Source organism: Geotrypetes seraphini, chromosome 5, assembly GCF_902459505.1.
Source record: "Geotrypetes seraphini chromosome 5, aGeoSer1.1, whole genome shotgun sequence".
Lineage (NCBI taxonomy): Eukaryota > Metazoa > Chordata > Amphibia > Gymnophiona > Dermophiidae > Geotrypetes > Geotrypetes seraphini.
The window spans coordinates 6,847,309-6,991,487 of record NC_047088.1 but is presented as its reverse complement, the minus strand read 5'-3'; the positions used below and the strand labels follow the sequence as shown (position 1 = coordinate 6,991,487).

General features: G+C 43.7%; 1 protein-coding gene across 1 annotated transcript; it reads left to right on the top strand.

Moving 5' to 3' along the window:
• The first annotated feature begins 23,373 nt into the window (after positions 1–23,373).
• LOC117361042 (transmembrane protein FAM155B-like) lies at positions 23,374–129,899 on the top strand. Its single transcript, XM_033945829.1, has 2 exons — positions 23,374–24,030; positions 129,837–129,899. Exons 1-2 carry the CDS (start codon positions 23,374–23,376, stop codon positions 129,897–129,899), a joined length of 720 nt encoding a protein of 239 aa, XP_033801720.1.
• Positions 129,900–144,179: the final 14,280 nt, after the last annotated feature.

Sequence of the window (144,179 nt, the reverse complement as noted above, 5' to 3'; positions counted from 1 at the left end):
CGGCCCTGTATTTCATTAGCTATACTGTATAGCGCCCTGATTCCAATGAGGAAATGTCAAGCCAAGTTATCTCCTAGATCATTAAGCTGGTCTTCCTCATGTGCTCGATTACCAGTTCATGCAAAAAGGCGCCTGATCTGAGACACCCAGTTATAGAAATACCCTTCACATGTCTAATCCAGCATTTTTACAGGATTGTTTTGGGAATGGTGATGTTCAGATGATCATGATTGAGCCTAGCTACCAAAATCTCAGGCCTAGGGCTCTGAAAATGTATTGAAGGGAGAATTCAAGGCTTAAGGCTGCATGGTGTGCATACTAGCCTTGTAATGACCCTGCAATCTGTACTACCATAAAAGAACAATAGTGACTGCTCTGCACTGGGAGGGCTTGAACATGTCATCGTTATATATCCCGTCCTCCCCAACGAGCTCAGAAGTTGACATATATAATGCATAGACAGATGAGTTATAAATTTATATGTGTACAATATAGATTGATCTTAGATTGACATACGGAGAGTCAAGTTCAAACAATAAACTCACTTGCTAACAAGATGACCAAATTGTATTCTAAAGTTCTCATACACAGCGTTTTATCAGCTTAAGCTCATATACATGGAGTTGATTTAGTTCAGTATACATATAATTGGAGAGGAGTGACTGAATAGGCGATTAGATTGAAGGAGGTGGACGGTAGATGTGATGGTCCATTGGCCCATCACAATGATGAGGACTAGAGGTCCTGGGGTAATGTATTGAACTTAGGTGTTCGAAGAGGATTCTAAGCGAAGGGATTTCTGGGAAAAGGTAAGTCTTTCTTGCTTTCCTAAAGCTCTGAAGTCCTTTGAGGGATCTGATATGAGGAGGCAGTTGATTCCAGTAGCTCGATAGGAAATGGGAATAGGATCAGCGTCTGGTGAGGGGTATTTGCAGACATGTTTCCTCCTGCTGAGGTTATCCTACCACCCAAAGCATCTGATAAAACATCCCAAGAATGTCACCAAAGACCCCCCTCTAAGAATATGGAAGATAAAAAAGCTCTTCTCAGTCCTGGAGGCCTATTAACCCATGGGAGCTGATCAGTACCTCTGCCAATGGCAGGAATCAGTTTTATACAGCAGGGCAATCTGGTAATACAGTATAATAAAAGTTGAAAGGGCACAGATTCAAAACAAATGCTAGGAAGTTTTTCTTCATCCAACGTGGGTTGGACACCTGGAATGCGCTTCCAGTGGACATGATAGGTATTGGGGTTCAAGAAGGAATTGGACAATTTTCTGTTGGAAAAGAGGATAGAGGGGTATGTAGAGAGGATTACTACACAGGTCCTGGACCTGTTGGGCCGCCACATGAGCAGACTGCTGGGCACGATGGACCTCGGGTCTGACCCAGTGGAGACACTGCTTATGTTCTTATACTGCTCTCGATATCTTTCAGTTCAGTACAGATACCATCAATAGAACTAGCCATCATTAGGAGATATAGTTATTTATTGATTCAATTTTCTATACGATTCTCCCGGGGGAGCTCAGAATGGTTTACATAATTTTTTTCCTTGTATGTCCTGGTGGACTCACAATTTATCTAATGTACCTGGGGCAATGGGGGGATCAAGTGACCTCTGCAGGGTCACAAGGAGCAGCATGGGTTTGGACCCAGAACCTCAGGGTGCTGAGGCTGTAGCTTTAACCACTGCACCACACTTTCTAAGCTATAATTTTATCAATAAAATGTTTTAACTGTCAATGAAAAGACATCATTTTTCTCAAAATTTTAATCAAAGCAGAATTGGTAAAGTTTGTCCAAATATCTTTAATCTTTCACTTTTTACAAACAGCAAAATTGAGTTTATACAGACTGCAGGTTTTGTATGGGGAGGATGAATTTTAAGAAAATGCTGAAAACTCAGTTATTTGCCAATGCCTTCTTATGCTAAGGTACATTTTAGTTGATAATTGCCTTCTAGAAATTTTCTGACATCAATGTATGATTTAAAGCTTGTTTGTACTTCTGAATTGATTGAATTTGCACTCTATCCCATGTCTATGTTATTTGTGGTACTCGTAGAGAAATAAGATTTTAAGTATGTGGTATGTTGTATATGGTATATAAATTTTTAAATAAATACATAAAATCCTATGACTAACCAACAATGAGGGTAACATTTGAAGCCTATAAGCTGATGACTTTGCATATAAAAGTTTGGAAACTTTAGTCATAATTTAAAAATCACACATTTTGCATTGGGACCAAGGTAGAGGCTCAGTCACAATACGAAGCCAAGGGGATTGTGGACGGACAGCCTGGCTTCTTGGAAACCTGTAGACAGAGGTGGGTGGTGAGGATACACGCTGGCTTCTTGTCATAATGGACACAGATAGTCAGTGTAATTGCTAAATTCAATCCTAAGTGTCTGTGACAGAGCAGAAATGAGGACAGCGTTCAGTCATTCTGTAGCTACAGAGGATAACTGGATGGGCGTCTAGAGACACAAGAGATGTACCGAAAATGAAAGACATGAAGAACCACTGGCTCATTCTGCTACCTTGCTGGCTGTGGACACTAGGCCCGGCACCACATACACACTAGATCCTTCAATTATGTGCTCACAAAATTCTCCAAAATGGCTGCGGGGTCAGGGATGCTCTCCCATAGAAATAGTGCTGACATCATTTCCTTCTCTAGCCTCACTTCTTGTGGGTTTCTTCTCAGTAAAAGTTGTTTGCAACAGTTCAAACAGTGTTATTAGGCCTTGACTTTCTGAAAAAGAGCTAATCTGCCCTGAAAGTATTTGGCGCTATAAGAGAAACGCTGGCCACTGTCAGTGATGCCTTATAGTGATTACATATGGAAAAGGAATCGGAAGATTAGCGTAATTTTTGAAGCTAGAATTCATGGAAGGTTTATTTAGCCAGTGATTTGACTGTTTTTTAAGTCAGAGAGATACCTCTGTCGACCCAGGGCCTCAGGCTTTTCTCGTCCTTTTTGGGGGGTTTATAAAAAGTCAAGCATGGAGTCCGTATTTGGCTGTTGTGTTATGCCTGGAAATTCAATGCTAGGCCTTGCTCAGGCTTTGGAATTGAACTTCTCAGGTTGTGAAGCCGGCTAAAGCATAGTGATTTAAATCACTTTGAATATCGACCCAGGGGCTATTAAAATTTTCAGTCTAAACTGCTTTGATAGATTGCTCTTTGTCGGATATATCCTCTGTAAAATTCTGTCACTGTGTTCTGGCTTACGTTTTTGGGACACCATCCTTCCTCTGGATAACTCTGCAGTGATTTTGAGGTCAACAGAGCTTATCTGGAGGTGTCAGGCTGAGTGAGTTTTAACTTTAGCTAATTGCTGATCCATTTTCTGGCTAAGGAGTATTTGCAGATTGGAGGTTTGTATCGCTCTATGGTGTGGCTATACCTCGAAAACTGCGTGCAAATCTGGTTCCGTATCTCAAAAAAGGGCAATCCTTATGTTGTTATGGCATACTGCCTATCAATATAGGCTATCTGAGCGACTTCAATGTGGAACCTCCAAAACTTGGTTTCTTGCTTTCTCTAAGCCAAATGGAAGGAGCAGGCCCAGCCCCGTGTCTCTGCTGTTGGAGTAACAGAAATGTGAATAAAGGAGATAGTTTCCTGCCTAAGAAACAGGCACAGGGCGGGCTGAGTAAACAAATGCAAGCTCTGATTAGTGAACATGTGTAAAGTCTTGTTATTTTTGGAATGAGTGCTAGAGAAGACTGCCACCAGCTGCCTGCTGATTCGATAAGGATAGATTTCCACACAGAGCATAGCTCTGCACCCTGGAAACAGACCACACACTATTTACTCAGTGCTCAATGCAGGCTTCCTGCAAAAACCTCCAACTGGCTCTCATCAGGGAGTCATCGCATATGCATTTCTTTCCATCTAGCTCTCATCAGGAAACCACTTTGCCTTTACTCCTTAGTTCTCTGCTAAGAGCCAGATATATTCTTGCAGAGGGTCTCACATATCTTTTTAGTGCATTTAGGGGCCTTTTTACTAATGCGTGATAACCGATTTAGCTTCCGCTAAATGATAACGTGTCCATAAAATATAACGGGCACATTAGCATTTAGCACACCTTAGTAAAAGACCCCCTTATGTCTAATCATCTTTCTGTGACAATGATATCTTTGGTGAGGGAGGGGAGAGAACAGGAAAACATGCATGCAGGAGCAGCTGACGAAGTAGGGGCGGGCGCAGGAGCTCTGCCAGTGTCTAGTAGTGTTGCCCAATACAGGGAAACACTTTGCAATTCGATTTGGCCTAGTGAATTGATTTTTCGATTCAATTCGATTCACTTTCCCTGCCCAATCAGGTGTTGTTGTTTTTTCAAACAGCCTGGCGGGTTTATTTTTATAGCCTCTTCACCCACCCCACCCCCTTTGCCCTCTCCAACCCCACGCTGGTGCTGTGGTGTAAACAAAATAAAAAAGACTTTTCCTCTCCCTGTTAGGTCCTAGCTCACACTCACCATCTAACACCAGCTCTGGCAAGATACACATTTCAAATCTGACAAACTATAATCACAAAACAGAAAATAAAATTATTTTTTCTATCTTTTGTTGTCTGGTCATTTTATTATTCAAATCATGTTGGTTCCAGGCTCTGTTTTCTGTTTGTCTTCTGTTAACTCGCTCACCAGGGTCTCCTGCCCATTTTACATTTTCTTCTTTCTCCGTGCTCACCATCCATCTTCCATCTCTGTACCTTCCCTTCCACTGCCATATCCAACATTTCTGTTTCTTTCCCACTGTCTACATTCTCTCTCTCCCTGCCGTGTGTCCTAGGACAACCCTCTCTATTCCTTTCCATGCAGCATCTCCCCTTTCTTCCCCTCCATTATCATGTGCAACACTTCTTTCTCTCTCTACCCATGCAACATCTCTCCCTCTCTCTTCTCCATGCATGTCTCCCTCCCCTCCACCATTTGCAAGATTTCTCCCTCTCACCCCTTTCTACCTTTTTTGTTGCATCTCTCCCTTCATCTCCTCCACCCCATGTCCAACAGTTCTTCTTTTCTCCTCTCTCCCCCTATGTGCAGCAGTTTTCATCCCTCTGTGCAGCACTTCCTGATCAACACCCCCCACCCCATCGTGAAACCTCAACTTTCAGGCTTCCTAAAGCAGCAGCAGTGGTGAACAGGCTGCCCACAGCCTGACCACCAGGGCTTCCATCTGCTGCATCATCAGTGATGTCATCAGGGATACAGCAGAGAGAAGGCCCTGGCAAGGCAGGCCAGCAGTAGCCTGTTGACCACCTGCCTCCACCACCGCTGCTGTTTCTGCAGGAGTCCCAGATGTGTTTCAGGACTCACTGAATTGGTGCATCTGATTTTTTAAGGAAACAAATTGATTCGAATCGGGTAATACTACTAGGCACACCCCATGATAACACATCCAGCTTCTTTACACAGAAACTCTACATTCATACCTGTCCACCACCTATATATCCATATCTCAAAATTGCCATCACACCTAGCCACAAATACCCCCAAATCTACTAAACCTCTCCCCACTCAGTCCCAAAAGGCCCATTTAGTCCAGTATCCTGTTTCCAGCAGTGGCCACTTCAGGACAGGTCACAAGTACCTGACAGAGTCCCAAAACGCAGCAAGATTTAGGAATCCCAAAGAATATCAAGATTCCATGTTACCTACTCAAGGAATAATTTGTGGTGGATTTTCCCAACTGTATCTTATTAATAATGGTTTATGGGCTTTTCTTTCAGGCTCTTGTCCAATCCTGTTTTAAAACCAACTACACTAACTGCTTTGCCCACATCCTCTGGCAAACACATTCCAAAGCTTGACTCCGCGTTGGGTGTGATTTGTATTACATAGAAACATGACAGCAGATAAAAGCCAAATGGCCCATCTGCTCTCTGAGAGATCCCACGTGCCTATCCCAGGCCCTCGTTCTGGCGGAAAAATACGGAATTACAAAAATGGAAAATTGCTGGACTAAATGTATAGACCAGGGGTAGGGAACTCCGGTCCTCGAGAGCTGTATTCCAGTCGGGTTTTCAGGATTTCCCCAATGAATATGCATTGAAAGCAGTGCATGCAAATAGATCTCATGCATATTCATTGGGGAAATCCTGAAAACCCGACTGGAATACGGCTCTCGAGGACCAGAGTTCCCTACTCCTGGTATAGACCATGATGGAGAGTGACCCAACATTGTAGGTTGGGTTGAGAACTTTTCAGCAGCCCCTCGTATTTTATGAAACTTTTAAGAACACAATGATATAACTAAAAACAGAACAAAACCATCATAAACAATTGCAGAGTCGTATCAATCCATAAGTTAGTTAATATTCAAATCTGCAAAAGACAGTCAAGTTTTCTACTTCTTAGATTAGGACATTCACCAACGGCTCTTTCATATTTTGAACTTACACAAATTAATTCCATCAATTCTTCAAATAGTAAGATAGTAAATAACAGCCTGGGTGGTTCATCCAGTCTGTCCAACAGCCAAGATAGGTAAGACCCGTACTCAGACAATTAGTACTTGTCATTGCTCTTGAGCCTTCTTGCTGTATATGGGATGGACATCGTAGAAGTCTGTCGGCATCGGTTGCACTGCCCCACACAGTCACAGCTAACTCCACCCCCCCACCCCACTCCCAATCCGTAGAAGTCCATCCAGCACAGGAGTCTCAAAGTCCCTTCTTGAGGGCCACAATCCAGTCGGGGTTTCAGGATTTCCCCAATGAATCTGCATGAGATCTATGTGCATGCACTGCTTTCAATGCATATTCATTGGGGAAATCCCGAAAACCCGACTGGATTGTGGCCCTCAAGGAGGGACTTTGAGATCCCTGATCCAGCATCATCTTCCTTCCCCACTGCTGGACTTCTGTTTACGCACCATTCCCGTGCTTCATAAATGAAGATACAATTTTTGATCTGTCAAATTTTGTGTCAAAACTCTCCTCTTTCCATTTAGGGATCCTTTGTGCTTATTCTATGCATTTTTGAACTCCGTCACTGGTTTTGCCTCCACCACCTCCAGAGGGAGGGAATTCCAGGCATCCACCACCCTCTCTGTGAAGAAGTATTTCCTGACATTACTCCTAAGTCTACCACCCCGCAACCTCGTCTTATGGCCTCCAGGTTTACCACTTCTTCATCTCTGAAATAGATTTGCTTGTAGATTAATACCCTTCAAGGATTTAAACATCTGTCTCATATCTCCTCTATCCCTTCTTGCCTCCAGAGTGTATTCAAGCCTCTTCTCATACGTCTCGTGGCGCACTCCCGATACCAATTTTGTCGCCTTCCTTTGGACCGCTTCAAGTCTTCTTATATCCTTAGCAAGGTACGGGCTCCAGAACTGAACGCAGTATTCCAGTGACTCGTACAGGGGCTTCAACACTTCTCTTTTTCTAGCATCCTTCTGGCTACAGCCACTGTCTTATTTATTTATTTAAAAGGTTATATACGGCCTAAGTACCAGGCGCTTTACAAGATTAGAACATACACAATTTTTGGAAAAGCTGCGGCTTGTGGGGTTTTTGGTAAAAAGAAGTGTCTCTTATTTCAAAAGGCACGTATAATAGGACATAAATGTATTATGCAATTTTGGTTATCAAAAGAAGCTCCTAGTTTTTGGCATTGGAGGAATCAATTTCATCGTCTATTGTTATTTGAGACTTGGGAAGTTAGGCGTTCGGCTAGGAAAATTCATATGTTTATGGAAATTTGGGATCCGTATATTCAGAATCTTTCAACTAAGGCAAGAAATTTAATTCTTAATGATTTACATTGAAGCTATGATTATTTATCTAAAATTCCAGTTCTTTGCTTTTATTATTCTTTATTTTTGTCAACTTTCATTGGGTTGGGGGGGATTTAGTATGATTCTTTCAATAAAAAAGTTAAAAACTATATTTTGGGGAGGATGGGGGGGAGAGGTCAATAGGAAAAGGGAAGGGAGGTAGGAATTAGGGGGAGGGTATTGAGAGATGTAATAGGTATTTTGGAAATATATTTTTAAGAAATGAAAGATATTTGATGGAAATTAATATGATGAATTTTAATTTATTGACTATTTTATTGTATTATAATATTGTATATTTACTGATTTCTTCAATAAAAATGTTATAAATTAGAACATACACAAAATCAACATGACAAAATTAAAATCTACACCAAAATCATCCAAGTACATCACAGGAAAGCCTTGAGAGCCTCAGACACTGTCACAACCAAGGTCCCTCTCCCTGTCTGGGCATATCAGCTTCTCAGCCCCAAACATATACAGCTCCTTCCACTTTTGATGTTGTGCTAAAGGGATCTGAGCTCCTAATTGCCTTCTAATAGCACTCTTGCATGTCAATGGCTCAATAATTTCTATGATCTCACATAAATATGCCAAACAGGTTAAATTAGGACAATAAGACAATATGTGGGACAAAATACCAATCTGAGTTTGACAAGACTAGCAAAAATCGTTTGTGGTCTACCTAACTTAGGGCCCCTTTTGCAAAGCCAGGGTGGCGATGCTGCCACGGTGCTCATAGGAATTCAATGGGTTTTGGCGCATTTACCGCAGCGTCGCTACCATGGTTCACTACAGAAATCTCGGACCTCGTTAAGAAAAAGAAAAAAGCATTTGTTTCCTACAAACATTCAGGAAGAGGAGCAGCAAAAGAAGACTATCTGGCCAAGTCCAAAGCTGTCAAAACGGCAGTCAGAGAGGCCAAGCTTCAGATAGAAGAGAATCTAGCAAAGGACATTAAGAAAAGGGATAAATCCTTTTTCAGGTACATCAATGATAGGAAAAGAAACACAAATGGGATAGTACGCCTTAGGAAAGCAGACGGGACTTATGCAGAATCAGATTCCGATAAAGCCGAACTACTAAACGAATACTTCTGCTCAGTCTTTACCTGCGAGGCGCCAGGGTCCGGTCCACAGTTGCAAGCAAGGCATAGCTCAGATGACCCGTTCTGGAATTTCGAGTTTACACCCAGCAGCGTCTACTGCGAACTATCAAGACTCAAAGTGAACAAAGCCATGGGACCGGACAATCTACACCCCAGGGTGCTTAGAGAGCTGTGTGATGTCCTGGCAGAGCCATTGTCTGTGATCTTCAATCTTTCCTTGAAGGCGGGAAAAGTCCCCTTGGACTGGAAAACAGCCAATGTAATCCCACTCCACAAAAAGGGCTGCAGGACAGAGGCTGAGAATTACAGACCGGTGAGTCTCACATCCATAGTGAGTAAACTCATGGAAACACTAATTAAGCATAAATTAGATACAATCCTAGACGAGAAGAATCTACGGGATCCCCGCCAACATGGATTTACCAGAGGCAGGTCCTGCCAATCCAATCTGATTAGTTTCTTTGACTGGATAACAAGGAAACTGGATGTGGGTGAGTCCCTGGACGTCGTTTACTTGGACTTTAGTAAAGCTTTTGATAGCGTTCCGCACCGCAGACTATTGAACAAGATGAAATCAATGGGACTGGGAGAGACGTTAACTACATGGGTCGGCGATTGGCTAAACAGTAGACTTCAGAGAGTGGTGGTAAATGGTGCCCCTTCAAAAACGTCGGAGGTGATCAGTGGAGTGCCTCAGGGCTCGGTCTTGGGCCCGATCCTCTTCAACATATTTGTGGGAGATCTGACTCAGGGGCTTCAGGGTAAAATCACATTATTCGCCGATGACGCCAAACTATGCAACATAGTAAGTGAGAACACTTTACCAGACAGTATGACGCAGGACCTACTTCTATTGGAACATTGGTCCTCGACTTGGCAGCTAAACTTCAATGCTAAAAAATGTAAGGTCATGCACCTCGGCAGCAGGAATCCATGCAAAACTTACACACTAAATGGTGAAACCTTAGTTAGGACCAAGGCGGAATGTGATTTGGGGGTGATCATTAGCGAAGACATGAAGACTGCCAATCAAGTGGAGAAGGCTTCATCAAAGGCAAGACAAATGATGGGATGCATCCGAAGAAGTTTTATCAGCCGGAAGCCCGAAGTTATAATGCCATTGTACAGATCCATGGTGAGGCCTCATCTGGAGTATTGTGTACAATTCTGGAGGCCACATTACCAAAAGGATGTGCTGAGAGTTGAGTCGGTTCAAAGAATGGCCACCAAAATGGTCTCGGGACTCAAAGACCTCCCGTATGAAGAAAGGCTGAATAAATTGCAGCTATATTCACTTGAAGAACGTAGAGAGAGAGGAGACATGATAGAGACGTTTAAATATATCACCGGCCGTATTGAGGTGGAGGATGATATCTTCTTTTTTAAAGGCCCCTCTGCCACAAGAGGCCATTCGCTGAAAATCAGGGGTGGGAAATTTCATGGCGACACCAGGAAGTTCTTCTTCACCGAAAGGGTGGTCGATCGTTGGAATGAACTTCCACCTCAGGTGATTCAGGCCAGCAGCGTGAAGGATTTTAAAAGGAAATGGGATACACATGTGGGATCTCTAGGGGGGTAAATTCAAGGGGGTAGGGTTGTTGGAGTGGGCAGACTTGATGGGCTGTGGCCCTTTTCTGCCGTCATCTTCTATGTTTCTATGTTTCTATGTTTCTATGGCTCTGTAAATGGGGCCCTTAGACAGCTTGACCAGTGTCCAAAGGGCTCTGTGTAAAGCGAAGAGACACGATCATTTCACTCCTCTTTTTATTCAGCTGCATTGACTCCCAGTTAAATATCGCGTATGATTTAACATTTTGGTGCCGTGGCGATTGGATGGCAATCCTGCCACGGTGTCATTTATAGAACCGTGGTTACATCCCAGGGATATCAAGGCCTACATTTCCGGTGCCTATCTCTGATAAGCTTTGCAACTGCGGAGGTTCCTACCAATGCCTAAGGGTACATCCATCGTTAACCAGGTGAGTCAGGTTATTTCAGCCTATGGTCAAAATTGGGGGGAGGGGGGAAGATCTGAAAAAAATCTATTTTTGAAGGTTCCTGCCACATCCTCTATGACCCCTATCTCTGAAATCCTGTTTTCTGAGTTTTTTACTTTTATTTAAGACATTTTTGAGCCATTCTTTTGCGCCAAAATGCTGCCATGGTGGCCATCTTGTATTTTCTGAATTTTTAAAAAGTTCTTCAGATCATTCAAATCAACTTATTTTGCCTCAAAACAGGCAGGGATGGAGTCTTCAGGCTCTTTTACTCCTAATTCATGCCAGTTTTGTGCTGGGGATGCTGGAAGAGTACCCTTGTGCCACATGTGGTACATGAAGGGGAGTTAGGAGCATTGGGCTTCACCTCCCGTTTGGTTAACCACTTTGTTATAGGTGGTCTAGAAATTTTAGAAATAAATAAATAATCTTTCAGGGGTCTGTCTACTGAGATATAATCTTTTCCATGGCCCCAGAATAGCAGCATACCTCTTCAAAATTGTAGCCCTTCCCCCTTTCACTGCATCTTGGGATGCACTGGGAGAGGACTAATGCCCTGATTGGCTCAGGGACTTTGGCCACTCCCAGAGCCTTAGACCACTCCCAGTGCATCCCAAGGCCTAAGATGCACTGGAAGGGGGAGGGCCACCATTTTGAAGAGGCAGCCCTATCAGCAGGAAGGAGTGGGTATCTGTCTTGCTGATTTTTCATCCAAAGGTACAGGGGTGAGTGGAGATGTCAAGGAATGGGGGGGGGGCGGCACTGGGAGGGACATAATGCCCTGAGCCAATCAGGGCCATAGGTCCCTCCCAGTGTATGCCAAGATGTAAGGTACAGGGGGATGTGGAGATATCAGGGTGTGTGTGAAGGGGTATCAGGCTTGGTGGGAGGGGCTTCTTTTTGGAGGGGGGCTAGGGGAGATCAGAGGGCGGGAAGAAGGGAAAGAGAAATTGGGGATCTCCCTGCTGGTTCAGCTGATCAGGTATTCCCCTGCCGTGATGGCAAGGCATGGACTATTTAGATTTTTAATTTTGACATCAATTGTCATTGAGCGCTCTGCCAGAGCTGCAATTCTCTCCCCGATATTTTATCTGATTGACATGTGTTCGGCCACCGACATCGGCCCTAATTTCTTTTTTCTGCTTGCCATTTGGTACTGATTAACTCCTCCTTTTACCAAGCTGCGTTAGGCTTTTTTTTTTATCACTGGTCATGGCAGTAATAGCTGTGAAGTTCAAAGAATTCCTCTGAGCGTCGGCGCTAATGTTGACAGAAAGATGATAAACTTTATTTTGTTTATTTCTGTTCTTGTTTTATTTTGTCATGGCTTTGACTGAATAACTCTCTTCTAGCCTATGAAAAATGGACATCTTTTCTACTTGCTTTTTTGATAATTGTCAACCACTATTTAGTAATTCTGGTATTTTAATAACATAAACAAAAGAAATGGAAGTGGCTTTTCTATTCCCCCTGGGAGGCCCATTTCCTGGCTAAATACTCCAAAGGCCAGTGAATTATAGGGTTGAGTTGAATAGGGTTGTTTAGGTTTCTGACCATTAACGTGAAGTCATTAGCACGCAAAACACTTACTAAAGTGTGCTAGCATTTTTAGCGCAAGCAGATAAGTGTGCGCTAAGCCCGCCCTACAGGGCTAGAACGAACGCCAGCTCAATGCTGGCGTTAGCGTCTAGCGCGCACGGCATTGTAGCGTGCGCTATTCCACGCGTTAAAGGCCTAACACAGCTTACTAAAAGGAGCCCTTAGTGCCTCCTATTTTGTAGGCAGTAAGGGTCACACGCTAATCCTGCGCTAATCAAAACATGGCAATGCCCATGCACTGATTAGCATGACCATAGAAACATAGAAGATGACGGCAGAAAAGGGCTACAGCCCATCAAGTCTGCCCACTCTGCTTACCCACCCCCTGTCTATGCCCTAATGACCCAATTTCCTTATCTTGACCCTCGTAGGGATCCCACATGGGCATCCCATTTATTCTTAAAGTCTGGCACGCTGTCTGCCTCGATCACCTGCACTGGAAGCTTGTTCCAATGATCAACCACTCTCTCTGTGAAGAAATACTTTCTGGTGTCGCCATGAAATTTTCCGCCCCTGAGTTTGAGCGGGTGCCCTCTTGTGGCCGAGGGTCCCTTGAGAAAGAAAATATCATCTTCCACTTCGACACGTCCCGTGAGGTACTTAATGTTTCGATCATGTCTCCCCTCTTCCTACGTTCCTCAAGAGTGTAAAGCTGCAATTTGTTCAGTCTCTCTTCGTACGAGAGACCCTTGAGCCCCGAGATCATCCTGGTGGCCGTCCATTGAACCGATTCAATTCTGCGCACATCTTTACTGTAATGTGGCCTCCAGAATTGCACACAGTACTCCAGATGAGGTCTCACCATGGCCCTGTACAACGGCATTATGACTTCAGGCTTTCGGCTGACGAAACTTCTATTGATACAACCCAATATCTGCCTTGCCTTAGATGAAGCCTTCTCCACTTGATTGGCAGTTTTCATATCTGCACTGATGATTACTCCTAAATCTCGTTCTGCTGAAGTCCTAGTTAAAGTTTCTCCGTTCAAGAAGTACGTCCTGCATGGATTTCCGCTTCCGAGGTGCATGACCTTACATTTCTTAGCATTGAAGCCTAGCTGCCAGGTTGAGGACCAACTTTCCAATGTAAGCAGGTCCTGCGCCATATAATTCTGTAAACTGCATTCACTTACTATATTACATAGTTTGGCGTCATCGGCGAATAGTGTTATTTTACCTTGAAGCCCTTGAGTCAGATCCCCTATGAATATGTTGAAAAGGAGTGGACCCAGGACCGAGCCCTGCGGCACTCCACTGGTCACCTCCGATGTTTTAGAGAGGGTACCATTAACCACCACCCTCTGAAGTCTGCCACTCAGCCAATCATTGACCCATGCAGTTAGTGTCTCTCCTAACCCCATCGATTCCATCTTGCTTAGCAGCCTGCGGTGTGGGACACTGTCAAAAGCTTTCCTGAAGTCCAGGTACACGACGTCCAAAGACTCTCCCAAGTCCAACTTTCTTGTTACCCAGTCAAAGAAGCTGATGAGATTGGATTGGCAGGACCTACCCTTGGTGAATCCATGCTGACTGGGATCCTGAAAATTCCCTTCATTCAAGATCGTGTCCAATTTGCTTTTAATTAGTGTTTCCATGAGTTTGCACACTATTGATGTGAGACTCACCGGTCTATAATTTGCAGCCTCTGCCCTGCAACCCTTTTTATGCAGACCATGTCCACTCTCAGTGGCACGGTAAGAGGGGAGGGTGGTCCTCCCCGGGCATGGTCTTCCTATCCACCCCCCCCCCCGCCCACTCCTCGCTTCTCTCCTTGCCACGCGCGCACACCCCTTGCCTAGTCTATACCTTTCCCTGGTGTGAGGATTCTGCCCGCGTTGGCATCGGCGCTCTCTCTGACATCACTTCTGGGACCCGCGCCTAGCAAGTGACGTCAGAGGGCGAGCCGACACAGAGGAGCTAAAAAGGTACTGGGAAAGGGAAGGGGCAGGTGTACGCTTGGCAGGGGAGGGGCGCCACTGCCCACTCTTCGCCCCCAAACACACCCACTGTATTATTGTATTTCGATGATTGTCCAGCTCTTTTTAGTGTAAACGGCCTAGAACTTTTGGTTATGGCGGTATAAAAGAATAAAGTTATTATTACGTTATTATTATTATTGTTTTTTTTAGCAAAACTTACTCTGGGACAGCTGACTAGGCCGTTTGAAGAAGTGGTAAGCAGAGGTTAATGCTTAGCACAGCTTAGTAACGTCCAAGTTCTTTTCGCCGACTACGAGGACCAATGGGAGAAAGCACTGCGTAATCCCCATTCAGAATTCATGAAAACTTAACACGGAGAAGGCATTAGGATATTCTCTGAGCATTTCTTAATTATTCCTAGCATTCGATTTGCTTTCTCGACTGAGCAAAGGATTTCAATATACTGTTTGCAATGATGCCGCCCCAGATCGTCTTCCCGGGTGCTGACTTCCAACATGGATCCCAGCGTCACGCAGCTAGACAGACTTTCAATCATTGCTCCCGACATGAATCACTTTCCACTTGTCCACATTCAATTTCATCTGCCATCTGGATGCCCCGACACCTTCTCACAATCCATTTGTGATTTAACTTACTCACTGTTCCCATTTCAAGATCATTTATAAATATGTTAAAAAGTGCTGGACCCAGTACAGATCCCTGGAGCCCACCACTGTTCATGTTTCTGTGACAGAAAATTGACCAATTAGCCCTACCAGCGCTCTGTTTTCTATCTTTTAACCGCTTCCCAATTTACTCTAGGGGAGGGGAGAGTGTGACCCAGTGGTTTAAGCTACAGCCTCAGCCCCCTGAGGTTGTGGGTTCAAACCCACACTGCTCCTTGTGACCCTGGGCAAGTCACTTAATCCCCCCATTGCCCCAGGTACGTTAGATAGATTGTGAGAGGGAAAAATGCTTGAATACCTCAATAAATTCATGTAAAACCATTCTGAGCTCCCCTGGATTACAGTATAGAAAATGGAATAAATAAATAGTAAAAGTTTCAGCCTCTGTGATAACCAGAGCTGTTATTGTGATGTCATAATGCCTCATTCCACCAATAAGAGCCAACCTCATCAGTGATGTCACAATGGCTGGATTGTCCTAGAGTAACACAGTGGTTAAAGCTACAGCCTCAGCACCCCGAGGTTGTGGGTTCAAACCCACGCTGCTCCTTGTGACCCTGGCCAAGTCACTTAATCCCCCCATTGCCCCAAGTACATTAGATAGATTCTCAGGACAGACAGGGGAAAATGCTGTAAAACTATTCTGAGCTCTCCTGGGAGAACAGTATAGAAAACAGAGTAAATAAATATTTCCTCCTATCCTATGTTCTTTCTCATTTTTCCCAGGAGTCTCTCATGAGAAAATGTCTTCTGAAATGACAAATAACAGTGGCTCACTGTTAGCCACATGCAGTGATGTAGTAAGACAGTGGCACTCCCTGCCCCCCTCCACTCTCCCCCCTCCCCCCATTCCACACTTACGCTCTCCCCCCCTCCCCCATACCTCTATTAGGCTCACTGGTCCAGCTCCTGTCTGCTTTCTTTTCCTTTGAACCCCTAGGGCAGGATACCCTGTGGGAATTCCTAATTAATGAAATCAGACTTGTATGCAGTTCGCTACCCCTGTCTGCAGAGTGTGACTGTGTGTTGGCTTTATATAACCTTCATTTAATTGTACCACCTGCAGAGCAAGGTATTAGGGACAGACAGGAGGGAAAAGCACTGACAACAGGCAAGCTCTTGATGAGTTTGCTCCTTTCTCCCTCGTACACACCTTTCACAACCTTTGAAATGATTTAAACGCTTGTGCATAATGCGGCTAAGAATGACCAAGGAAGGCCCAGCACTGTGGACTGCCTATGGTCGTCTAAGCAAATACGGTAAGTAATCCATGCAATACAGTGTCTTGGAATCTCTGTGATTCACAATAAGATGTAGATCAAGGATTGGAAGTTCGAGTTCAAGGTTCGATTTTCTTTATTTTTCATATACTATTTATCAGTCAAGTGGAGTAGAACGGGTACAAGTGGATTGATTTTTCACTCCATCAAAAATGACAAAGCCTAGGAGATACTCGATGAAGTTATAGGGAAATACTTTTAAGACCAATAGGAGGAATTTTTTTTTCACTCAGAGAATAGTTAAGTTCTGGAACGTGTTAACAACATAAGAAGTTGCCTCCACTGGGGCAGACCAGAGGTCCATCCTGCCCAGCGGTCCGCTCCCACGGCGGCCCATCAGGCCTAAACAGTGTCCATGACTAATTTTGTAACTGCTTCTAATCCTCTAATTCTATCCCTATTACCTACCTCTACTCCTATCTGTACCCCTCAATCCCTTTGTCCTCCAGGTACCTGTCCAGACCCTCTTTGAAGCCCTGTAGTGTGCTTCTGCTTATCACATCCTCCGGTAGCGCGTTCCATGTATCCACCACCCTCTGAGTGAAAAAGAACTTCCTGGCGTTTGTTCTAAACCTTTCCCCTTTCAGTTTCTCGGAGTGCCCTCTTGTGCTTGTGGTTCCCCGTAATTTGAAAAATCAGTCTATGTCCACTCTTTCTATGCCCTTCATGATCTTGAAGGTTTCTATCATGTCTCCTCTAAGTCTCCGCTTTTCCAGGGAGAAAAGCCTCAACTTCTTCAGTCTGTCAGTATATGAGAGGTCTTCCATACCCTTTATTAGCTTAGTTGCTCTTCTCTGGACTCTCTCAAGTACCGCCATGTCCTTCTTGAGGTACGGCGACCAGCACTGGACACAGTACTCCAGAGGATGTGGTAAGAGTGGATAGTGTAGCTGGTTTTAAGAAAGGTTTGGACAAGTTCCTGGAGGAAAAGTCCATAGTCTCTTATTGAGAAAGACATAGGGGAAGCCACTGCTTGCCCTGGATCGGTAGCATAGAATGTTGCAACTCTTTGGGATTCCAGAATCTTGCGATTCCTTTGGATTCTGAATGGAATGTGGCTACTCTTTGGGTTTTGGCCAGGTACTAGGGACCTGGATTGGCCACCGTGAGAGCGGGCTACTGGACTTGATGGACCATTGGTCTGACCCAGTAAGGCTATTCTTATGTTCTTATCTAAGAATCTAAACCAGGGGTGTCCAACCTTTTGGCTTCCCTGGGCCGCATTGGCCGAAAAAAATGTTTCTGGGGCCGCGCAAACACTGCAGCAAGACAGAGGAGGGAGCCGGCAAGACGGTAAACACCCGGGGGCAGCAGAAGAAAACACTGCATTACCCTTGACCGGGGCTGCACAAAATACTTCACAGGGCCACATGCGGCCCTCGGGCCGAAGGTTGGACACTCCTGATCTAAACGGTTTACAATGAAATGAAATTTAAAATATAAGAATTTTAAAATATATCATATCTAAAGTTAAAATAAATGAAATGAAAACGGGAGCATAAACAGACTAAGGAGGGGGAGGAGAAAAAAGGTAAGTTAATAAATACATTGAGTTAAAAGGAAAATAAAAGGGAGCTAAGTGGAAGGGGGAGATACATTAGGGTAGAGCTCACTTCAAAAGAAGCACTTTGATTTTTCCAAAATACTTCAATGAATTTTATGAGGATTACTAGAGAGATTTTATGGGATTAGAGATTGTAGGCATCTTTAAAAAGAAACGTCTTGAGTTTAGATTTAAATTTTTCTAGAGTTTTCTAGTCAGGGATCCAATGGGAGGGCATTCTACAGAGACCGAGAAAATGGATTTGCGAGTAGTATCATAGAAAAGTTCACGTATCGATGGAATGGTGAATAGGTTTGGATTGTTGGATCGGAGTATCCTGGAAGAAGCGTATGAGATCAGAAGTTTGCCGATGAAGGCTGGTTGATTGGAGTTTTTTGTTTTGAAGGTTAATAGGAGTATTTTATAGGACAGATGATGAGTGATGGGGAACCAGTGTGCTTTGCGAAGAAGGGGAGTGACATGATCATATTTTTTTGCATGGTAAATTAATTTAATGGCCGTATTTTGCAATAGTTGTAGACGATGGATTTCTTTCTGAGTTATGCCCTGATAAAGGGCATTACAGTAATCAATGTTCGAAATTACAAGGGAATGAATCAAAATGTTGATAGAGGGGGGATCGAGAAGAGATGGAACGAATGAGTCTTATTATATGAAAACATTTCTCTGTTACTGCGCTAATTTGTTGATGGAAACTGAGGTCCCTATCGAGGATAACTCACAGAGTTTGATTTTGGTATCTAGTGGTTTGAATGAGAGGTGGTTGTTAGGAAGAAGGGTGGAGAATAAGAAAGTAGCTATAGGGAGAAGAGGTATGTCTTACATCAAGATAGGTGGTGAGTTGTCTTAGGTGTGTTGGCAATTTGTTCCAAATGAGGGGACCTTGGTACTCAAAGCTAGCCTCAAACATCTTCTTCCACCATACTTGTTGAGGTGATGGGAAGGGTAGTTTGAAACATTGCAATGCACGTGAATTAAAGAAGGAAGGTGGGACTTTTAATATGAGAAGTTAGTCCCTCCAGGTTTTCTCCATAGATTGGTTTGTGGACCATGTAGGCTGTCTTGAACTGGATTCTCTTTTTCATCGGCAGCCAGTTCAGTCGCCCTCTCATATTGATTCCTTTTGAGAATTGCAGCTGTGTTTTGTAGCAATCTCTTGTGTTCTTTTTCTGTTATACCACAGGATAGTGAGTTGCAATAGTCCAGGTAAGGTATTAGGACAGACTATGCTGCTATCTTGAAACTGGTCTCAGTCAGGACTGGTCTAATTATGCTCGGTTGTCACTAGAGAGATGATATGTGTTTTAAAGGTTAAGTTTGAGTCGTGTGGACTGTTGTAGTTCTGTGCTTGGTAGTGGGAAAAGCATGACGTGCATGGCTCATCTAATTCTTTCTAATCCACAGATAAATTCACAATACAGTCCCACTGGAAACAGGTCTTGCTGTTCTTCTCCACTCATGGCAACCAACAATCAACTAGATGGTTCAGCCACTAGAAGTGGGGTCCACTTAGGCGTCTTCCAGATTCTGTTATGGAATACCAGCATGTACAGAGGCCTGGCATAACTGCAGTAAATGAGGCAGAGATACCATATTCGGGAAGGGATGTGAGTACGGAGAGACACGTCTGTCCCACCCCTCCTGCTTTGCTCCCTTCTATTCCATTTATGGGCAGCATTCAGAGCTGAGCTGGCACTTTCTGCGTGTACGCATTGTAATTTGGTTCTTCCAACTCATAAGAAATTACGTTCCGATGTGCTCTGATTTTTTTAATACACCCCCACTAACAGTTCACATTCACTTCCTGACTTTACTACAAAATGGTAGTTCAGTCACCTTAAGAAATGTGTGAGGGGTCATTTTGTAACTGTGTCGATATCTAAGTGCATAAAAGGAGTCTGTAGATACCAGTTTTCCTTAAAGTGTAACCAAAATATGGTTTATGGTTTAGTTATATTTCATATATCATCCTTACTTTAAAAATACAGAGCGGTTTACAAAATTACAATTAGAAGGAAAAGGAAAAAGAACAGGATGAAAAGAGGAAAAAATTTATGTCCTGCAAATTGCTTCGTTAGCGAACCCTCCCAAGACCAGGGTCACCTAACTCTCAAAGAGAAAAGACTTCTAAACGTACGATATTTGGAAGAAAATTTCAGAGGGGAAAAAGCTCTTTCTCTAGTTAATTCATAATGAACTGTGTGAACAGAAGGAATTGAAACACACTGATCATTCAAAAAAATGCAAAGTCTTGATGGACAAGAAGAAACTAATAAGAGAAGAAAGAGAAGCTGGACTAGTAGTATAATGAATTGTTTTACATGTTAAAACAAGAATTTTAAATTGAATACGGAAAGGAATTGGAAGCCAGAGAGAAGACAAAGAGCTGCATTTTGAATCATTTCCAATCTATGAATCTGACTCTTAGGAAGACATGCAGAACTATTATTACAATAATCCAATTTTGATCAAATAAGAGAATAAATAATGATCTTTTGTGAATCTAAATCAGGGGTGTCCAACCTGCGGCTCAAGGGCCACACGTGGCCCTGTGAAGTATTTTCTGCGGCTCCGGTCGAGAGCGATGCAGTGTTTTCCTTTGCTGCCCCTGGGTGTTTACCGTCCTGCTGGCTCCCTCCTCTGTCTAGCTGCAGCGTTTGCGCAGCCCCAGAAACTTTTTTGCAGCCAATGCGGCCCAGGGAAGCCAAAAGGTTGGACACCCCTGATCTAAACCAAGAAAAGAAAAGACACAAATTACACACCTGAGAGTCCCATCTGTTCACCCACCGGTCAAATACATGTCTGTATTCTAAACCTTTGCATGCAAATACTGTAGAATTACCCCTCTCTCTGGAGTCTGTATGTATGAATATCCCAAATAAATAAATGAGGAGAGCCACAGCCTCAGCACCCTGAATTTGTGGGTTCAAACCCACACAGCTCCTCATAACCCTGGGCAAGTCACCCAATCCCCCACTGCCCCAGGTACATTAGATAGGTGGTGAGCCCACCAGGATGGACAGGAAAAATGCTTGACCACTTGAATACATTCATATAAACTGTTCTGAGTTCTCCTGGAAAAACAGTATAGAAAATTGAATGAATAAATAGTGTGAAAAGTTTCAGCTTCTGTTAACCAGAGCTGGTATTGTGATGTCACAATGCCTCATTCCACCAATAAGAGCCAACCTCACCAGTGATGTCACAATGGCTGGATTGTCCTAGACTTGGCTCCCTTTCACTACATTTCGATTTCTAGAGTAACACAATGGTTAAAGCTACAACCTCAGCACCCTGGGGTTGTGGGTTCAAGTCACTTAATCCCCTATTGCCCCAGGTCCATTAGATAGATAGACAGGGAAAAATGCTTCAGTACCAGAATAAATTCATGTAAACCATTCTGAGCGCCCCCTGGGAGAACAGCATAGACAACTGAATCAATAAATCTTGTTTGGTGTCTTATCTGTGTCAATTTTTCAGGAAATGTCTGGGAAGTGGAGGGATGAAGTCTCTGGCTGGGGTGGGGGGTGTACCAGCAACTGCACATCCCAGCCAGCAGGACCCCCAAAGTGCTGGGTCGAATGTCATGTTCTAGATGTCTTAGGGCAGAAAGAGAAATTTGAGGTCTCTGCCATTGCAAGAAACTTTTGGGTTGGTTTTCGCTTCACGGGTGCTGTGCTAGAAGGAAGGCGCTCGAGCCGCCAAACCGCAGCCCTGCTCTCTGGAGTCAGGATTATCTGGGCAAGTAGCAGAGTGAGAAGGAAGAAAGGGTGTGCCATTAGATCCAAGAAGCCAGCCACATCGTAGACTGGTTTTCCACTGTCTTCTTCCTTCGCTCCTATGCCGCTAGACCTCTAATGCTGGCCAGCACACATTACTAGAATAATTTCCCTTACTTTGAGTTATACTGATTAGCCGATCAGATCTGTCCGTATCTTAAAATCCCACATTTTCAGGGGGAAGTGGTGGTGGCTGCTGGAGCTCCTCAGTCACCTGATGTCATGTTCCTGCAGTCCAGGTTACAAATTAAAGACAAATGCAAAGGTTGGTGCAACATTTAGATACACAAAGAAAGAAAAGCATCTGGGCATCCTGCAGATCGCTTCTTCCCAATCCTAACCTAGCTTCCAGGCGTGTTTCTTTCAACCCCTGACAACTGGGGATTTTCTAAACATCACAACAGCTATTTACTGTGAAAATGCATAGGTGAAATAAATATACAACTGGGAATCGTCACATAATTCAAGGAAAGCACACCTGGGAAGCAGTGAATCAGGTCTTAGAAATCTCCTGGGACATGGATGTGAGCTTAAGTCTCTTAGGCGTATAGGCCAAGGCCTGGACCCACAGCTGGAAGCAGACTCCGAGCTAGGGCTACTACTGCAGTGAGGCAGTGCTTGGCTACTAGCCTACGTTCAGAGGAATTCGCTTCCAGATGTGACATTGCCACTAGACAGCTGCCCCGCAACGCTGGAGCTGTCTTTTCAGCACCACGGGGCAGCCCTGTAGCCTCGGCACCTGCGAGTCCCGCAAGCTCCAGGTCACATCAGGCTCCCTCCAGCCAAGCACCGGAACGTAGAGCAGCAGAGGCGACCCCCCACCCCACCCCCATCAAGAATCGCCCCCAGGGCTGCACAGCAGAAGCACGGGAGGCAGAAAGGAAGCCCCCCGCAATCCTTTATTCTTGCTGCATGGAGGGAGATGGTGGTACCGAGACCGGGGGGCGGGGGAGATGATTTCCCCCGAATAAATGCTGCCGGTGACATCCCAGAAATAGCTGCGGGCCGGGGACGGAAGCCTGTAAAAGAGTAGGAAGGGGAGGGGGGCAATAACCTGGGAGAGGGAGAGGGGCTGCGGGTGAGGGGAGGGATGACTGCAGATGAGATCGGATGAATGGAAAGAGAGGAGAGGAGGGGGGGGCGCGTTAGGACCACCAATTGCAGGGCTCTAGCTGCGGGCTCGGGGAGGAGGGAGCGCGGCCCCGCCGGCGGGCACGCGCAGCCGGGCGCGCGCCCCTTCTCCCCGTCTCTCTCCCTTCGGATTAGTTTTTCAAGGTGTTCTCTGCACAGCTGAAGATGGCGACAGATTGAGGGGGGGGAGGGTCGGAGGAGGGAGGGAGGGGGATGGAAAAGAGGAGACACCGATCCAGGATGATCAGGAACGGGCAAACTAGTGCCCACCAAAAGAGAAAGCGAAAACAATAAAGGGAGGGAGGGAGGGGAGGGAAGGGAAGGGAAGGGAAGGCGACGATGCCGGGAGCTGATGGGGTTCGGGGCCTGAATCTGCCTTCTCTCGCAGGCAGCATGCCAAAGGCTGGCTAGCAGGAGCTGGCGAGGGAGGGCACTCGCTATCCATGCCCAGCACAAGCAGGTGACCCCGAGAAAGGAGCCGCTCTCCCCCAGCCCCTGAAATATGATCAGGGGGGCTTGGATGTATCCAAGGGAAGACGACGCCGTGCTGAAAATCTGTTGTGCACCGAGACAAAACGACAAACCCTGCGCCGATTCGGAGAGGGCACAGAAATGGCGACTCTCGCTGGCATCGCTCTTATTTTTCACCGTCCTGCTGTCTGATCATCTCTGGCTCTGTGCTGGGGCCAAGCTGTCCAAGGCCTTAAGCGGGGCCCAGGAGAGCCAGAGCTGTGACACTTTTCGAAGCAATCTGACCAAATCTGCTGCTCCCCTTCCACTTTGCCCCGGGGCCCAGGAGTCTCCCCGCCTGGACTCAGCTTGCGGCAAACTGCAGAGCTTGCAAAGGCTCTCCGCAGCCTTTGCTGCCTCCTCCCGGAGGAACTTCTTAAAGGCTTATTTTCGCAATTTCAGCCTGGCCTTTTGTGACACTTATACCATGGCGGACCTGCTGCTGGGCACGGCCAGCCCGGAGAGCCTGAACTGCAGCCTGGAGAAGGAGTGGGGGCCCTCGGAAGAGGAGCTGTGTAGCAGCTGTGTCCAGGCTTACCAGACTCTGGACCAACACGCTCAGGAAAAATACGAGGAGTTTGACTCAGTGCTGGAGAAATTCTTGCAAGCAGAGGACTACTCAGTCAGATCGTGCATGGGAGACTGCAAGGTAGGGGGCAGGGGAGGGGGGAGGGAGCTGATGCTTTCATGAGTTCTGGGCTAGGCCCTGCTTTCAGGCACATTTTCAGTTGCAAACCATCTCAAATGACTAAGCTTTCATTCATAGACAGCTAATAAATCATATGGAAGGCCTTTCCCCTGGGATTTGCAGCCAAGATCTCTCTCCGGGAGTAGGGAAGACACTTTCAGGATTATTGGGAAGAACCAGTGCTCCTGAGAATCCCCTCCCCCCCCCCCTTTCCCATTCAGGGCTTTTATGTTGATGACAAAAAAGTACAAGAAAAGTGCAAAGAAGGTTACAGGTCAAACTCAGGAACAGGACCTGAATAGACCATGTGTACCGTCATCATATTTCAGAACAGAACAACTAAATTCCTCCTCCCCTTCTGCAACTAGCCATACTTGACTGAGAACTGGCCAAGGCCCTGGTTCCTGAGAGACCTCAACCAGAAAAGAGGGGAGAAGAATTGTGCTTTTTGGGAAGGGAGGGAGGGGGGGTAAGACCTTAGGGATGGAGTCTGAGCTCCCTTCAAACAAACAACCAAAGAGAAAAGGCAAACTGAGTTTCTCCTGCCAAAACTTGATAGTATTTTCTTGTAAAAATAGTGTTGGATTCCAGGTATTGCATGCAGCATTTTAGGAGCCCAACTGTTTGAAACTTTTCCTGAAAAGATATTCACTTCCGCTCTACTCTTCCCCAAACCTCGCACCTCCCACCAGAATACACAAATCCTTCATCTCCATCCAGCTTCCTCCCTACTCACTCACACACACACAGAGGAAACACTGCACCGCCCCCAACCCCCTCCCCCCCCACACACACTGCACTTCCCCTCCCCCTTCATCTCCCCAAGCCTCCATACACATCCCAAACAGAGCTTCATCGCCTCCCCCAGGGGAAGGAAGTGGGCAGCAGTTTCCCCCAGCACTGGTTCTTGTGGCCTGGGCAAGTCACTTATTCCTCTATTCCCCCAACCCGGTCCTGGAGGACCACTAGGCCAATCAGGTTTTTAGGCTAGCCCTAATGAATATGCGTGAGATAGATTTGCATAGAATGGAAGTGACAGACATGCAAATCTGAAAACCCATTTGGCCTGGTGGTCCTTCAGGACAGGGTGGGGAACCACTGAGTTAGACTGTGAATGAGCCACTAGGACAGAGAGGGGAAAATGCTGGAGACAAGTTAACTTACTCAGGTATTTCTAATGAGAATAACTAATGGGCAGACTGGATGGACCGTTCAGGCCTTTGCCTGCCCTCATTTACTATCTGACTGTGAAACTCTGAGCTTTAACTGCTGCATTTGCCTGGTGGCCAGCTAGCTCCAGGGCAGGCTGCTCCACTTCTGATTTTACCTGGTGCCTGCATGGAGCTGTCGTTTCAGGATCTCTATTGAGTTGCCCAAGAAAAACAAGATTAGAAATTCAGGCAGGCAGGGGGGGTAAAACCAGACCTGGATCAGTCCTACAGATCTGGAGCTGCAACTCCCCCAGTCTGCCACTGCACAAAATGCTGCATGTTCTCAGCACAGCCTCCTCCTCCCAGCACACATACACAGAGGAATGCACACAGCTCCTCATTACGCAGGCGCATGCCCGGCAGATCCTACGCCTTCCCTGCAGCACACACAAACGCCAGACCCTGCACCTTCCTTCCAGCATATCCATGCTGACAGAGAGCAAACATGTCTCCCCTCTCTCAAGTCCTACATAACACACAGGCAGAATGCCCTGCAAAAACAAAAAAGCCCAACACCTGCACTTGTCTCATCTTGTTCACGTGTACATATAGAAAATATCAACACTCTCTCTCATAAGAACATAAGAATAGCCTTACTGGGTCAGACCAGTCTCCATCAAGCCCAGTAGCCCGTTCTCACAGTCCCCAGTACCTGGCCAAAACCCAAGGTGTAGCAACATTCTATGCTACCGATCCAGGGCAAGCAGACTATGGACTTTTCCTCCAGTAAATTGTCCAAACCCTTCTTAAAACCAGCTACACTATCCGCTCTTACCATAATCTGTGGCAACGCGTAACAGAGCTTAACTATTCTCTGAGTGAAAAAAAATTTCCTCCTATTGGTTTTAAAAGTATTTCTCTGTAACTTCATCAAGTGTCCCCTAGTCTTTTTAATTTTTGACAGACTGAAAAATCGATCCACTTGTACTCCCTCTACTCCACTCAGGATTTTGTAGACTTCTATCCTATCTCCCCTCAGCCGTCTCTTTTCCAGGCTGAAGAGCCCTAACCGTTTTAGTCTTTCCTCATACGAGAGGAGTTCCAATCTTGGTCGCTCTTCTTTGAATCTTTTCTAGCGCCGCTATATCTTTCTTGAGATAACGAGACCAGAATTGAACGCAATACTCCAGGTGAGGTTGTACCATGCAGCATTATAACATTCTTAGTCTTGTTAACCATCCCTTTGTAAATAAACCCCAGCATCCTGTTTGCTTTTTTGGCTGTCGCCACACATTGGGTAGAAGGTAACTGTGATTCGGGTTATTCTTCTCAATGTGCATCACTTTGCATTTGTCCACATTAAAGTTCATCTGCCACTTGGACGCCCAATCTTCTAATTTCTTAAGGTCCGCCTACAATTTTTCACAATCCGCATGCGTTTCAACAACTTTGAACAGTTTAGTGTCATCTGCAAATTTAATCACCACACTCTTCGTTCCAATTTCCAGATTTCTCTGTCTCCCATTTCTGAGAGGGATCCTTTGTGGACATTTCTAATTGGAATTTACATTCAACTCACTTGTATTCCCCAGTTCTAGCCAATGAAGTCTGTGCTGTAGCTTTGATAGCACATTGGAATGGGGTTGTCAAATCCAGGATTAGTCTAAAATCTTTATCCTGGAACTGAGTAACTTAGCAGTTCTGACTTGAAGGCCTGCCCCTCAGTGTATAAACACATGCATGTTTAAAACAAAGCCTTCATCGCCCTCCAGTACATACATGCACATATGTTACAGCAAGCCCCGCCTCTCACTCCTGCACCACCCCGAGCTAACAGCACACATATAATCAGGGTTCATGCCCCTGCTTAGGGGTGAATTTCCTATTTCAAGAACTTTTCCTCAAGAAAATCCTGTACTGTATTTTCACAAACTCTGCACACACAGATACGTCTCTAGATGCAAATAACTGTCCCTGCCATATCATCAATTTGTATCCAAACAGGTATCAAACACTGAACAACCTTGCAGCACACAGAGAGGAAGCTCTATACCAGGGGTGTCCAACCTGAGGCCCAAGGGCTGCATGTGGCCCCGTGAAGTATCTTGTGCGGCCCCGGTCGAAGGCAAAGCAGTGTTTTCCTCTGCTGCCCCTGGGTGTTTGTTTACCGTCTTGCTGGCTCCCTCCTCTGTCTTGCTGCAGCATCTGTGCGGCCCCAGAAACATTTTTTTCGGCCAGTGCGGCCCAGGGAAGCCAAAAGGTTGGACACCCCTGCTCTGTACCATTTCCCAGTGAACACAGAGGAAAACACTGTTCAAACTCCCAGTGCATACAGCAGGGCCCCTGTATCATCTCCCACTACCCACCAGTGGACCCAGCGGGAGCCCTGCACTACATCCAAGGTACACAGAGGGAAACCCTCTACCACTTCCCAGTTTACAAAGAAGAAAACCCTGTACCAGCTTATTTATCATCACTTAGCAATTATCTATTCAACTCAAGGGGTCTTGCACGCCATAAACCACCAGCGTTTAGTACTTCCAGGGTACAAAGAGCACAAAACTTGAATCGACTAGACACAGCGAGGGGCATTTTCGATAGGATGTCTCATTCTGACTTTGGATGTTTCTTGCAAGGCATCCAAAAGTTGGGGAGGGGATCTGTTCATTTTGGAAACCAATAGATGTCCACCTAGCTTTTTTCACCACTTTTTCGGCCACAAAAACGTCCCAAGTTCAAAACATCCAGTTCCAGACCCTTTGGATGTGAGGGGCACAAAGACATCCCAACAGAGCAGTGGGGCACTTTAGAGGGCGCTGTTGTGAACTTCACATAAAGGGTGCCAGATATACCTCTCACCATAACCCCCTTATGGTGAGCTCTGTATACCCCCCCCAATAGTCCTTATGGCTGCAGGTGACACCTATATGGCAGTCACACTTTCCACCATAAATATAAAGTTTGGAGTGGCTTCTGGGCCTGGATCCTCCTCTCTATGGTTCATTAAAACACTTGGGTGCTACTGTTTTAGAGACAGATTCAGATCTTTGTGGAGTGAGAGGGGGTCAGTGACCAGTGGGGGAGGGTCATTCCTTAATCTCTCCAATGGTCATCTGGTCAATTCGGGTACATTTTTGGCACTTAGATGCTTTGGACGTCTAAATTCTACCCCGGACATCTTGGGAAACATTTGATAATCACCGCAACACGTCCAAGCACTAAACACACCCAAAGACCAGCCATAGCATGCCTCCAAGACCCCCCCCCCCCCTCACAGCGACTGAGAAGCCTAGCAAAACGGCCAGAAAATCGGCACTTTGGTGAGAAAAATGCCCAAGTGCCGATCTATGCCATTTTGTGGGCGTCTTACCCCCTCCTTTACAAAGCAGACAGCTCGGATGCTCAGAGGAATTCTGTGAGTGGCAGAGCTGTTACCGCGGCATCTGGCGCTAAAAACGCTAGGGCGGCATTGTAAAGGAGGGAACATAAGAACATAAGCAATGCCTCTGCTGGGTCAGACCTGAGGTCCATCGTGCCCAGCAGTCCGCTCACGCGGTGGCCCAACAGTAATCCTCTATCTATACCCCTCTATCCCCTTTTCCAGCAGGAAATTGCCCAATCCTTTCTTGAACCCCAGTACCGTACTCTGCCCTATTACATCCTCTGGAAGTGCATTCCAGGTGTCCACCACACGTTGGGTAAAGAAGAACTTCCTAGCATTCGTTTTGAATCTGTCCCCTTTCAATTTTTCAGGATGCCCTCTTGCTCTTTTATTATTAGAAAATTTGAAGAATCTGTCCCTCTCTACTCTCTCTATGCCCCTAAGTGCTTTCTATGTACGTGGAATATCCTCCCATTATCTCTCTGTAGTGTGTTCTTGTTTACAAATTTGAAATCTACAACTAAGACATGGGGGCTCATTTTCAGAAAAGATAGATGTCCAAAAGACAGCAAAATCCGTCACGTGGATGTCTTCCTAGTCAAAACAAGCTGACTTTCTAGACATCTTCCTGGTCGTTTGATCTCCAGTGCATCTATATTTTAAGGGTGTGCTAGAGGCATGTTTTGGGTGGGATTAACATAAACTGTCCAGGGCACAATTTGGACATTTTATTTTTATGTTTTTCTGTTCTTAAGGGCCAAAGGAATGAAAATTTGGCCCCCTCACACTCCCCAAGTGGTCCATATCTGTCTCTATAACTGCAGCAGATACTATGACCAGTCCTAGCAGAGCTGAAAGCAGGTCTCTGGAGTAGCCTGGTGGACCCAGACCCATATGGAAGGGGTGAGCCCACCAAAACCCACTCTACTACCATATAGGTGATACCTGGATACATAAGGGCTATTGGGGTGGTAGACAGGTGGGCACAGTAGATTTGGGGGGAGTTTTGGGGGGCTCACCATTTAATGTACAGGCTGTGTACTTAGCACCCTTAATGTGAAGTTCACAGCAGTGCCCCCTAGGATGCCCCACTGCCCTGCAGGCATATTTGTATGGCCAGACCATTAAAAATGCTGGCCCCTTCCTACATGCAAAATGGCTTCTTCTCAATATTTTTAGTTTGGATGTTGTTGTTTTTCCGATAATGGCAAGAATAAATTAGACATCTAACAGGACCATTTTGCGGGTTTGAAAGTGGACATTTTCTCCGTCTGATTTTTGGACTTTTTTTTCAAAACATCCAAAGTCGAACTTAGACGACCTGTTGAAAATGTCCCTCTTGGTTATTGCATCAAGCATATAACAACGGTTAGGACCGAGGTTCCTCTCTTTGGCCACCATATTCTATTCCTCTTGAACTGGACTTATAATATAGTGTTCTTTTCAATACTTTTGGTTAGATTGTATAGCGCTTGGTTCTGCAAGTCAGCAAGAGTGGTTTAGCAATAAATTAAAAACGATAAACTAACCCCCCCCCCCCCCAACTGTAAAAAGACAAAGCTCGATACCTCCCAGTGAACACAGAGAAAACCCTAGACTAGAGCTGCCCGATTCAGGGAAAAACGATTCGATTCGATTTGGCCAATTGAATAAAAAAAATTTTTAAAATTTGTTTTCAATGACACAACTTTTTAAAGTTTAAAGCTGAATCAAAACTAAACAACCCAGATTAATACAGATCATAGTAACATAGTAAATGATGGTAGATAAAGAGCTGAACGGCCCATCCAGTCTGCCCATACGTTATACCCATTAAAAAATACATGATTAAATTAACTTGTTTCTTCTTTGACATTTCTGGGCCGTAGACTGTAAAGTCTGGCCAGTAACGTCCTCATGTTCCAACTGATGCCCTCCCCAGCCTATCTACACCGAATTCTACATATGGGACACAAACCATACATGTCTTTAAATTTACATCCTTCATTTCCTTTACAGTCAATGCTAAAACTATGGATTCCTTGTACAAAGGTGCGTTAGGGTCTTTTTTAAAATTCTTTATTCATTTTTATAACTTACATCAAATGTAACAAAAAATAACATCATTTTAACTTAAATGTATCACTTGAAATTCTAAATTAATCATACTCAATATATTTTATCCCATTCCCTCCCAACTCTTCACTATATCATAACACATATATCATACAATAAAGACTTTCCTTTCATTCAAAGCACCTAGTGAAAATTCAAAAAATTACCTCCCCCCTCCCCATTATTTCATTTGTACTAACCAGGGAAATTATATTTATTCATTGTAATAATTTGTTAATGGCCCCCACACATCTTGAAAGTTATTAAAATTCCCTTTCTAAAGAGCTAATGTTCTTTCCATTTTATAAATATGACACACAGAATTCCACCAAAAACTGTAGTTTAATCTATTCCAATTTTTCCAATTGCAGGTTATTTGTTGTATGGCGACTCCTGTTAAAATAAATAAGAGTTTATTATTTTTGGAAGATATTTGGCTCTTAGCCCTCATTCCAAATAATACTATATCATACGATAATGCCACATGATTTTCTAACAAACTATTAATTTGGCCTCAAATTGATTTCCAAAAAGCCATAATAAATGGACAATAGAATAATAAATGATCTAAAGTCCCTACTTCAAAATGACAATCCCAACATCTATCCGACTTAGAGCAATCTAATTTTTGTAAATGAACAGGGGTCCAGAATGCTCTATATAACAGGAAAGGTACGTTAGGGCCTTAACACGCGAAATAGCACGTGCGTGCTAGACCTTAACGCCAGCATTGAACTGGCGTTAGTTCTAGAAGTGTAGCGCACCTTAGTAAAAGGAGTCCTATGTCATTTTCATCCACACAGAACACAGTATGGAATAAATAATCACAAACTAAAAATAGAAATATGTAGACAAAAGTTAAAAGAAACAGTGACACATGTCCCCTAATACTGTGCAGAATATAAAGAAAGCCGATGTAAATTTAAATCAGCACTTTACAAATGAATAGAAATAAAACAAAAATAAAATCCATTTTTCAATTAGCTTTCAGAGGCCAAAACCTCCTTCTTCAGGTCGGTATCCTGTCCCGACCTGGTTAGTAAAAAATGTATTAAAATGAGTCTATTAAAACAATGACTTTATTTTCATTTTTAATTTAAAAACATTTATCAATACCTTTTGTCATTTCTACTTTAATCATCCTCTTCACTCTCTTTTTTCCATCCAGCGTCTGTCCTCTCCCTCCCTGCCCCTTCCATCCACTGTGTCTCCATCCCTCCCCCTGTGGCTCTGCTTTTCCTTCTGTCTAGCTTTTCCTCCTCGGTTCCCTTTCTCCTCCTTCACCCCTCATCCCAGGGCAAGCATCTCTATTATTTTCTCTCCATTTATGGATTTAGCATCTTTCTCATTCTTCTCTCTCTCTTCCCTCTGCTCTTCCAGCTTCCCTGTTCCAGCATATCTTTCTCTTTTCCTCCCTCTGTGACTTCAGCTTCTTCCACTCTTCCCCACTGCCTTATCTAATCTCTCACTTGTCTCCAGGCCATCTCCTTCCCTGCCTGCCCTGTAGAAACTTATCCAATCAACAAACACTCAAATTCAGCCTTAAACAGCTATATGGGAGTTCAGATTCCACAATTTCATTCAAAATTGTTAGCTGTGGTATTCTTCCCTTTATAGCTTTACTGCTAAAGCAAAGCAGAAAACATCAGTTAATCCTCTTTCCTAAAATACCATCCCATATCTTGTTGATAATGGTTGCTAGGTGCTATGACACTGGGCTGACGTCAGGGGAGGGGTCTATTTGAACGCTCTGTGAGAACGCCGTGGCCATTTTTGGATCGCCAGCGGCAGATATAGATGGGAAAGTTTAACTTTAAGTAAAGGTAAGTTAGAATAAATTTTAAATGAATGAAGATATGGGATGGTATTTTAGGAAAGAGGATTAACTGATGTTTTCTGCTTTGCTTTAGCAGTAAAGCTATAAAGGGAAGAATGAAGAATACCAAGGCTAACAATTTTGAATGAAATTGTGGAATCTGAACTCCCATATAGCTGTTTAAGGCTGAATTTGAGCATTTGTTGATTGGATAAATTTATAACATAAGTGAGTCAGAAAAGTTTGGAGGATGCCCTGTAGAAAGGCATCTTTATTTCCTTCCCCCCCTCCCCAAGATCCTGCACCCTCCATCCATGCCTCCCCAAGATTTGATAACTCCCCATATTCCCTTCCCCCTCCCTCACTTGCTCTCTTTCTTTGTCACCACCTCTCCCCCCCCCCCCCACACACACACATTGTCAGCAACGCAGCCTTCATAACTCAGTGCTCTTGCCTGTGTCAGGTCTTCCTCTCTGCCAAGTCATGCCTACTTCCGATTTCTGCGAAGGCAGGCCCTGGCAGAGAGGAAGGCCCGATGCCAGCAAAAGCAACATGCAGAGAAGTTTCTGGACCATGATGACACCAGCCCTTAGAGCACCCCCTTATGGGCCTGCACTGAATTGGTGAGTCCAATTTTTTCTGAGAACAAATTGATTCGAATCGTTTCAGTCAAAGTGAATCGGTGAATTGATTTGAATCGGAAATTAGACAGCTGTACCCTGTACCACCTCTCAGTATGTGCAAAGGAAGCCTTCTACCACGTCCCAGTGTACAAAGAAGAAATTTAGAAATTAGGAAACTCCCAGTGAAGACAGAGGAAGCCCTGTACACCCTCCCAATGCACACAAAGGAAGCTCTATACCAGCTCCTAGTGTACATAGAGGAAGCCCTGCACCACCTCCCAGGCTACACAGAGGGAAACTCTGTATCTGCATCTCCTCTGACATGTACAGCATCAAACCCTGTGTCTCCATAGTAAATCCTGCCCCTTCCCTATTCTTCCTTCCACCACATATACACATATGCCCATAGGTCTCATTTTCATCTTATACAAACACAGCTCTCGCTCCCACACACAGCAAACCCTATCCTTCAGTTTAGCACACAGAGAAACCCTGGATCCCCCTTCTACACACATATATTCCAGTCACTTCCGTTCCTATAATATGTATGCACACACCTTGTAACTAACCCTGAACTTCTTCACATCACACAGAGAGCAAACCCTATACCACCTCCCAAAACACACACACACTGCAAATCCTGCAACTAAGAACATAAGAGTTGCCATACTGGGACAAATTGAAGGTCCATCAAGCCCAGTCTCCTGTTTCCAACAGTGGCCAACCCAGGTCCCAAGTACTTGGCAGGAACCCAAAGAGTAGCAACATTCCAGAGCTGAGATTGTGATGTCATAATGCCTCATTCCACCAATGCCTAAGAGCCAACCTCAGCAGTGATGTCACAAAGGCTTGATTGTCCTATACTTGGCTCACATAAGAACATAAGAATTGCCGTACTGCGACAGACCGAAGGTCCATCAAGACCAGTATCCTGTTTCCCACAGTGGCCAACTCAGGACCCAAGTACCTAGCTAGATCCCAAATAGTAAAACAGATTTTATGCTGCTTATCCTGGAAATAAGTAGTGGATTTTCCTAAGCCATCTCAATAATGACCTATGGACTTCTCTTTTAGGAAATTATCCAAACCTTTTTTAAACCCTGTTAAGCTAACTGATTTCACCACATTCTCCAGCAATGAATTATAGAGTTTAATTACATATTGTGTGAAGAAATAATTTCTCCGGTTTGTTTTAAATTTACTACTTAGTAGCTTCATCACATGCCCCCTAGTCCTAGTATTTTTAGAAAGAATAAACAAGTGATTCACATTTAGCCTTTCCACTCCACTCAGTATTTTATAGACCTCTATCATATCCCCCCTGAGCCATCTCTTCTTCAAGCTGAGGAGCCCTAGACGCTTTAGCCTTTCCTCATAGGGAAGTCATCCCACCCCTTTTATCATTTTTGTCACCCTTCTCTGTACCTTTTCTAATCCCTTTAACACCCCCAGTGAAACCCATAGCAAATCCTGCACTTCTTCCCCACCCAACCCCTCACCTCCCTCTAGATCAGGGGTAGGCAATTCCGGTCCTTGGTAGCTGGAGCCAGGTCAGGTTTTCAGGATATCCACAATAAATATGCATGAAATAGAGTTGCATCTCAAGGAAGCAGTGCATGCAAATCCATCTCATACATATTCATGGTGGAGATCCTGAAAACTTGACTCCTGGCTTTCAAGGACCAGCATTGCCTACTCCTGCTCTAGACCAATTCCACAAACACAGAAAATACCCTAGCCTAGCATCGATCTCCAAGAGGGCCCAGCACCAGCCATAGAAAAGCCATCCTGGGCTCCACCTCCCCTCCCCCTCTTAACAAGCTTCTTTCTAAAGGGGTACCGGCAATGGCGGCAGTGACTCACATGCTGCCTACGGTTGACCAGGAAACTTCCCCTGTGCCACATCAGGAAGTTACATGACAGGGAAGCAGGATGCAGCAGAGGGTAGGTTTCCTGGTCAACCACAGGCAGTGTGTGAGAGTTGCTGCTGGCGGGAGGGGGCTGGGCCTGACCCTCAACACTGTTTGCCTCGGACCTGGCTTTGTCTCATGGTGACAAACAAACTCAAACCATACCCTGAACCTCCCTCCAGTACAAACACACACACAAACGTCTTCTTCCCGAGGGAAGTGGTGGAGAGGAAATCAAAAAAGCATGGGATAAACATAGAAGATCTCTAATTAGAAAACAAAGAATGTAAATTAAAGAGCTAAGGCCGGTACTGGACAGACTTGCACGGTCTGTGTCCTATATGTGATGATTTGGTGTAAGATTGGGCTGGGGAGGGCATCGGTGGGAACTCCACTATCTTGGAACTTGAGGATGTTACTGGCCAGACTTTATGGTAGATATCCTGCAAACAGGATGGTTAGTTAGGCTGGAGAGAGGCAACTTCAGCAGCATTTGGAACCTAGGACAATAGCAGGTGGACTTTACAGTCTGTGACCCAGAAATAGCAAAGAAGAGAAGTTAATTTAATCAGATATTTTTAATGGGTATAACTAATGGGCAGACTGGATGGGCCGTTCAGGTCTTTATCTGCCGTCATTTACTATGTTACTTGCATATCTTCTAAAATCCCTTCTCCCCCAGGCAAATACACACCTCCTTCCAGCACACACTGGAAACCCTTCTTCTGCTTTTAGGAACACACAATCTGTTACCTCCTACAAAGCACATAGAAACAGCAAACCTTGTGCAAACATAGTGGACACACAACAAAGCATCCACTTCACTCCCCCCCCAAACACAGCATCTCCCTTCAGCACGCATGCACCCAGCAACCTCCTGCATCTCTCTCCCAGTAAGCAGCCAGTAACACAGAGCCAAACTCTGTCCCTCCTTCTCTAGTTCAGCATCTCTATATAATCCTGCAGTTTGGCTTTACCTAAACTGCCTTTTCATACCTACCCCAACATCCACACACCCTTGCATTGCAAAATACAAACACATATACGAGCCCTGCAGGTGCACACAGAGTCTTGCACCCTTAGCCTCAACGGCGCTCTCTGATACAAAAACACACCTGTGCCTGCCTCCATTACTGGGGTCTAACAGAGATCGTATTGTTTTCGTTTAATCACAGTCTTGCCGATCCTGGTCATTCCAGTCATCATTCAAGTTACGATAAAGTCGTCATTAAATCAGATGTTTACATATGGAGAATGAGAATCTCTTAGTTAGGGAACAGGGTTTCCTATGGAAATTACTGATCTCACAAATGATTATGAGCAGGAAGGACAGCAATTGCTGGCATATTGGTTGAGATTTTGCTTCCAAATGACAGTGTGTGTGGCTGGTGAGGGCTCGTGGCTGGACTCATTCTCTTCCTTACTGTGTGCAGCAGAAGGCTTCCTGCGGCCTCTTCACTCTCGATTCAAGTGGGAGAAGTGAGGGGTCTGTAGGGAATCTGAACAGGCCTGTAAGTGCCAGGCAGTGCTCACTTCCTCTCCCGCATCCAGGATTCAATCTAGGCAGTGAAATAGCACAGAATGAAACTGAGGGGAAAGACGGGTCATTTCCTGATCTAAGGGCTGGGATAGACACTCACAAATCAACAAATTCATTACAAACTAAAGAAGGCGGAAGGAAATAAGAGATGTTTCTGGAAAGCTAATGGTGGGCCGAGTAGGATGAAAACTGGGCTACAATGTAGCTATAAGATTCTGCATTTGGACAAACCTCAAACCCTGCACTTTTCTTCAGCGCACACAGCAAGCCCTATATCCTCCCTGAGAAGACACCCTAGTCATTCAGAAGAAAGTTAAGTTCAGTGACATATTACAACCCTGGGGTGCCTTACTGCTAGAGCTAATTACCTTATTCGTTTTATTAAATCAGCTTGCAGTCATAGTCCACTTGAATATTCAGAAATAAGGGTCATCAAATAAGTTACCAGTAATGGTGTGACCTTTTCTATGTGATTAATAGATCTCTCCAAAGTCATATAAGTCCAGGAAAAAGGTTTCCCTGTCAGCTTTTTCGCTGAAATTTGCAGAAGCAGGAATGCAACATCATTAACACATGCCAAAGGTTCATTGAGCCCTGCATCCTGTGTCCATCAGTGGCCAATCCAAGTCATTAGGAGCTTACCTGGCGGAGATCTCAGAGGACGGCCATTCTTTGTTGATCAGGCCTAGGAATAAGCAGCGGATTTCCTCAACTACACCTGATGTCAGAGCTGAGCAAAATGGTAGAGACTCTGAGCGTATACAAAGGCATGGCTCAAGGGTTCTGCAGGAGGGATAAAAAGATGCTGCAGAGGGAAGGCACAAGGGGATGGGGAGGAAAGATGTTGCACATGTGGAGGAGAGAAAGGAAAGAAGGAGAGGAAGGGAGAGATGATCATGTGCCTACCCCCAAAATAAGACCTAGTGCGTTTTTTGGGCCCAAAATTAATATAAGACACGGTACATTTCTTTGAAGGAGTGAATAAACATGTGGATAAAGGTCAGCCAGTTGATATATCAGAAAATCATGTGATAGGAGATAATGTCCTATTGTGGATTATTCTTATTGGAGAAGGGTAAATAGCGGGGTTCCCTGGGTTCTGTGCTGGGACTGTTCATTTTTAACATATTTATAAATGATCTGAAAACAGGAATAATGAGTGAGGTGATCAAATTTGCTGAGGACCCTACGAGACAACATCCAGTGGCAAATGACATTTAATGTGAGGAACCCCAACTATATCTATATGATGCACTGCTCAGGAAAAGGATCCAGGTGTCATCGTTGATAGGTTTGAACCCTGCAGTGGCATCTACTGTTGGAAACAGGACACTGGGCTTGATGGACCTTCAGTCTGTCCCAGTCCAGCAATGTTTACATATTTCAGCAAGCCTCTTAATTCTTGACCTCCGAGCCATGTCCGAGGGCCTCCGAGCATGTGTACACACACGTGACATTATCCGTGCATGCTCAGAGGCCCTCCAGGCACGACCAGAGCTTTCCAACACCCAGACAGTCCTCTAAAGATGATATTTTACCTCCAAGCGAAACAGCCTCTGCGCATCTGGACCTCAGCTAATGAAAACTGAAACCAAGAGCCACAGTGCTTTTACAATGTCACTTGCAGTGACAGCTGAGATCAAGTCTCTACACAGAGGCTAATCCCAAATTTATAGACCTAAATTTCCTGCCAAACTTTTGTATCAAAAGCATTTATTTGGAGAACTCCATTTACCATATCAACTACTATGCAAGACCATAACTGCGTTAATTGCAATTGTATCACACACAAAATAAGAATGCAAAGAATAGCCCCCGCCCCCAAGACTCAGAATCTCTAGTGGTCTTGTCAAGGCAGGACTGGTCCCCAGTTTTTGCCTATTCTAGCTCTAGGCTTGTAATGACCTTTTGCGTAAGTCTCGTGAGATTGCCACTAGAGGTCATGGCGGCCATTTTGAAAGCAGAGCCAGCATGCGCAGAAGCGACCGGGGATCACTTTTGCCCTGACTACACCAGGGATTGTAAGATAGGCCAGAGGGGACAAGTGGGAGGATGGAAAGGCAACTACTCTTCAGAGAGGAGGGGGAGGGAAGAAGACAAACCGAACAAAGCATCCATCGAAAGTACACGATCAGTTTCATCAGAAACGAAAAACAGGCAGAAAAGGAATTTGGGGGCCAGTTTTGGTGCCAAAATCCAGAGTCAATTTCAGAACCATCAGACCCAGTGGCAAAGTGAGTGTGAAAGGCATCTGGGGCGGTGGTGCCCCTCCCCTGCCCTCTTATCCGCCCCCTCCTACCTCTGTAACGTTCCTGGCGCAGGTCCAGGAAGTGACGTCAGAGGAAGAGCCGATGCTGGCGTGGCAGCGGGTTGGGGTTTCTGCTCATGCCAGGAACATTACTGAGGTAGGGGCAGGGAAGGACCGGGAGGCGGAGAGAAGGATCAGTGCCAAGATGGTGCCCTGGGCAGACACCCTTATGCTACTAGTCAGACCTTATGTTCTAAACTTGCTGTTACCTGAATAACTAGTGCTCACTGGAGCCAGTTGGTGATTTTCAGAGGCATCATTATTTAAATACTATCTGCAAGCCTGAAAGTACATAAAAACATAAGCATCATGCTTTCAACAAGTTGCGCGTGCGCACGGCTGCTTCACTTCCTGTTTCCGGTTGCGTCAGAGGAGGATTCAACTGAAGCAGCCGTGCCCGTGTGTGACTTGTTGAAAGCGTGCGTGCCGCTGGGAGAACAACAATTAGGTGAGGGGGAGGGAGGGAAATGGCTGGACACGGTAATCAGGCAGGAGGGGGCTCCTGGACCGCGTGATCCGTGACCGCATGTCGTGTTCCCTTCACTGCGGAGACAAGACCATTTACCGCTTCATGGGGCGGTGAATGGCTTTGTCCCCGTCCCCGCGGCGACTACTATTTTCTTGCTCCCCGTTTCGGTAGGGTATCCGCGGCTCCCTGCGGCTAGCTGCGGGTATCAGCCACCATGTCATTCTCTAGTTCCCAGGCTCTCTTGAATTCAGACTCAGTCTCTGCTGCTACTACTACTATGAATTATTTCTATAACGCTACCAGATGTATGCAGCGCTGTACAGAGTCACAAAGGAGACAGTCCCTACTCCAAAGAGCTTAAACAGGCGGGAAGCAGTAGCAGACGGATAGCTTCTGGGTTGCCAAAGGCAGCGTGTTTATTTCACTCATGCTACTGGTGGCCCAAAGAGTTACAGGAGTGAGCAAGCACCGGATTCCGTGTTGTGGGGGGAATAGCAGGGAACTGGACCTCAGGAATGGGGAGGGTAGGAAAGGAAAGATCTCAGACCTCCAGGAAAAAAAAAGGGAAGGGAAGGAAGGGGCAGATATAGATACCAGACTATAGGAAGGGGGGAAGGAGAGAGATGTCAGGACCACTGGATGGGGAAGTGGGGGAAGAGGAGAGGGATGTCAGGCCAGGAAAAGGGAGGAGAACAGGGGGATTCTAGAGACAGTCTGAAGCTTGTGGAAGTTGACACGAGATTTGTGTGGGGCGGGTTTAGAGGCAGAACGGGGCAGGGCCATGTGTTCTTTTTTTAAGAGGAAATCTTATAGTTATTCTGCAAATTCTGCTGTATGTTTTGAATATCGGAAGCACTTTTAAAAAAATTAATATATTGTGAAGTTTAAGGTGAATACAGGTGAATTTGGGGAAACTGTTTCCATTGAAAGCTTTTCTGAAATAGCTGGGGTTGATTGGCAGCCATGATTGTATGTAAATGTTGACTTGAATGATTGACTTGAATGATTTTCTCCACTTTGCTGGACTGGAGACTTTCGTTTATGCTCTATTGAAGTTAGTCAGGACTATATTTGTGTATTTTCTTTCATATTGCAAACGCAGAAAGGCCACAGAAATTCAACGGTTCTTTTTTTCCCCATCTCAGCCACTGTGGGATGCTTATGAGTTCAGACACAGCACTCTGTCTTCTGATAAACGACATTTTGAGGGGTGTCTGAGAGGAGGAACAGGACTATCCTCTTGAAATAACGCACACGGGGAGATAGAGACAGAAACAGAAGTGCACACCGAGACAAGACAGACATGTACTTACACAGACAACACAAATACACAGGCAGATACTCATGTCTTTCCTGGAACTTTCAAAGATTTGGTCTTGTTAGGACCAGGCAAAAACTCCAACTGTCTTTTCCTTCTCTTGAAGGAATCCTTTTTACTGGTAAATTAGGGAAATCCTATTCTTTCGAGCTAACAGAAATAGGGAAAGATATTCCTCTAAGGTTAAGAGAATCAGGTTCATGGTTATGTTTTTTCTATATTTTTTTTAATTGATGTAAACCAGGGGTCTCAAAGTCCCTCCTCGAGGGCCGCAATCCAGTTGGGTTTTCAGGATTTCCCCAATGAATATGCATGAGATCTATTTGCATGCACTGCTTTCCATGCATATTCATTGGGGAAATCCTGAAAACCCGATTGGATTCCAGTCCTCGAGGAGAGACTTTGAGATCCCTGATGTAAACCAAGTCAAGCTTTATTACATGAAGATGACACAGTCTATAAATCTACTCAATGATTAAGATACCCTGTGATATTCTAGGCCAGGGGTTCCCAAACCTGTCCTGGGGGACCCCCAGCCAGTCGGGTTTTCAAGATATCCCTAATGAATATGCATGAGAGAGATTTGCATATAATGGAAGTGACAGGTATGCAAATCTCTCTCATGCATATTCATTAGGGATATCTTGAAAACCCGACTGGCTGGGGGTCCCCCAGGACAGGTTTAGGAACCACTGTTCTAGGCTAAGGATTGCAAAAAAGGCTGTTTTAACTTTACCTGGTCAGCTCTACGGGTATAGATAGGATGAGCAAGTTAACCGTTCCAGAAGGGAGACTTTTTGGCCTCATCCTGGTGCATTGTGGGACCTGCATCACTGATTTCAATGGGTAGAATCATGGACTCCAAATACAACCCTGCTTTGGGATGTCATTTTAAAACCAGGACTGGCCAAAAATATTGGCCATATTGCACCGCTGATGACCTGGATGTAGCCCAGTACTGAATAGCCAGTAGCGGTCAGGTTTAAGGAATGAGTGAGCTGATTAGTGATTTAGGGGTTCATAATCGGAGAGCACAGCCTTCTCGCATCACGACGTGAATGTTTATGTTTCTGGTATGAGTGTCTGTTGCTGTTGCTGTTTTACCAGTGGCGTTCTATTCTTGGTTTTTTGTTTTTTTAAAAATTTTATTGTATTTTTTAAAATTGAATTGCGTTGCAACGAAGGCGGAATCTCAGGTCTAATATACAATAAACAATTTTAACTATTAACCTGGATTGTTAAGAATTTATTTTTTTATAGTATAAAATGTTTTCTTGCAGCTTCTTTGTTGGTTAAAATGATAGGGTATTCTCCTATTGAGATGTTAATTATTTTTTGATGTTATTGTCTTCCTTATTTAGATAAGGTTAAGTATGTCTGCTCTTGTTCCCTTTGTTATTATTGGGAAATGTGCAATTTCCAAAAACAAATACATTTAAAAAAATGCTAATTTCTGCCAAATGAACACTGATCCTTTTTATAGTTCACATAGCATAATGCATTTGGGTTTCTGCGATGTCGCATTGCATTCGGACTTCTCGGAGTTCCTGTTTCTATTCGGGGTTGCTTATACAATACGGCTTCTTATATCCTGCAGTTTACATTGAGGAATCAATGCGGCAAGAGATTTTTACAGTAATAACTCATGACATGGAAATTATGCAAAGAGGACCGAAAACTGTGTATGGCGTTACAAGGGGAATAGATACATCTTTAGTTGTTTCTTGAAGTCATAGAATGAGGGAAACTGTTGCAAGTACGTTGGGAGATTATTCCAAATATATGGTCCTTGAAACTCAAAGGTGGATTTGACTGTCTTTTTCCAGCGTACTTGTTGAGAGGTCAGGAAGGGTATCTTGAGACGCTGTGTAGGTCTTGAGTTGAGGAAGGTGGGTGAGACTAGGACAGTAGCAGGTGGACTTTACAGTCTATGACCCAGAAATAGCAAAGAAGAGAAGTTAATTTAATCATGTATTTTGAATGGCTATAACTAATGGGCAGACTGGATGGACCGTCCAGGTCTTTATCTGCCGTCATTTACTATGTTATGTTACTATGAGACTTTAATATTGGACACTAATCCTTAGAAACATAGAAACATGATGGCAGATAAAGGCCAAATGGCCCATCCGCAGCATCCACTATCTCCTCCTCTCCCTATTGGCTAAGGCTCTTAACATTTGCATCTCCTCTTCCTATTGGCTAAGACTCTTAACACTTGCATTGTGATGTCAGAGAACTTTCTGATTATAGAAATATAGAAACATGATGGCAGATAAAGGCCAAATGGCCCATCCAGTCTGCCCATCTGCAGTAACCATTATCTTTTCCTCTCTCTAAGAGATCCCACTTGCCTATCCCAGGCTTTCTTGAGAACAGACACAGATTTTTCCATAGATAGCCCTATAAACCATACAAGCTTCCTAGAGGTCCTGTCTTTGTTCAGCAGGAGCAATAAAGGTAAGGGATTCTGCTAGTGTGAAGTTTCTATGTAGGGACCTGTTGCGGTCTAGCTTATTCTGGTTTTTCCAGCAGGAAGTATATTGGTATTCAGTGTTGCTGTCTTTTTATAGGTGAGGTCATTGCTATTAGAGTCCTGGACATTAGGACTCTTTTCTTATTTCAGGTTCCCTATATAAGTCTGGATTATTATTTTTTATTTTTTTATTTTTTTGCAAAGTTTGGTTACTGAAGCTCTGAAGGAGCTCCTCAGCCCACAATCCCCAGTCACTTGGGAGAGATGGTTTTGGAGCTATTCATCTTTATTTGTCTATCTGGGTTCCATTCAGTTCCCCGTCTTTCCCCAAAGAACAGGGACTCTCAGTCTCTAAAGAGCAATATTTGGTCCTCATATACTAGAGGGTGAATTAATGTGATCTGACACATTAAATAAGCCAAGCCCCTAAGTGTAAGGGCAGAGCATAGGCCTGCCTCCCAGATACGCATGTTTCACGGAATACTATAAATGATGGCGTAATTAATATGGCATAAGAGAACACACCTAAACACGGGTGTGCCAATATTGACATACATTAGTATTCCATGGTGGAATCTTGATGCCAAGATACAGTCACTGAATTGGAGCTTTGGGCACCAATTTATAGATATGCCCTGTATGTAAATACAATGCAGACCCTCATTTGTACAACAGGTAGAGTAGAGAGAAACACATGAACTTTACGTGTTAAAGCATTATCCGTCTTTAGGGATTCAGTGTGCCTACCCCCCCTTTCTTTTTATGACAGCTGTAAATCTTTATTGATTTTCAAGTAGTAACAGTGCATTACATATGAATCTGAACAAATCAAGAAAAGCACTTTTAACTTACAAATAATTGAAAGTAATATTTTCCCCCCACCTCTTTACTTAATCAATAATAAAATGCAATTAGTCTTCCAATAACCCAGGGGTGTCAAAGTCCCTCCTCAAGGGCCGCAATCCAGTCGGGTTTTCAGGATTTCCCCAATTAATATGCATGAGACCTATTAGCATACAATGAAAGCAGTGCATGCAAATAAATCTCATACATATTCATTGGGGAAATACTGACAACCCGACTGGATTGCAGCCCTTGAGGAGGGACTTTGACACCCCTGCAATAACTCATTCTTATTTCAAATAATACCCCATTCCCACCCCCCTCCTTTCCACCCTGGATGTGTAAGGAAATCAGACAAAAATTATTATTTTTTTAAATTTATCTTTATTCATTTTTAAACTTACAATAAGTGGGATAATAAATAAACACATCTAAACATTGAATATATCACTTAGTATTCGGAAATAATACAATCAAATAATCTTATGTCCCTCCTTTCCCACCCTTTCATAACAAGTAATTAAAATACTTTATATAAGATGTTATACTAAAATTTCCACCCTCCCCTTCCTGAAAATCAAACTTGTGAAATTTAAGGGAAAAATGGCATCTATTCATTACAAGATTTTGTTAATGGCTCCCAGACATCTTGAAATTTCTTTAAATATCCTCGCTGTGTTGCTATTACTCTCTCCATTTTATAGATATGACATAATGTGTGAGCAATGGAATCCTTTACATCTTTCATGGTGGGGGAGTGATTTTGCCTGTTATCAAATGGGTATGATACCAGTTTTTTTTTCAGGGGTCCTTTTATAAAAAATTAAATAATGTTCTTACAAAATTTGTTTGGCTAGGTAAAACTCCTAGAGTTGCTTTAGTATCTTTACAAAAGCCGATTACAGAGGGAGGGGTAAATTTTCCCAATTTTTATAAGTACCATCAATCCTATATTATGCGCCAGGGTATGTATTGGGTCCTCCCAGAACTTATGGAAAAACTCCCAGATTGGTTGTGGTTAGAATGGCAACTCATGTCTCCTATACATCTATGCCACGTTCTTAGTATCAAAATGCCTAGATTATATAAAGATAATAGAATATTAGTAGACACATGGAAAACATTAAGATTTGTGAGTAATTTGTCACCTATTCCAATTCACAAATCAACAAATCAAACTATATGGCTGAACTCCAAGATTCAAATTGGCAGATTTAAGGTCATCTGGAAGTATTGGATGATAGTAGGTATACGTATATTAGATGATGTTATCTCTAATGGTAAGCTGCTTGATTTTTCCACAATTGCAACATAAATATGGCCTCAATAAATCACAAAGTTTTAGATGGATGCAACTGAAGCAGGCCATTCAGGCGGGGTTCCCTGAATGGAAAAACCTTAATAATCAATATAGTCTGGAGTTCTTATGCTTTCAGGTGGACTACCTGGGACACCAGGCCGCTCAATGGTATAAATTGATAACTGGATTAATTAAAAAGAAACCAAACACGAGTCTGAGAGACATTTGGAGCATTGAGATCAAGCATCAAATTTCTACGTCTCAATGGCCACAAATTTGGACTTGGAGGATGAGATGTACAATGTCAGCATCTATGAGACAAACATGTTTTTTTCTGTTACATAGAGCATTATGGATAGCTCTAAGTCTAATAGATGTTGGCACTGTCATCTCGAAGCAGAGACTTTAGATCATTTGTTATTCTATTGTCCATTTATTATGGCTTTTTGGAAATCAATTTGGGACCAAATTAATTGTTTATTAGATAATCCAGTGGCACTATCATATGATACTGTATTATTTGGTATGTCAATGAGGGCAAAAAGTCAGATTTCTACAAATAATAACAAATTATTATTTATAATGACTGGGGTATTTCTTCACGGAAAGAGTGGTTGATCATTGGAACACTCTTTCCTTGAAGAAATACTTTCTGGTGTCTCCATGAAATTTCCTGCCCCCGAGTTTGAGCGGATGCTCTCTTATGGACGAGGGTCCTTTGAGAAAGAAAATATCATCTTACACCTCGATACGTCCTGTGATGTATTTGAATGTTTCGATCATGTCTCCCCTCTCCCTACGTTCCTCGAGAGTGTAGAGCTGCAATTTGTCCAGCCTCTCTTCGTATGAGAGACCCTTGAGCCCGAGGATCATCCTGGTGGCCATCCGCTGAACCGACTCGACTCTGAGCACATCTTTACCGAAGTGCGGCCTCCAGAATTGCACACAGTATTCCAGATGAGGTCTCACCAAGGTTCTGTACAATGGCATGATGATTTCAGGCTTCCGGCCAGCACTTGTCTCACCAGCAGAGCTCTTGCTACAACTGCAGATACTTTAAAAGAGATAAATGACCAGAGAGTCATCTCATTGCCCTTTGTGGCACAGAACTCTTGAGATATTCTTACGGCTTAGAAAGCTCAGAGGCTACCATGGAAGTCATTGATACGCTTATCATAGTGACAAATTTGCATTCGTTATTATTTGTATAATGAAAGTTTGGGGAAGTGGAACATTAAGAGTGTATTGGTAATGAGTGCTTGGCTTTAAAGGCAGCTCTGTAGGAGTGCAAAGTCCCTCGCTTGTTAATGCCAGAGAAATGCACTTTGGCTGATGTGAAAATGCAGAGATATAATCTGGGTATTGTATATATTCTGTTGAGACACAGGAGTTAAGGATATCTGAGTGACTCTTTATGTAGTGTGAAGTAGAGAATGACATGGGGACAAATTTTTTCCCATCCTGTTCTGGTAAGTTCTTTTCCTGTCCCTGCCCCATTCCTGCAAGCTCTGTCCTAATCTGCACAAGCTCAAACACTTTAAAATCATACGTGTTCGAGGCTTGTGAGGTTAAGGCAGAACTTACAGGAATGGGACAGGGACGGGGACCGGGACAGTGACAAAACTCACGGGGAAGGGACGGGGAAATCGAGTTCCTGCGGGGACGGGAAAAATGTGTCCCCGTGTCATTCTCTAGTGCAGGGGTGTCAAAGTCCCTGCTTGAAGGCCGCAATCCAGTCGGGTTTTCAGGATTTCCCCAATGAATCTGCATGAGATCTATGTGCTTTCAATGCATATTCATTGGGGAAATCCTGAAAACCTGACTGGATTGCGGCCCTCGAGGAGGGATTTTGACACCCCTGCTCTAGTGTGAAATGAAGGGCGGATTCTGGAACAGAGCTGCAGAGGGTTGAACTGAAGAGCTGCAACAGCAGATTGCAAACTTAAAGGAAATTGCATCATCTAGGACGGTGCATGGGTTTATGTGTCTCTTGTGTCAGGAAGGCACCTTAGTGCACAGCCCATATTTGCAAGGGAGTGATGGCACAGGGGCAGGACACGAGGAGTCTATGACTGCGGACCCTAGATGTTGGGTATGGAAGCAGAGTATGACGCAGTGAATCGCACACTGCTGGCACAGGCGTTGGTGCCCCTCTCTGCCCCACCCCCAGAAACGGAGGGATTTCTAAAACCCAGCAGTTTGTCTGGGTTTTGGAACATAAGCATTGCCCCTGCTGGGTCAGACCAGGGGTCCATCGCGCCCAGCAGCCCACTCCCGCGGCGGCCCCCCAGGTCCATGACCTGTAAGTGCTCCTTACCTAAGATGTTTATACCCTATTTACTTAATGTCCTGTAAGTAACCCTCTATCTGTACCCTGCTATCCCCTTCTCTTTCAGGAAGTCATCCAGTCCCTTTTTGAACCCCAATAATGTACTCTGTCTGGTGGCCTCTGAGTATGCACAGGCATTGACTTGATGATGTCACACCCGTGCACGTGCCATCCTTGGTTGACATCTGCACATGCTCAGAGGCTCTCCAGACAAGGCCCCGAGTTTAGTGTATCATGGTGAAAAAGGTTTGCGAGACATTAGTATAATGGAACCTAGGTGCCTACATAGCAGGGGTTCCCAAAGTCCCTCCTTGAGGGCCGAATCCAGTCGGGTTTTCAGGATTTCCTCAATGAATATGCATGAGATCTATGTGCATGCACTGCTTTCAATGCATAATCATTGGGGAAATCCTGAAAACCCGACTGGATTCAGCCTTCAAGGAGGAACTTTGGGGACCCCTGCATTATAATAATAATAATAACAACAGTTTATATACCGCAGTACTATGAAGTTCTATGCAGTTTACAAAAGATTAAACGAAGGTACAAATTGATTGAACTTAAGAGAGGTGGAAGAAAGTGATTAATAGGTCAAGAAAACCATTATTGAGGAGAAAGATGTACGGGTCAGTTGTCTAGGTACTTCAGGAACAGGTATGTTTTTAGATGCTTCCTGAATTCCTCATAAGTAGTGGGCGAAAGCAATTGTTCTACATCTTTACCCCATAAAGCTGCTTGATGTGAGAGAAGGTGATCATGGTGTTTTTTCAGTTTACAACCTCTAACTAGGGGGGCGGAAACGAAGTTTGAATGTGAGCTTCTCTTGTGTCTATTGGCTGAGAAGGAGAAAAAGTCAGTTATATATTTAGGGGCTACTCCGTATAGTACCTTAAAGCAGAGGCAGGAGAACTTAAACTTTACGTGTGCTTCCATCGGTAGCCAATGCAACTGCCGGTAGTAGGGTGTCACGTGATCAAATTTCTGTAGCCCGTAGATTAGTCTGACCGCTGCATTTTGCATTAATTGTAAACGTCGCATATTCTTTTGGGAAATTGCTAAATAGGCGATGTTACAGTAGTCAAGTTGACTTAGTACGAGGGATTGAACCAGGGTTCTGAATGCTGACATATTGAAATATGATTTAATGGATCTAAGTTTCCAGAGAGTGAAAAAACCCTTTCTGATTAAGGAGTCCACCTGGTCTTTCATGGTTAGGCATTGATCCAGAGTTACACCTAGTATCTTCATGGTGGACTGAATAGGGTAACTAAGTTCATTCTTGCATAGTGTTGTTTTGGTGTCAAGCGGATGTGGTGAAGCAACAAAGAATTTTGTTTTTTCTGAATTAAGTTTGAGCTTGAAGTCTGTCATCCATTGCTCTATCACGTTTATAGCTTCTGAAGCTTTGGAGATAGTTTCCGAGATTGAGTTAGCAAATGGGATGATGATCGTAAAGTCATCTGTGTAACTGAATAATTTTATCCCCAGCTGGGTTAATTGCATGCCCAGTGAGGACATGTAGATATTGAAAAGCAATGGGGATAGCGGTGACCCTTGCGGCACACCGGATGGATTGCTCCAGGTATTGGAGAGATCATAATTGAAACGTACCTGATAGGTACGGGATATAAGGAAGTCATGAAACCAGTTCAACACCTCATCCCTGATGCCAATAGCGTCTAGGCATTGTAGCATTTTCCCATGGTCTACCTGATCAAAGGCGGAGCTCATATCGAATTGCAAGACCAGGGCATTGAGGCCCTTGCTAAACAGTAAGCGCAGATTGTCTAAAATAGCCGCAATTACTGTCTCCGTACTGAATAAAGGTCTAAAACCGGATTGAGTTTCATGTAGGAGAGAGAACTGATTAAGATATTCCATCAATTGGGGGTGTACCAATCCCTCCATGATTTTTACAATAAATGGAATGGATGCTACTGTTCTGTAGTTGGTTACTAGGGCCGAAGATTCTTTACTATTTTTTAGGATTGGGGTTATTATGATGTGACTGTTATTAGTGAGGAACTTCCCGTTTTTTAGGTTATGGGCTAAGTATTGCAGCAACGATAGTTTAAATTCTAAAGGCACCGCTTTCATAATTTCTGGGGGGCATGGTCCAGAACGCCATAAGATTTAGAGTATTTGTTATATAGTTTGGTATAATTATTCCATTCTAAGTCTTGAAAGGAACTCCAGATCATGTCTGCTGGTATTTCATTTCCTTGTATGTTGGCTATTTGATGATCTTGTTGTACCTTTAAAATTGATTAATTTGTTGCGCTCCAACAATTTTGTCGTCACTGCCCCTACTCTCTGGAATTCGTTGCCCAACCATTTGCGCAATGAGTCCGATTTAAAACAATTTAAAGCAAAGCTAAAAACATTCTTGATCCAGGACGCTTTTGGATAACAACTGTCCTCTTAAGGACAAAATTAGATCAAATGATTACTTTTTACCCTATTGTACTTTCCTCTTCTTTAACGATTGTAGTTCTTCCCCACTTTCCTATTGTTTGAAGTAAGTCCATACGTCTTATCAGTGCTTTATTATGACACTTGGATTTTTTCCAGTATCCCTTGTTTTACTATGTTTTTATGTAATTTTATATTGTACACCACTTAGAAAACTGATTAAGCGGTTTAAAACTTTTTTTAAATAAACTTGAAACTTAATATAATAATCACTAGGGTCGTTTGCTGAACAGTTGTTTCTTAGGTTTTTAATTTTTGAATCAAAATGCAGTGCTAAGTCATTCGCAGAGGGTAACTTAGTGTTGTGTATGGGTGAGGTGTAACGAGTGGTGTCAAATAAATTCATGATCCGGTTGAACAGCTCTTTTGTATTGACTCCTTGTGAACCATTGCGAGATAAGTTGATTTTAGTAGAGTAGAATGTCTTCACCATGTGTGCTCAGGGCACCTGGTTGCAGAATCCTCATGGAAGTGTGACACCATGTTTTTCTTCCTCTCTTTACAGAGATTGTACATAACAATAGCCTTCCCTCGCTATGCCACTGCATAGTAGGCAGGCTGCAAGTACAGTGAAAAACAGAAATCCTAGAGGATGTGGAAATGTTCTCAGTGCAAGGTGATCTTTAGGCTACATCTCTAGTCAAATGCACAAACATTTTTTTAAATTTATTTATCAATTTTACATTTATCAAAATCGAACATTTTGTACAGAAAGATTGTTAACATAACATTAAAAGGAGAGGAAAATACAAAAATAATTTTACTTCAAAGAATCTCAAGTCCACATTTCGATCCAAGAATTTTATGAGTGAACATTAAAGAAATTCAATAGATATATAAGCAAAAACAAGGTATCTATGACTGGTTCGAGGAGCTTAACTCTAATTAACTAATCCGATGTTCCTTCCTTTTCCAGACGTTTCAGCGTCAGGAAGGTTGTAAGTTGGGACGGTTCAAAAAAGACATATTTATTCTCTCTATACCTTACAATACATTTACATGGGAACCGTAGGAAAAAAATACCACTCAACTGAGTGACACCTGGTTTCAATAAAAGAAATTGTCGTCTGCGGCTTTGAGTTTAAGAACATAAGAACATAAGAAGTTGCCTCCGCTGGGTCAGACACAAGGTCCATCGTGCCCAGCAGTCCGCACCCGCGGCAGCCCCTCAGGCCCATGACCTGTAATGTGATCCTTCTCTAATCCCTTTTATCCTTCTATCCATACTCTGTCTAAAACCTATCTCTACCTCTATCTGTACCCTTCAATCCCCCTATCGTTCAGGAATTTATCCAATCCTTCCTTGAACCCCTGTAGTGTGCTCTGTCCTATCACAACCTCCGGAAGCGCATTCCAGGTGTCCACCACCCTCTATGTAAAGAAGAACTTCCTAGCATTGGTTCTAAAATTGTCCCCTTTCAGCTTCTCTGAGTGCCCCCTGGTGCTTGTGGTTCCCAATAATCTGAAGAATCTGTCCCTTTCCACCCTCTCTATGCCCTTCATGATCTTGAAAGTCTCTATCATGTCTCCTCTGAGTCTCCTCTTTTCAAGGGAGAAGAGCCCCAGCCTTCCCAACCAGTCTGTGTATGAAAGGTTTTCCATACCTGTTATCATTTTCGTCGCTCTTCTCTGGACCCTTTCAAGTATCGCCATGTCCTTCTTGAGGTACAGTGACAAATACTGGACACAGTACTCCAGATGCGGACGAACCATCGCACGATACAGCGGCATGATGACTTCCTTCTTCCTGGTTGTAATGCCCTTCTTAATAATACCCAACATTCTGTTTGCTTTCTTGGAGGCCGCTGCACATTGTGCCGTTGGTTTCATTGTAGTATCTACCAGCACACCCAAGTCTTTTTCAAGATTACTATCCCCTAGCACTGACCCCCCCATTTTGTAGCTGAACATCGGGGTTTTTTTTCCTAAATGCATGACCTTGCATTTCTCTATATTAAAGCGCATTTGCCATTTGCTTGCCCACTCCTCCAGTTTGTTTAGGTCCTTTTGTAGGTCTTCACATTCTTCCGTGGTTCTAACCCTGCTGCAGAGTTTGGTGTCATCCACAAATTTTATAACTTCACACTTCGTCCCTGCTTCTAGGTCGTTTATGAATACATTGAACAGCAGCGGTCCGAGCACCGACCCCTGGGGAACACCGCTCGTGACCTACCGCCAGTTCGAGTAGTGGCCCTTCACTCCGACCCGTTGCTTTCTGTCTGCCAACCAGTGTTTAATCCATCTGTGTACGTCCCCTTCCACCCCGTGGCTCCACAGCTTCCTAAGAAGCCGCTCATGGGGCACCGTGTCAAAGGCCTTTTGGAAGTCGAGATAGATGATGTCTATGGGTTCTCCTTTGTCCATCTGGCTGTTTATCCCTTCAAAGAAGTGTAGTAGGTTTGTTTGGCACGATCTTCCCTTGCAAAAGCCATGCTGGCTCACTTTTAGTTGTCCATTTTTTTCTATGTGTTCGCAGATGGTGTCCTTTATTAGTGCCTCCATCATCTTGCCTGGGACTGAAGTCAGGCTTACTGGCCTGTAGTTCCCCGGGTCACCCCTCGATCCCTTTTTAAAGATAGGTATGATATTTGCTATTTTCCAGTCCTCCGGGATCTCCCCAGTTTTCAAGGACAAGTTGCAAATTTGTCGGAGAGTTTCCGCTATTTCGTTCCTTAGCTCTTTTAGAACCCTTGGGTGGATTCCATCCGGGCCTGGAGATTTGTCGCTTTTTAGTCTGTCTATCTGTTTGAGGACCTCCTCATGGCTTATCTCTATATGCACCAGTTTTTCTTCCTGATCTCCACTTATGATCTCTTCAGGTTCTGGTACATTCGATGTGTCCTCGCTCATGAAGACCGACGAGAAGAACTTGTTTAACCTGTCGGCTACCTCTTTTTCCTCCTTTACCACCCCCTTTCTGTCTCTATCATCCAACAGTCCTACTTCCTCCCTCGCCGGTTGTTTCCCCTTGACGTATCTGAAGAACGATTTGAAGTCTCTGGATTTCTCAGCCAGTTTCTCCTCGTATTCTCTCTTTGCATTCCTAACTACTCGGTGACATTCTTTCTGGTAATTTTTGTGTTCTTTCCGGTTCTCCTCGGTTTGGTCCTTTTTCCATTTTCGGAACGATTTTCTTTTATCTCCTATCGCCCTCTTTACTTCTGTCATTATCCATACCGGGTCTTTTGTTCAATTTTTTTTGCACCCTTTCCTAAATCTGGGAATGTACAGGTTTTGTGCTTCCAGCACGTGTCCTTGAATATGGACCATGCTTTCTCTACGGTTTCCATCCGTTTTGAGCGATTTTTGAGTTTCTTTTTCACCACTGCTCTCATAGCTTCATAGTTCCCTTTCCTGAAGTTGAGCGTTGTCGCTGCAGTTCTTTTCACTTTGGATGCTCCTACCTCTAATTTGTACCGGATCATGTTGTGATCGCTATTTCCTAGTGGTCCTACAACTGCCACTTCCTTTGCAGGTCCCCCTAGTCCGTTTAGGATTAGGTCGAGAGTACCATTCCCTCTCGTTGATTCTTTAACAAGCTGTTCCATGAAGCAGTCTCCCACAGCCTCCAGGAATTCCGTTTCCCTCGCACAGCTTGCGTTCCCAATGTTCCAGTCTATCCCGGGGTAGTTGAAGTCCCCCATCACCAGTACACTTCCGCTTTTGCATTCTCTCCTCAATTCTGCTTCCAGTTCTTTGTCGTTTGCTTCCGTTTGTCCAGGCGGGCGATAGTACAGTCCCAATTTTATGTCAGCTCCATTTCTTCCTGGTAATTTAACCCATAATGATTCCAGTTCTTCCACCCTTGCTGCTGTATCCAATCTGGTCGAGTGAATGGTGTCCTTTATATATAGTGCTATTCCTCCGCCCTTCTTGTAGGTCCTGTCTCTCCTATAGAGATTGTACCCGGGCAATACTACGTCCCATTTGTTGTCCTCAGTCCACCATGTTTCTGTAATTCCTATAATGTCCAGGTCCTCATTCTTAGCTGTGACTTCCAGTTCTCCCATTTTGGCCCTTAGACTCCTTGCATTAGCATATAAACAGTTTAAGTCCTGGTATTTTCCCTTCCTCGTTGTTCTGCCTTGTGAATTTTCCCTCTTGCCGTCCTCCTTGTGGGCTTCCAGCCCCTGAATTCCGTTTTGTTCTTCCTCTCCCAATGTCTTGTCTTTCTCGTCCTCAGCCTGGTTCCTCAATTTCAACTATTCCCCTAACTCCTGCTGTATGTTCTTCTTTTTGTTCTCTGGTTCCGCTTGACCTTTGGACCCCTGTGGTGCGTCATTCATTTCTTCCCAGCATTTTTTCCACTCAGCATCTTCATTTGATACTGTTTTCCGAAATGTCGACATCTGGTCGATGTTCGGCTTTCCCCTTCTTCTCAGTTTAAAGCCATCTCTACTTCTTTCTTGATGTTGTTCGCCAGCAGTCTTGTTCCCGCTGTGCTCAGGTGTAGTCCGTCCCTCCTGTAGAGCTTGTTCTTCCCCCAAAAAGTCATCCAGTTCTTCACAAAGTGGAAGCCTTTCTCTTCACACCATCTCCTCAGCCATGCGTTCATTGCTTGTAGCTCAGTCTGTCTCTTTACATCTGCCCTCGGTACTGGCAGGATCTCTGAGAATGCTATCCTCTTCGTCCTCAGCTTCAGTTTCTTCCCCAGGCTCTTGAAATGTTCAGTAAGCGTAGTCCTGCTGTAATTTCTGCTGTTAACGTCGTTTGTTCCTACGTGGATTATCACCGCTGTCTCTTCTGTCTCAGCTCCTTCCATGATCCTCTCGATTCTGTCGGTGATGTCCTTCGTCCTTGCCCCTGGGAGACATGTCACCAGCCGGTCCTCTCTCCCTCCTGCTATGTGACTGTCCACTTCTCTCAGGATTGAGTCTCCCACCACGATTGCAGATTTCCCCTTCCTCAGCTTCCTCTTTGGTCTCAAGTCTGTATCCTTGGTGAGACTCGATGCTTCTCCCTCAGGGTTCTGGTGACTCCTTGGCTCCTCTGTCCGCTCGATGCTTTCATAAGGTCCTCCTCCTCTGGTGTCTGGTGGCTCCTGTCTTCCGTCTGTTGGTTCCTGTCTGCACTGTTGATGATCCTGATTTTCCACGCTCCTGTAGGCCACCTCGATGAATCTCTCGAGCTCCCGTACTTGCTCCTCAATGTGGCTCTCTCTTGTGGGGTCCTCAGCTGCCCACGGTTCTTCTGAGATGCGGAGTCCTTCCAGCTCCTGGACCCTGCTGCAGTCTGCCGATCTCCTTCTTCAGGCTTTCCAGTTCCTGACACCGACCGCATATGTATGCCTGCTTCCCCAAGGGGAGGTAGTCATACATATGACACTCCGTGCAGTACACCGGAAAGCTTCTCTGGATTCCTGCTGCTTCCATTTCTCTTTCTAGTCTCTTGGTGTGAAGTGTGCAAGGCGGTCCCTGCTGTGAAGAGAAAAAGAATCTAATATAATAAAATGCTAGGCCGCGCATGCGCACTAAAAAAAACGTGTTCCCTGATCTGTCGGGTTTTTTTTAGTGCGCATGCGCGGGTTGTACGTCACCAAACTCGGCAACGCAAGCCATGTCCGCCGTCGGCCTCGAGCTCCTGGGGGCCGGCGGCTCGAGTCGCCCAGCCAGTGCTGAGTCCCCCCCACTCCCACTTCAGCTGGCACGGACGGTTTGAGAATGAGGGAGAGAACAACGCAGCCAGACGGACCGCGGGAAGGGAAAGGGGGGGAGGGTTTTGAGGGAGCCGGCTGGCCGCATAAATTATTTTAATTTGAAATCTGCCGCCGCCGCCGCGGCTCCTCTCTCATCTTCCGACATAATATAAGTGCAGCTCATGAGAGGAGCCACGGTGGCGGCTTTGAAAACGGCTCCCTTAGTTCGCTGCATTTTTTTTTTTTAAGTTTAAAACTGCCGCCGTGGCTCCTCTCACGATCCCGGCCTGTGTCAGAGAAGGCTTCCGACGCAGGCCGGATCGTGAGAGGAGCCGCGTAGGCATCTTTAAACTTAAAAAAAAATCCAGCAAAGAACTAAGGGAGCCGTTTTATCTGCATGCTGCTACGAAGGAACAGGTGAGGGGGGAGGGAAATGCTGATGCTGATGCACAGGGAGCAGGCAGGCATGGCAGGCAAGCAGGGGAAGAGGGAAAGGGGCTGCTTTGGGGGTTGGGGTGTGCTGGGGGCACATAGCAGTCATGGGCAGGGGATCACAGAACAGGCAGGCATGGCTCAACAAGGGGAGAGGGAAAGGGGGCTACTTTGGGGTGAGGGGTTTCCTGGGCCGGACAGCAATCATAGGGGGAAACAGAAAGGGGCCACGGAGCAGGCAGGCATGGCACAAAAGGGGGCAGGGGCATTGGGAAACGGGGCTGCTTTGGGGGGAAGGGTGTTCTGGGGGCACACACCAATCATGCCGGGGAAGAGAAGGGGGCCACAGAGAGATAGGCAGGCATGGCGCAAGACAGAGACACAGACAGAAAGAATGACAGACAGACAGACAGCATCCAAGCACAGAGAGAGAAAGGAAAAAAAAAACAGTCGTCTACTCTAGCACCTGTTGCACAGGGGGAGAACGAAAGAGATGCTGATGGACAGGGGGTTGAAGAAAAGGAACGGAGGACTAATGTTGGACAGGGGGAGAAGGAAAGAGGTGCTGCTGGACAGGGGGGAGGTAAAACAAAGGGAGAAGGGCTGCTGCTGCATAAGGAGAGCAGTGAAGGGATGGTGGTGGACACAGGGGAGGTAAAAGGAAGGGAAAATGGACAGGGGGAGCAGGCAAGGGGTGGTGATGGACAGCCAAGGAAAAAGAAAGGCAGAAAGAAAGAAAGCGGCTAAGGAGAGAGAGAGAAAGAAATAAAGACAGACACACACACATATGTTCTAGCACCCGTTAATGTAACGGGCTTAAAGACTAGTAAAGAATATGAGAGAAGTACTGGTGACTTACTTTCTTTCTAGTTTAATCTGCTGGGTGGCCTGGTCTCCTGGCTCCTTCACAAGGCTCCTTCGCAAAGGCGGCTCTCGCTAAGGCGAGCACCTTTGCCACTCGCCTTCGCCGCGCGCCGAACGGCTGCGCGCCGTTGGCTCCCCCCTTTTAAGGGGGAGTCCGGGCGCTGACGACGCTGGTGACGCGGTGCGGGTGGGCGGAGCTTACTCTCGCTACCCGCTCCTCGCCAACAACAGTCCCTGCCTCCTCCGGGCTCTGCTTCCTCTGCCCCGACTGCTTCCTCTGTCCTCTCCTGCCTCAGCTGCCGCCTGCTTTCACCTCCTCCACGCGGCTTCTCAGTTATTTACTAACATCTGGGAAAACTTGAATTTTCAAACCTAGAAACTCCTTATCTTTATTTTTGAAGAACATTTTTAATATCCAATCTTTATCTGGCAATAATGCCACAGATAATAGAGGAGTAGCTGGTTTAGCCAAATCCTTATCATATACTTCCAAAATTGCTGTCAAATCTAATTGAAGGTCCTGCTCCTGATTCTGATCTTCTGCTTGCTGTTGTAATGCTTTACCGGGAAGATAATACACCCGAGTAAGAGGAGGTATTGAGTCCTCAGGAATTTTCAAAATCTCCATGAAGTACCTTTTTACCATTTCCCTTGGACTTATAGAGGGAACTTTTGGAAAGTTTAGCAAGCGTAGATTATTAGTTCGATAACTATTTTCCATTGTCTCTAATTTCCTTCAAATAAACTGATTAGCTTTTATTATTGTTAATTGAACTTGTTTAATCACAGTCACTTCTTTTTCAACATCTCCTACATTAACTTTAACATTGGAAATCTCTTGTCTATTTTCTTCTATTTCTTGTCTATTTTCTTCTATTTCTTGTTTTTGAGTTTTTAAGTTCTTTTTACCTTCTTTAATCTGTTTAGTCAAAGAGTCTCCTAGTTTGGAAACCAAGTCCCATATTGAATCTGCTGGCTTCTCTAAATGAAAGGAAATTCCCTGTAATGTTTGTTCTGGCTCACATGCATAAGCTTTTCAAAAACTGGCATATTCCTTCAGTACTTATAGTTTACTCATAACACAGCGTACGTAACAGAGTAGTTATCCTGTAGTTAAGGCAAGCAGTCATATGCCTCTCACATTGTATATGGGAGATTTTTATGAGACGGGATTTTGTTCTGTGCTCCAGACGGCTCGATGTCGAGTGGGAGTCCCTAAGGAAGTATGAGTGAAACGTGCCAGGTTGGGCTCTTTGCTATCACTCCAGCATTTTGAAAGGGAGCCAGAGTTTAAGATAAGTGACATTTTTCTTGTTAATTGACCAGTTTTAAAAACCCAAAGCAAAACAAATACGGTAAATAAAGACTGAATGAATAAGAGCCATCAAACACTTCAGCTAGCTGATCGAAAACACGGTCTTGGGCACACGTTTTTCATCATCATCATTACTCGGATTGGAGGAGGGTCACGAGTGGTGTCCCGCAGGGCTCGGTGCTTGGGCCGCTGCTATTTAATATATTCATAAATGATCGAGAAACAGGGAAGAAGGGTGAAATAATAAAATTTGTGGACGACACCAAACTATTTAGTAGACCTCAGACTAAAGAGGACTGCGAAGAATTGCAAAGGGACTTGAACAAACTAGGGGAATGGGCGACGAGATGGCAGATGAAGTTCAACGTTAAGAAATGTAAAGTATTACATGTGGGAAATAGAAACCCGAGGTACAACTATATGATGGGAGGGATGTTATTGAATGAGAGTACTCAAGAAAGGGACTTGGGGGTAATGGTGGACATGACAATGAAGCCGACTGCACAGTGCCGCTAAGAGAGCGAATAGAATGCTAGGTATAATCAAGAAGGGTATTACAACCAGAACGAAAGAAGTTATCCTGCCATTGTAGTGCATCCACATCTGGAGTACTGCGTCCAATATTGGTTGCCGTACCTTAAGAAGGACATGGCGTTACTCAAGAGGGTTCAGAGGAGAGCGACGCGTCTGGTAAAGGGATGGAAACCTTTCATACGCTGAGAGATTGGAGAAATTGGGTCTCTTTTCCCTGGAGAAGAGGAGACTTAGAGGGGATATGATAGAGACTTATAAGATCATGAAGGGCATAGAGAGAGTAGAGAGGGACAGAAAGAGAGAGAGAAAGGGAGACAGAGAGAAATAGAGAGAGAGAGAAAGAGAGAGAGAAAGGGAGAGAGACAGAAATAGAGAGAGATAGATAGAGAGAGATTGGAGAAACTGGGTCTCTTTTCCCTGGAGAAGAGGAGACTTAGAGGGGATATGATAGAGACTTATAAGATCATGAAGGGCATAGAGAGAGTAGAGAGAGACAAATTCTTCAAACTTTTGAACAATAAAAGAACAAGAGGGCATTCAGAAAAGTTGAAAGGGGACAGATTCAAAACGAATGCTAGGAAGTTCTTCTTTACCCAACGTGTGATGGACACCTGGAATGCGCTTCCAAATGACGTAATAGGGCAGAGAACAGTACTGGGGTTCAAGAAAGGATTGGACAATTTCCTGCTGGAAAAGGGGATAGAGGGGTATAGATAGAGGATCACTGCACAGGTCCTGGCCCTGTTGGGCCGCCATGTGAGCGGACTGCTGGGCACGATGGACCTCAGGTCTGACCCAGGTCTTACCCAGTGGAGGCATTGCTTATGTTCTTATGTGTACACTTTCCACCTTAAACGTACAATTCCATTTGTAAGGCTATCTCACAACTGAAAAGCTTTACACACATAAAAGCCCACTTCTCATGATCAGGCAGACTACGGCTACGATTTATTATTCCCATAGCGCAACTAGAAGCACACAGTTCTGTACATTAAACACACAGGGGATGGTCCCTGCTTGAAAGAGCTTACAATCTAATTACAAACACCAGTTCAAATACACCAGCTGAATGTCTTGAGATGAAGAGTGCTAACACTGGAAGTCAGAATTTTATTCAAGCAGATGCTGGTAGCCAAACAAGGGCACTGAACAGTCATGGTCACAGTAGATAGGAATATTCATAATCTGGGCAGCAGGCTTAGGCCTTCCATTTGCATGACCACGGCTCGCCATCTATGTGGAGCCAATTAGAAGATAATTCTGTAAAGGTGGGGGCCTAGAATACTGGCATAGGGATATTCACACAAGTGTGTATCTACACACATAAATACGATATCCAAGCTACGCTCTGTTTTATATGACGATGCCTGAATGCAATCCATACACACAGCCTGAGCAATGTAAGTGTGAGCAAGGCTAGTCTGTGCACCAGGCAAACTAGGAGTTCACCTAGGGTAGCACAATTTGGGAGCAGCACAGATTCAGCAGTCATAGAGTCTATAGGAGATTCATCATGATGGGTGCAGGATTTCAAGCATCTGAACACGGTCAGAGCCCACAATGGCCACGATGAAGCTTCTATAGAAGCACCAGTGCCATCCCAGAGATGGCCGAGAAGAAAGGCAGCCAAGAACATAAGACTAGCCTTATTGGGTCAGACCAATGGTCCATGAAGCCCAGTAGCCCATTCTCACAGTGGCCAATCCAGGTTCCTACTACCTGGCCAAAACCCAAAGAGTAGCAACATTCCATTCAGAATCTCAAAGAATAGCAAGATTCCGGAATCCCAGAGAGTAACAAGATTCTAGAATCCCAAAGAGTAGCAACATTCTAGAATCCCAAAGAGTAGCAACATTTTATGCTACCGATCCAGGGCAAGCAGTGGCTTCCCCTATGTCATTCTCAATAACAGACTATGGACTTTTCCTCCAGGAAATTATCCAAACCCTTCTTAAAACTAGCTATGCTATCCGCTCTTACCACAACCTCTGGCAACGTGTTCCAGATTTTAACTATTCTATGAGTGAAAAAAAATTTCACAATCCGCATACATTTTAACAACTGTGAACAGTTTAGTGTCATCTGCAAATTTAATCACCTCACTCGTTGTTCCAATTTCCAGATCATTTATAAATAAGTTAAATAGCACCGGTCCCAGTACTGACCACTGCGACACTCCAAGGTTTATTCTCTTCCACTGAGAAAAATGACCATGTTTTCCATCAAATAACCAATTCCTAATCCACAACTGAAGGGAGGTAGAGAATGAAAGAGAGATGCTGGATACCATGGTTGAGGGAAAGGTAGGAAAGGAGGGACGTGTTGAATACCGTGGGGAGGGGGGAAAGTTGTGGAAGGAGAGAGATACTGGGCATCATGGGAGGGGGAGAGGGAGGGAGCAATTCTGAATACCACAGGGATGAGAGATGCTGAATTAGAGAAGGGAAGGGGAGATTGTGAAGATGGTAGTGGATGGCCTTGAGCTGTCCCTTGATGAAGAGGTGGTGCATGGCTGAAAGACTGTCTAGGGCAGGGGTTGTCAACCTGCAACTTGTAAGCCACATGCTCTTCTTGCATGTGGCTGTGGCTCTCCAGGCCCTGACTCTTTAATCTCCCTCCCAACCACACGATCCCCCCCCTCCCCCGGGGCCTACTGAGGTGCCTGGTGGTCCATCGGGGGTCTTTTGGCAGGAGTGTGGACTTTCACTCTTGCCTCCTCATAGCTGCCTTCTAAAAGAACCTCTTGCAGCTGCTTGTGGCATTTCCTGTAGTACTGTTGAAGGAGTCTGGGACTGATTTTCCTAAGTGTTGAACTAAGTTTTCTCTTTAATAAAATGCTGAATTATGTTTAGCTGCAGACCTAACTTATCTCATGTTCTAGCCTGCCTGCCTTGGGTGTTAGCTGGGACATTCTAACGCCAGTTCGCACCCTGTGGGGGGGTGCCGGTAAGCGGGATGGGCCTTTGCGAGTGGGGGGGAGTGATTCCAGTTCTCGGGGGGGGGCTCGCAAATCAAGTCAACACTCGATTTGCGAGACACATTTTGCGAGAATGTTTTGCTCGTCTTGCAAAACACTCGCAAACTGGATTACTCGCAAACCAAGGTTTGACTGTACTTTTGGACTGCTTGTAGGTGTGAACTTTATGGCCAGTGTAAAGTGGTCATAAATAATTTATATTCATGTTTTTGCACTGTAAAGGAAAGTAGGCATCTTTTGAGGGTTTTTTTTGCCTTCGAGTACTTTTGGACTTGCCCAGTTGCCTGAGATGTCTCTGGTATAGCATCCAAGGTTCACATCCATACATGGTATAGTAGTGCTTGCTTGATATACTTTGAACTTAGTGGGTATTTCATTCCTCTCTCACTCCACAAATGATGATTGAGTCAATGTAGGAACTTAACTTTAATTAATCTTGTACTTAACTTTGTCAGAGTTGAAAAGTATACTTTTGAGAGAAGAGAATTTGATAGATGCATCAGCTGAGCGCCTTTGATAACCAATGTAAGCTCAACATGATGCCGATATTAAACTGACTGGCATATAACCTCCTACCTTTTCAGCACAAAGCATCTAACTGTCTAGGCAAACTGGTCTATGATAACCTGAATGGTCTCCCATGAGTGCACAAGCAAAAAGTTCATGGTCTCTGCGCCTTAGAGGGAGCCTAGAGATACCTCATACTGAACCATTCTCCATCTGATCACGACTAGTTCCAGGTCCTACGAGCCATTCAAGAGCATCATGGAAAGGACATCAGAGAAAAGTATTTCTTTATTTAGATTTCGATCCCATTCTACTCAAAGAGCCCTGAACGGGTTACAGTTTATATCCAGTGTGTTGCAATATATCTTCATATATACCCACGGGATATAAATATTTTGAATAAATAAATATAGGATTACTTACTGATGTTGGTGAAGGGTTGAGGGAGTGACAAGGCAAAAAGGTCGGTTTTTTACAGCTTTTCTAAAGTTAAGAAGTTCTTTAAGGGCTCTGATATGAGGAAGTCGGCTGTTCCAGAGGTTTATTAAGAAATAAGAACTGGATCGTTTCCGGGCTGTCTGTAGTTGGAGGGAGTGTCCTGATGGTGTATGTAGGTGTGCAGTCATGCGTTGTGCAGCTTGAGAATGAGATGAGAAGTGTTGTGTTATATTTTAATAAGAGCAGCACTTTGGCAAGCCTCTCTTCATGGAAAGTTGTGGCCCCATTGTTAGTTGGGGCTGTAGGCTACCCCAGAGGCTACGAGATAAGCCAGTGGTTCTCAGGCAGTCGGGCTTTCAAGATTTCCCTAATGAATATGCACGAAACATCTTTCTCCATTATATGCAGATCTCTCTCATTCATATTCATTATATTTAAATCATCAATTCCAAAAGCTAATTAAAAAATCAATGCACAATATTCATCATTAATTCTTAACTCAATATGAAATAATTTTATTAAAACTTCTAAATATATCTCCTATAACATACTTATAAATTTAATACATACACATAGAGCCCCCCCAGTTCATACAATTAAAATAATTCCCCTAAAAAGATCTTATGAAATGTTCACCCATCACCTGAGTTAGCAGCAATCAAATGGCTTAAATAGCCAACAACCAACGTGCAAAATGGTTGGATTCAAAGTTCTCACTCATAAATGTTCATCAGTTGCTTCGTTTGCATTTATCCTGTTGATCTTCAGTGATATTCAATTCACACACATCAAGCTCGAAACAATTCAGTGTTTCGCCACCAGGCGTCTTCAAGAGCTTACAATACATAACAACAAAGCTAAACAACACTTCTCATCACCCATTCTACATAAACATTCGATCTAATCTACTCAAAACCAATATTACCTTGTAGTTTCATTATAAATAATCCTATAAAGCAGCTCATATGGTTGGAGCGCCCAAACCCGGATCACCCATCCAACTTCAAACTGAAGGGAAAGTATGCATTAGATTTATAGGTATGTTATATGAGATATATTTAAGAATATTTAATAAAATTATGATGAATATTGCGAACTGATTTTTTAATTAGCTTTTTGGAATTGATGATTTAAATATAAAGCAATTAAAGCTATTGAAACATTTTTGATAAGCCCTGATAGGTTTGTTAATGCATGTTCATTAGGGATATCCTGAGAACCCCAGGACAGGTTTAAGAACCACTGAGGTAGACATTTGTAGCGTCTATGGCCAAATTTCTATTTCTTGCCTCTTAACTTGAACTCAGAGCATAAACACTATAAAAGATCTCTCCTTCAGTGAGCTGTTCCCTTCCGGGGCTGATTATTGTGTAATAACAGACATACTAGGGAAAGCAGGCAAAAAAGTCCTGGAGGCATTAGGGGCCTTTAAAATAAAAACTCTCTTTAATAGGCACTCCAGTAGTGAATAATTATGTAGAAAAGTAGGATAATGAAAAGTAAAAAAGGTAAATTATTCTTAAAATCAGTGTAAAGTGGTCGCTGCAAGTATTCTAACACTTCATCAAAGCAAAACACTCTAGGTCTCCTTTGTATAGTTTCATTCACATCAACCTCCAACATGGTTCTCTTTCGCTAACGGAATGCAACGGCAGAAAGTGCTTCTGTCTCCTGGTGATTGCTTCTTGCTTTTTACTCCTCTGCAGCTGTCTTCTTCTTCTGCATGTGCTCTTCAGTATAGATTAGGCCATGTAAGCATCCTTATCCCTTAACCAGTAGCAAGAAAATTAAATTTGGGGTAGATGCTACTACTTTTTCTAGCTTTGCCTATATTGGGTGCGTGTGTTATCCCCTGCTATTAAAGACAGTAGGCAGTCAGGGCTCTAATCTCTCCATCTATAAGGCCCTTCCCCACTTGGGTGGGGACTCCTAGACGTCAACAACTTCACTCTTTTTTCTCTTGACTGAGGTTCAGGATCTAGTCTCCTCTTCTTCTAGAGGGGCAGCTGTGAGTTAGGCTGACCTCCTCTGATCAGTTCACTTAATATGAATATAATAACATAAGAATTGTCCTACTGGGACAAACCGAAAGTCTATTAAGCCCAATATCCTGTTTCCAAGAGTGGCTAACCCAGGCACTAAGTACCAGACAGAAACCCAAAGAGTAGCAGCATTCCAGAGCTGAGATTGTGATGTCATAATGCCTCATTCCACCAATGCCTAAGAGCCAACCTCATCAGTGAGGTCACAATGGCTTGATTGTCCTATACTTGGCTCATATAAGAAAAGCCCTACTGGGACAGACTGAAGGTCCATCAAGCTCAGTATCCTGTTTCCAACAGTGGCCAACTAAGGCCCCAAGTACTTGACATGATCTCAAGGAGTAAAACAGATTTTATGCTGCTTATCCTAGGAATAAGCACTGGATTTCCCCAAGCCATCCCAATAATTTTATTTATTTATTTCAGTTTATATTCCATCCTCCCCAGAGAGCTCAAAACGGGTTACAAGGTAACATACATAATAATTAAACAAATGAGATACAGATAAGGTAATATGGGCTATAGTGGAATTCATCTAATAATTCATGCTAAATTATCCACACCTTTATAAAATCCTGCTAAGCTAACTGATTTCACCACATTCTCCGGCAACAAATCTGAGTTTAATTACGCATTGAGTAAAGAACTATTTTCTCCAGTTTGTTTTAAATCTACTTCTTAGTAGCTTCATCGCATGTCCCCTAGTCCTAGTATTTTTGGAAAGACTGAACAAGCGATTCACATCTACCCTTTCCATTCCACTCAGTATTTTATAGACCTCTATCATATCCCCCCTGAGCTGTCTCTTCGCCAAGCTGAAGAGCCACTTTAGCCTTTCCTCAAAGGGAAGTCCCTGGGTGGGGTTTCCTACTTGCTGGTCTCCTGAGGAAGGAAGACTCAGTTCCTCTCTATACGCTCCAAAAGTTCAAGTTCTGATACTATTGGGCCATTTTCAGAATAGACCTCCTACTGCTCATCAGGTCTGATTGGCGCATTTCTCTGGAGTAAGAATCCAGAAAGTTCCTCCAGCGGTTGTATAGGAAGGTGCATTTGACTTCCTGCTACAATCGAAACAAACTTCATCGGGCAGTTAACTTTCTCCCATAAAAAAGCAGTTGATTGAATCAAAATTATACTATTCATGAATCTGCACAGCCAAGAACGCCAGGTCTGAATCCACACGGGTCCTTTTGCTAAGGTGCACTAACCGATTATATTCTAAGGGCACGTTAGCATTTAGCGTGTGCTAATCTTTAGCACGCCTTTAGTAAAAAGACCCCCAAGATTCTGAGAAGAAGCCGTCTATAAGTTGCTCCATCATTCTAACAAGAATTAGTCTTGCCAGCACTTTCCACTGATAGACAACAAAGAAATTTCACTGGTTCTGTTGTCTTTGCTTAGCAATTAATGCATCATAGAAATGCTCTCTTAGCCTTTTGCGGCTGGTGTCATGATTGTTGCGGTTGTCTGGACTTTGCCGTGTCTAAGTAAGTGGAACCAACATTTCAGCCATCATGCTGCGGCTTACCCATGGAAAAAGCCATAGCATAATGGCTGAAACCTCAGTTCCAATTGCTGAGATGTGGCAAGACCCAGACAACCACAAGAGTCATGGAAATGTTGGGTCATCGAGAGGGTTACCAGATTTTACGCCCACACCACATCCCAACCCCGCCCCTAACTCCGCCCCCTCAGCCTGCTCGTCTTGGTCAGGAGGGCAACCACGCATGCGCAAATGCCCCTCCTGATGCAATCTGCTTTTCAAAAGCCGTCCAGACGCGCTCTCTAAAAAGAGGACCTGTTCAGCTACTGTAACCCTAGTCCTAGAGCGATGCTTCCAAATGCATTGGGAAAGCACATAATGAGCTGCTTTGGTGTGCCATCTGTTCCTGCCCTGACAATTTCCCATTTGGAACCTGCAGGTTTCCCCTTTCACCATTTCTTTCCTATAGGGCTTGGACTTGTCAGCAGTGTCCTCACTGGAATATGTGCATGTTGCCTAGATTTTAAAACTACTTTGATATCATTTGCATCAGATGTTTCCTCCATGCCATTTCGTGGTCTGTATCTGTGAATTTTGAGCCCAAACTTTCTGTAGAGTTCTTAGATCATTAATTTTAGCCATGTTTAATTTCTGTAATGCTGCTTTTGCAGGGGATCACTTGGCTTCTGACTAGTCTGTCATAGCACAGGAGATCTTTAAATCATGAGCATCAATGTCACGTCAGGCAGAGCTTCTCAAACCTCTCCTAAAGGCAGTCCAAGCATACATTACTTCTGTTATGTCCAAATCTATCTCATACATATGTGGCGATTATGAAAACCCAACTAGCTACGTGTGCCTCCAGGAGAGGGTTCAGAAGATGCCATTGCTTGGGGAGCTCATGGTCAGTTCATGGTCCCCCAACATTGGCTCTGGCAGGAAAGCCATTAAGATGAGTGTGTGGCGCAGTGGTTGGATCTACAGCCTCAGCACTCTGGGGTTGTGGGTTCAAACCCCGTGCTGCTCCTTGTGACCCTGGGCAAGTCACTTAATCCTCATTAGCCCCTGGTACGTTAGATAGATTGTGAGCCCACCGGGACAGAGAGGGAAAAATGCTTGAGTACCTGATTGTAAAACCACTTAGATAACCTTGATAGGCGGTATATAAAAATCCTAATAAACTTGTATAAAACACAATTTAAAACAATACATGATTAATGAAGTTAAATAAAATAAAATTAAACAAACAGTTGTACTCCCCAATTAGTTAGATTTTTAAATAAATTTATAATTGAATTTTAAGGTAGGAAGGAGGTTTGTGAAGTAAATAATTACATCACATGCATTCAGAATAAAGACTTGAAATAACATCTAAGTTATAAGAGGTCTCTTTACTGAGAATTAGGCATATTTATGATACTTCAATCTTATTATTAATTACGGGAATTGGTTCTATTCTTTAGGTGATAGTTTCTATTACAAAACAAATGAGCTCAAAAATTTCAATTGTTGAGAATTTTAAGCACTTGATGTGCAAAAGAAAAATTGCTGAATATAGTATTTAGAAGTTATCCTTTAGCCCCCTTTTTTTTTGGAGAATTTGTATTGCTTGGGGAGCAGCAGGTAGGGATCTGTACTGGGACCAGTGCTATTTAACTTATTTATAAATGATCTGGAAACTGGAACGATGAGTGAAGTGACTAAATTTGCAGATGACACTAAACTGTTCAAAGTTGTTAAAACGCATGTGGATTGTGAAAAATTGCAGGGGGACCTTAGGAAATTGGAAGTCTGGGTGTCCAAATGGCAGATGAAATTTAATGTGGACAAATGCAAAGTGATGCACATTGGGAAGAATAACCCAAATCATAATTATCAGATGCCAGGGTCCACTATGAGGGTTAGCGCCCAAGAAAAGGATCTGGGTGTCATCATGGACAGTACACTGAAACCTTCCGCCCAATGTACGGCAGTAGCCAAGAAAGCAAACAAGATGCTAGGAATGATTAGAAAAGGGATAGTTAATGAGACTAAGAATGCTATAATGCCTCTGGATCGCTCCATGGTGAGTATTGCGTTCAATTCTGGTCTCCTTAACTCAAGAAAGATAAAGCGGCGCTAGAAAAGGTTCAAAGAAGAGCGACCAAGATGGTAAAGGGGATGGAACTCTTCTCGTATGAGGAAAGACTAAAACGGTTAGGGCTCTTCAGCTTGGAAAAGAGACGGCTGAGGGGAGAAAGGATTGAAGTCTACAAAATCCGGAGTGGAGTAGAACGGGTACAAGTGGATCGATTTTTCACTCCGTCAAAAATGACAAAGACTAGGGGGTCACTCGATGAAGTTACAGGGAAATACTTTTAATACCAATAGGAGGAAATATTTTTTCACTCAGAGAATAGTTAAGCTCTGGAACGCATTGCCAGAGATTATGGTAAGAGCAGATAGCGTAGCTGGTTTTAAGAAGGGTTTGGACAAGTTCCTGGAGGAAAAGTTCATAAACCACTGTTGAGACAAACATGGGGGAAGTCACTGCTTGCCCTGGATCGGTGCCATGGAATGTTGCTAATCTTTGGGGTTCCGGAATCTTGCTACTCTGAGATACTATTTGGGATTTTGCCAGGTACTTGTGACTTGGATTGGCCTCCGTGAAGACGGGATACTGGGCTAGATGGACCACTGGTCTGACCCAGTAAGGCTGTTCTTATGTTCTTATAAAAACATGACGACAGATAAAGGCCAATTGTCCCATCCAGTCTTCCCATCCGCAGCACCCACTATCTCTTTCTCTCCCTCTAGGCTGTGGCTCTTAATAGTTGCATTGTTAGGTCATAAAGCATTGTCATTGTAGAAGCATGATAGCAGATAAAGGCCAAAAGGCCCATCCATAGCATCCATCTCTTCCTCTCCCAAAGCCTATCCCAGGCTTTCTTGAATTCAGACACAGTCTCTATCTCCACCAGGAGACTATTCCACACATCTTCCACCCTTTCTGTAAAAAAGTGATGTCTTAGGTTACTGCTGAACCCATCACCTCTTAACTTCAACCAATGCCCTCTCATTATGAGAGATTCCTTTATATCAGGCACACTAAACTTGGGTCTCTGACCGATGATACAGTGTTAAGCTATCCTGCCCTCAGTACACACCAGAGTGGGCACCTGAAATTGAACATGAAGAAGTGCAAAGTATAAAAATCCCAAACAACAGTATGTTTTGTGAGACAAGAGACGGATGTGCATGGATCAGGAAACAGGTCTTGGGGTGATAGTGTCAGTGACAAGGTGGCACCAGCCGAAAAGAAGAGGTCTTGGTGCCCCTGTGCAACTCATTGCTGAGGCCCCACTTGGAGGACTGGGTTCAGTTTTGGAGGCTGTTTCTCGCCAAGGATGGTAAGAAAAATGGTACAAGGTTTGTTTCATAAGATATATGAGAAGAGACTGGAAGACCTGAATATGCATTCGCTGGAGGAAAGGAGAGAGAGAGAGAGAGAGGAGAGATGATATAGAGATTTCAGTATTTCAAAGGTAACCTCTTCCAGAGAAGTGAAGACATGAATGGAGGTTCCGGGTAATGTGAGGAAACACTTTTTTATAGAGAGGGTAGTGGATGCTTGGAACAACAGTGAAGGAATTCAGAAATAGGTGGGAAATATGTGGGTTGTCTAAATAGAAAGACAATAACAAAACATGGCTATTGAGGTGTTAAGTTGGGGGTCCAAGACCAGTGCTGGATGGTGTCCCGCAAATGGCAAAAGACAGGTGAAGGTCAAGTCTGCAAATTGTATTTTATTTTATTATGCGCTTCAAGTGATGGTATCTCAAGGTGGAGATTAGCAAATTAAATACTGTTAGCAATGCTTTTGGTTACAAAATATTATCCCCCAGTATATGTGCTTCATGTAATGGGAAATTGCTAAGCAGTGTTTAAGCATGAATGACTTGTTGGGTTGACTGGATGGACTACTGTAGGTGGCTTTTTTTCTGCCATCATTCATCATGTAACACAAGCACACCTCGTTGCTCATTGTCTATTCCTTCCACCTCGGAATAGAAGAGACAGAGCATCAAGTTGGAACTCGCTACCACATAAGATTTGTCAAGAAGAAGGTTTCTCAGTTTTCTAAGATAAAGGTTAAGGTCTGCTCTTGTTCAAACCCATATGGAGCTCCTTTTGAACAGATCTGATTTTAGAAGCTTTATGCTTTGTTTTTATTCCGTATATTTATGGTTGGTTTACATTGGAAGAGTTGGGGTTTGCTATACTGATTGTAAGCCACTTAGAACAGGGTCGTTTCCAACATATGCTCACTGTCCACCCTAGGGATGTGTTCTAGAAAATAGTTCTTTCTTTTTGACTTTTTTTTTTGTTGTTGCAGGGATTTCTTTTTCATAGTAACATAGTAAATGACGGCAGATAAAGACCATTTTGTTTAATTTGTTTGAAATGAAATACTGAAAAGACAGAAAGAAGGAAATAAAAAGACCTTCCATGTTGGCGGAACTTTTCAACCTATGTCCTCGTCCTCTGAAGCCTTACTTTATATCAAGGGTCGTAAGAGGCCTCACTGGTGCTCTACTTTCAAGCAGTACTATCTGTAGGTCGGAGGAATTATTTAATGTTTGTACATCTTCAGTTTCTAAAGGGGGGAGGGTTATTTTAAATGAAGTAGTGCATGTCGACATGTACCTCCTAGAGCAGTGGGGGCCACATGCGGCCCGCCAGGTACTCTTTAGCTATGAATGACAATGTTATTATTAAGACATCTAAAAGGAAAGAGTTTGACCTCCTGCAAAATTGTCATTTCTTTAATAAGACATTAACTCTTTTTTTCTGAGGCCCTCCAAGAACCGACAAATCCAAAATGTGGCCCTGCAAAGGCTTTGAGTTGGAGACCACTGGTCTAGAGCAGAGAATACACGGACATCAATCTTTCAAGTACATTTTCTGTCTGCAAACTTTTTATCATCCCACAAATCTTGTGAATGTTATGAGAATACTTAGGCCTCTTTTTACTAAGCTGCATTAGGGCTTTAACGCGCGGAATAGCGTGCAGTACAGTGCCGCGTGCGCTAGACGCTAACACCAGCATTGAGCTGGTGTTAGTTCTAGCTGCATAGCGTGGGGTTAGCGTGCGTTAATCTGCTTCGTGTGCTAAAAACGCTAGCGCCCTTAGAAGTGGTGCCCCCCCCCCAATTCAAAGTAGCCAGAGCTTCCAGCAACCCCCCACTGAATATGCATGAGATCAGTTCCCATAAATTGCAGCTATGACATAAGCAAATTGACCTGACTGGCTGTGGAGGCGAAGGATTGGCTTGCTCTCTAAGGTCTTCCTCTCTAGATTTCCAGAAGGTTCTCGCTGCACGAAGGAATGTGCTGTCACTTATGTAAGCAGAGTGCTCAATTCCTATGCACATAGACTCCACATCCGGTTCTTTGTTTGGAAACGAGCACAAGGTTCACGTTGGACTTTGTTGTCTTTTGAAGACTGAATGTTAGTCACACAGGAGCTCCCTGCACGCTTCACAGAAGCTTCACTGCACCATAGCAGCAGTGGCTCAGCGCTCAGCGCAGGCTGGACTTGCACGCACTGCTTGCTGTGTCCACTGGGACTGCTCTCTGCATTCAGAATGCTCCCAGCATTCCCAGTCTTGGAACAGGCATCTGGTGGGTGGGTGTGTTCACAATGCCCACAACAGACTCTGCTCAATTCAAGATGTATTGTTTGCATGCAGGAGCAGAGACACGGAGGTCTGCAAAGGAAGTGAATTAGTGCTGGCTTTGTGGCGAATGTTAATCTTGCTGGTCAGCTCTCAGTTCCCAGCACTTTGTAATGTTCCATTCTGGCAAGTGCCTGACTACTATAGAAACCATGGAAACCCGAACCGCCTGGCAGAAGAGACATGCGGCAGTTCCAGCACAGAGGCAGGAATTAGCTGTCACAGCTCAGCGGCATGAGAGGGTGTGAAGGGAATGGGTGGGTGGAGAGAAAGCAGAGAGAGAAACAGTCTGGTCGGAAAAAAGTGAGAAAGAGAGACAGCGGAGAATGTGGGGAGGAAGTCAGAATACACAATACGGCAAAAGCCCTGCTGTGCACCTGTATCAAGGAAAGTGAATGGCTAAGGTCAGACACAAGTCAGTTTGCACAGTTCATGTTTTTGGGGGGTTTAATTTCTTTATTCATTCTAAAGCCATGATTAAGTGCAGGATAGAATACAATCATATAACTCTATAAAAGCACTTAAATACATTTACAATTATAATTTATGACAAATAGATATATCACCCCCCCCCCCCAATTATATTAAAAAAAAATACACTCAAATTGAGAAATTAAAAAATACATTCCAACCCACCCTTGAAAGTTTGTGTTTTTTAATTTTATATATATGAATTTTCAAATTACATAAGCAAACATCACACACTTCGTAAAAAAATTTCAAAATCCCCCCCGAAGTCAAGTCGAGAAAATATAGAGGGAAAAGCAAGTCTGAAAATGAAAGGACCAGAAAAAAAACCAGTTTATTATAGGCAGTTTACATAAAAATGTTACAGAAAAGAAAGACCTAGGAAAATTCAAAGCGGGAGCAAAGCTTCCAATAGAGAGAGAAGCAGATGGTGGAGAGAATTGCCAATATAGAGCTTGTTCCTACATCCATTTGACAACATAAACGTCTAAAATATCAACAACGGTCAACACAGCCAGTTTAGAAACATCCAAAGAATATAAGAAGAGCCCTGCTGGCTCAGACCAGTGGTCCATCTAGCCTAGTATCCAGTTTCCACAGTGGGCAACCCAAAGAACAGCAAGGACAGCAGTGGCTTCCTCCTCGCCTTTCTCAATAGCAGACTATGGGCAGCCATTTTGGATAGTCTATTCACTAATGTTTTTACTTATTTATTTATGTTAGGTATTACCATCTATTAATTGTTGAAGTGGTTTCCATTCAGGTACTCAGCCATCTGTCCCGGAGGGCTCACAATGTGTTTAATATACCTGGGGCAATGGAGGATTGAGAGATTTGCCCAGGGTCACAAGGAGCAGCTCTAACTACTATTCATGGGATTAGAATCATTTGTTAGATTATCTGTAGCTTTTCCAAATAGTTTGAATATATTTTCGATCTTGTTTGAGAAGTATGATGCCAGTGTGCTGGATTTAGGGGTATCTTAGTTTACTGCATTTGTAGGGCAGCAGTTCGATAACTTTGTTAAAATTTTGACTAGCTTCCTTAGGTCTGGCTTATCTTTCCCAATCATATCGGAGAAATATAGATCCATGAAAGGGTAGAATAGATTCCAACAGAATTTTAAAAAACTCCAAGCAAATGTTGTTTTAAATATTTCCTTAAGAAATTGAATAATCCAAAGGTTAGAATTCATCACAGCATTTCCCGAGGCCCCGAAGAAAACATTTAAAGCTTGAATACTTTGAAGCTTCATTTCATGATCTGACACTAAGGGCCCTTTTTACAAAGCCACTGTAATGGCAAATATGACACAACCCAGAGGAATTGAAAGGGCTGGATCACATTTGCCTTGTGGGAATTGCTACTGCAACTTTGTAAAAGGAGTCCTAAATTTTTAGTTTGAACAATGAATTTCTCAATAACTCTGTGATCATGTAACCAGGCCGAGCAGTAACACCAGTCACATATCCACTCCCAGACGCCTTGGTTCTCTCTTAAAGCACGGCATACACAGGGTTAGACACATACACCATGCATTCCACTAAAATCCTTAACCAGGTCTTCCAGCTCCTCCTGGTCCTCTCTGGGTCCTCCCTAGGCTCTGTCCCTCCAGGTTTTCTCCCAAGTCCTCTTTGACCCTCCATTGGCCCTCCAGGTCTTTGGCAGCTTCTGGTGCCATTTACCGGTCCATCAGATGGTTTCCACCGTCCCAGCTTGCCCCTCTGCCGGATGCTCCTCAGAACTCTGTCCAATACTCCCAGGGTCTACTAGGCTGCCTTCTAGGGATCCATTGACTACTACCATAACGTAACATAATAGCAAATTTCTAGGCCGCATAACCCTTAGTTCAATGCGGTTAACAAAAGAGTATGCTTTGGGCAAATACAAGAATAATGTGATATACAGAAATTTAGTTATCCAAGAATTTTTCAAAAAAGCAAAGTCTTCAAAAGTTTTCTGTAATGTTCATAAGATGTGGATTTAATCAATAATGGATGGAAATCTTTATCGTAATAAGTTGCTTGATAAGAAAGACAATGCCCATGATGTTTCTTACTTTTACAACTCTTAACTGAAGGGAACGTAAATAGGGCATGAGATTTTCCACTCTTTTCATGTGCCATGATAACGAATCTATCAACAAGGTATAGTGGGGCAACACCAAAGTGACTTTATAATATAAGCATTCCGACTTAAAGATCACCCTGGCCTCCACTGGAGCCAATGCAGCTCACAATAGTAAGGGGTCACGTGGTCGTACTTCCTCAGACCATAGATCATTCTCACTGCTGTATTCTGAACCAAAGTCAGTCTAGCCAAATTTTTCTTGGTACTTGTCAAGTATACAATGTTACAATAATCCAAAATACTCAGAAGTAATGTCTGAACTAAGATTGTAAAAGCAGCAACATTAAAGTAGGAACTGATGGTACGTAATTTCCATAAGGTAGAGTAACCCTTTTGAACTATTGCGTCTATCTGATTTTTCATGGTCAAAGACTGATCAAAAACAACTCCCAAGATTTTAATTGTAGGCCTAATTATAAATGATACTGAATTGATCTTAATTATTGGTTCAGTAATAATCTTTTGTGATGACACAAAAAAGAAATTTGTTTTTCCTGATTTAATTTCAACTTGAAGTCCTGCATTCAGGATTCCATCGTATTTAACACAGACTCAATAAATTGAGCACTGTTGGATAACGTATTACAACATGGGACCTCAAGCCATTACTATAACTGCAAGCTCCCCTTTCTTCACTGGTCACCACCATCCCAGCCGGTCCCTCCACCGGTCAGCTCTCAGTCCTTTCCCTTCAGTCTTGGACTCTTCTAAGACAGCTTCTTTCCATCACTCAGTTGTTTTAGCCTGCATGCACGCACTAAGGGCCTCTCTCAGCCCCTCAGTCATCTTATCAAAGACGCACGCGCTGAAGACTTTCCTTCTGGGGCCACCACTAATCCCTCACTCCCTGGCCTCTTGGGTCCCTACTGCCTGGAGTCTTCTTCACAGATCCCACCACCGTTTGTCAAGCCTGAGCCACTTCCTTGACTTCAAGCTTCCCACAGACCCTCCCACCACCAGGCTTCCAGTTCTCCACTGCACCAGCCCCTGTCAGGACTGGTCAGCCTGGCCACTCTACTCTGCTGCAACAGGCCCTCTATCAGCACCAGGAGTTAGGCCAACATCCTGAGAGTTGCCTAGCTCCCAAAGTAGCTTCTTTTTTCCAGCTCTCTGCCTGAGAACTGTCCTTTTCAGCACCACAACTTACTCAGGGTGAGTGGACAGCTTCCAGCAGCTTTTTCAGGAAGCTCCTGTCTACTGCTCAGGCTCCCTCCGCTGGCCAGTGACAGGTACTTCACCCTGTTGCAAACTCATATTTAATTTTTAGAGATTTCCTGAACTGTAAGATTTCAAATATTGATCTGAGCTGACAGTGGATTTCCAAGGTCTAGTTTGGTCTCCCATAGTTTCCCTTGGGATATATATCAACAAGAGTCCCATTTGACCCTGTCATTTTACGACTTGTAGATGCCGCCATAATAAGTGTGTCTGCTCCGCTGCTCCTCAAGCTTCTGGTCTCTGCTCACTTGACTAGCCACAGGTTTTTCCTGCAAGGGTGCAAACAAGATAACTCTCCCTTTGGACCTTTCCTTTGAGCCCTCTCCTTTGCTGGGCAGGTTTACCCATTAGGCCAATTAAGTAGCAGCTTCTAGGGAGATGGCAATGAATAGCTATAGTCAAGGCAAAACAGTAGGTTCTGATAACCCCACTAACTCCAGAATCATCAGGGCACATTTGAATCTGCAGGGAAAGTGGCAAATTTCCAGATATCTCATTTATCAGAGTAAATGCCTTTTTGAAAACTGCATTTATTTTCAACCCCATTTTAGACAGGTGGTAGAAGTCAGAATTGAGATAGGCAGAGCTGGGCTTCCCAAGTTTCAACAATATTTTAGAACGGAATCTGCCGATGTAGAGCCTGGTCTAAAATACAGGAGAAATGGACATTTATGAGCTGGGTGTGTGTACTATAAATATCCAATATAGAAAAACTGATATAAAAAATTGACGGCTTCCAAGAAACACATAACCAGTTCTTTTGCAACCTTAGAAACATAATTGGTAATTATCCTACTACTGGTTTATTGCCATTGGCATGGGGGGGGGGTCAAATCTACTGAGGGTTTAAGGGGGCAAACCCCCTCCCTTGTCTCTCCAATACCAGCTGTTCTCCAAATTTTAAATATTCTTGGCAACAATTCTGGCCATGAATCCCTCTCCATTGCCTTCCCCACCTCAAGGCTTGGCCCTATCGCCTGTAGTTTTCAGACTTTACCTAGAACTTTTGGGGAAATTGATTGCCATCTATTACTGTATGTGAATGACATTCAACTGTTCCCAGTTCAGTCACTCTTGTATCCTCTTATCACTACCGTTACAGGATAGATGACAGCTAGCAGACTAACATTTAAGCTCTCTAAAATGGAAGCTTTGTGGTGTCTCATCAACCCTTAACAGATGCTCCTTCGTGCTTGTCTGTTGGGGCTTATACAATACTCTTGCTTTGGATAATATGTGATTCTAGATTGTTGATGCTGGTTCAGGTGAAGATAGTAACTAAATCTGCCTTCTTCACGTTGCATAACAAAAGAATTGATGTATGTAGAACACCAAAGGAGCTAATGAGGTATAATTATCTAGGAATGGAGGCAAAAAGACCTCAAGGAACCCAGGCATCCAGTCAATGGAAAGACACCAATTGGGAATTTAGTGTACTATCACTGCTCAAACCTCCATTTGAATTTATTGATTTATTTTGAAAATTTTTTTATTTATTATTTAAATTAATTTTTTCAATTTTGAATATTTAAACTTCATTCAATGATTTTTTTCTCCCATTCTCAAATGGATAACAGAGAGCTAGCAACCAAAATTAAGATCGATCCATTAGCAATGCTGTGTATGGCATATCAAATTCAACTAAGAGCAAGCAGTTGGAGGCCAAATCCATTTCACACTAATAGGCTTCTTCAGGGGAAGTGCTAGGAAATCACAATTACCGATACCAGCTAATGGATTGTTGCTCGATCTTTCGTTGCACGGTCGCCACTAGCCCAGCACCCTGTTTCCAACGGTGGCCAATCCATGCTACCATTTGGGTTTCTGCCAGGTATTTGACACATATTGTACCATGTGAAGTTGTTGCCATATCATAATTACTTCAGATTGGCCCTACAAGCCATGATACTGGCACATATTGATTACTGCAATTCTTTGTACCTTGGCAAGCCACTTGCTCTCATGTTTGTTCTTCAGACCTTTCAGAATGCAAGACTTTGGTCATTTGTTGGCTCTGTCCAGATTCTCTTAGATAAAGCATCCTTAACATCATCAGTGTGGGTGATGATAGAGACATGGGCACTTATTATTGGAGAGGTTTATACAGACGGGCATCAATGTGTCATCGATTCCTGTGGGAAATTTGTCCAAATTATATACTTGACATTCTTTTTTTTATTATTGAAATTTAAACAAATTAAGTACCATAAAGCAATTATTAGGTAAACAATCTAATCTACATCATGAGAGGACATAGGAAATCTAGATCAATCAGTCATACCATTGCCTGGAACATACTAAGGAAAGCTACATCCCTATCTATTAAGAGTCTTTCCAACTGATCAAAGCTTATATCTGGAAAAGTAACTGGACATTTTGATGGAAATTTCAAGAAGAGGTAGCACCAAGGGCCCAAACCCTCGGTTTCAACTGAAGAAACTGCTTACATCTAACCTGAATAGCTAGAAACATCTGGAAAGATCTGCACTATTCCTCCACAAAAAGGGAAGTTTCTTTTTTTAAAGTCATTTTTCAAAATCTTAACCTTATCAACTTCAGAGGTGAAAGAAACCAAGAGAGTGGATTGTGATGTAATATTGTCCCAAGAAGTTTCTGAAAAGGCAGTTAAATTCATCATATCATCTGGTTCCATCTTGCTTTGTCAATTCTTAAGAGCTTTCTCAGGCAAACAATAAGCTATCTTTCAACATTAGATAAAGCTAAAACTTCCTTAAAATATTTTCTCAACTGTGGGTTGGGATTTGGGGGGTTGCTGGGATAGGGTTCAGGGGGGGCCTGCTGGCAGGAGGGAATGGGCATCCCTCCTGCCTATTGCGGTTGAGGTAGGGGGGTTGTTTCGAGAGTGGCGGCAAGAAAGATTGGGCATCCCTCCTGCCACAGTCTTCGGGGGAGGGGGGGTTCCCTGTCACCGCTACTGCTGCTCAGCTGATCATGGCAGGCAGATTTCCTTGCCATGATCAGCTGATGGCAACACAATTCTCTAACCAGTGATCGGTTAGAGAATCAGGGTGGAATGGACAGACGCAATTCTGTATAGGATGCCGGTGTGCAATTCTAAGCTGCTTAGGCGGCGGCTGAGACAGGCGTCCTATACATAATCTGCCCATAAGTGTCTTCTGGAAGCGGAAGTAAGAGGAGACCTATTGGGATTTATTCCAAATGTTCAGAGCTTGGAATTCGACAGTGGACTTGAATATCTTTTTCTGGTGGATTTGTTGAGGAGATGGGAAGGGGATTTTGAACTGTTGCATTGGTCTTGAGTTGAGGAAGGAGGGCATAACCTTGATGTTTGTGGTGAGCCAATAGGAGTTTTCGCCGTATATAGCTTTGTGGATCATGCATGCCAACTTGAACTGTATTCTTTTCTTAATCGGTAGCAAGTGTAGTTCTTTTAGAAGTGGGATGGCCTTGTCCATTTTGCTGCCACTGAGTCCAGAGGGAAACAACCAAAGTGTATGGGCCCCACCGAGGCTCCAAAAGGGCTTAAAGGGGCCTGGCATATCCCTTAGAGACAGCTGATTTTTTATCCCCAACACTGAGCCTACACTGATAATGTTAGTAGGCTAGCAGATGGATCTGAGAGAGTCTCTTTGGGCTTCTCCAACACAGTCCAGGCTGAATTCAAGAAGACGTGGGATAGGCAAGTTACTGCGGATGGGCAAACTTGATGGGCCATTTGGCCTTTATCTGTCATCATGTTTCTTTGTTTCTATAACTGCAAGCTCCCCTCTTCTTCCCGAGATGTTTCACATTCTGAGTTCACCTTTAAGTTTCCCCACCCATTAGAATAGTGTGCCAACTTCTACCACACTAGACTCCTCTGAGAGGTGAGTTTCACTTAGTGCATTTGAAAGCAGGGTGAAATTCAAGATCTTATTGCTGACACACAAAACTGTTCACCTCTTAGAACCACAATATCAAGCAACCAGACTACATAACCATACACCCCAAAGAGCCCTGCTACAAAGACCCTCCTTCAGAGACATCAAATATAAAAGCACCAGGGCGCGAATGTTCTCGGTAATGGCTCCAATGTGCTGGAATGCCCTACTGAAGGAATTGAAGCTAGAAAAGGACACCGGAAAAGTCAAGAAAGGGATAAAGACTCTCCTTTTCTGAGACTTATTCAGCCTGAAACTGTGAACTGACAGGGGAGGAAGCAACATAGAGGAAAGTATAATATAATACCATTACTAGAGCTAATTTAGGATGCATGCAAATACATTGACTTAGTTGAAAGGGTTAACCTAGTAGGACAGTGTAAACAGAAAGGGTGGCAGATGCATGGAACAGTCTCCCGGAAGAGGTGGTGGAGACAGAGACTGTGTCTGAATTCAAGAAAGCCTGGGATAGGCATGTGGGATCTCTTGGAGAGAGAAATAGATAATGAGTACTGCGGATGGGCAGACTAGATGGGCCATTTGGCCTTTATCTGCCATCATGTTTCTATGTTACTATACATATCCAATAAGCAACAATGGCATATGCATAGGATAGTGTGTAAATACTGTAGACTCAGTCAAAAAGACTAACGTGTCAAAGATATGTAAATGCACCTCACCACAGTGCCTAAACACACCTAAACCAAAGGAGTGCTATACTAACAACCATCCAAGAAACACTTTGACTCTGTATTATAATACCTTTGCCGAAGCTCATGTAAACTGCTCTGAATTGACTTACCCAATCATTAGTAGCGGTATAGAAGCTTCTAATAAAGAATAAACAATATTTCTTGAGTATTTGGCCTAATCTAGAAGTATGTCTTACTGGTATGACGGACACCTTGGAGTGAACTATAAATTGGAGACCTCCCTGATGCAGGAACATGAAACATGGGTCACATCAGAGCTCCTTGGCTCCTCTGACTTGATTGAGACAAGTGCATAATTATGCTTTCTCTGTAACAAATGTTGATTGGCCCTAATGAAAGACATGGGACTTATATGTTTCCATATTATGAATGAATGTGGTTTACCCTTCTGATAGTCCAAAAGATAAATTTACCTCATTGTGTGGGATTCTCATATTGACTTACTGGTGTGTGGAGTCATTGTCAATCAGTTTGTGATCCAAAGAACAAGTCGGAAGAAGGGAAGAGTCTCAAGAAACCAAACAATAACAGTAACTCCCCTGAATGCAAAAACGGCTGGGAAACGGTTCTCCACCACTCGCGTGCACTTTAATCCCTTTGAGTCACTTAATACGTTAGATAGTCTGTTACTGAGAAAGACATGGGGGAAGCCACTGCTTGCTCTGGATCGGTAGCATGGAATGTTGCTACTATTTGGGATTCTAAAATCTTGTTACTCTCTGGGATTCCAGATTCTGAATGGAATGTTGCTACTCCTTGGGTTTTGGCCAGGTGCTAGGGACCTGGATTGGCCATCCTGAGAACGGGCTACTGGGCTTGATGGACCATTGGTCTGACCCAGTAAGGCTATTCTTATGTTTTTATGAGTGAATGATAGAGCTCACAAGACACTAATATGGAGACAAATATGAGTCTCACCGGTCTCGATTGTCACTAACAATTCACATCATTTCACTCCTCGTAATTACCAAATGTGCATACTTAAACAGTGACAAATTCTTTGTAAAGAACAGAGAACAATGTTCCTGGTGCAAAACTCTTAAAGGTTGCCATTACTACTGACACAGTCTTATGTCATCTAAAGCACTGCAACGTGTCCATATTGCATCTGACCTCCAGAGTGCCATTTACTAGTAGTTGTGAGCTGAACAGTTTGTGATGACATCACATCGCGTTCTTTATGGCCTTGACTTCCATTCATCCGGAAAGGTACAGTGTTGAGAAAAAAATCTTGACCTTCTTAGGATGATCTATATTTTAGTACAATTTATTCTCAAAATATGATTAGATTTTAACTTAAGCACTGATAAAAAAAGAAAGGTAAATCCATTGAATAACTGACAAAAAGTATGTTTTGATTCTTCAACAAAACTATTCAACAGTGAGTACCCTTATGGAATAAAGTATGTGAATCCTTCATTCAGTAATAGATGGCGTCTCCTTGAGCAGCATTAACGTGCAGCTTCCTTGCTTGAATGCTTGCTTCAGGCCTTGCATTTCATCAGAGCTTAGGTCAAGCCAAGTCAAAGCACAAACCAGGCAATTCTGTAACTAGACTTTCATAGATACAGAATATTTAGAATGCTCTCATTTTTGTGGAGTGGCAGGTGTAGATACCAGGCCAATGCCTAAGTGCTGTTATGCAAATACCCAATACACAGGAGAGGAACATGGGCGAGGCTCTCACTTATATGCATAGCTTACAGAATCCCTGTGCGTTTAGGTCTCCCCACTTTCAATAGCTCTATGCTTGGCATTAGTGCAAGCACCGAAATGTCAGGAAAGTCTCTATTATTTATTTATCCCCTCTTTACTAAAGCTGGCAGCATGGGCCGGTGCGGTAAGTTCTCTGACGCCCATAGGAATTGAATGGGCATTAGATCATTTGCCACATGGCACTCAGCTTTGTAAAAGGGAGCCTTCATTCAAGGCAGTGTACAGTCAGAATAAGGCAAACTTAAGCAACAGATAATTACAGCAGTAAAAATATTCAAATAACAATATGCTACACCACAAATAAGAGGCAAGGATCTGCCACAAATCCAATGCAAAACCATTTTAAACAAGACGTTTTGATTTGCTGTGTGATTCAGAAGTGCTGATTGGCAGGGGTTTATTTCTTGTTGCTTTTCCCTGCAGTCACTACCCCTGACACAGCCTGTGGACGAAACGTGGCCATGCCGGATCATTGATATTAATAATCGGACTTCTGGTTATTTGGACTGATTTACTTCTTTCATGTTGAATGAGCTGCTTTTTGGTTTTACATGGGATGCTATATTACAATATCAATACAATATTTGATAGACAGCATAGGGTGTAAGCACAGATGAAGCATATAGACAGATAAGACAGAATAACAGAAGTAAGAAAATAAGGAGACTAATTTAAAGGAAGTTGCACATGAGGTCAGAAAGATGCTTAAATAGTATCTCTAGCTAGGGTAGGAGTGGATACATATGTCCTGCTATACTATACGCAGCTGATGGTCCTCCTTGAGTATGACTAGCAAGTTAGCTACTTCTTCCATTAAAGGCCTGCTTGAAGAGCCAAGCTTCTGCCTGCTTCCTGAAGTAGAGATAGTTTTGTGTTAATCAAAGCCTTTCAGGGAGTACATTCCAAAGTCAGGGCTACTCCGGAGAAGGCTCGCTGGTGGGTATCGCATCCCGTGATGTCCTTTGGAAAGGGTGTGGTTAAGGAGACTCTTTGGAAGGACCTCTGTGACCTTGGAAGTGTGTAGCGGGAGGTCATGTTCTTCAAGTACTCTGGGCCTTGAAGATCAGAAATAGAGTTTTAAACATTACCCTGTCTTGTACTAGTAGCCATTGAAGTTTTTGCAAAAATGGTGTGATGTGATCATGTCACTTATAACCTTCTTTTACTCTTTTTTACAATTGGAGCTTGTGCAGACCCTTTGAAGTAAGGTGAGTGTAGAGTGCATTACAGTAATCTAGTCTTAATGTTATTATGGCATGCACAACTGAGACAAGGCTCACCTTGTCCATGTAAGGAAAGAGGCAGTGTAGTTGTCACAAATGATAGAAGCAGCTTTTGAAGGTTGTTTGGCTTTGGGGGATCAGAGTAAGTGTTGAATCCAGCTGTATTCCAAAGTTCCTGACTTGTGATTTGAGGGGGAGTTCATATTTTCCCCAAAAGATCTTGATGTCATGTGTATTTCCACTTGTATTAGGGACCCATAGCAGCTCAGTTTTACTTAGGTTCAGGCAAATTTTGTTGTTTTAGGCCATTTTTGAGTTGCTGGTAGAGTAGACATATGGTCAAGTTATTCACAGCTTTGGGTAAGTCATGCTAGTATTTTCTAATGAACCCCAGGGGCCCAGACTCTTCTATAGAATAGGCTTCTTGAGGCACCCAGTTTTAGAATTGTCCCCAAAGTTTATCTTTCAGTTAGATTTATAGGGTCATTGTTCAGTTCTTTTGCAAAATCTAATTTTAGGTCAGCTTCAGTGCTTGAACCGATAGCCTGATACACTGCCATAGAATTTTATGATATAATGCTGAATTCATGTCGTCATTCAGGTGCTGAGGAACCAAAATACCTCCACTAAGATGCTTGACAGTTGGATGAGGGTCTCAGTGTTTCATTTTCACCAAAGAAAACACTTGTTGTTGTGGCTGAAAAGTTGAATTTTTTATTCATCTGTCCAAAGAACTTTATGCCAGAAATCTTGTGAGTCATCCAGATGGTCTTTGGTGAACCCTAGGCTGACAGCAATTTTCTTTGTAAAGAGCAGTTGCTTTTTTTTTTTCTCCTAACTAAACTTCCATGAACTTGCTGGTTGATGCAGGAACCCTCTCAAATCGACTGCAGTGAATCAGGCCCACTGAGTTTTCTGTCTGAGTTGTGTAAAACCACTTATTGTACACCGCTTAGAAACAATGTATAGGCGGTTTAACCAATTTTTTAATAAACTTGGATGTTAGTCTGGGATCCTTTGTGAATTCATAGGTCTTTCTCCAGTTTCCTTTTGGGATGACTTTGACAGGATGGGCGGCCTGCAATCAGATGGCTGGACACATTAAAAACAACCATGGGGATGATGCTGGAGGACCTTACCGGACCAGCACAAAATCCATCTCTTTTTAGATCTGTAATTCATCAAGTTGCTAGGACTCAAATAGTAACATAGTAGATGACGGCAGATAAAGACCCGAATGGTCCATCCAGTCTGCCCAACCTGATTCAATTTAAATTTTTTAATTTTTTTTCTTTAGCTATTTCTGGACAAGAATCCAAAGCTCTACCCGGTAATGTGCTAATTTAATCTTTGATTTTTTATACCAATTCATCCCGACAGGAGGGCTCGACTCGGTTAACAAAATATTAATAAAATTATACAGGAGATTAGAACAGAAACTATATCTTTTAGGTCATAATTTTATATTTCATGATAGATTATTTGAAAAAGAAGGATCATTAGTAAATTTCTGAAATAAATTTGTCTTCAGTACTTAATGAAAAGTGGGTAGATGTGAGAGAACTCTAATTATAGAAAGAAGATCATTCCAAACTTTTACGAATAAAAAAGAGAATGATTGACAAAAATTGGCCATAGTTTTTATTCCTTTATCAGTGGGAAAGCCAAGTTTATATTTCTGAGAGCTCCTAGAATTAGAGATTTCTTGGGAATTAAATGAGACAGGAACCAAAGTCGATGGCATCTAATAATATTAATAATAACGACAGGATGAACCCTCGAGACAGACAGTCTTCAACTTTTTCCATTTGTGGACTGTCTGATAGTGAGTGGAAAGAATCGCAGACTTTTAGAAATGGTCTTATAACTCTGGTCAGTCAGATAAGCATCAACAACTGTCTTTTCTTTCGATCATGAGGGAAGAGAAAACTCAAAACTTTGTAAACTTTCGTGTAGAGCTGAACGCATAGACTCAGTTGTACTGATGGATTTTGTGGGTCATTGACTTGAGCACCTGATTCTATTGAAACTATTACGGTAATTGTACTAAGGGCTCCTCGTACAGAGGTTTCTACCGCTTGCCGGTGAGGTAAATTCTCTGACACTCATAGGAATTCCACGAGTGTTGGAGCATTTACCTCACGTGCCTGTGCTAGACACCTCCACCGCAGTTTTGTAATAGCCAGCGTAACCGTTTCACACATGGATTTTGAATGCTATTTTATCGTTCCTATTTTATATACTATTGTGTTTCAAAAAGCATGACATTGATTTAATTGAGGCACTTTTTCTCCCTCACTCTATAACTGGTCACCTAATGTAAGAAGGTTTTGAATAAATGTGGGCTTGTTTTAATCCATTTATCGGCTCCTTTTCTATCATGTTGCTCAGTTCTAAGTTAGTGTCACATCAAAGACAATTCTAAACAACACTCAAAATTCAAAACGGAAACTTTTCCAAAATGGCAAAAGTCCCGTGGCTTTCTCTGGCTCAGAAGATAGCAAAAGGGATCCTCCTGACCTTGGCCACTGTTTCTCAGCACCAATGCTTCTGCTTCAGGGGATAAAAGGGACCTTATTCAAAGTTGACAACGTCTTCTGCTTTCACTAACTTCTCTGGAGTTGTTTTTGGTTTTTTTTTGGGGGGGGGTTGATTATTTGTAATGACTCCGTTCCCAGTGTTGTAATAGTAGCTAAGAAAATGTAACTAATTACTGTACCTAAATAAACGTTTTGTACTTGTAAAGAAGAACAGGATAACATTTGTTACTTTTACTGAAGTAATAATTTTGCCAATTTTCACTACTTTTACCTAGTTACTTCTGATGCTGGCACTTAAAAGAAAAAGTAAAAGCAGAAACCTAGATAAATGATGATTCCTTAGTAAATGAAATGAAACAGCAAAACCAGTAGCAGAATTTTGCTATTACAAACCTCATCATGGCATCTTAAATCTTTTTAAATTCCTTATTTATAAATTATGAATCTCTTACAAGCATTAAACTTTTATCAGGCAAAACAGAGTATAGGCATTAAGAAAATTTTAACAGAAGCAAGCAAATAGACCAGAAATGGAGGGGGAGGTGAACAGTAGAGAATGACATGGGGACAGGTACCTGTGATGGACTGCAGGGCAGGGAAGGGGACAGGGACAAACTTGTCTAGTATCAAGATGTAAAAACTTAACCAAGACAATTGGCAACTGAATTCAATGATTTAAAAACCTGCAGAAGCTTCTTTTGGATTTAAGGCCCTTTTTTACAAAGCCACAGTAAAGGCTTCTACCATGGCTCAGAACACTAAATGCTCTGGCGCTGCTCCTAGGAATTTTGTGAGCATTAGAGCAGTGTCGGAGCATTTTAGCACTCGGGGCTGCGGTATAAACGTCTACCGCAGCTTAGTGAAAGGGGGTGGGGTAAATAAAGCACTGTTACATGACATCATTTGTGTCTTGTCTGTATTTAAGGTGGCTGATCAGATTCTTACCACCTACAACCTCCTTCCATCATGTGCCCAGCTGCTCAAGCATCTTACTGTTACTGCAACAGATTCATCCATCATTGCTGCATCAAGAAACATTTCTAATATTTAATAGACACTTATTTCCCTGTTCATTCCCTACACAGTATAGGTTCTCTTCTACACCCATGTCTGAAAGACAATCCAAGTTCCTTCCCTGATGATGTAAAAACACAGGCAACTGAATCTTTGGGAAGGATGCGCCAAAAACAGATTATAAATCACAAATAAAGCCTTCCATTTCAAATAGTTCCCTTTTTATACTTTAATAAAAATATTTAAATATAAAATCATGTGTTTGAGGCTTGTGTAAATAAGGACAGAGTTCGCAGGGACAGCCGGGGATGGAGACAAAACCCGCAGGGATGGAGTGGAGATGGCTCCAAAGCCTGCGAAGACAGGACAGGGCAGAGAAGGGATCAAACTTTGGCCCAGTTGCACTAAAGCCAGCGATCATAGCTAAACCTGTTTTAACAACTTTAACGACGATCGCATTTGCCAAACCGATGCAAAAATTGGCTCACCTCCTGGTATTCTGCACGATTGCTTATTCCCCGATCTGACCATGCAAATAAGCAGATTAATATTAAAATGCCATGTAAACTAGTAGAGCGATTGATGCTCTAACATGGCTTTCCAATGCACTAAAAAAGTGATCACTTTTAGCGATCCAAAAAAAAGTGACTGGTCAAGACCTGTGTAACCTTTTTTTAAATGGGCATAGATGCTGTGCATATTACACATGCATAATATCTGTCCATGATCTCCCCCCCCAACCCCCCGCACCAGAGAAAACAGCAGGAGGAATGCCCACTTTCTCCTGCCATGCCGAATCCTCCCTCCCACATAAGCACTGCAAACACATAATACAGACCCCCACACACTACCCCAGTGATCACCGACACCTCCCCCCCTAAAAATATTAATCACAACTTGAAAATTGTACCTCCAGAACATCATCACCTGGCAGCCTGGCATTGGAAAGCCTAGTCGTGCTGCACAGAAGTGTCTTAAGTCATCTTGGGGGTGGGCTAGGGACCCATGGAGAGGAGGCCCCATGCCCATAAGCCCCTGTAATCACTGCATTAATATTGAAACATGCACTCCCCTATACACCCCCAAAACCCTTTTTTGCTGTCATATAAGTGGCTCCTGCAGCCATAAGGGCTATTGGGGTGGTAGATAAGTGGGTCTAGAGGATTCTGGAGGTGGTTTGGGGGGCTCACCATTATCTATAAGGGAGCTGTAGTGAGATGAAGACATGGCACCCTTTTTGTTAAGTTCACAGCAGTGCCCTGTAAGGTACCCCACTATTTAAGTGCCATGTCTGGATGTTCAGTCCATCACTTTGCAGATCCCTCCCACGTCCAACAGGGTTTGTTCTAGGCATTTTTGACTTGGATGAAAAGTTGGACGAAAATGTGGTATAAAGATGGACGATTTAGCAACGTGGACGATCAGATCGGCAGGACGTATACTTAGACGATTTTCAAAACGAAAAAAAATGTGGACGTATTTTTCAAAAATGTGTCCTAGTCTGTTTTTTTACTTTGGACGACTTGCGACTTAGACGAAAACGGACTTAGACGTTCCTTTCGATTATGTCCCTCCACGTGTTGTCATAAATTGTATGAGTTTAAAGTTATATATGTTGTATTGTGAGCAAAGCGGATTATAAATGCTTTAAATAAATAAATAAGTAAAATTTTTTATGTTTTTCACTGTACTTTTACTTAAGTATTAAAACATGCATGTAATTTTCCTTTTACTTTGACCTAGTATTTTGAACAACATAATCCATTCCTCTCTTTTCTGGTTTACACCTAATGTGCATTTATAGAACACACTTATCCCATAAATGCCCTCAACGCTAATCTGTAATGCAGGTGGGCAACTTGCTTAGTATGTAACTACTAGACGGCATAGACAAAGTTGGCGCATGGGAGGTGCATGGATGTGTCTTCAACTTTTGCATGTAAATCCAAGAATATTATAACTCATGCATGTAGCTTTCTGCACTTAGACACATCCATATATGTCTGGTGTGAGCAGGCGTGACCAAATGTAGGTGTGCCAATGGTGACTTACACGGGCATTCTATAAAGACCCCTTGGCACCACAGAAAGACAGTATATCTAATCCCATCCCCTTTACAGAACTGCCCGCATATTGCATTAGAAAATGATCATGGTAAGAACATGTAATTATGATTCTATTTGGGTTTCAAAACTTTCTCTCAGCATTGTAAAATTAAGGTACTGATGAGCAGTGCTCCCTCTAAGCGGGCGGGTGTTGTGAGCAAACTTTTTTTCGCTGTGAGCTAAAAATATCGGGCGCCAGCAAGTTATGAGCCAACTCGCCCGATTCTCCTCTCGCCGCCCTGCCATCTGCCGTACGCCGTGCGCTGTGACGAGAAACTTGTGCACTGCGATGTAATATTTTGTGCGCCAGCGCACGCCAGCGCAGCTTAGCGGGAACACTGCTGATGAGATGTGTAGAATTCTAATGAATACCACCTCTTACGTCCTTAAATTTTCATTAGTTGTCTACTGGTCATCATGAAATGGTTAACTGTTGTTTAAAATATTGCTCTGGCCTACATAGCTGAAGAAAGTGTACAATCTATTGACCTCATCTGCCTAAAATGTATGTCCCTGCCTTACCACATTGTAAGCTGAATAGATAAGAATTTGAGCCATGATGTGCCCTGCCCTTCTGTACATTTAACATTTAGAACTGTAAGAGTTAGATAAGTGACCTGCTAGTGTGAGCTTAGGACCAATAATAATTGTAGAAAGTTATAGAAGTAACAAATGAAAATTGTAGTTTTTGCATATATTAGTTTGCAAAAAGGGCATAAAAGTCCGTGTATTTCCTGTTTCTGACACTCTAGTAGGCAGGCTATTAATTGCACTAGAGTCCGGTATACCGTAATAAATTTCTTGTACTTTCTTCACGCCTCTGACTTTGTGTGTCCAAGTGACCTTTCAAGTTAAGGTCAGCAGATAAGGGTTTTCTTACCGTCCTATTCTCAGGTCTGTTCTACTGCTGACCCAGCTCCCTGGAACTGCTTGCCCCCTAGAGTTATGATAGGTTGATTTCTATTTGCTGTTTCCAAACCTTTATTGTGGTGAAATTGCCAATTTAAAAGTACACACAAGAAAATATTTTTTTTAAAAGCCTTTTTAAAAAGCAGCTTGTGGTAGCTTGAAGTTCTTTTTCAAATTCTATTTTGAAAACAATCAAGGAATCTATTCTCTCCTTGCGGAGTCAAGTGGACCACTCTCTGTAGTTCTCTAGATCAGTTTCTCCCAACTGGGTCCTATTCTTCTCTTTCTCCCTCGTGCAAGTCCTGGGCTGACTTGGTTTTCTATCTGAGAAAAAAAAAACCCACTTGTAAAATGCACATCACATATCACAGACTCTGGTACTTAGCTTAAGCACCTCGGTCTATGCCATGAACCTTCACTCCAACTTCCAAGGTCACTATTTGAAGTTCTCTCCAAAACACTAGATGGGCATTTCCATCTAATACTGATGCATTCTCCATTACACCATCTTAAACATATGTAAGCAAGTTAGGAGCAGGCTCAAGATTGACTCCCCTCCTCAAAAGAAAAAGAGTTCTAGGGATGAATTAGTGTCCTGCTACAAGTGTTCATCCATATAGCTTGAGTTGCTTTATCACCTCATCTTATTTATTCAATTTATACAGTATGAGCCTGATTATTGAATTTGCATCCTGATTACACGCAGCGGTTGGCGCCCTACCACCATCTGGCAGCCAATCAGGATGCACGTTTTTTGTTTTTTTATTGTTTGAGGAAGGACGCCTACATTGTAGGCGTCAATAGCACATCTACAGAGACATATAGGGATGCTTAAGCATGCCCAAGGTGGGGCATGGGTGTAATTTCGCCCAGAAGTGACCTTGGGCATGCTTAAGTGTTCCTACAAGTCACTGTAGACATGAGATAGATGCCTTAAATGTAGGCCTGCAAAATACTGGCCTTAATTGAAGGCATCTGTTCAGCGACATAGACACGATTCTCTTTAGGATGCCGATGCATGATTGACATGCGATTGGTGCTGCCTCGTAAGCATCTGCCGATAGTGACACCCTAAAGAGAATCAGGCCCATGCTCCCACTGTGCCAGATTTTCCAAGAAGCTGGGCACTAAGATTATTGATGGACTATTACTCTATCCTCTCAGTCAGGATAGGTGGTCTCTATTCAGTAGTGGCATGCAAGTAGGAAAGAGTCATTTAGTCAATTCCTATTTCATTTGTAGCTTTTCTCCTTTTTTGTTATTTCCTTTTTTTTTTTTTGGTATAACTGTTTATTCAAAAGACAAAATACACATAAAAAGCAGATATAACATTTTCCAATATACAGCGAGTCCAAAACAACCAACAAATAGAACCAGGGAAACATGTGGAGTCCAGGCTTGTGTTCTTATAGCCTGGACCCAGCCCTTCCTCACCACGAGGAGCCCCACCCCTACCAAAACCCTGTCACCCACCCACCCACCCACCGCCTCCCCCCACCTCCAAAACCCACCCTCAACCCACTGGCAGTACAGGAACCACTCACTGGCTTCTGCAATTTGTTGACCACTTGGCTTTTGATCAGAGAGGGTAAAGTATCCAAATAAGAGGCCCAAACAGACAAGAAAAGCTGACTCCTGGAACAAGAAAACCGAGCAGACATAGATTCCCATACCATTAAAAGAAGAAATTTATTGCGCCAATACCAGAAGTTGGGTGGGGAGTCCTAAAGCCAATGATTTAGGCTGCACTTCTTCCCCACAATATAGCCCTTACGGATAAGCAAACTATCGCCCGCAGAAAGCCCGCCCAGATGGCCTGTAGCCAGAAAAAGAATCCCTTCCACCGTCGAGGGGAGGGAATAGTCCACCAAGGACTCCAAATAGCACCGGACCTCCAGCCAAAAGGCGGTGGTAGTTGCACATGACCAGAGACCATGTGCTAAGGAATTATCAACCCTGCGACATTTCAGGCAAATAGGGGTAGGGGCACACCCAAAATGGTGTTTTCTGGGAGACATAACCCCGATGGAGAACCCGAAATTGACATTCCTGGAGCTCAGAGCTCTGCACCACACTGGGGATCTGCTGCACCAAAGGAAACAAGGATGCCACCCGGGAGAGACAGCCCAGGTCCTGGGCCCACAAAGCCAAAAGCTGATGATAATCCCTCTTCGGCTGCAAGGCCACCAGCCTATGATGGTATTGAGAGACCGAAAGCCAGTCCCACTGAGCATTATAAAAGAAATCTTTTTAAAGGTTTTCATTTCAGTGAAGTTTTGTTAGAGTTATTAGCTGCCGAAAGATTTTTTTTTTTTTTTTTTTAAATACTGGCGAACCCCCTAATCCCACCAATCCCACTCTCAAACCCCATAACATAGAAACATGATGGCAGATAAAGGCCAAATGGCCCATCCAGTCTGCCCATCCGTGGTAACCATTATCTCTTCTTCTCTCTAAGAGCTATCCGATGCTTTCTTGAAATCAGACACTGTTCCATGCATCTATCACCCTTTCTGTAAAAAAAGTATTTCCTTACATTACTCCTGAGTCTATCACCTCTTAACTTTATCCTATGCCCTCTCATTGCAGAGTTTCCTTTCAAATGAAAGAGACTCAACTCATGCGCATTTACACCACGTAGGTATTTAAACGTCTCTATCATATCTCCCCTCTCCCACCTTTCCTTCAAAGTATACAGATTGAGATCTTTAAGTCTGTCCCCATACGCCTTATCATGAAGACCACACACCATTTTAGTAGCCTTCCTCTGGACCGACTCCATCCTTTTTATATCTTTTTGAAGATGTGGCCTCCAGAATTGTCCACAATATTCTAAATGAGGTATCACCAAAGTCATACAGGGGCATCAATACCTCCTTTTTCCTATTGGCCATACCTCTCGCTATGCAACCTAGCATCCTTCTAGCCTTCACCCTCACCTTTTCAACCTGTTTGGCCACCTTAAGATCATCACACCCAAGTCCTGCTCTTCTGTCATGCACATAAGTTCTTCAACCTATAAACTGTACCGTTCCTTCGGATTTTTGCAGCCCAAATGCATAACTTTGCATTTCTTAGCATTAAATTTTAGCTGCCAAATTTCAGACCATTCTTCAAGCTTTGCCAGGTCTTTCTTCATGTTATTCACACCATCCTGGGGGTTTACTCTATTGATCATTAGAGTGGGCAGACTAGATGGGCCGTGGCCCTTTTCTGCCGTCATTTTCTATGTTTCTATGACCCAGTCTCGACTCATTCTGACCCCCCAAGTGTCAGCATTACCCCTCCCTTTTCACCCTCCCAGATGCCATTATCACCCCCACCCCCACAGAAAAGGCATCCTTTATTTGGCAGCTTAACCCCTAGTGGTAATACCACAAGATTACCAAATGGTTTCAAGGGCTCCACTTTGAAACTGATTTAGCAATGAGCTGGAACTATGGTGGATCACTCCTACTCCCACTAGAACTCCAGGGATGCTGGCAAGAGCCAAGGATGGGATCAAAGGTTAGGAGGAGGATCGGTTGCATATTCATGGGGGATAGATGCTGATATGTAGGGGTAGGGGTGAATGCTGGCACTTAGGAACAGAGGGGGTTGGGTTGGGTCAATGATGTTCAGACAGGGGCCAGGGATGACTCAGGTGATGATTGGGGGATTTCAGGTTATAATGGGGGGGGGGGGGTTAAGTGGTTTTCCAGCCATTTAAGAACACTGAAATAAACTTGAAAAAAATTGTGTGTGTGGGGGGGTCTGTCTGTCATTTGGGGTTTAAAAGAATAAGACATGACATGGGTAATTGTCAGTTACACTTCCCATGTTTTTTCAAAGAAATGCATATCATGTTTTGCACATATGTCTAAATAGTGCAGATGGAATCAGCTGTGTTTAAATCATTCTAGGTCAGAAGTTATGTTTGTTGGAGAGTTTCTGGACCCTTGAGAAAAACAGTGAGGCTGCATGGGAAGTCTTTGTTTCTATGGGATAAAATCATGTACAGTATTTGGATTTTACAAATGGTTTGGATCATATATTCCATGATCAGATTTTGGCAATTGTGAAGGCAGCTTTTTACCTTCCACCCTGTAGCAGAAACACTTTTTTTGTTCTGGTGGTGCAGGCATTGAAACTATCAAGAATAGATTACTGCAATGCGATTTTTATGGGATTACCAAAGAGACAAATTAGTTGATTGCAATTAGTACAGAATGCAGCTGCAAAACCTTTGGGGGATTGAAGACAAAAAATTATTTAACTCCTTTACTGAAAAGTGTATGTTGGCTTCCTGTATACAACAGGATCAAGTTTAAGACGTTGCATTGACTTCTAACACCAATGCAATTTCTTCAACAGCTCAAAAATATTAATATTAATCCAAAAACATATACTCATGATTTTGTAATAGCTCAAATTTTTCAATTCAATCACCGAAGTTCAAAACATATATTAAAAATAAAGATTTTTTTATTCAACTAATAGAGCCTCAGCGACACAATATACTGCTCAAACCAATATCATAGCGGTACACTTTATGTGTCTTCCCGTCACTGGCTCAAACTCTTATTTTATCCAACTTAACTCTATATTATTCCTTCTCTTACAAATAGTGGGATTTTAAGTAGAACATTTTCTTATCAATAGATCCAGTCCTCTGGGAGGTTTGTACAAATCCAGCATACAGCTATGAAATTGGTTTGAGCGGTATATGGTGCTGCTGAGGTTCTATTAGTTGAATGAAAAAAATCTTCATTTCTAATATGTGTTTTGAACTTGAGTGATTGCATTGGCTTCTAAGGCACTTCAGAGGTTGAGACCAAAATATCTGCAAAAGAAGCTTCAGAGATATGTCTCTACTTTATCTTTAGACTCTTCTCACTCAGGGAATATGATGGTTCCAACAGAAACACGAATTTGGTTGGTTTACAACAAAGGGCTCGATATTCAATTTTGATGGCTGCTGACTGATTAAATTGCTTGGTCGGGGCTAGCTGCTTATATTCGGTGACATTTAACTGGCTAAGTGCCACTGGATATCACAGTTAGTGCCAAACAGAAAGTGGTTAAGTTATGCACATTCTGGAGGCGGAGTCAGCACGGCTGCTTAAGTGCTGATATTGAACCCTTAAGTGGCTAAGTTTACCACCTAAATGGAACTGCATGCAAGTGTGTTCTTTTTTAATGCGGTAATCCATGGTTGCTTAAGTGATGAATATCAACTTAAGTGGCTATGTGTTAGCTGGCTTAAAAATAACTGGATAGGTCCCGATTTTGAATATCCAGGAATAATGCAAAACGCTCAATGCTCACGGCTGAATATTGAGCCCAAAGGGATTATTCTCTGCCCCTAACTAGGCCTAATTTCCAGGTGACTGCCTCAATTTAGCTGTTGTTAGATGCTGTGTGGATATCAACTTTATTTAAAATTTCTTATAACGCCCAATCAGCCTTCTAGGCGGTGTACAAATTTGTAAAAGCAGAAAACAAACTTTAACTAAAATACAAGTTTGAGGTGACAATACGTCCCCAAACTGTAACTATAAAAACTTTAAAAAAACTATTAAAAACAAACACAAACAAGAACAAAAGGTAAAAGGCAAAAACTACATTAGGCAAAGTAAAAGCGAACAACCATAATTAGTAATAAAAAAAATTGTTTTTAATCAGTTTTTAACAAAGTGGTCAATTACCACACTATTTAACCAATAAAAAACAATTTAGTTGCTAACAGATTTTAGTTAGATAGCGCTAGGCTTCTAACCTAGGTCCTATTTATCGGAGCAGGGGCTTTCCCTTCAGTGATTGTGCCCGTGTTATCTGCAATGGGCTCTCGGAAAGACCACAATTGCGGTTGGACTATGTCCAGATTCGACAATGGGATAAAAGTTAGGGGGAGGGGTTTGGCTTGTGATTTTTGAGGGGGGTTTGGTGAGGTGTTTGGAGACTGAGAAGAAGTAAGGGTTTGATATGTCTTGCCCGTGTTACTCTCTTTTCAGATCTTAGTACTGTGGTGTCATAGAGATCTTTTACACTACTTCAGTCAACCTGCAGGAAGAGAAAACCTTCAGTTTTGGTAGAAGTCCAACGTACTCTCCCACTATGTTTTGTTTTGGTTTTTTTAAATTCTTTATTCATTTTTAAAACTTCAATGAGATGATGTATTTACATAAAATATTAACATTACAGCGCAATAAACTTAATAGAATAAAGACAAGACTTATTTCCCCCACCCATTTTCCAATTGGCCAACACCTCATAAAAATACCTGTAAACAACCTATCTATACCTCTTAACCAGTGCCAAAATATACCCCCTCCCCCCCTCCCCGGATGTGTATGTTTACCTCATTTATATAAATCAATCAATCCCAAACTTCCATAACTTTTGTATAATATCCCATCTGAATGGCCATAAACTTTTCCATTATAAAGATATAACATAGGGATTCCCACCAGAATGAATAATTTAATCTATCTCAATTTTTCCAGTTCTTTAAAATAAACTGCATTGCAACTCCCATCATTATAAACAAAAGTCCTTTCAGAAGCTGCTTATTCTATAAAGAAAAGTAGACAATTTTTTTCCTTTATAGAATACTAGATTAGGAAGTAAATATATATTTGAATATATAAACCTATATAGTCGAATATAAACTTAGATTGTTGGGCCAAAGAATGGCCCCAAAATAGGGGTCTCAGTTTATATTGGAGTCCTCCCTCTCTCAGACCCATCCCAGGCCTCACCTTAAGCTCTGCTGGTTGACTGTTGAGTCAGGACAAGAGCGATCCTCCTGCTCGGTGCAGTCTCACTAAGTCTATAGATTTATTTGGATTCATTAACTGCCTTTTCATGAAGAGATTCACCCAGAGTGGTTGACAGTACATTGACACTCTTAAGTATCCTCCCTCTCTTTCCTGGCAGGCTCACAATGGCACCTGGGGCACCCAGAGTCACAAGATTGAACTCACAACCTCAGGGCTGAGGCCGCAGCTTTAACCACTCCACGAGTCTGGTTTCCTTTCGATGACTAATGCCACTTCTGGCACTAACCACACCTATCACCGTCTAACTTTGGATGCCGTGTTTAGAATCAGGCCCGAAATGCATTAAGTTTGTCCTCTGTTTCCTTTTTATTTCTATATATTTTCTTTAAAAGTGGACTAACACGGCTAGCACCCCATTTTACTCAAGTCCAGTTTTGAAACGGATTTTAAATTTACCTCGTTCATTGTATTTATGTTTATATTTGACTTTTTTACTACTGTTAGGCTATTAATGAAATTACACATTTTATGTTGAATTGTATTTTCTGCACATCGCCTTGAGTGAATCTCTTCAGAAAGGTAGTTTATAAATCTTAAGAACATAAATAAATAAATTTTAAAAAAGTAACATATTACTTTCAATAGTAACATAGAAGTAATTAGTAACTGTAATATATTATTTTTACAAAGTAACTTGCCCAGCACTGTACAAAATAGCTCTCTGAGATTTCTGTTAGGTGCCAGGAAATCTGACTGAGTTACTCCTCTTTGGAAGGAAAAACTTTGGCTTCCAGTTTCTTTCCTGACTCCATTTAAAATCCTTACGTCACTCACCAACTTTTCTATTCCAGTCTGTCTCCCTTTCTGTTCCGTTTCATCACACCTTATGCACCTGTATGGCCACTTCATTCATCATATCGTAACCTTCTTATGACACCCTCCCCTCCCCCTTCCCTTCCCTCCTTCACATTCATTTAGGCTTCCTGACGACCCTGGATTTATACTCAGAGACTTCAAGAGATTTCAAGCAGACTTAAAGAGATACCATTTCAGTCAGATATTTCCTGTTCATTAATGGCTCCTTTTACAAAGATGCGCTAGCGTTTTTAATGCACGCACTACCCGAAAAACTACCGCCTGCTCAAGAGGAGGCGGTTGCGGCCAGCGCATGCAGCATTTTAGCATGTGCTATCCCACACGTTAGGGCCCTAACGCACCTTTGTAAAAGGAGCCACAAGCATGTTACTTCCTCATTTATCCTGCTTTGTGTCATTTGGTGATATGTCGTTTCTTTGCATTTGTGTTTATATTTCTCTTATTTATTTAATTAAAATAATTTATATCCTGCCTATTCATAAGTCTAGGTGAGGAACAAAAATACATACACAATAAAAAGAAACTCAAAACAACAGTACAAACAAAATGTAAAAGCAAATCACAAGCCTTACCATAGCTTGCAGCAAAGCGCATCTTCAGTAAAAATAAGCACACATCAACATAACACATCGCAAAAAATCCACACATTCTCAGACCTTGCCCCAAAGAAGCGCTCATACAGTAAAGTCTTCACCCCTTTTCTAAAATGTAAAAGCACATTCGATTGCCGCAGAAATAATGGAAGAGCATTCCAACGCATTGGACCCTGGACCGACAGCATTGACTTCCAGTTACTCAACAGATGCACCACAAGCAATGATGGAACTTCCAAACATATTTTATCTGAGGAACGCAGCTCACATAATGGATGAAACCACTGTAACAAAGCATGGACACTCGAAGGACAATTAAACTGAAGCACTTTGACGATCAAACGGAGAACTTTAAACTCCACCTGCATTTCAATTGGCAACCAATGAAGCTCACGAAGTATCGGAGTAATGTGTAGTATTCGAGGCATGTACAATAAGACGTGCTGCAGCATTTTGAGCTAGATGCAATCGCAAAACATATTTGGGCAGAGCCAAATAGACGGAATTACAATAATCGAGTAGAGGAGTAATCAACGACGTAACAATAGAATGAAAATTACCCCCCGAGAAATAGTCACGCAATCTTCGTAACAAACGCAGCTTGAAAAACATCCCAGAAACTACCTTCTTAATCTGGACCTTAAAAGATATGGCAGAATCAAAAACAACTCCCAGATACCTACACAGGAACCACCTCATTTGCCAGAAGAAGTTCTGCTGGACAAGACGCTACTTTCTTATCACGACCAATAAATAACACTTCCGTCTTCGCAACATTTAATTTTAGATGATTTTGTGACATCCAATTCTGGATGACACCAAAACAGTCATACAAAAATAACAACGCATCATCAAATGAGTTGTTTTATAGGAATGAGAAATTGGATGTCGTCAGCATAGAGATGAAACGTCACACCCAACGAATGTAGAACTTTGCACAATGAGAGCATATATAGATTAAACAATACCGCTAACAAAGCCAAACCTTGCGGCACTCCACAAGACAAGGTAACCCACTCAGACTGTTTCCCATTAACCTCAATACAGAAAGTACGACCTCCTAAAAAGGACTCAAACCAGGCCCAAACCGTGCCTGCCATGCTCAATGACCGCAATCTCTCCAACAGAATATGATGATTAACGGTGTCAAACGCCACAGAGACATCAACAAGCATCATAAAATACATGGTCCCCTGATCTAATCCACTCCGTATAGTATCAAGCATAGAAAGAACAAGAAGTTCCGTAGAATGTTTTGGTCTAAAACCGAATTGACAATCATTCAGTTTTCAAGAAATCTTGTAACTGAACCAGCACCTCTTTCTCAAGCACCTTAGCCAAAAATCCCAATGAAGAAATAGGGCGACATTCCTCTTCTTGTCTCATAATCTGTGTTATAATATTGTTTATTTGTTGTTTTATATTTGCATTGATTGCTTGCAATATAGGCTCCATAATGTAGCTCTCCTCGTTTATTCTGTCCTCAAATTCTTTTGGGATTATTGACAACCAATTTACTACAATATGTGGTATATCAAGGAAATATGACATTCTGTTTGACATTTGTTGTGTTGTTTTATGTTGATTTTATTGTGTATGTTTGGTTTATTTTTATCATCACCTTAGTTGTAAGCAGGCAATAAATAAATGTGAGGCCAAGTGAAGGACTGAGTATCATTATTATTTTATGGGTGTTGGAGGATTAGAGTGATGTGAAATTTGCTTGAAGTTGATTGTGAATTGCCTTGGGTCAGTGTTTTAAATAAATATATTTCTTTATTTGTATTTATTGGGCAATGTAGACAGGAGTGGTGTTGGCACATCCAGTCGACAACAATGGTAGGAGGTTTGAGCCAAAAGACGTACAAAGAGAGACTGGAAGACTTGAATATGTCAACTCTAGAGGACAGACGTTTAAATATTAATAAACAACCAAATATTTTCTGGAGAAAGGAAAATGGTAAAACTAGAGGTTGGGGGATGGTAGACTTAGGAATAATATTAGGAAATTATTTTTTTACGGAGAGGGTGGTGGATGCCTGGAATGTCCTCGCAAGGGAGGTGGTGGAGAAGAAAACAGTGACAGAATTTAAAAAAGCACAGGACGAACACAGAAAATGAAGGGCATAATTGGGCAGACTTCAAGGATTTGTGTCCTGTATATGGCTATTTGGCTTAGGATGGGATGGGGAGGGCTTTGAAGGGAACTCCAGTAATTTGGGATGGTCTAGATAGGTTGGCGTTAGTTTTGACGGCAACTCCAGTAGTTGGAACCTAAGCACATAACTGGGCAGACGTCTTTAACCCTGAAATATCAATGAACAAAGACAGGTGAACTTAATCCTGGATTTGTAATGGACCACTCAGGTCTTTATCTGCTGTCATTTACTATGTTACTTTGTTATGTAGACCTAAAGAGCGGTTGTGTAACTAGGGTGATCACATCTGTGCAAGTGTTATACATACTAATGTTTAGAACAGGTGCACGTATTTATGTGTCTTTCTACTTATACGCCTAAATGGTGGTATGATGTCTAAAGATTAGTCTGCAAATACCTGCTTAATGTACATAGCACGTATTTGAAAGAGGGAGGAGCATGTGTGAGACATTTGTTCAGCTCCCACGTACGTACATCCCTGCATTTTGCCAGCTTTATGCCAGCTCTGTGACTGATGTAAGTACATTGATAGCTGGTTCCACTAGTGGGTTCCTCAGCCGTTTAAGCACCTGCTTTCCTTATAGACTAGGCCCAACTGCTCACCCTCCAGGCTCCCAGAGATAGAATGGTCCCTATAACTGAGTCTGTGGGACGGAGGGAGAAGTTATATGCAGGGTAGTGAATTTCAGTTGCTTTGATAATACCTAGCTTATAACTTATTAGATAATGTGCACAATCAGTTGATAAAAAACAAAGTAATAACACCATCAAACTACAAATAGAACTTCTGATTTTAGGTTTAACTAATACATTTAGGGCTCCTTTTAAAAAGCTGCGGTAGAGGTTTTTACCATAGGCTGGCGAGGTAAATACTGTGTCCGACATTCATAGGAATTCTATGAGCATCGGAGCATTTACCTCACCGGCTCACGGTAGAAACCTGTACCACAGCGTTGGGATTTATTGGGATTTTTGAACTGCCTTTATGAAGAGATTCACCCAAGGCAGGTCTAATTCCACATAGAAACATGATGGCAGATAAAGGCCAAATGGCCCATCCGCAGCATCCACTATCTCCTCCTCTCCCTATTGGCTAAGACTCTTAACATTTGCATCTCCTCTTCCTATAGGCTAAGACTCTTAACACTTGCATTGTGATGTCAGAGAACTTTCTGATTATAGAAACATGATGGCAGATAAAGGCCAAATGGCCCATCCGCAGCATCTACTATCTCCTCTTCTTCCTATTGGTTAAGACTCTTAACATTTGCATCTCCTCTTCCTATTGGCTAAGACTCTTAACACTTGCATTGTGATGCCATAGAACTTTCTGATTATAGAAACATAGAAACTTGATGGCAGATAAAGGCCAAATGGCCCATCCGCAGCATCCACTATCTCCTCCTCTCCCTATTGGCTAAGACTCTTTAATACTTGCATTGTGATGTCAGAGAACTTTCTAATTCTAGAAACATAGAAACATGATGGCAGATAAAGGCCAAATGGCCCATCCGCAGCATCCACTATCTCCTCCTCTCCCTATTGGCTAAGACTCTTAACATTTGCATCTCCTCTTCCTATAGGCTAAGACTCATAACACTTGCATTGTGATGTCATAGAACTTTCTGATTATAGAAATATAGAAACATGATGGCAGATGAAGGCCAAATGGCCCATCCGCAGCATCCACTATCTCCTCCTCTCCCTATTGGCTAAGACTCTTAACATTTGCATCTCCTCTTCCTATAGGCTAAGACTTATAACACTTGCATTGTGATGTCATAGAACTTTCTGATTCTAGAAACATGATGGCAGATAAAGGCCAAATGGCCCATCCACAGCATCCACTATCTCCTCCTCTCCCTATTGGCTAAGACTCTTAACATTTGCATCTCCTCTTCCTATAGGCTAAGACTTATAACACTTGCATTGTGATGTCATAGAACTTTCTGATTATAGAAACATAGAAACATGATGGCAGATGAAGGCCAAATGGCCCATCCACAGCATCTCCTCCTCACCCTAAGAGATCCCACATGCATGTCCCATGCTATTGTGAATTCAGATACAGTCTTCATTTCCACCACCTCCTCTGGGAGACTATTCCACGTATCTACCACCCTTTTTGTAAAGAAGTATTTTCTTACATTACCCCTGAGCCTCTCACCTCTTAACTTCATCCTATGCCCTCTCATTCCAGAGTTGCCCTTCATTTGCAAAAGACTCTTGTACATTAACACCACGGGGATATTGAAATGTCTCTATCATATCCCCTTTCTCCAGAATATACGTATTAAGTTCTCTAAGTCTCTTCCCATATGATTTATGACGAAGACCATTAACCAATTTTGTAGCAGCCCTCTGGACCGACTCCATCCTCTTTTTATATGTTTTTGAAGGTGGGGTCTCCAAAATTACAGACAATATTCCAAGTGGGGCCTCACCAGAGACTTCTATAATTTTTTAATATAAGCATAACTGTATTAAAAAGACCAAATATAAACATTTCCTTCTTTTCGGCACCCCATTGTAAATACAATGAATTAGACAAAGTTAACATCAGTAATTTGAAACCTAGCAATAGGACTTCCATTCAAACAGTTTTAAAGATATACTTGTTAACAGCACTGAAATTCAAATAAGAGAGACATAACCCTCTGAACCCTTTTATGTGGTTGTCTTTGGCCGCCAAACTTAGCTGGTGAGCCAGTGGGTATTGGCAGGGACCAGAGAAGGAGGCCTAGTGGTTAGAGCCATGGCCCCAAATGAGTAAGGCATGTAAATGATTCTACAGCCATTTCCTACCTCAGCTATGGAACCAACTACCCACACTGATCAGGTCACTAGACTGACTAATGACCTTCCACAGAGCAGTAAAGACCTTCCTCTTCCACCAATCGGGCCATCAATGACTGCTTCCTCTATATACTTCTCAATGTCTCTTTGCTATGACCAGTCTGGTCTCTAGAATAAGATCTGTGATTGTCTGCTGTAACCTATTTGTTTCATAACTAGTCTGTTTTCAAATGATTGTGAATATCAATTTGTAACCTGTTCTGAGCTTCTGGGAGAATGGGATAGAAATCAAAATAAATAAATAAATTATCCTTATGAAGCATCTAATAAGTACAAATCAGAACATTCAAATAACACAGATATGACGCTAGTGCTTTTCTTCAATACAACTTATCCTTATCAAAATATTTTAAAAAAACATCCTTAACACAAAAAGCAAAACCACTCAGCTTCCCCCACTCTTTCTCCTCTTGGCCGCTCTGTTTTCTACCTCTCCTCAGCTGTACATATTGCTGTATCTGATTCAAACAGAAAAGGCCCCTCACAATAATACCTGAACTGGAAGACCACTGGTAAACACTGGGTTTTCTTGTCCTCTCAAAGAATCTCTAATTAGCTGGAAATTAACCACCTACATTTGAAATTTATAAAGACCTAGGAATAGAAGCTCTGCTTACGAGCCTAAATTAGACCAGTGGAATAGCAGACGGAAAACACAATCACCACTTATCGGTGCCATATGACATTTAAACAGCTAAACACTGGCTCTGATACTAAACCTTGTACATTGGCTGAGCTGGCTCCATATTGGACCCATTAGCTACAGTGTTTGATTGGTGGAATATATACAGTATAAATGACAGAGGGTGAGACATTAGTGATGGAAAGGTTGACGAAAACCCTTGTCGAGGTCACCGTATATGAGCTCAGAGGTAGAGAGCTGCACGGGAATGGGGACGACGGGAATCCCATGGGGATTCTGCGGGTTCCCCCTTCGGGTCGCGGGGATCCCATGGGGACGCCTCCGAGGGTCGTGGGGTTCCTGCGGGGTTGGATGCGAGGCTCGTCTTCTCCCTACCTGCCCTGCCGCAGCATACAGCCGATCGGTACGGAAGTCTTCCACAATGTCAGTGCTGACATCGGAGGGAGGGCTTAAGCAAAGCCCTCCCTCCCTCCGACATCAGCGTTGACATTGGGAAGACTTCCGTTCCGATCGGCTGTGTGCTACGATCGGCAGTGGCGTACCAAGGGGGGGCGGAGAGGGCGGTCCACCCCGGGTGCAACCATAGGAGGGGGTGCACAGCCGGCCAGGTCCCCTTACCTTTGTGGCTCTTCCTCCAACCGACCGACAACAGGCCCGGTCCGACAAACCTCCCTGGCCTGTAGCCGCGAATCTAAATTACTTTCTTACAGCAGCTTCAATACTCCAGCTGCTGTAAAAAGGTAATTTAGATTCGCAGCTACAGGGCAGGGAGGTTTGTTGGACCGGGCCTGTTCTGTTGTCAGTCGGGCGGGGAAGCGCCACAAAGGTAAGGGGCAGGGAGGGAGAAAGGGAGGAAAGGTGGAGTGGAGAGGAAAAGACTCTTAAGGTAAAACTGAGGGGGGAGAAGGATGCTGAAAGCACATGGGGAAGACAAAGGAGTGGAGAAGGACGCTGAAAGGACATGGGGAAGACGGGGGGTGGGGAGAAGGACGCTGAAAGGACATGGGGAAGACAGAGGGGGGAGAAGGACGCTGAAAGCACATGGGGAAGACAAAGGGGTGGAGAAGGACACTGAAAGGACATGGGGAAGACGGAGGGGGAGAAGGACGCTGAAAAGACATGGGGAAGACGGAGGGGGAGAAGGATGCTGAAAGGACATGGGGAAGACAGGGGGGAGAAGGACGCTGAAAGGACATGGGGAAGACGGAGGGGGAGAAGGACGCTGAAAGGACATGGGGAAGACGGGGCGGAGAAGGACACTGAAAGGAAATGGGGAAGATGGGGGGAAAAGGACGCTGAATGGAAATGGGGAAGAGAGAGTGGGGATAATATGCTGGCAAGGAAGAAGACAGAGATTCCAGACTATGGGGGGAGCGGAGGGAAGAAGATGGGTGCCAGACCAATTTGGAAGGGGGGAGAAAGGGAGAGGCACAGTAACAGAGCAAATGGAAGATGCAGAGAGAAGAGAGATAGTGGATGGAAGGAATTGAATGAGAACATGAGGAAAGCAGAAACCAGGCAACAAAGGTAGGAAAAAAATTCTATTTCTTTTTTTTTTTTTTTTTGCTTCAGGATAAAGTAGTATATTAGTTGTGTTAATAAAAATTTATAAACATTAGAGGCTCTGGTAGAAACCCGTTTACAAAGTATGTATTTTTCCCAATTAATATTTCCAAATTAATAAAGTCTTTTTGCTTATTTGTAAATGGGTTTCTATCACAGCCTTTAATTCAGTAGCATAATTAAATGAAATAACTATTTCAGTAGTTTATAGGGATGGGTGGGGACTGAGGGGATTCCTCGTGGGGACGAGTGGGGACGGAGGGGATTCCTCGCAGGGACGGGTGGGGACGGAGAGATTACTTGCGGGGACGGGTGGGATTCCTCACGGGGACGGGTGGGGATGGGTGGGACTTTGGCGGGGATGGGTGGGGTTGGGTGGGTTTCTGTCCCTGCGCAACTCTCTACTCAGAGGTGAGAGGAGTGAGTGACAGTAGGTCACAGTCAGGGTCAGGGTTTAGAGGAAGGATGGAGATTCCATCAGTGCTTGTGAGGTCAGTGATTGGAGGAATAAGTGAGATTCTGTTTGTTTCTGAGATCTGGTCTTTTGGTTCCAATCTGCTGTGTCACCTTGTCTGAGACTTCATTGCAGTGTGTAAAGTCAGCAAAGGGATAAATGTGTGAGATGAACAATTGGAAGAATGGGGGAGAAGTTATGATTTACATATTGCAGAATGAACTTCATCTAGTCCAGTAGCCTTTGAGACAGGTAGACGTACAATTGATTGGTGGCTTCTGACAGGAAACAGCTGATCGGTGGTTTCTGGGAGAAGGGGGCTGCTGCGTCCCCCGGGTTTCCCTCTTGTTTAATCCACCCCCTCTTCCCATCCATTTATTTTTATTTTCATAATGTAATTAAAATTTCCCTCCCCCTTTGCTCTTTTCAAATTTTGTCCTTGTCTTGGCCCAACCTGCCCTATTTTTATTTATTTATTTTTTTTTTTTAAAGAAATTTTTAATTTTTAATACTGTAAACATGCTATATATCAAATTACGAAGAAACTTGAAACTCCTTCCTGCTGGAACCCCTGAAGCCACCCCCCATCACCCGAATGTCCTCCTGCCGCCACCCCCCCCAAAGACATCCACTCAATTCTCTCTAGCCGGCAAAATTTAGGTGAGCTCTATTAACTGCCCCCTCCCCAAATTCTAGGAACTTAGTCAGCCCTGTCACTAAGGGGAGGAAAGGATTGTAGAGCCACAAGTGTGACATGAATGGACAGACTAAACAAACCGCACAGTCTTTATCGACCAACATATCCAAAAGTAGGGTTACCATTTGTGGAGCCTCACAAACCTGGACGCATGGCCCCACCCCGTTCCAGCTCCACCTACCCACCTTGTGCTGCCTCAAGCCCCACCCCCTCAAAGGCTTGTCTGACATGATCTGCGCATGCTCAGAGGCGGCTTTCCAAAACCCAGACAGATTGCCAGGTTTTGGAAAGTCCGTCTGGGAACCCAGACAGTCGGGTTTCCTATCCAAAAGGGTTTAACCAGTTCAACCTCACTGAGTGATCTGGCAGCCAATATTCAGCAGCATTTCATCAGTCCTTTGGTTAGGGGCATCAGCTTAGCTGGTTAGCAGGCAATGTTTATTCATTGTAACTTTATTCACCAAGTTATCTGTGCTGGTGTGCATTTAACTAATGGGTTGGCGGACATCCCCGAATATTCAGTGCTGGAAATTGCCTACACCTTAGCATTGAATGGTCCAGGGTTAGTTCAGCCTACGGCTGGAAGCGTCTCGCCAGTGTGCAGTGTTTCGGTGTTACATCGCCGTTTTCTGAACAGGCTTTTCCCCACGAACTGAGCAGGGTCTCAGATACATCATAAAGATGGGGTTCAAATATTTTGTAACAGAGAAGTTTCAACATCATTCAAACAGATATCAGTGGAAGTGGAAGAAAAGATTAAAGAAGGACAAAGCAGCTTGACCGTACAGACCGATTACAAGTCTGGCACTGACCTGACTCCATCAGTAGAGCTCTGTGAATATTTATCTCCAAAGTGGAAATGTCAGCGCTTGTCTTTGGCCAAGAGCTAGAAGGGGCAGCACTGCCAGCGCCCCAGCTCAACCCACTGGCTCCCATCCGAGACTTCAAAACAGTGTTCAAGAGAAGCCCCTGTGACCCTCGCTCTCCATAGCCACACCCCTCCCATGAATTGCACCAATGGGTTGTAAGACAATAGTGCCTAGACCAGGGGTAGGCAATTCCAGTCCTCGAGAGCTGGAGCCAGGTCAGATTTTCAGGATATCCACAATAAATATACATGAGATAGATTTGCATCTCAAGGAGGCAGTGCATGCAAATCCATCTCATACATATTCATTGTAGAGATCCTGAAAATTTGACCTGGCTCTGGCTCTCGAGGACCGGAATTGCCTACCCCTGGCCTAGACCAATGAGAAAGGGAGATGTTACAGGGCAGGTTCCTAGTGGTGATGCAGTGGTTAAAGCTACAGCCTCAGCACTCTGAGGTTGTGGGTTCAGACCCACGCCGCTCCTTGTGACCCTGGGCAAGTCACTTAATCCCCCCATTGCCCCAGGTACATTAGATAGATTGTGAGCCCACCGGGACAGACAGGGAAAAATGCTTCAGTACCTGAATAAACTCATGTAAACCGTTCTGAGCTCCCCTGGGAGAACATGATAGAAAATTGAATCAATAAATAACATTCCAGATCAACTGAGGCAGTTTATGCCTCGTCTTGTATAGTTGTAATTTCAAGGGCAGTGACTCAGGGAAACAATGTATGTCTTTGGTGAATGAAAAACCCAGGGGTGGGTGATGGAGAACTTCACTACCCAGCCTCAGAAGTGATGAGCTGGCTTGAGGCTAAAGCTTCTGTTCCCCCACTGTGGGAAGAGGCTGTAATCTCACAGGAAGCTTCTAGGATTTGTTTACAGTACCGTATTTCTTCTAGGAGCAAGAACAGAAGCTTCTAGGATTTGTTTACAGTACCGTATTTCTTCTAGGAGCAAGAACAGAAGCTTCTAGGATTTGTTTACAGTACCGTATTTCTTCTAGGAGCAAGAACAGCAGCAGCCAACACACTTCACTTGTATAAACGTTAACACTCGCTTAAGAGAAGAAAGTAATTCCCAATGGGGTTAAGAACATAAGAATTGCTGCTGCTGGGTCAGACCAATGGTCCATCAAGCCCAGTAGCCCGTTCTCATAGTGGCCAATCCAGGTTGTGGTAAGAGTGGATAGCGTAGTTGGTTTTAAGAAGGTTTTGGACAATTTCCTGGAAGAAAAGTCATAAGAACATAAGAATTGCCGCTGCTGAGTCAGACCAGTGGTCCATCGTGCCCAGCAGTCCGCTCCTGTGGTGGCCCTTAGGTCAAAGACCAGTGCCCTAACTGAGACTAGCCTGCCTTACCTGCGTATGTTCCGGTTCAGCAGGAACTTGTCCAACTTTGTCTTGAATCCCTGGAGGGTGTTTTCCTCTATAACAGACTCCGGGAGAGCGTTCCAGTTTTCCACCACTCTCTGGGTGAAGAAGAATTTCCTTACGTTTGTACGTAATCTATCCTTTTTCAATTTTAGAGAGTGCCCTCTCATTCTCCCTACCTTGGAGAGGGTGAACAACCTGACTTTATCTACTAAGTCTATTCCCTTCAGTACCTTGAAAGTTTCGATCATGTCCCCTCTCAGTCTTCTCTTTTCAAAGGAGAAGAGGCCCAGTTTCTCTAATCTCTCACTGTACGGCAGCTCCTCCAGTCCCTTAACCATTTTAATCACTCTTCTCTGGACCCTTTTGAATAGTACCATGTCCTTCTTCATGTATAGTGACCAGTGCTGGATGCAGTACTCCAGGTGGGGGCGTATCATGGCCTGGTACAGCAGCATGATAACCTTCTCCGATCTGTTTGTGATCCTCTTCTTAATTATTCCTACCATTCTGTTTGCCCTTTTCGCCGTGGACCGCTTCATTGACTTGTCGACCAGTACTCCCAAGTCTCTTTCCTGGGGGATTTCTCCGAATACTGCACCGGACATCCTGTATTCGTGTATAAGATTTGCTAAGTGGCAACTTCACATCTTCTAGACTTTCCTGTCCAACTCCTTAGTGAGGACTGTTGCTGCCAATGACATTTTGCATAAAGAAGGAAAGGTGACTTCTTGGGTCACTTGGGTTATATCTGTGGCTGGACTATTATGTTACTTAATAATATTTTGGTTTTGTATTCAATTCCCACCATATTTTAAAATGAAATTAGGGTCAGGAATTAGTTGAGTGGAAGGGGACAGAGGGTAGTGATCAATGGAAATCACTCTGAGGAAAGGGATGTTACCAGTGGTGTGCCTCAAGGTTCTGTTCTTGGGCCTGTTCTTTTTAATATTTTTGTTAGTGATATTGCTGAAGGGCTGTCGGATAAGATTTGCCTCTTTGCGAATGATACCAAATTCTATAATAGACACACCTGACGATGTGAATAGCATGAGGAAGGACCTAGCAAAGTTTGAAAATATGGTCTGAAATTTGGCGTCTAAGATTTAATGCTAAGAAATACAAGGTCATACATTTGAGCTGCAAAACCTGAGGAAATGGTACATTTTAGGGGGTGAAGAACTTTGGCCACCTTTAGATCATCCTATACTATCACAGCCAAGTCCTGCTCCTCTTTTGTGTACAAAACAGGTTAAAAAGGTAGCGAAAACTAGACGGATGCTAGGATACATGGGGAGTATTGATGCACTTCTATAAGACTCTGGTGAGACCTCGTTTAAAATATTGTGTACAATTCTGGAGGTTGCACCTTCAAAAACATGTAAAAAGGATGGAGTCGGTCCAGAAGAAGGCTACTAAAATGGTATGTGGTCTACATCATAAGGCGTATGGGGACAGACTTAAAGATCTCAATCTGTAGACTTTGGAGGAAAGGGGGAGAGGGGAGATTTGATAGAGATGTTTAAATATCTCTTTGGCATTAATGTACAGGAGGTGAGTCTTTTTGAAAAGAAGGAAAACTCCGGAAGGAGAGGGCAAAGGATGAAGTTAAGAGGTGATAGGCTCAGGAGTAATCTAAGGAAATACTTTTTTACAGAAAGGGTGGTAGATTTGTGGAATAGTCTGGTAGAGGTAGTGGAGAAAAAGACTGTGTGAATTCAAGAAAACATGGGACAGGCACATAGGATCTCTTAGGGAGAGGAGGAAATAGTGGATGCTGTGAATGGGCCATTTGGCCTTTATCTGTGAGTTAGGCACAAGTATTTTTTTCTAGATTTGTGTAAGTGCACTTTATATAAGTATGTATACATTCTGCCTAAAATTTGAGTGGAGCTCCTTGTCATTCCTTGGATCTTTCAATGTCAAGCATGTTCTGGTGGCTACTGGTCTCTCAGGAGAAGCTATTCTACTTCTTGGGGATCTGGTTCTAGCTGGGTCTTGTAATCGTAGTTCTTTTGTCTTGCTTGGCCCAGTGGGTTCCCGAGGGTCTGAATTTAGTGGAGGGGGGAGTCTTTGTGATTGTTTTTGCTTTGCTTCCTGATTCCTCAGGGTTCTAGTTTATTGTCAGATTCCTTGGTTCCTGTTTGCCCTTTTGTGCCGGGTGCAGAGATTTTAAACGTTCTTTGGTCAATTCAACTTCTTGTCTTATGTAGTATTTGAGGCTCATGAGTCCCTGTATAGCCATCCATGCTCTACCTAGAAACTCTGTAAATCCAATAGTTATATCTGAAGGAGGGACCTGTGAGGTCTCATAAGCTCATCTATAGCTTCATCTTTGGCTAATTCTTATCTTGGTCTGAATGTCAGAGTACAAAGGTGTTATGGCTGAACCAGCAGCTCAGATGGTAAGTGCTGTATATATCATCCTATAGAGTTTCCTGGTTCGATTGCTGCAGAGCATTCCACATCCTGAGTCAGCTGCAGCTGAGAATGCTGTTTTCTGAACCCTCTGAGAAAAGAGTTTTGCGTATTGCTAAGATTAACACCTAGTGATTGAATTCAAGGCCAAACTAAAGAGTTCTGGAAGGCGGCCTTTATGCAGAGTTCTTCTGGCAAAGAACTGTCATTACTCAAAGCACAAGGGTATTTATTTTCTGGCAGAGTACATATCACAAAGAAAGTAATATTTAAATTAAGCAGCCTCATCTAGGACTTCAGATCTCAGTGTAAGACTCTGCATGTTAGGACTTATCCCAGTGCAATGCTGACTTTCCCAGAGGAGAAACCACTATCCAAACGTGTATGTGATAATGTTATTTACATGTGTCTTTTAAACTCTTATGCATAGTTATAATTTGCATTCAAATAGAAAGAAGGAATGTAAAAGAAAGAACTCAGAGCATACAACATATGCACTTAAGCACGAAAAAGGCCTCTTATACTAGGCCTCAGTATAAGAGGAAAACTATCTGCTGCACTACAGTGTATTCTCAACTAGGCCTCAGTCTGCATAAGAGGAGGAAAGCTAACCCCAGTGCACTGTGTTCTCAACTAGGCCTCAGTATAAGAGGAAAACTAACCCTGCTTCCTTGTAGTGTTTCTCAACTAGGCCTCAGTCAGTATAAGTGGAGGAAAGCTAACCCCAGTGCACTGTGTTCTCAACTAGGCCTCAGTATGAGGAAAACTAACCCTGCTTCCTTGTAGTGTTTCTCAACTAGGCCTCAGTCAGTATAAGTGGAGGAAAGCTAACCCCAGTGCACTGTGTTCTCAACTAGGCCTCAGTATAAGAGGAAAACTAACCCTGCTTCCTTGTAGTGTTTCTCAACTAGGCCTCAGTCAGTATAAGTGGAGGAAAGCTAACCCCAGTGCACTGTGTTCTCAACTAGGCCTCAGTATAAGAGGAAAACTAACCCTGCTTCCTTGTAGTGTTTCTCAACTAGGCCTCAGTCAGTATAAGTGGAGGAAAGCTAACCCCAGTGCACTGTGTTCTCAACTAGGCCTCAGTATAAGAGGAAAACTAACCCTGCTTCCTTGTAGTGTTTCTCAACTAGGCCTCAGTCAGTATAAGTGGAGGGAAGCTAACCCCAGTGCACTGTGTTCTCAACTAGGCCTCAGTATAAGAGGACGATTGAGTAGGAAATTTCTAAGATTTGAAGAGCAATTCTGCAGTCTAGACTAGGGGTTCTCAACCCAATCCTCAGAGACCACTTGGCCAGTCAAGTTTTCAGGATATCTTCAATGAATATGCACGAGAGAGATTTGCATAGCAAGAAGGCAAGGCATGCAAATCTATCTCATGTATATACATTGTGGATATCGTGAAAACCCAACTAGCTGCATGTGTCCTGAGAATTGGTTTGAAAATCACTGCTCTGGACACCCACATATATTCTTTCCTTGTATACATAAATGTCCACAATGTTAACACTTAAGCACATAAATGTCAGGATGGGAATAAAAAGCACTATTCTATAAAGGCATGGATTATTAAATACTAGGTGTGGATCCAAGGGCGGGGCTTTGTGAATAGCAGCCAAAGACAGGTGCCATTGAGATCCGTGCTAAGCTAGTATTGGGTCATGATGGTCTGAGCAGAGCACACTTCCTATGTGTAATGCTGGGCATGAGCACTCATGCCTGGCAAAAGCTGGTATAAATCCTGGCATCCAGATGATTTCATTTCATGGAGAGGGTGGTGGTTGACTGGAATACCCTCCCAAGGAGGTTGTGCAGAGGAAAACTGTGAAGGAATTCAATAAAGTATGGGATGAACACAGAGGATTGCTAATTAGAGTATAAATGAGCAAATTTCACAGTCTGAATCCCGCATAGGAGATGGTTTGGATAGGCTGGAGTGAGCTTCAACGGCACCTCACGTAGTTGGATCCGGGCAGACTTCTAAGGTCGATGGCCCAGAAATAACAAATAAGAAAGACATTTTAATTTAATCATGAAATTGTGATTACAGGGCAGATGGACAAATCTCACCTTAAGTTTCTCACTTGGAAGGTGGTCTTTTTGATTGCGCTCATGTCCGCTCGTCGGATTAGTGAGCTGCAGGCTTTGATTGCGGATCCACCTTTTACGGTGTTTCATCATGACAAGGTGGTTCTTCGCACCCATCCAAAATTTTTGCCTAAGGTTGTGTCTGATTTCCACCTCAATCAGTCCATTGTTCTTCCGGTGTTCTTCCCGAAGCCCCACTCCCATCCTGGTGAGGCGGCACTTCACACGCTTGACTGTAAGAGGGCGTTGGCATTTTATCTCCAACGTACCAAGTCTCATCGGAAGGTTCCTCAATTGTTTTTGTCCTTTGATCCTAATCGATTGGGACATCCTGTTTCCAAGCGCACCTTGTCCAACTGGTTGGCTGCTTGTATTTCTTTTTGCTACACTCAGGCGGGTCTTCCGCTCCATGGTCGAGTCACAGGGCATAAGGTCCGGGCTATGGCAGCTTCTGTTGCTTTCCTCCGGTCTACTCCTGTGGAGGACATATGCAAGGCTGCCACTTGGTCTTCGGTTCATACGTTCACCTCCCACTACTGTCTGGACACTTTGTCCAGAAGCGACGGCCGGTTTGGCCAGTCGGTGTTACGTAACCTGTTTTCCTAAATTGCCATCCTCCCACCTGCCCTTTTTTGGTTGGCTTGGAGGTCACCCACATGTGAGAATATCATGCCTGCTTGTCCTGGGATAAAGCACAGTTACTTACCGTAACAGGTGTTATCCAGGGACAGCAGACATATATTCTCACAACCCGCCCACCTCCCCGGGGATGGCTTCTTTGCTAGTTATGGAACTGAGGACCACGAGGTGGGGATGCGCCCTCTAGTGGGCAAGAAGGCATGCACATGCGTGGTGCAGTGTAGCAAACTTGAAACTTCAATCAAGTTTGCTTGAAAAGCTGTCCGCGCTGGGGCTCCGTAGATGACGTCACCCACATGTGAGAATATATGCCTGCTGTCCCTGGATAACACCTGTTACGGTAAGTAACTGTGCTCTCCCCAACCCCTACTTCCTCCAGATCCTCCCAAATTTTTAAACTATCCTTCCCTTCCATAAAAGGTATTTCCCATGTAGGCAAACTTGGGTCATCCCTCCCCTTTAGAATCACTGAGATCTGGAATAACCTCACCTCCCCTCTCCGAACCTCAAGCTCCCTCCAACTCTTCCGCAAACACCTAAAAACCTGGCTATTCTCAAAACTGTAACACTTCCCCCCTCTTAGGCCTCTCACCTTCCCCCTTTACACCTAACTCTTTAATCTCTCCACTGTAGTTCCTCTCTCATCTTTCTTCCTGTAAACCGTGCCGAGCTCCGCATTCGTGGAGATGGTGCGGTATATAAACCCAAAGTTTAGTTTAGTTTAGTTTGCATATATATGACAGGTTCTCTGGTATTCTATTAAGGCCCCTGGGTGGCCAGGTATCATTAAAGAGAAAGATGCTATCATAAGAACAGCCTTCCTGGGTCAGTAGCCCGTTCTCACGGTGGCCAATCCAGGTCTCTAGTACCGTACATACGTCCTAAGAGTACCTAACGGCCATGACCAGTTATAGAATTGCTTCCATAGTGGAGACCAAGCAAACAAAAATACAAGTATTACAATAGTTAGTATATATTAGAGAATTTTTATCATTAGGCAGAACTGACATCGTTAAACAGTCAAACTCTTACTACATTAGAATCTGACCGCAGGCCTATAATAATTTTTAGAGCTCAGTAAGGTCAAGAACATTGTATTTCCTATCAAAAGAAAAGAAAGCAAAGCATTTACAGGGGACTGTAAACAACACTACATCAAAGGCTAGGACTTTTTGCTTCATGGCTATTAAAAAAACCCTGCCTTTGCTGCATCCTTTTGAAAAGTCAGGTAAAATCATTATCTTATGGTCCAAACCCAGTTCATTCATAAATCTGAATTATAAGCATAGAATAGTGTCACAAGTTGTTTTTACAGTAGATGTCTGAATTAAAGTGACTTTAACACCATTCCAGCAAACGAGAGAAATCCAAACTGTCCAGCAGCTCCTACAAAACCCACAAAAGATACGTGAAATAGGGTCTTTTGACACTGTCAGAACCTCTTCTACTCTCTGCTTCGGACTAGAAATGGGTTACGAGGAACTGTGACAAAGATGTCCACTTAAAGATGTACAGAAGAACAGAAGAATTGCCGCTGCTGGGTCAGACCAGTGGTCCATCGCGCCCATGCGGCAGTCCGCCCATGCGGCAGCCTCCAGGTCAAAGACCAGTGCTCTAAATGAGTCCAGCTTCACCTGCGTACGTTCCAGTTTAGCAGGAACTTGTCCAACTTTGTCTTGAATCCCTGCAGGGTGTTTTCCCCTATAACAGCCTCCGGAAGAGCGTTCCAGTTTTCCACCACTTTCTGGGTGAAGAACTAAGAAGATAAGAATGGCCGCTGCTGGGTCAGACCAGCGGTCCATCGTGCCCAGCAGTCCGCTCACGTGGCGGCCCTTAGGTCAAAGACCAGTGCCCTATTTGAGTCTAGCCCTACCTGCGTATGTTCTGGTTCAGCAGGAACTTGTCCAACTTTGTCTTGAATTTCTGCAGGGTGTTTTCCCCTATAACAGCCTCCGGAAGAGCGTTCCAGTTTTCCACCACTTTCTGGGTGAAGAACTAAGAAGATAAGAATGGCCGCTGCTGGGTCAGACCAGCGGTCCATCGTGCCCAGCAGTCCGCTCACGTGGCGGCCCTTAGGTCAAAGACCAGTGCCCTATTTGAGTCTAGCCCTACCTGCGTATGTTCTGGTTCAGCAGGAACTTGTCCAACTTTGTCTTGAATTTCTGCAGGGTGTTTTCCCCTATAACAGCCTCCGGAAGAGCGTTCCAGTTTTCCACCACTTTCTGGGTGAAGAACTAAGAAGATAAGAATGGCCGCTGCTGGGTCAGACCAGCGGTCCATCGTGCCCAGCAGTCCGCTCACGTGGCGGCCCTTAGGTCAAAGACCAGTGCCCTATTTGAGTCTAGCCCTACCTGCGTATGTTCTGGTTCAGCAGGAACTTGTCCAACTTTGTCTTGAATCCCTGGAGGGTGTTTTCCCCTATAACAGACTCAGGAAGAGCATTCCAGTTTTCCACCACTCTCTGGGTGAAAAAGAACTTCCTTACATTTGTACGGAATCGATCCCCTTTCAACTTTTAGATCTACTGCCTACGGAATCTGTACATTTCTCCTTGAAGGTAATTGGATAGTCTTTAATATTGTACCTTGGATCCCTCTGTTCTCTGTACCCCACCATTCCTTCTGTGAATCTGTGTTTTCTGGGAAGGTGGGAAATAAATCAAAAGAAAGAAATAATTTATTTTATTTTCTACATGAATTTATTCTGGTACTCAAACATTTTCCCCTGACTGTCCTGGCAGACTACAATCTGTCTACCTGGGGCAATGGGGTGACTTACCCAGGGTTGCAAGGAGCAGTGTGGGCTTGAACCACTGTGCCATACTCCTCCCCACACTTCAACAGGTCCCGTGGAGAAATAAAACAGGATTTGAGGAAGTTATTAACGCAGAGATTAAATTGCCTCACTAAATTTTCCATATTTTTATTCTGGATTTAGCTCAGGCACTTTCAGTAACAGTTCAGGTACTGTATTTTCATGTCCCTAGAGGGCTCACGCTCTATCTTTTCTGCCAGGTAGCCTCCTTATACTTAATTGAAGTTATTCACTTGTAGTTCCGTCCTGGTAACATGAACCTTAAGCATCGCAGATTAAGAGGCCTGATAAGGTTTATCGCTTTTCACAGACAGAGAGCGTTCTAAATTCTTCAGGGCATCCAAGATTTTTACTTTGACAGAGATAGGGACCCCAGTTCAAGGAGAGGGAGGTGAGAAGTCCACCTGTGACAAAATCTCCAGAATATACAGTATAGCAAAGCCATGCCAATACAGTCCTAGGGGTTATAAAGAGATTGAACAGGGGAGGGGTCTTCCTCACAATTCATGGGAAGCAGTAACAGAAAATGAAGTCTCTTCACCCTGGGGAGGGATAAGAGAAGAAGGAAAGCATCTGGGAGATCTCATGGAACTCAGGGCAGGGTAGTGCAAAGCATTCCTGTCCAATGGAAGATCTTGAAAGGAGGAGCCAGTCAGGGAGAGATATACCAGGAAATAGGGTTTTTAAAGGTTTTTAGCCCAGGTGGGAGGAAAAAAGGACACAGCTTCCAGAAGATTCAGAGATGGTTTGGGAGTCTGGCATGAAAGATGGCCCTATGGATATCACTGACTGGGGCAACCAAGAAGAAATGGAGGTTGAGCCTTGTGAGATATAGAATGGTTTTGTTTTCTCTTTCTGTGTGGACATTTTGCAGGAAGGTCAATTGGGATGGTACTGGTAGAAAAAGCAAGGGGGTGGTAGCCTTCCTCCCCTTTTACCTGCTTATGCTCGCTGGGAAGGAGAAAGGTTTTAACAAAGGGAACTCTAAATGTACGGGGGGGGGTTCTCTTTAATTGAAAAGTGCTGAACAGGTCTGAATCAATACTTTTCTGGAATTATCTTTTTGTGTTGTCCCTGAAGAAACTGGGCTTGAGACTGTTGGAAGAGACATTACCTGTAAAGCATTTGCATATGTTGGGAGTGACACCTATTTTGCATATAGGTTTGCTTCCTGAAGTATCAGATATATGTATAGAGAGAGATGGGACGTTGTCCACTGTTCTTTTGAGAATTCCAAGGAGAACTTTAAGTGACTGCTCTCTCTCTCTACCTCACCCTGAGTATAAAGTTTGGCCTGGGTGGGTTGCCTGACCTTTGGAGGTCCTTACTAGTGGAATTTTCCCCTGAGCATGCTGACCCAAGGGGCTACTTTGCAAGTGACTGGAGCTGGTACTTAAATGGAACTAAGCAGACATTATTATGGTCACCAAGAAGTGGCAGCTCTCCAAATTTGCCTTCCCTCCCCTCCCCTCCTCCAGCAATCGGGAAAGACAGCATGAGTTCCAGTCACATAGGCAGCTCCAGTGCTCCAGTCTAGGATCAGCTGCTCCAAAGGCAAAATCCACTGAGGAAGATGCATCCTTCCCAGTAATGAGGTTGTGGGGGTAATCATTTCCAGGGTTAGCAGCTCGGATTCTCTTCCTGACTGTTGCAGCCAGCTCTGCTTCCTTCTTGGCCTCCTGTCTTCACAGACTGTAGATGATGGTACCCCACGAAGCAACTTGCAAAAGGGCAATCCCCGGGGGGGCTACACACATGAAATAGGAATTCTGGAACTGAAACCTTGAATGAATCTGTTCCCTGAGATCTTTGATTTTCAGAAACAAAAACTGAACTGACCTCTTTTGCTTAAAATAAGGAACATACCAAGTGATCAGGCATTTTAAAAGTGAGAAGCATGAAGTGTTACAGGAAGCTGTGACTCCTGGGATACAAATAATCACTTTGATGCACTGAGAGATGGAGCATGTTGGAACAGAAATAGTTCAGTCCCTTCTGTGTATTTCTTCTTGTAAGTTTTCAGTGTTTGCATGAATATTCATGATCGCAAAAGGAAGAGGTGCAAATGCCATGTAGGCTTCTATCACTACACCTCAATCCTGCCCTGTAGGTCTTTTCTATTCCAAAATTGATGTACCTCACAGTCTACCTTAGTTTTGCTGGGGGTCACGATCAAGAGCATTCTTAGAAGCCATGAAAGGAGGCAAGAGAAAGAGAAGAGAGCAGAGCAGGTTAATGGCTCATATATAGGGTTACCAGATTTCCTCTTAAAAAAAAAAAAAGAGGACACGACCCCGCCCCAGCCCCACCCTGTTCCGACCCCAGCTCTACCCGTCCCTGAGCTTGGAGCCGCATCTGGAGGGCTCCTGCGTATACACATACATCGACGCGCTGACATCACACGCATGCATGGATGCACGTGACATCCATGACCCTCCAGACGCAGCCCTGGGCTCGGGGCCTTTCGAAACCCAGACAAAGGGCCAAGTTTTGGAAATCCCTCTGGGCCCCTGGACGTGCCCAGGTTTTCCCACACTACCAAAGGACAAAGAGTTTCACTTAAGAACATCTCATGTTTGTTCTAGGAACTGGTACTGGTTGAAGAGGGAAGAGAGGGATGAGAAAGAGAGAAAAATAGAGACTATGAAGAGATAGGCACTTCTTAGTATATTAGGGGATGAAGGATGGAGAATAAAAACACAGAGACAAGTGAAAGCAAAGGAAAATGTAACAAATATGATTCTACTATTTAACACAATTTTTGTTCCTGGGCAATAAGCTCAGGATTCTCTAACTGGCACCAAACTCAGTTAAAAACACCGTTCAAATGATATTTTTAACTTGGTTTTGAGACGGCGCAATTGCTCCTACGTAGGCGCTTTAGGCCTAATTCCACTATGGGTGTGGCTAATGCTAGATTTGGTGTTAGGTGGCCTAAAACGCTAACATAGGCGCAATTCATGGCAAAGATAGGCACCGGAAATGTAGGCCCTGAAAACTCTGGCCTAACCATCAGTTACATGATTCTCTATAGCAGGGCTGCCCAAGTCCGGTCCTCGAGATCTACTGGCAGGCCAGGTTTTCAGGATATCCACAATGAATATGCATGAGAGAAATTTGCCTGCACTGCCTTCTTGGTATGCAAATCTCTCTCATGCATGTTCATTGTGGATATCCTGAAAACCTGGCCTGCCAGTAGTTCTTAAGGACCGAACTTGGTCAGCCCTACTCTATAGGGTGCCATCACATAATTGGCGGCCAATGATATTGGCACCCTATAGAAAATCCAGGTCTAAGTGTAAGTTCCTAATTGCTCATGCCTAAAAACCATAGAAAATGTCTTATTCCCATAAAACTTTGCTTTTGTGACCAGAATAGTCACATTTTGCAATTTACCTATTTAAAATGTGAAAATGATGAATTTTCAAATTTTCATTCTTATACAGTCATAAAAAGCAACAATTAACATAGAAACATGATGGCAGTTAAAGGCCAAATGACCCATCTAGTCTGCCTATCTGCAGTAACCATTATCTCTTCCTCTCACTAAGAGATCCCATGTGCCTATCCCAAACTTTCTTGAATTCAGACATAGTCTCTTTCTCCACCACCTCTTCTGGGAGACTGTTCCACGCATCTACCACCCTTTCCGTAAAATAGTATTTCCTCAGATTACTCCTGAGCCTATCACTTTTTAACTTCATCCTATGCCCTCTCATTGCAGAGTTTCCTTTCAAATGAAAGAGACCCGACTCCTGCGCATTTACATTACGTAGGTATTTAAACATCTCTATCATATCTCCCCTCTCCCATCTTTCCTCCAAAGTATACAGATTGAGAGCTTTAAGTCTGTCCCCATACACTCTATCACGAAGACCACACACCATTTTAGTAGCCTTCTTCTGGACCAACTCCATCCTTTTTATATCTTTTTGAAGGTTCGACCTCCAGAATTGTACACAATATTCTAAATGAGGTCTCACCAGAGTCTTATACAGGGGCATCAATACCTCTTTTTTCCTACTGTCTATACCTCTCCCTATGCACCCTAGTATCCTAGCTTTCACCGTCACCTTTTCAACCTGTTTGGACACCTTAAGATTATCACATACAATCACATCCAAGTCCCATTCCTCTTTCATGCACATAAGTTCCCTACTACTAAACTGTACCGTTCCTTCGTGTTTCTTAACATTAAATCTTAACTGCCAAATTTCAGACCATTCTTCAAGGTTCGCTAGTTTCTTCCTCATGTCATTCACACCATTAGGGGTGTCTACTCTACTGCAGATTTTGGTATCATCTGCAAAGAGGCAAATCTTACCTGACAGCCCTTCAGCAATATCACTTACAAGAATATTAAAACGAACAGGCAGGCCCAAGAACCGAACCTTGAGGCACACCACTGGTAACATCCCTTTCCTCAGAGCGATGTCCTCTGTCGCCTTCCACTCAACCAGTTCCTGATCCAGTCCTTCACTAGGAGGCCCATCCCGAGGGCATTCAGTTCATTTATTAGAGATCAATGGAGAACACTGTCAAGGCTTTGCTTAAATCTAAATACACCACATGTAGCACACTCCCTCTATCCAGGTCTCTGGTCATCCAGTCAAGTCATTGAGGTCTTTTTGGTTTGGAGGGTATGGGTTTCTCTCATCAGCTGCACCACTGATATTGTAAACTGGATCTACAATGTCTTCCTCACTCTCTGACTTGCTGCTCTCTTCTGAAGATAGCTGCTCTCTCTCTCTCTCTGGAGGAGTGGGTATGGGGAGCTCAGGGTGATGGATGAAGGAATGTCCAGATATGTGATTCCAGATGCATTCATGCTAGTTTGACGTTTGGAAGGGTCTATAATGCAGAAGTAGCAGTTGCTTGAGTGGTCAGTGGGATCCTGCCAAATTCTTGGGATAGCAAACTTCATGGCTCTCTTTTCCCCTCAGTACCATCCTGGAGAAGAACAAAATGAAATTGTGGTATTGAAAACAATGAATATGATATATATTCAAATAATGTTGACAATTTTAAAAATTAGAAATTTTAGAGCAGGAAATTCCACTATCCTAGTGAGAAACAAACTTGGCTTACCTTCCAGTTTTTTGGGGCAGTGCACAAGGTTTGTCTTGATCCCCGACAGACATGCCGAAATATGCCTTATAGGCATCACACAACTTAGCAGATGCTTCTATCTTGTTTTGATTAAATTGGCCGCATACATAACCCTCATCTGCCGGATGTTTGCGCCTTAGTAAAAGGGCCCCTAAGTTTACTCAGCTTGGAAGCAATCTAGAATGTTCTGCAAAAAACGTAAATTTTCAAATATCAATGTCCTGTACTTTTGTGGCATAGGCAATTAAGAAAAAACACTTATTATCCAGGAACAACAAAAATAAATTAAAGTCTTGTGTGTAGGGTTGTAGAACATGGTGGATCCACACCTAATTGAGGCGGTGTAAGTCCTCGCCCCCCAAATTGGACACGAACCTTGTTGCTATGCTGGGGTTCTTAAATGATGCCCAACTTGGAATGTCATTTTTTTTCAGGGCCTGAATTTATGTGCCACTTACAGAATCCAGCCCCTTACTTTTTGTATGTTATATTCATTTCTTCTGTTAATTTTCGATACCGTTCTCCCAGGGGAGCTTAGAACAGTTTACATGAGTTTGTTCAGGTACTCAAACATTTTTCCTTGTCTGTCCCAGTAGGCTCACAATGTGTCTAATGGACCTGGGGCAATGGGAGGATTAGGTGACTTGCTCAGGGTCAAAAGGAGCAGTGTGGGTTTGAACCCACAACTCCAGGGTGCTACGCCACACTCTTCCCAACCTCCAACCTTAACCGTGAGAATAATCTAAACCAGTACATCAACCTTGAAATGTGTCTGGTAGCACTGGCTTCAAATACAAAGCCAGTAAAGGAGAACGGAAGATAGTTCACCCTTTGTGTAGAATCCGAAGGGTGACAGAAGTAGTCTCAATGAGTTTTGGAGGACTTATGTGGTACCAACCTCAAACCAAAAACTAACCTCTGAAATAGAACAAGGGGTTTTGAAACATAAACTCAAAAGCCAAAGAACAAAAACCAGCTTGAAAACGCTTAAATAAGAAATTAGGGCAACTAAAACCAGCTTGACGTATCAATGAACCAGCAAAAACTCACCCGCTTGTAGAAGGCAGCAGTAGTAGGATCTCCTTATTCTAACAGCTTCATCCCCAATATTTATTTATTTGGTTTTATATCCTGTCCTTCAACGGGTTACAAGTTTACCTACATAATAAAGTGTATTTATACAAATTGATGGCAAACATGGAAAAAACATTGTCTGACAAAGCACGGTACAACATATGTCAAAGCATGGTATGGTGAAACTTAGCATGGTGAGCATAGTATGGCAAACCTACGTAACATGATAAAACCTAGCACAGTAGACGTGGCATGGCAAACATTGTGTGAGAAATCATCGCATGGCAAACGTAGTATGGAAGATGCGACGTATAGTAAAGTGTGAGAGAGATGGTGACAGTACGACAAAGTGTGGCAAAACCTGGCATGGTCAGACATGGTACATAATGCCAGGGGCTCATGCTTAGCACTGGAGACTGTACATTATACCAAGTCTTCCCCAGGGCTGTGAGTGATCAAGGTCAAATAAAACCAAAGTAAAAGGGCGCATCAGGTACTAGAATATTCTTGGGGGTCAAAGTGTAATATGCCACGACAGGCCGTCTGGCAAGACTTCATATATTCATTACTTATTGTAAAAGAATTTCTCTATTCACCAGCAAGGACCACTTTACTCTCTAGTGTCAGCTGAGTCACGTCGAAATGTTGCTTCAATAACATGAAAACAGGCACAGAAAGTAATCTTTATTAGAAGTACTAGGAAGTCAATCTTCAATACTACTTGAAGTCCCTAACAGCTGGCTATATCTTTACCAACTAAGGTAAATACATGTTCAGTCCTAGTCAGTCAGCTGGTTTTATCCGAAAATAATCCTTCCTTTAGCATCAATGACATAGTTACACCACATGAGGCTACAAGAGGACATGGGCTGCATAATTCCTTAAGCTAAGCAGGCAGGTCCTTCAAGAGCTCATTACACACAAGAAATCCTTCAAGCCTCCTATCCCCCTCCTTCCTTCATGATCAAAAAGCTTTTAATCCCCTCTGCAGACCACCAAGTGGCAAGCAGAATCCTGATTTCACTTGAACACTAAGGGTGTCCCCACCTCCACCATTCCAGAGGCTTATCCTCACCAGTGGGAGAGATGTGAGAATCCACCTTCCTGAACTGCACTTACTTGTACCTGAGTGTAGACTGCCCTGAGGGCAAAGAAATTCAATTTGTAAAAAACCTGCTGCTCACTGGTGAATGGCGCCTCCTACAGGCTCTTCAAGAAGCAACTGATTTCCTTTTTCTATGATGAGAGATTTCAAGGGGAGGAGGAATGTTACCCTTGTTTAATGAGATAGCCCTTGAGACTGTATCTTCCAGAGCCTCTTGTGGTTCTATCTAGGTTTAGCTGGCCAGCGAGTGATTACATTAAGGTCATATGACCCAGAATTCAGGAATGAGCAAAACAGCCACACTGTATTTCAGAGAGAAACCAGCGAACTCCCTGACCTGTCTGACGACAGTTAAAGACCTGAATGGGCCAGCGGGATAAAATACTTGATCAGGGATTAGAAATGAGAAGGAGCCGTATGTGCTGGGAGGTGAGAGGCTGATATGCAGAAGGGATGAGGAACTTTGGAGTGAGAGTGTCCCAAGATCATCTAAAGGCAAAGAAACAGTGTGACAAGCCAGTGGCTGTTGCCAGAAGGATGCTAGGCTGTATAGAAAGAGGCGTAACTAGTAGAAGAAAGAAGGTGTTGATGCCCCTGTACAGGTCGATGGTGAGGCCTCACTTGGAGTATTGTGTTCAGTTTTGGAAACCGTATCTGGTGAAGGAGACAAGAAGACTTGAAGCGGTCCAGAGAAAGGCGAAGAAAATGGTAGGAGGTTTGTGCCAAAAGACGTATGAGGAGAGACTGGAAACCCTGAATATGTATATCCTAGAGGTAGGATGGGACAGATGCGGTTGAGCACTAATACACGGGGACAGCCTTGATAGAGCCTGCACGACGAAACATGATGGCAAAAGTCCCCAGCCGACTAAACTGAATATAAAAGATAAGTGGCTTTTCAATAAATATTTATCTACATAAGTAAAAGCACAAAGAAAAAAATATATATATATATAAACTATAAAAAAAAAAAAAAAAAAGAACTATAAGTAAGGATAATGTTGAGGATGAATGACCTATCTGAAATCCTTAAAATGAAGCATGCTGGTATAATTGCATGATATGTGGTCAGTCTGTTACCCCTAGAGGAAAGGCAGGACATGGGAGATATGATTCAGACGTTCAAATACTAGAAAGGTATTAACGTAGAACAAAATCTTTTCTAGAGAAAGGAAAATGGTAAAACCAGAGGACATAATTTGAGGTTGAGGGGTGGTAGATTCAAGAGTAATGTTAGGAAATTCTTCTTTACGAAGAGGGTGGTGGATGCCTGGAATGCGCTCCCGAGGGAGGTGGTGGAGAGGAAAACGGTGACAGAATTCAAAAAAGCATGGGATGAACACAGAGGATCTAGAATCAGAAAATAATGGTATATATTGAAGAACTAAGGCCAGTACTGCATGGTCTGGGTCCTATACGCAGATGCACACCAGATGGCCCTGATCTTACCAGCTTTTCAAAACACGGACAAAGTGTTGGGTTTTGAAAAGCCATCTGGATGCCCAGAGGACATGTCCGGGTAAATCCAGAAGTCTGGTAACCCTACTCTGAGGTTAATTGATAAAAGTTCGTGCAGGTTACAACTCCTCTGAGGCCTAGTGCGTGCATATGCAGCCAGAATAAGTGCAGGTGTGCACATGTCATAAAATATTCACATAGTACTCACGCAAGTGCTGAGCCTCATGCCATCCTGCCTGCTTTCTGCCCCGGGATGGATTATCCAGGCAATGTTAGAAACATCTATTTGAGCACATAAAATGCTGTTGTACATTTTGAAGCTGCTTATAAGATTAACCCTGGTATGGATTTATTAGAGTAGGTTGCAAATACTCTCCACAGGCCTGATCAAGAAGAACTTTCAAGTGTACCTGGATAAGTTAAACATAGAGTATGATGGCAGAAAAGGGCCGGTGGCCCAACAAGTCTGCCCACTCAAGAACCCTCCCTTCTTTGAGAGTCTATCTTTTAAGTATAACTCTGCAGCAACCCCACCTGTTTTCCCAACATCTCTTGAAGACGAGCAGGTTACTGGCCTCGACTACCTGACGTGGAAGACCATTCCATCGATCAATCACCCTGTCGGTGAAGAAATATTTCCTAGTGTCACCATGAAATCTTCCCCCCTTAAGTTTTAGCGGATGCCCTCCGTGGGACCCATAAGAAAAAAAGATTTCTTCCTCCACCTCAATGTGGCCCTTGATGCATTTGAATGTTTCTATCATGTCCCCCCTTTCTCAGCACTCTTTGAGAGAGTACAAGCGCAGTCTGCTCAGACGTTTTTCATATGGGAGATCTTTAAGTCCCGAGACCATCCTAGTGGCCATTCTCTGGATTGACTCTATTCTCTTCACATCCTTTTGATAGTGTGGCCTCCAAAACTGGACACAGTACTCCAGGTGAGGTCTCACCATGGATCGGTATAACGGCAGTATGACTTCAGGCTTTCGGCTGATAAAGCTCCTTCTGATGCAACCCAGCATTTGTCTAGCCTTGGCTGAAGCTTTCTCCACCTGATTGGCAGCTTTCATATCTTCCCAGATGATTACTCCCAAGTCCCTTTCTGCAACAGTTCTTGTTAAGTTCTCACCGTTCAAGGTGTATGTTCTGCATGGATTTCCGTTACCAAGATGCATTACCTTATATTTTTGGGCATTAAAATTTAGTTGCCAAGTACTGGACCATTGTTCTAGTAAAACTAGATCCTGCTCCATAGTGTTGGGCGTGGTTTCACTGTCAGGTTCTGTTGCCTTGCCCACAACGTTGCATAGTTTAGTGTCATTGGTAAGTAATGTAAATTTGCCTCGAAGTCCCTGAGTTAGATCCCTTACAAAAATATTAAATAGCATCGGACCCAAGACCGAGCCCTGCGGGACTCCACTGGTCACTCTCGACATTTTTGATGGAATACCGTTTACTATTACCCTTTGAAGTCTGCTGCTAAGTCAGTCTTCTACCCATTTTGCTAGTGTTTCTCCTAGTCCTATCGCGTGTATCTTGTTCAATAACCTACGGTGTAGGACACTATCAAAAGCCTTACTGAAGTCTAAATACACGATGTCCAGGGACTCTCCCCCGTCCAGTTTTTTGTTACCCAGTCAAAGAAGCTTATCAGATTGGATTGACAAGACCTTCCCTTTGTAAAGCCATGCTGGTGGGGATCCCTTAATCTTTCGTCGTCCAGAATAGTGTCCAATCTATTTTTAATCAATGTTTCCATGAGTTTACTCACTATTGATGTGAGACTCACCGGTCTGTAATTTTCAGCCTCTGACCTGCATCCCTTTTTGTGGAATGGAATAACGTTAGCAGTTTTCCAGTCCAAGGGAACTTTTCCCTTGCTTAGGGAAAGATTGAAAAGCTCGGCTAACGGTTCTGCCAGGACATCTCTCAATTCTTGAAGTACTCTGGGGTGTAGATTATCCGGGCCCATAGCTTTGCTTACCTTTAATTTTGATAGCTCGTGGTAGACGTTGCACGCTGTAAATTCCATGTCCTGGAATGGGTCCTCTGAGCTCCCCTTTGTCTGTAGCTGAGGTCTGGATCCTGGCGCTTCGCAGGTGAAGACTGAGCAGAAGTAGTTATTGAGTAGTTCTGCTTTGTCTGCGTTCGAATCTGCAAAGCTACCATCAGGTTTCTTTAGGCGCCCAATACCGCTTGTGTTCTTCTTCCTGTCGCTAATGTATTTAAAAAAAGATTTCTCCCCTTTTTTAACCTGCCTAGCTATGTTTTTTTCCATCCGGAGTTTGGTCTCTCTGACTGTCGCTTTAACTTTTCTAGATTTCGCCAGGTAGGTTTCTTTAGATTCCGGTCATTGTGATTATTTGTAGGTTACGAAAGCTTTTTTCTTTTGCTTTACTAGTTCTGAGATCTCCGCAGAGAACCACTGTGGTCTATTTTTTCTGCGTTGTTTGCTCACGGTCTTTATGTATCTGTCTTTAGTGCCTCTTGCAGAGTAGATTTCAGAGTTGTCCAGAGCACCTCTACATTGTCCGTCATGTCTGGTTTTGCAGCGCTTTGTAGACATATTCCCCCATGCCCTGAAAGTTAGTTCCTTTAAAATTTAGGACCTTAGTCGATGTATTCGACCTAGTGGTCCCTTTCTTGAGGTGGAACCACACCATGTTGTGGTCGCTGGAGGCCAAGGTTTCTCCCACCGATACCTCTGTGACACTACCTCCATTGGTGAGTAACAGGTCCAGGATTGCCTGATCCCTGGTGGGTTCTAGTACCATCTGTTTGAGGCGTGCTCCTCGCATGGCGGCTAGTAGCCTCTTGCTGCCGCTGGTAGTAGTGGAGGGTTTGTTCCAGTCCACATCAGGCATATTGAAGTCTCCCATCAGCACTGTATCTCCACACAGTGTGATGGTCTCAATATTGTCAATTAGTTCATCGTCTGCATCCTCCCTTTGTCTTGGTGGTCTGTATACAACACCAAGGTACAGGCATTTGTTATTGCCCCTGGCAAGGTTCACCCAGAGAGATTCTCCCTTATACTTGACGTCTGTGATTCTAATAACTTTGATGTCTTCTCTAATGTACAGAGCTACTCCTCCTCCTGATTTGCCTTCTCTGTCGCGATGGAGTAAGTTATATCCTGGTACAACCATATCGCATCCGTGGGACTCCGAGAACCACATTTCTGATATCGCCACTACATCAAGGTCAGCGTTCCTCATTTCTGCTTCTAGATCCAGAATTTTATTGCCCAAGCTGCGGGCATTAGCATACATGGCTGTCCATACTTTTTGTTTGTATGGAGTGTTATCTGGCCGAGATAGTTTGTCTCTTTTAGTCTTGCTTTTGTCGCCCTTATTATTGCCTTTGTCTCCTTTAGTAATATCCCCCACTTTATCGACTTGATTACTCACCTCTGGCTCCCCTGACTCCAAGATGGAATCACTGTCTCTCCTTCTGCCTCTTGCTTTATCGACTCGAATACTTACCCCAGATGCTAAGTCTCTGTCTCTCGCTCTGGCTCCCTGTGAATTGACGCGAGATAATTTGCTTTCCTCGATCATGCCTATGTCTCCTTTGGTATAGCCTCTGTCCCCTTTAGTATTCACGCGATTACTTACCTCAGATTCCAAGATGGAGTTACTTACCCTACCAGTGTGAGAGTGGGTCCCCTCCCCCGGCTCACCTAGTTTAAAGCCTTCCGGAGCAGGTGGGCCAGGCGTCGTCCCAGGACGTTCTTCCCTCTTCTGGTTAGGTGTAGCCCATCTGGTCCCTGCAGTCCCTGAAGTGCCTCTCCGTGGTCCAGGAAGCCGAACTTCATCTTTTTGCACCATCCCCGTAGCCATTCGTTAGTCCTCTGGATCCGTTCTTTTCTAGCGCTCCCCTTGTTTCTTACTGGTAGGATGGAGGAAAAGACCCCCTGTGCTTCCAATTGCTTCAGCTTCTCACCTAGTGCTCTGAAGTCTTCCGGTATCTTCTCCGGTGAGTTCCTGGCAGTGTCGTTTGTCCCAACGTGGATGAGGAGCATTGGGTAGTGGTCTTGGGGCTTGATTACTTTTCCTATGCAGGTAGTCACATCCCGGATCCTAGTAGACAGCAGACCTCTCTTGATTGTAGATCTGGTCTGCATACCGGTCTCTCGGTTCCCTGCAGCATAGAGTCCCCAATGACAACCACTCTGCGCTTCTTGGGGGGGGTTGCTGATTCGTTGCTTCTTGAGTTGGGGTCGCCTGCTTGGTTTCAAGATTACACTCCTGGATGTCCTCCTGACAATCCTCCTGAGTTCTGCTGGTGGGTCTTTCTTGTAGGAGCTGAAATCTGTTGCTCAGGGTGATCTGCGTTGTCGATGTGAGATTGCTGTGCTTGCTTGAAGATAACCAAGAGGAGGACTGCCTTCTGTGTTTGCTTGCAGAGGTGACTAGTTGCCAGGTGTCATCGTCTTGAGTCTCTTGTACCCCAGTCGTTACTTCCAAAGCTGCATGTCTGGTTGGTTCGGGTGTCTTGAGGATGGACCTATCTTCATGCACTTGCTCAGAGACTTGAGACAGTTCTTGGAGGACATCGTCAATGAATGCCTTGCCCTCCCGGATACTTCTTAGCCGCTACACTTCTTCCCTCAGACTCGTCAGTTCTTGCAGGATGTCTCCGTTGGGCTGTTGCTGGGTGTCCTCTTCTGTCTGCACGGAGACTGAAGTCTTCAGTTGGGGCTCCGTTTCGGTCTGTACAGCGATCTCCGTCATCCATCGGGAGGGGTCCTCTTCGGTCTGCACGGAGACTGTTGCTTTCATCTTCATCTGGATCTCTTTGGCAGCCGGGGCGTTGATCTTGACTGTAGTCTTGGTGCTTCTTGTCTTCCCTGCCATTCCTGATCTTGTCTTTTCCACTTGGGCGTGTACTCCAGTTGTCTGTGTGTTGGTTAGTCTGCCTGTTGTGTGTTGGTTAGCCCAGTGTTTTTCAACCTTTTTACATCCGTGGAACGGTAGAAATAAAATAATTATTTTGTGGACTGGCAAATTACTAGGACTAAAATTTAAAAACCCCGTTTCCGCCCCATCTCTGTGAGCTCGGTCACCTCAGTAACTATAGATAAATATAGTGCAAAATATAGACAGCAGATATAAATTTTCAAAACTGATATGTTTTGATCACTAAATTGAAAATAAAATCACTTTTCCTACCTTTGCTGTCTGGTGATTGATTTCATGAGTCTCTGGTTGCGTTTCCTTCTGTCTGTGTATCCTTTCTTTCATTTCTTTCTTTCTGCACTCAGGCCCAAGAATTGTTCCTTTCTATTCCCTCCCTCTTTCCTTCCTATGTCCTTAGTGCCCCCGGTGCCTCCTTCCCATGTCCTTAGTGCCCCTTCCTATCTTTAGTGCCCCCAGTGCCTCCTTCCCATGTCTTTAGTGCCCCCAGTGCCTCCTTCCCATGTCCTTAGTGCCCCTTCCTGTCTTTAGTGCCCCCAGTGCATCCTTCCCATGTCTTTAGTGCCCCCAATGCATCCTTCCCATGTCTCTAGTGCCCCCAGTGCCTCCTTCCCATATCCTTAGTGCCCCTTCCTGTCTTTAGTGCCCCCAGTGCCTCCTTCCCATGTCTTTAGTGCCCCCGGTGCCTCCTTCCCATGTCCTTAGTGCCCCTTCCTGTCTTTAGTGCCCCCAGTGCATCCTTCCCATGTCTTTAGTGCCCCAGTGCCTCCTTCCCAAGTCCTTAGTGCCCCTTCCTATATCTTTAGTGCCCCCAGTGCCTCCTTCCCATGTCTTTAGTGCCCCAGTGCCTCCTTCCCAAGTCCTTAGTGCCCCTTCCTATATCTTTAGTGCCCCCTATGCCTCCGTCCTATGTCCCTCTCACTGCCTTCCACACTTTGTCCCACCGCCACCCCCGAAGCCAGCATGCCTGCTTGTCTACCTCTCTCCCTCCCTCCCTGGCCAAAGCCAGCCTGCTAGCCTGCCTACCTCTTTCCCTCCATGCCTCACAAAAAAAAAAAAAAGCCTCCCTCCTTCCTTTCCCCTGCTCTTACCGCCCTGCCGCTGCTGCTAAAGTCGACAAGAAATCTTCTTTCCGACGTCAATTCTGACGTCGGAGAGGATGTTCCGGGCCAGCCAGGCAGCGATTGGCTGGCCCAGAACGTCCTGTCCGACGTCAGAATTGACGTCGTAAAGAAGACTTCCTGTCGGCTTTAGCAGCAGCAGCAGGGCGGTAAGAGAAGGGGACCCGGGGAAAGGAAGGAGGGAGGGACAGGAAATGATCGCCTGTCCCGTTGTCCCCGAGCACAGCTTCGGGACGCTGTCCCGAAGCTGTGTGTGGGGACAACGGGACAGGAGGTCTGAAAATGGACCTATGACCATTTTAATCTTGCCGGCCGTGCGCGGACCGGCAGAAATTTTCTGTGGACTGGCAGTTGAAGAACAGTGGGTTAGCCTACCTGCTGTGTATTAGTCTGCCTGTTGCCTGTATGTTATATTACATGAGTATTTATGGATTACTGATATGCTTCAGAAGGAGTTCAATGCGATTATCATTTAGAAGAGCCTGGCCATGTCCAGAATTTAGATTATTTCATTAGAATTCATGACATAGATAGCTTGGTTTGTGTTCATCTAGGCATATGGTGTGAAGAGAAGGTTGGCTATATCTGGTGTAATTTTGACATTACAGGTTCTGGTATTACTGAGTGTCACTTTCCTGGTTTGTAGGATGATGGGTATGTAGAGAGCTTAATCATCTATCGAGATGGTTTGTGTCTTGTTTGGGTTCGGTTGGTCATAGCTTGTTGTTTGTGGAGGGGATTAAGACATTTAACTCAACTCAGAAAAAAAAAAATCTTCATGGCAAGCCCAAAAGACAAAATCAATACAACAAAAATACACCTAAATGGTCATGATCATTCAATATCCAAAACTATAAAAATACTAGGAGTCACCCTAGACACCCACCTGACCTTGATCGAACACACAAACTCGGTGACCAAAAAATGCTTCCACACACTTTGGAAATTAAAAACCATCAAAAAATATTTCGAACCTCCATCTTTTATACTACTGGTTCAGTCACTGATCCTATCCACCTATCCTATTAGACTACTGCAATATCATCTATGTGGGTACACCCAAAAAAACTTTGAGAAAATTAAGGATAGTGCAAAACATGGCCGTCCGACTAATATTCGAACTAAAGAAAAGTGACCACATTAGTCCCTACTACAATCTGCTACACTGGTTGCCAATTGAGGCACAGATTTTATTCAAGTTTTCCTGCTTTTGCTATAAACTGGTGTGGGGAATGGCCCCAATATACCTATTACCTCACTTCGAACTTTACATCCCCACAAGGACAACCAGAAATCGCAACCTCTTTGCCTACCCAAAGATCATAGGTTGCAAATACAGAACCTTTCTGGATAGAACTTTTAAGTCAAGCTGGCAGACAGCAAACCTGGCTCGGCAACTTCACCGACAAAGCCAGGCAGATCTATGGCGCCTTTCGGAAAGAAATCAAGACCGCTCTGTTCAATAGATTTATTTCCCAGCCAGACAACGCCCCCCCCATCCTAAAACCTTTCTCTTTATGTTGATACTACACTTCTTCACAAATGTATTCTGTTCTTCTCTTGACTATTCAGTGTCTTCCACACCACCTGTATTCTGTAATTCGCTGACCATCCAGCCCCTTTGATGTAAAATGCTTAAGATTATACTGTAACCTATTTGTAACCTGTAAACACTGATTACTCAGTGACTTCCTACCTGTTCTCACCTTGCAATTCGCTGATTGTACAGCTCTCTTTCACTGTAAACTGCCTAGAAGTCGCAAGATTATGGCAGTATAGAAAAAATAAAGTTATTATTATTATTATTATTTTCCAAATAGATAGGTTTTTAGGCCTTTATGAAAGTTATGATAGGAGGGAGTGTTCATTAATCATGCTGGTAAAGGATTCCACCATTTTACTGCTAGGAATGGAAAGATTGTAGAGTGAAGAGTTTTGTATTTGAGTCCTCTAGGGTTTGGGAATCATTCTCATATGGTTGCTGATCAGGTTGTATTTGTCATTGGGTGTTACAGTATTTCTATTAAATTTAACCTGTAGTTTCAGGGTTACCATATTTGTGAAGACAAAAAGAAGGACAAATGACCACACCCATACTCCACCCACAGCACCCATTTCCTTGGTTCCCCTTCCCATTCTCTGTATTCTTTTAGTGCTTCTCTCTCTCCCTTCCTCCTCCCCTCCTCCCCCACAGGGGCTTCTCTCTCTTTTTCTTTCTCTCCTTCCAACCCCTCTCCTGTGGGTACTTCTTTCTCTCTCTCTCCACACAACCCTCAGCCCTCCCTCCCCCCCCCTTGCTGGTGTCCCTTTCTCTCCTTCTAACATCCTCTCCTGCTGTTTCTGTCTCTCCCCTCCCATCCAGCACTATCCTACTCCATGCTTTTTTCTCCAGCACTCTTGCCTTTCCATAATGTTTCCCCAGCCCTCTTTCCCTCGCACCATGCTGTTTCTCCAGCCTCCCTCCCTTCAAGCCCACTTCTCTCCCCTCCTCCAATGTTGTTTCCCCCTTAAGACATCTCTAGCTCCCAACTCCCCCACCTACCTCCTCCCAGGGCCCGGCTGCTGTAATTTAATCTTGGGGCTGCTGGCAACAGCAAAGAGGAGAGCCTGCAGTGACTTCCTGTTCCCATGTAGGCATGACCTGCAGAGAGACGACTTCCAGAGCAGGCTGGCAACAGCAGGCTCTCCTCATTGCTGCCGCCAAAAGATTAAATGACAGCAGCTGGGCTCGTTTTTTTAAAAAATGTCCAGGCAACCTGACTAAATTACCAGATTTTACTTATGTAAAATCTGGACCCATAGACCTGCCTCCAAGACCACCCAGCTCTATCCATCCCCATCTCGTTATATCCACACCATACCCCAACTTCACCCCCTAGCCCCCCTCCCCCCTCCACAGCCTGTTCTTGTCGGTTGGAAGAGCATCCGTGCATGCAACATGATGACATCACATGCACGCATGTGTGACATCACCGTTTTGCATGTGCGGATGCCTCTCCCAACGCGATCTGCTTTTCAAAACCCAGACAAAGTGCTAGGGTTTGAAAAGCCATCTGGACATGCCCTCTAAAAAGAAGACGTCTGGTAACCTATGTAATCTGGTGTTTTGCCATGGAAGATTACAAAGATCAATGGACATAGTTTAAAAATACCCCTTGGTTCAAAGGGGAGCCAGTGTAGTTTGAGGTTCAGGGGTATCATTTTGCCATATTTAGTTGCTGAGAAAATAAGTCTGGCTGCTGGTTTGTAGTTTTTTTCCATATATTTTCTTTGCATCCTACATAAGGACATTGCAGTCATGTATTTGGGATAGGACAAGTGACTGAACCAAGACATGAAAGTTTTCTTTGTCGAAACAATGCCAAATTCGTCTCCGTTTTCTCAACGTGGTGAATAGTTTCTTGGTTGTTGTTGAACATAATTCCTGGGATTCTCAGTTCCGATTCCAGTTTCAGTGGGACGTTACGCATTGGTGATTCTGGGTGGGCTTATCAGTAGAAATTTGGTTTTGTCTTTACTTAGTTTCATGTTGTCAGCGCAGTCAGCAACTAGATGAGTGACTTCCTGTATGATTTATTAATCTCTTTCTTGTAGAAAGGAATGTATATTGTAGTGTCGTCTGCGTAGGAGAAGTAAGTGAGGTCTTCCTTGTTGAAGGAGGGTCAGGGAGAATGATAAGCCTTGGGACATTCTGCTTGTTGCTGGCCATTCTTCTGATCTTTCTCCATCCATTTTTACGCTGTATGTTCTGTTTGTTAGAAATCCTTTCCCCTAGAAAGTGATGGGAGTTGATGGTCCACCGCATCAAATGCACTAGCTATGTCCAGTTGTCCGGTGCTCTGAGTAGTGTTTCAGTGCTGTGGAGGGACATTTTCAATAGGATGTCTAAGTCTGACTTTGAACATTTTGAGAAAAACATCCATTTAGGAATCCACAATACGTCTATCATTTTTCAAAAATGGCCCAGTTAGATGTTTTGTCCAGCTACACATCTAATTTTTTTGCCATTATAAAAAAAATCCGTCCAAGTTAAATCATCCAAAACAAGCTATTTGCATGTAGGAGGGGCCACATGCCAGCAGAGCAGTGGGGCACTGCTGTGAACTTCACATTACTGGTGTCAGGTGAGCCCTCTAAAACTCCCCCAAAACCTACTGCATCCACCTGTCTACCACCCCAGTAGCCCTTATGCCTGCAGGTGTCACCTATATGGCAATACGGTGGTTTGGGTGGGCTCACACTTTCCACCCAAGTTTACTAGTTAGGTTGCCATATGGGCCTGGGTCCTCTTCTCTGCAGTCCACTGCACTGCCCACCAGGCTACTCCAGAGACCTGCTAAGACTGGCCATAGAGACAGATATGTACTTTCATGCAGAAATTTGGGGGGGTGGGAGGGGGGTCAGTGACCACTGGGTAGTGTGTGGGGGCCATGTTTTCATCTTTCCAGTGGTCATCTAGTCAGTTTGGGGACTTTTTTGGCCCTTATTCATTTTAAAAACAGGTCTAGCCCAAACGTCCAAATTGTGCCCTGGACATTTTATAAAATGTTTGATTATCGCTGTGCCAACCCTAATCCCACCCAAAAATGCTTCTAACATGCCCGCTTAAGATTTAGACGCACTGGAGTCAAAACAACCAGAAAGACATGTAAAAAGTCAGTTTTGAAAATTGCGTAGCTGGTTTTTAGAAAGGTTTGGACAAGTTCCTGGAGGAAAAGTCCATAGTCTGCTATTGAGAAAGACATGGGGGATGTCACTGCTTGCCCTGGATCAGTAGCATGGAATGTTGTTACTCTTTGGGTTTTGGCCAGGTACTAGGGACCCGGACTGGCCACCGTGAGAACAGGCTACTGGGCTTGATGGACCATTGGTCTGACCCAGGAAGGCTATTCTTATGTTTTGACTAGTAAGACGCCCACGTGCCAGTTTATGCTGTCTTTCAGACGTCTATCTTTTTTTGAAAATGAGCCCCATATTGTTTTCTGAACCCAATCATATGATATCTAATAGTGTGTGTTGTTATGATTTGATTTTTTACGTTACATCTTATGAACACCAGTATTAACACCGTGATAGCAGTAAATTCGACAAACGGAGCTCATACTCCACACACCCTGGCTTAGACGTGAGGTTCATTCCTGCAACTCGGTTGATTACCATGATAAGAGTGTTTCTTTAATACTTAATTTCCATTTCAATGTGGAGGAAAATCACGTCTCTACTAATAAATGAAGGTTTTCAACTTACCACACATTAATTGTCAGAATTCACACATGTAAAATCTGTGCATGCTGGGAGATTTACACAAGGAAATGTTCACTACTGCAGGTCACTAGTGAATTTGAAGCAAACATAAAAAACATATGGGAGACCCAGGTCCACTGAGCCCAGCATCCTGTCTCTCCAGCAGGGCCATATCAAGCTGTAATTATGCCCTATGTGACTCTCCCCCTCAAAGCACATAAGACCCCTTCTCACAAGCCTCCCACCAAAAAGAACTCTTCCCCAAACCAGCCCAAAATCCATTTTCGGCCAAACCAGTATTTTTGACCATATTTTTGGTTTTGGACGAGAATGAACCTGTTTTCTCAGTAGAAGCCAAAACTTTGTGTGTTATCTTGTTTATCTCCCTTGCTCTTCCTCCCAGACTCCCCAAGTGTCTTCTGCCTTCCACCTGTAGGAGCCCAGATGGTCCAGAGCAGTGTTTTTCAACCGCCGGTCCGCAAAGATTTCAAATAATAAAGAACTTTAGTTTTGCATTTATTGAACAGGGCAAAAAACAGAAATATACAGTACTGAAGAGAGCATTTCATGCAGAAAGACCACACTAGAGAATGACACAGGGACAAATTTTTCTCCGTCCCTGAAGGAACTCATTTTCCCTTCCCTAAAGGTTTTTTGCCTGTCCCTGCCCCATTTCTACAAGCCCCATCCTCATCTGCACAAGCCTCAAACACTTTAAAATCATGTGTTCGAGCCCTGGCTTTATCGGTCTACTTCATACCAATTTTGGGTGAAAATGTGTTTGTCTGACCAATGCCTCAAATGTTTCCACTCTCCATCTACTCTTGGACATCAGTTTTGGTTTTGTACTCGGATCACTGCTTTTTGGCAGCAGCTTTGTGGTCATATTCAAACCATGTGGAATTACAAATTTGCTTTGGAGCCGGTGATGCTGTTTACGCTGGACCATATTCCCCTGTCTGGGGTTTCGGAGCTTTCTTGCTCGATCAGTGTTGTTGGGTAAGAAAGCGATTTTGCTATGCTGGATCTCCTCTGATTCTCCGACGCTCTCCCGTTGGCGCACTTTGATGATACACCAAGCATCCATGGAGAGGCTATGTTTTTCCTCGTTGGACTCTGCCCTGGGCCGGTCATTTTGTCTTTGTTGGACACTGTTTTGGGACACTAACACCCAGAGCTCGTAGTCACTTGTTGAATGTATGAGATTTTCTGTTGGGACTGCACTGGAATGGATTTTGTTTTTAGTTTTTGTTTAGGCTGTGGGATTGGGAGTGGGAGTGGGGCAGGGGGGGAGGCTCAGGTATACGGTGAAATTGGGATGTGTTCTGGTATCCAATTATTCTGTTGTACACCATGTATATTTGAGTATTTTGAATATTTCTGAAAATGCAATAAAATATATTCTTCAAAAATCATGTGTTCGAGGCATGTCTGGTTAACCCAGAGCTTACAGGAATGGGGCAGGGACAGCGACAACTCAGGGGGACAGGATGTGGAAATTGAGTTCCTGCGGGGGGGGGGACAGGGAAAAATTGTCCTCATAGAAACATAGAAACATAGAAAAAGACGGCAGATAAGGGGCCGCGGCCCATCTAGTCTGCCCACCCAACTGACCCTCCCCTATTTAGCTCTGTGCAGAGATCCCACGTGACGATCCCATTTCTTCTTAAAATCAGGCACGCTGCTCGCCTCGATCACCTGAAGTGGAAGTCTATTCCAGCGATCAACCACTCTTTCGGTGAAAAAGTATTTCCTGGTGTCGCCGTGCAATTTCCCGCCCCTGATTTTCCATGGATGTCCTCTTGTCACCATCGGACCTTTGAAAAAGAAGATATCTTCTTCTACCTCGATACGGCCCGTGAGGTATTTGAGCGTCTCGATCATGTCCCCCCCTCTCTCTGCGTTCCTCGAGTGAGTATAGCCGCAATTTATCCAGCCGTTCCTCGTACGGGAGATCCTTGAGTCCCGAGACCATCCGGGTGGCCATTCGCTGGACCGACTCAAGCCTCAGTGCATCCTTGCGGTAATGAGGCCTCCAGAATTGTACGCAGTATTCCAGATGAGGCCTCACCATGGATCTATACAATGGCATAATGACTTCAGGCTTGCGGCTGACGAAACTCCTACGTATACATCCCATGATCTGCCTAGCCTCATGTCATTCTCTAAATCACACTTACTCAGAACTGGACACTTGGAGAGTCACTCGTCCTGTCGTTCACATCACCCACTCAGTCCTGCTTGTCAATGCAATATTTCAGGAAAAGCGACTCTCCGGTAGAGGAAACCCAATGTTCATTCGCTTTTTTGAACGTACCATTGAGTTTTCCTCCACTGTTTGTTTATCCTTCATTATCACTATTTCAGAACTGGTGCACGGCGTTGTCTTTCAACAGTGGGTGATCTGACAATTAAATCATTTTTTAATTGTCAGCTTTGATCCTCTCGAGGCTCGATCATACTAATGCAATATTAGGAGCACTGACTGAAAGATATCTGCAATAATTACAGCTGCTACATAATTCAGGAGTTCGGTTGATGGGAGGACTGGGAAGCAGAGACCCTGAGCTTTCCAAGCCCTTGGTCATGACCCCTAATGGGGTCGTGAACCTTGGCTTTGGGGGTCACAACCTAGGTGGCCTCTCCTAGGCGCATCATTATTCTGCACCTCACACAATTTTATATGGCTGTAATCAGGGGGGACATAGCTACAAAAAGATTGGGAAGCACCGTTGGAAGGCCAGGACTAGGTGAAGTCAGCATTATTTAAAGTTTCATGTAGCATTTGGGCTTCACAGAAGGATTTGCTGTCTGCACCTGCCTGTAAGGCGTTTCATGAGACTTTTCAGTGGTAGCAGCATCTCCTCCGAGAATATTTGGAGGGAAACAAAGGATTTCCATTGTTGTAAGGGGAAGAATTTATGGCTTTTGTGGCAGATGTTTCCAAGTGACACAGATTAAGGGATGTAGAGGTAGGACTAGATGAGAAGCTTTGTTGCTGTAGAAAACATTGGGGCAGTTTTAGACTAAGAAGTTTTCAATGTTTATTTATTGAAGATCTTTTATACCTGGAATAAACTACCGCCACGCCCCTTCCCGTGTTCAAAAGTAGGCTGAAAACCCACCTTTTTGAGACCACCTTTAACTCATAACCCTCATCCCCTCTAACTGTAGCCTCCACCCTGGCATCCCCGCTTGTCTGTCTTGATTGTTGGGTCCCCCCTGCTCAAATGAGCTGACAGTCTCCTTCGTGACGCTGTGCTGCACTGGGTACGTCTGGTAGCGCTCTAGAAATAATTAATCGTAGAGGTAGACCGTGCAAGTGGTAGTATGAAAAGAATCCCAAAGCAGGGGCCTCAGTCCCCATCAGGCCTGGTGTCACTTCTGTGTTCAGCTTACCATAAAAGCAGGGCGCTCTTTCCGAAACAGGCTCCCATTCTGTGAATTTGTTAGGAATACGATGTAAGTTATCTCAGGCAATTCATAGCTGAATAAATAAATACAAAGAGCTGCTTTGATTTCAGACACTCACAGGATTTCTCCGCTGATAACTGGACGTATTTCAGTACTTGGTGCTAGACCCCATTTTATTAATGGCCTTCTACTTCAGAAGGCAAACCAAGTTTCCAGTCTGGGAACCTGAGGCTGAAGCATTGCGGTGAAGGCACCTGGGTGGCTGGGTGCCAGCATTGCCTGCCTGCTGATCTCATGAGATTAGCAACCATGAAAGTTTTAGGCTGCAAACTTAGAAAATGTTCGCTGTGCCTTAAATATGTGACACCCTTTCCCAGTCTCCTGGGCTTTAAAGTGAAGCAAACTCATGAAAATCAAATTTGCTGCAGTTCAAAAAGGTAGCGGCTCAATGACCCTGCCAGCAGAAAATCCCCAGGAGATGCCTCTCACTTCCTTGCTGCGTCTCTAGACGGTTAATCAAAGGCATCATCTGAATTACTGAGTGAGCAGCTGAGAACTGCCCCTGCCCTGTGGGGGGGGGGGGGTAGACCCTACATTTTGACCATAAAGAAATGTGAAGAAACAACAGGAAATGCTGAAAACCTCTTTCTTTGAAGTCTTTTTTTAAATGGATGAAGGCATTGATTATGATGCGATACCAGTTTCAGGATGGGAGATTGAATTGGTTTTATGTTCTTGAAGACTGTGATGCATTTTATGTCTATTTGATGACTTATGTATGTTTATTTTATTATTCAGTTTTTCTATATTGTTCTCCCAGGGGAGCTTGGAACGATGTACATGAATTTATTCAGGTACTTAAGCATTTTTCCCTGTTTATCCTGGAAGACTCACAATCAGGGCAGGATTACTTCGTCGAGGGCCTCTAGGCACACAGGTCACTGGGCCCCCTGCCCCACCCCACCCCACCATGCGCCCGCGCGGAAACAGGAAGCTTTGGGCAAGCAGCATCGCTTCCACAATTACAGTTCCCGTTGCCTTTCTTATCCGTGTTGCTTGCTTGTCTTACTTTCTGTCGATGGGGGAGATCTGCGTTGCCGATTGGGGTGGAGCCTGTGTTGCTGATCAATGCTGGAGGGGCCCATCGCCGTTTGGTTAAAACAATGTTGATGCCCTCCTTCATAGGGCCCCCCCTGACCATTTCGGGCCCTAGGCACGGGCCTATTTGGCCTATTGGTTAATCCTGCCCTGCTCACAATCTTATCTAATGCACCAGGGGTAATGGGGGGATTAAGTGACTTGCCCAGGGCCACAAGGAGCAGCGTGGGTTTGAACCCACAACCTCAGGGGTACTGAGGCTGTAGCTTTAACCACTGTGTTACTCTAGAAATCACAATGTAGTGAAAGGGAGCCAAGTATAGGACAATCCAGCCACTGTGACATCACTGGTGAGGTTGGCTCTTATTGGTGGAATGAGGCATTGTGACATCACAATACCAGCTCTGGTATCAGAGGCTGAAACTTTTCACACTATTTATTGATTCAATTTTCTATACCATTCTCCCAGGGGAGCTCAGAACGGTTTACATGAATCTATTCAGGTACTCAAGCATTTTTCCCTGTCTGTCCTGGTGGGCTCACAATCTATCTAATAATAATAATAATAATTTATTTCTTATTTACCGCTATACTGTGAAGTTCGAAGCGGTTTACAATAAAGATACATTTAGTCAGTACATGGGATGCAAGTGGTTTACATTAAAGATTCATTTTGTCAGTACATAGAAACATAGAAATTGATGGCAGAAAAGGGCCATAGCCCATCGAGTCTGCCCATACCAATGACCCACTCCCTGATTCTTACTCCCCTATAGATCCCACATGAATATCCCATTTTCTCTTAAAATCTGACACGCTGCTGGCCTCAATCACCCTCTGAGGCAGCTCGTTCCAATGATCAACCACCCTTTCGGTGAAGAAGTACTTCCTAGCATCACCTTGAAATTTCCCTCCCCTGATTGTCAGCGAGTGTCCTCTGGTTACCGAGGGTCCTGTAAGACTGAAGATATCATCTTTCACCTCTATACGCCCCGTGATATATTTAAAGGTCTCAATCATGTCCCCCCTCTCTCTTCGCTCCTCCAGTGAGTACATCCGCAGTTTTTTTAACCTTTCTTCATACGTGAGATCCCTGAGCCCCAAGACCATCCTGGTAGCCATTCGCTGAACCGACTCAACTCTCAACACATCTTTCCGGTAGTGTGGTCTCCAGAATTGAACACAATACTCGAGATGAGGTCTCACCATGGATCTGTACAGTGGCATTATGACTTCAGGTTTTCTGCTGACAAAACCCCTACGGATGCAGCCCATCATTTGTCTTGCCTTGGACGAAGCCTTCTCCACATGATTGGCAGCCTTCATATCATTGCTAATGATCACTCCTAAATCACGTTCCACCGTGGTCCTGGACAAGGTTTCACCATTTAGTGTGTAAGTTCTGTGTGGATTTTTTTTGCCTAGGTGCATTACTTTACATTTTTTAGCATTGAAGCCTAACTGCCAAGTTGATGACCACTGTTCTAGCTGCCGTAGGTCCTGCGTCATAAAGTCAGGCACACTGCTTTTGTTTACTATGTTGCATAGTTTGGCGTCGTTTGCAAACAGTGATACCTTTCCTCTAAGCCCTTGGGTCAAATCTCCTATGAATAAATTGAATAGAATCGGCCCTAAGACGGAGCCCTGAGGTACTCCACTCGTCACTGCTGACATTTTGGAGGGGGTACCGTTCACCATCACCCTCTGAAGCCTACCATCTAGCCAATCCCTTACCCATTTAGTGAATGTATCCCCTAATCCCATTGATTTTAGTTTGTTCAACAGCCTGCGGTGTGGGACGCTATCAAAAGCTTTCCTGAAGTCCAAATATATCACGTCCAGGGACTCCCCGGCATCCAGATGGGATACAAGTAGGTTACAGTAAATATATATTTTGTCAGTACATGGGATGCAAGTGGGTTACAATACAAGTGGTTTACTATCAAGGTGCATTTTGTCAGTGTAAGGGATACAGGTGGGTTACCATAAAGATACATTTAGTCAGTACATGGGTTACAATAAAGATACATTATGTCAGTACATGAAAGTCATGGTGGAAACTATAATTAGTTTCGTACCTTGGATTGGGGGGCAAGGTGTGGAAGAGGGTTGTGGCGAGGAAGAGTTGGGTATGGGAATTTAGAATTTGTTAAACAATCGAGTTTTCAGGGATTTTCTAAAGTCTGCGTATGTAGTGGCCTCAAGTATGGGTTTTCCAAGCCATGTGTTCAGCCTGGCTGCCTGGAATGATAACATTCTATCTAGAAACTTTTTGTATTGGTAAGATTTCAAGGAGGGGTAATTAAATAGGTTTGTTCTGCGAGTGCTCTTGTTGGACTCGTTGGGGGAGAACTGGGAGATTAGGTAAACTGGAAGAATCCCAAAGACAGCTTTGTAGCAAAAACAAGCAAACTTGAAGAGGACTCTGGATTCTGCGGGTAACCAGTGGAGTTTCTGATAATAAGGGGAAATGTGTTCCCATTTATTTAAACCATGGATTAGTCGGATCGCGGTGTTCTGAATTAATCTCAGCTTGTTGAGGTTCTTTTTATAAGCTCCTAGGTATATGATGTTACAGTAATCTAGGATGCTCAAGATGGATGATTGTACTAGTAAACGGAAGGACTTTTCATCAAAGAATTTTTTAATAGTGCGAAGTTTCCAGAGGACCGAAATACATTTTTTAAACAGTAGGTTTGTGTGGTTTCCCAGGGTTAAGTGTTTGTCAAGTGCTACCCCCAGAATCTTTATGGTTTGGTCAATTTTGTATTCTCGGCTCTGTAGGTGAATTGTATTTTCTTTTATCTTTTCGTTGGGTGATGCCAGGAAGAATTTGTTTTTTTCTGTGTTG

Bases quoted from the DNA above. Each gene is read 5' to 3' on its own strand.
- LOC117361042 (XM_033945829.1), top strand. From the start codon at position 23,374: ATGATCAGGGGGGCTTGGATGTATCCAAGGGAAGACGACGCCGTGCTG. The intron at 24,031-129,836 runs GTAGGGGGCAGG...TCTTTCTTGTAG, and splicing joins CGTGCATGGGAGACTGCAAG to GAGCTGAAATCTGTTGCTCA.